We start from the raw sequence: 144179 nt of genomic DNA on the forward strand, positions 1-144179 counted from the left end.
AGAAATCCTCGAGAATCAAGTCAAAAATTACTTGAAACAATTAACAACTTTAGCAAAGTAGCAGGATATAAAATAAATCCACAGAAATCATCAGCATTTCTATACATGACCAACAAAGTCCAGCAGCAAGAGATAGAAAGAGAAATTCCATTTAAAGTAACGGTAGATAATATAAAATACTTGGGAGTAAACTTGCCAAGACAAACCCAGGAACTCTATGAACACAACTACCAAACACTCTTCACACAAATCAAATCAGATCTAAATAATTGGAAAGATATCAATTGCTCATGGATAGGCAGAGCTAATATAGTAAAAATGACAATACTGCCTAAATTAATTTACTTATTCAGTGCCATATCAATCAGACTACCTAAAAATTATTTTATACAGCTAGAAAAAATAATAACAAAATTCATCTGGAAAAACAAAAAATCAAGAATATCCAGGGAAATAATGAAAAAAAATTCACAGGAAGGTGGGTTAGCGGTACCAAACCTGGAGCTTTAATATAAAGCGGCAGTCATCAAAACTATCTGGTACTGGCTAAAAAATAGAGTGGTAGATCAATGGAATAGGCTAGGCTCAGGAAATGCAGTAGTAAATGACACTAGTAATGTAGTGTTTGATAAACCCAAGGACTCCAGCTTCTGGGATAGGAACTCAGTATTTGACAAAAGCTGCTGGGAAAACTGGAAGATAGTATGTCAGAAATTAGGCATAGACCAACATCTTACACCTTATATTAAAATAAGGTCAAAATGGATATATGATTTAGACATAAGAGGTGATACCATAGGTAAATTAGGAGAGAAAGGAATAGTGTACCTATCAGATCTTTGGAAAGGAAAACAGTTTTTGACCAAACAAGAGATAGAGTATATTATAAAATGCAAAATGGATGATTTTGATTATATTAAATTAAAAAATTTTTGTACAAACAGAAGCAATGCATCCAAAATTGGAAGGGAGGCAGAAAGCTGGGAAACAATTTTTGAGGCCAGTGCTTCTGATAAAGGCCTCATCTCTAAAATATATAGGGAATTAAATCAAATTTATAAGAATCCAAGTCATTCCCCAATTGAGAAATGGTCAAAGGATATGAACAGGCAGTTTTCTGATGAAGAAACCAAAGCTATCTATTCCCATATGAAAAAATGCTCTAAATCTCTAATGATTAGAGAGATGCAAATTAAAACAACTCTGAGGTACCACCTGACACCTATCAGATTGGCTAAAATGACAAAAAAGGAAGATAATAAATGTTGGAGAGGCTGTGGGAAAATTGGAACACTAATGCATTGTTGGTGGAGCTGTGAGCTGATCCAGTCATTCTGGAGAGCAATTTGGAATTATGCCCAAAGGGCGATAAAGCTGGGCATACCCTTTGACCCAGCAATCCCACTTTTAGGTCTTTTGCCCAAGGAGGTCATGGAGGGGGGAGGGGGACCCACATGTACAAAAATATTTATAGCTGCTCTTTACGTGGTAGCAAGGAATTGGAAGTTGAGGGGGTGCCCATCAATTGGGGAATGGCTGGACAAGTTGTGGTATATGAATACAATGGAGTGCTGTTGTGCTGTAGGAGGTGATGAGCAGGAAGAGTTCGGAGAGACCTGGAGGATCTTCCGTGAGCTGATGATGAGTGAGATGAGCAGAACCAGGGGAACATTGTACACAGTATCATCAACATTGAGTGTTGATCTACTGTGATGGACTATATTCTTCTCGCCAATGCAGTGGTACAGAAGAGTTACAGGGAACTCATGGTGGAGGAGGATCTCCAAATCCAAGAAAAAAAAAAAGAAAGAAAGAACTGTAGAGTATGGATGCTGATTGAACCACATTATTTCTTTTGTTTTGGGTGCTGTTGTTTTTTTTTTTTTTCTATTTTGAGGTTTTGCATCACTGCTCTGATTCTTTCTCTTGTAACAGGATTAATGCAGAAATAGGATTAATGTTATTATGTGTATATATATATGTGTGTGTGTGTATATATTTATCTGTATGTATAGATATATGTAGATATAACCTATATCAGATTGTCTGCTGTCTAGGGGAGGGGGGAGGGAGGGGAGGGAGGGAGAAAAATCTGAAATTGTAAAGCATGTATAAACAAAAGTTGAGAACATGTAACGGAAAAAATAAAATACCTCATACATTAAAAAAAAAAAGTCAATGGGAGACTTTGAATAAAGCAGTAATAAAGCAGACAAAAAAACAAAAAAAGAAAAAAAAAGGCCTATCTAACCTAGAGTTCCAGCCTGGTCTGGTTCTTCCTTAAGTCCTCAGCCTTAAGCCTGCTTCAACCATGAATTCTTCTCAAACTGAATATGGAAGCTTTTTATAGGTCTCAAACTGAATATGGAAGCTTTTTATAGGTCTGGAGCAGAGGCGGTCCTTACACACTGCTTCTAGCTGATTGGTTAGCATCATCCAAATCCATTGGTTCAATGGACTTGAAGGTGGTCTGGAGTTGAGTTCAAAGTCCTTAGCTTCTGAGAACAATATCTCCTTAAGGGCCAGCCAGGTGTGGTTACAATCTAATTAACTGGAAGTAGGCTAATCAGCAAAGTCAATCACTCTCAATTCAATCAGTTTAGATTAATCTCCAGGTGACCCTTTGAGTATCTGTCAAATCCCATTATTTTCTCACATTATAAACTCAGGAGAACCATCTTAATGGTAGGATAGGATATAATTCAAGGAAAGGGTTCTTTACCTTCTCAGAAACAAATGGTTCTTGGAAATCATAAATCGTCAAGTGCCTCCAAGTTCACCCTGATGTCAGTAGGATAGTTTTTCATGTGTTTCTGAAAATCCTAGGAAGTGAGAAAGGGTATAGTGACTAACTTTTGGAACCCCTCTTGACCCCACCCTTGTATTGTCATCTGGACATTCACTCCCATGCTGTCAATCCTCCCCAGTCCCATATTCCTCTTCATTCCTGACTCCTTAGGTTGTCATAGTCAGTCGGGTGCCCTCCCTTCTCTGGAGTTGTCTAACCTCTTATTATAGTTATCCCTTCTATATCACCGGGGTTAGGGGTACAGCACCCCTGTGATCTGGAAAATCCATGTAAAATATTTTTGGCTCTCCATTCAGACTGGAGAAGTCTGAATTATTGTGATATTAAAAGATAAAATATGTTGAGATTATACAATAATATACCTATATTTTATGCATTTCTGAGCTAAATTTTTTCTGGGTTATCTGCTGGCCTTCAAGGCTTCTGTAGCACTCTGCCCAAATTCCCATTGAATTTCTTATGCTGATCCACAATATATCCAAACTGCAATGGGGAAAGGCAGGATGTGGACGAGATAACTGTACTTTCGGTTTCCCCTCCTCTCAATGGAGAAATGCTGGACCACAAGGCAGGTAGTAGGAAATCAGTGATTTCTAGATAATAACAATGCTAATAAATTGCTAAATACTAGATTTATTCCTACTGTTGCTGCTGCTAGCTAGGTAGTTAACTTAGATTTACAAATGCTTATTTGCAAATGTGTGAATTTGTAAATTTGTAAAACCTTACAAATATTATTTCCTTTTGTCTTCATAACCACCTGGGAGGTAGTTGTTTTGTTTTTTTTTTTTAATCCTCATTTTACAGATGAGAAAACTGAGGCAGGCAGAGGTTAAATGACTTGTCAAGAGCTATATAGTTAATAAATGGCCAGATCTGAGTTCAGGTCTTCCTGACCTCAGGTCTAGCATTCCATCTATTGGCTCACTTAACTACCTCTCAGTGTGGTAGAATGTGGAAAAACATTGTGGCTCCCCAAATTAAAAAAATCAATCAATCAATCCATCTATAATTATTGATTGTTTATCCCTATTGGTAGTTAATAGGATGAGGCACAAAATCAGCCTAGAAAATTCTAGAACAAAAAAAAATTATTGGCATGTGTGGCACACTGAGCTTAGCATGCAGTTGGAATTGGGTGATGCCAGGTTGTACCCTCACCTTAAACCTCTGGATTCCACTTTGGTACTGGGCTCCCCATTACCACTTCAGAGGTAAAGGTCCAGAGCCAGTTTGCAAGTTCTTAATGGTCCCTAATTTGGAGAATTTCTGGCAGTAGTTTTGGTGGGCTTCAAGAATTTGTGTTCATTCAAGGACTCCAAATCTTCCCCCAACCCAGCCCAGTCAACAGGATCATGAAATTGACCCAACCTTAGTCTCGTCCCTCCCTGTGGCTTCTTAACATTCCCCTGTCTTTTTTCTACCTTTTCTTTGGAACTTCAGATTCTCTGAAAATGTCTTTACTTGGAACATTCCAGGCTAGAAACTTTTTGTTTCCTGGATGACCTGTGGCTCTTTGATTATGACTACAGAGGTGGAAAATTCCTCAGACCCATCTCTCCCCAACCCCTAAAAATCCTGTAGCTATCTCAATGCCTGAACTGCCCTGACCCCTGAATTTTGCTGAAGTATGGGGTATCATTGACTCTCTCTTCCCAGCATGGTCTGAAGACCATCTTGCCTGAGGCTCCCCATTGGCATTCTTGTTTTCTGAACTGTCTCAGTCCCCTTCCCTTGTCATTCCTGCCTTCCTCTCCCTTGGCTATCTCCAGGTAAACCATGTAGCCTTTCTTTTGGAAAGCCTTTAAATATGATAAATCAAAGAAATTTTTGCTTTCAGTATTGACTAGCAAATTAATTCTTCTATGAAGCCCCTTTTAGTACCATCAGTGGACCTTGACAGTGCACAAAGGTCATCATTTGAAGGATTGTTGCCCACCATGAGTCTCTCCGTTGACTTTTGGGTCACAATCTTTTAAGTAATAAACATATTTTTGAATATGACTTCAAAGAGGTCAATTCTGGACCTGTCAAAAATTCAGGAGATGAATTTTTTCCCTCAAATTAGGAAAAGAAATTGTTTAATACTCTACAATCCAAATTTCCTTTTACCAAATCGTAAACTCAGCTATGTGACTCAGTAGATAGAGTGCTGGGCCTGGAGTCAGGAAGACCTGAATTCAAATCCAGCCTGAGATATTTATTAGCTATGTGAATCTGTACAAATCACCTAACCCTGTCTGCCTTAGTCTCCTTATCTATAAAATGAGCTGAAAAAGGAAATGGCAAACCACTCCAGTATCTTTGCCAAGAAAAGTTCATGTGGGGTCATGAAGAGTTGGAAATGACCGAAATAACAAAACAACAACAATTTTAGAATGTTTTAATTTACCACAGTGGTGTCTGAAGGTAGGTTCCTTTCAGAAATGGAATCTGTTGGAGCTTTCCCATGACCTGCTACAAAGATAAGATCATATTAGACCAACTAGAGAAATAATAATAATAATCAAATAATATCAGTTTATACAAATAGTCAGTGATTTAGAGCCAAGTTGTAACCTCAGCTTCGAGGGTCAGAAATCCTATTTTTATTGACACCATTCTTTAAATATCAGATCAAGTTGACAAGCATTTATCGAATATCTACTACAGTCCAAGCTTTGTGTTAGTTGCTCAGGATACAAGGGAAGACAAAAACAAGAACAAAAATCCAGTCCCTGCTCCCACAGTGCTCACAGTCTAATGGGAGAAACAATATGTGAAGTATAATGTACAAACAACATATAGACAGGATAAATTGGGAATAATCAATAGAGGAATGGTACTATCATTCAAAAGGATTGAGAAAAAAAAAATCTTGTAGGATTTTAGCTGTGCCCTCAAGGAAGTCAAGGAAGTCAAGAGATAGAAAAGAAGGAGAACATTCCAGGAATAGAGGACAGATAGTGAAAAAGTAGAATTGTGTGATACAGGGTCTTATGCAAGGAACAACGTAGAGGCCAGTATCAGTAGACTGTAGAGTATGTGGGGAGGAAGGTGTAAGAAGGATGGAAAGATAAGAGTGGGGCAGCTTAGGAAGGGCTTTGAAAATCATCAGAGGATCCTATATTAGACCCTGGAGGGAATAAGGAGAAAAAACCTAGAGGTTAGTGAATGGGGGTGAGGTGACATGGTCAGATCTTTTGGGTGGTGGCAACATAAGAGGAGGAAAAGGAACATAAAGAAGGGATGCTCCAAGGGTTGAATTGACAGTATTTTACATCACCTTCATTGCTTAATTATAATCCTTTCTCCTTCCTTCCTCCCAATAAACCATTCCTTGAAAGAAACAAAACTTAAATATACCAATTCTGCAAAGCCTAACTAATATGTCAGCCAACTATATCTGACAGTACATACCTGCAGCTGCAACGAAGGCAGGGAGAGACAGAGAAAACTTTTTGAAGTAAACAGACTGTAAATCATGTGGTGTCCCCAAAGTCTTGGTGCAGCCCATTAATAATAATAATAATAATAATATTATTATTATTATTATTTTGCTAGGCAGTGAGGGTTAAGTGATTTGTCCAAGGTCACACAGCTAGTAAGTGTCAAGTGTCTGAGGCCAGATTTGAACTCAAGTGCTCCTGAATCCAGGGCCAGTGCTTTATCCACAGTCACCTAGCTGCCCCATAGCCCATTAAGACAGTGAAAAAATTTAATATAATTTAGGCTTGGATTTAAGTCCTAAACCTATAATTTGTTATAGTTATTGCAGAAATATTTCTGCAGAAGGTTTTGTAGAAGTTTAAGGGAGGATGTACTTGAGAGGACATAGCAAAGTCACAGCATGACAACATCCATGATGCTTTTTCAATTCTCTTTTCTCTCTCTCCTTGGGGTATTATAGGAAAATGACAAGGTTTGGGGAAATGATTGGGGCAGGGGATGCAACACAGGAACTAAATAATGAGTATGAAGGAAGAAAAGATGGAACATTTTGAGGTTATTAGATCCTTGAGAGAGAGGCAGCACAGATAGCATCTTGGACTTGGAGGCAGGAAGATTAAGGTTCAAATCCTCATCTTAATTTGAAAAGTAGAATTGGATCGAAACATTCATATTGATATGAGTTTCTTTTTGAAGCAAAAAAAATTATAAAAACAGGTCTAGGGGCAGCTAGGTGGCACAGTGGATAGAGCACTGGCCCTGGATTCAGGGGGACTTGAGTTCAAATCCGGCCTCAGACCCTTAACACTTACTAGTTGTGTGGCCATGGGCAAGTCACTTAACCCCATTGCCTCACCAAAAAAAATACCCAAACCCCAACAACAACAACAACAAAACCCAAAAAGGTCTAACTCACCTTTACCTTTACGTTTTGCCACGTGTTTGCATACAGGGACATATCGTTTAGTGTTGGTCCTGCATTTCTTTAGATCAACTGATGTCTGAATCACTAGTATTTTTGTTATTTTTGAAGTACCTTGTATCTAGAGGGTAAAAATATACAAATTAATGACCAAAGTAATGCCAAAGTACAGTGGTATTCAGTTATAACTCTAAGTGTCTTTCCACAGAGTATATTTTCTATAGGTTAAATAATGCTTCTGATTGGTATTCTTAAGAAAATAACCTGTAATAACTGAAAAATTTGGTTAATTATCCAGTTGTTTTCAATAGCCAGTCTTTGAAAACCTTGTACAAATAGACGTCCAGTTATTGGGTTCATTTTTTCATTCCACCAGTTAGTGTATGGACTTAGCCTTGTGATCAGTAGGAAGTTCGGGGTCAAATTCTACCTCTGAAATTTAAACCAGAGATACGTTAACTACTCTGAGCTTCAGAAGACTAAAACTTTACCAAATTAAATATAGTTGGGGATTTGCATTAGTGGAGTTCTCCTGAACACAAAATTACAGATTCTTGTTTTATCAGTGTTCTAATCTACAGAGGACACAGTACTAAGAGTAGTTTGAAAACATATAACCCATAGAAATAGAGATTTGAAAGGGCCCCAAGAGATCAACTATTCTACCCAATTCAGGAATCTCATCCATATTCCTAATGATAGAGAACTCACTACTTAAGAAATTAGCCTGTTGAATGTTTGGACAAATCTAATTTTTAGAGGCTTCTTCCCTTTACTAAGATGTATCTGATAGTTTGTAATTTCTACCTCTTTGACTTAACCCAAACACATCTCGTTTCTCATCTACATGGAAGCTTTTCAAGCATTTAAAGGTGGTGACCTCATTGAATTCATCACTCATTAAAGGCAATCTTTTTACTTCTAGGCTAGATATTACAAGTTCCTTCAACTAGTCATTAGATGATATAGTTTCTTGAATTCCTCACTATTTGGGTTTTCCTCTGTTCAATTCAATCAGCACTTATTAATCACCTACTATGTGTACAGTACTTTGCTAGGTGCTAGATACACATAGACAAAACCAAAATTCTCAAGAAATTTGCATTCTACTGGATTGTCTAGTTTTGTCAACTATTAAATGTGAAATCAAGATCAGAACATCAAAATCCAGTTCTGACATAATTAGCATTATATACTTTTCCTTGGATGATATGATATTTCTATTAATATAGCCTAAAATAATATTTACCGTTTTAGAAACCATGTCAAATATGGAATATTATACTATATTAGACATATCAAATATTACCTAGAGGTCATATAAGACCATCCCTTTACCTGATGACACGTTTTAGGAATTAGTGTGGGTGCAAAATACATTTTCTGTAGCTGACAATCTTCTGCACTTCCATATATAAGAATAACATAGTTTGCAGTTTCATCATAAATGTCAGCTTTGGAATCTTTTGGTACATCTCTCACATACACATTACAGAGTTGTAATTGCAGGTTGTATGTCCAATCCTATAAGAAAAAAAGGAAACAGCACGTATTATTTTTGTATGAAAATAAGTCTCATTTAAGAAATATAAGTATACTCAGTGTTTTTAGATGAGCTGGAAGGGTGAAGGGCAATTAGCATCTCACCTCATAAGCCAAAATTTCCTTGACTTTTCGAGCACCAACACCAAGTGCCAACTTGAGCCATATTTTATATTCTATGGATGGACAGCACTCTTTAAATGCATCATACAAATGATATTTAGGGATGAAACAGGTCTGGAAAAGGAAGGGAAGCAGAAATTTATCATTTCAGCTCTCACACTTCAAGAAATGTGAAAATATTCTTTTCCATTATGGTTTGAAGAAAAAGGTTTTCCAGTTTATAGAAACCATAGGGGTATAAAATATGTGCTTCTTCATTTTGAAAACACATTTTGAAGCAATCTATCAATAAGATAGCTAAATTATCTGTTGCTAATGATAAGAGTTGAGATCTCTGGAGATCTAAACTCTTGGCTTGAGAGTAGACTCTGTATGTACAAAATCCCAACACCCATGAGGTATTATTTCTTATTTCTATGAAGAAGGCCAGTCCTAGAAGCAGGAGTGTTCAAGTTGAAGTATTGCCTCTGATACCATGTGACCTAGAATAAATCACTTAGCTTCATGTAGGCAAGTCTCTAAGACTATAAGCTAAAATGAGTTGCCAGTCTGTATCAGCAGAGGAAATTTCTAGGATTTTGCTACCCTGATGAAATCACAGATGACGCCCCCTCCACCCCAAATGAATCTAGCTCTCTTTGCCCATTTATACCATACCCTGAGCTTTAGTTATTGGTGTACATGTAAATTTCCCTATTGGAGGATGGTGATCCCATGTCATTCATATTTGGATTACACATAACAGCTGGCACAATGGTTTGCACAGAATATGGGTCCAAATACTATGTGATGAATATGAGGTCACTGGAAGGAAAAGGCATCATGTAACCTCTTTAACTGAAGATCAATCAATCTATAAGCATTTACCAAGTACCTACTATGTGCCAGGGACTGCAATGGGTCCCAGGGTAAAAAATGAAGGAGAACTCTCAAGGATCTTACCATCCTTACTTACATCTTATCAGGGGAAACAATACAGAGCCATACAAGAAAGTTCAAAATGTATACAAAGTAAAAGCAAGGTTTTTCAGGTGTGTGTGGGGGAAGCTAGTAGGGGGAGGAAATCAGGTTGTACCTCATGTTGGTAGTAGCTGTTTGAATGGAGTTTTGAAGGAGGATTAGGGTGAGTAAGAAATGGAGGAAAGGAGGGAGTGCATTCTAGGCATGGAGGATACTGGTGAAAAGACACAGGGATGGAAAGGGAATGTGGTCATGTAAGGGACATTCAGTAGGTCAGGCCTGTGCTTTAGGAATACCATTTTGGCAGCCGTGTAGACCATGGATTGAAATAGAATAAAGAAAGAATACATGGAAAGCAATTTGGAGATTTTGTAGAAGTGCAGGAGAGAGGTGATGAGCGCCTAAACAGGATGTGAGTAGAGAGAGGGTAAGGACGTAAGAGATGTTGTAAACATTGAAATGACAAACCATGACAATATTTATGTCTATATGATACAAGCATTTCCAGTAATACTGTGGTTGGGGGCTAAAAATGTCAATTAATTAATTTAATTCTACATGGGACGTTTGAGATGAAGTAAATAAAGATTCAAAGAATTGGCATCCTTTTAGGATTCATTCATGTATGCAAACTAACTAGTTTTGCCTCTGGTCTCACATTAGGAACAAAAACTATGAGCACCAATGCTGAGCTAGCACCATCCTGGGGATTTTGCCCTTTTCTTTGGATAAGAAATCCCAACAGCCCAAATCCATAATCCTGGTGCACCCCTCCTGAACTTTTTCCCAGGCTTATCTCACTCTTTAAATTATGTAATTGACAGTAATTGCTGTGAAATGTCTTCCACACAATTTCCTGGGAAGAACAAAAAAGGAGGGAGTTTTGCCAAATGCAAAAACACGTAGATTCTTGCTAATTGTTTGGATCCAATGAGTTAATACAGAGGAAAACACAAATAGAGAGGAAAGGTATGCAGAGATTGACGTAAAGAGACCTAGGTTTACATTTAGGTCTTCACACTAATTGTGGGAGTTTAAGCTATATAAGCTCAAACTCCCTGTTCCTCCCTGCTCACCTAATTTTAAAAATGGAAATAATACTATTTGTATTACTTTTCTTTAAGGGTGTTTATGAGGTAAGTACTTTGTAATACTAAAAGTAATAATAATGATGTTGATGTTTCCCTCCTTTGGTAGGCTGCTGACAGGTTCTTCTTCTTTTTTTTTTTTTTTTTTAGGCAATGGGGGTTAAGTGACTTGCCCAGGGTCACACAGCTAGTAAGTGTCAAGTGTCTGAGGCCGGACCTGAACTCAGGTACTCCTGAATCCAGGGCTGGTGCTTTAACCACTGCACCATCTAGCTGCCCCTTGACAGGTTCTTCTTAAAGCAGTTAGTTCATTATATTATTTCTCCATCAGAAACTTTCACTGGTTATCCATCATTATCTTCAGGCTGGAGTGCAAACTTCTTAGTTTGGCATTCAATGCCCTCTACAATCTAGTCCCAATATACCTTTCAAACCATACTCCTGCTACTTTTGTATTGCTTTTCAGACATTTCAATTTGCTGTCTTTTATATATGCCAGTGGGGCAGCTAGGTGGCGCAGTGGATAAAGCACCGGTCCTGGATTCAGGAGTACCTAGTTCAAATCCGGCCTCAGACACTTGACACTTACTAGCGGTGTGACCCTGGGCAAGTCACTTAACCCCCATTGTCCTGCAAAAAAAAAAAAACAAAACCAAAAACAAACAAAAAAAGATGATTGTCACTTAGTAAATTGCCACATCTGGTTTAAGGGTAGGCAAAGCTCCGCCAACAAGTCTGGCAACCTTCACATCCCTCAAGGTACTTGGACAAAAAGAAATATAGAGACCTAAGGCAGACAGAGTGTTTTTACTGTTTCCAGAGGCAGTCATGCCTTGCTTAAGCAACTAGTTGCCTAAATGGAAAAAAAAAAGCATCAGAAAAGCTGGGCTATTAAGTTTCAGTTAGCTAGTTAGAGCATGTATTAATTATACACTTATTTATATGTTCAGTCATGTCCAACTCTTTGTGACCCCATACTGAGTTCTCTTGGCAAAGTTACTGGAATGGTCTGCCATTTCCTTCTCCAGTGGATTAAAGTAAACAGAGGTTAAATGATTTTCCTGGGGTCACACAGCTAGTGAGTGTCTGAGGCTGTCTTCCTCACTCCAGACCCATCTACTGAACCTTCTAGCTGCCTCATATTTATTATTAGACATATTGCATATAACATATATACAATATACATATGCATATTACATATCATACATAACGTATCATATATATACACATACAACAAATATCTAATATTATGTGTATTTATAAAAAACAATTGAAGGGATACATTTTTTTGTTTTGTTTTGTTTTTGGTGAGGCAATTGGGGTTAAGTGACTTGCCCAGGGTCACACAGCTAGTAAGTATTAAATGTCTGAGGCCGGATTTGAACTCAGGTACTCCTGAATCCAGGGCTGGTGCTCTATCCACTGCGCTATCTAGCTGTCCCGAAGGGATACATTTTGAAGTGATCATCTCAGTATTGTGCATAATAAAGCCCAATGAGTACCACCTATTGACTAATTTCTTTGAAACCCTTCCCTTGGTATAATGATATACAGTGAATTTCATCAACCAACTTCATCAAATAATTCATAAGGTTGGAAAAAATGTGGCCCTCAAAAAGTGTCTACCAAATGCAGGTTTTGTTTCTTCACAAACCTTTTTATGCCCTCATCATCAGACTCATGCCAATTTGTTAAATATAGAAACATCATTATTAATAGATTTCAACGTCATAACCAAGAAAAGGAAGCAATTATCAGGTAGACAAAGCCATATACACATATTTCCTAACCTCTACTACAGTTTTACAGGTGGCAGTATATTTCACAGGATCATCTGTTACGCAGTTCAATTCTCCTAGGATCGCCCCACTGATGAGGTAGTCTGCATAAATCATGTGACTTTTTTCGTCTGTCCCCAAGATCATTTGGTTCATTCCAAAATAAGGTTTGGAACTTTGTCGCTGTTCACCAAGAACAAGATAAAACAAACAATTATCCTTCATTATGCAGTACCAAAAAAACCCAAAAAACCCCCCAAACTCCCAAACCCCTTAATGAACCAAACAATCCCCCACCTTCCAAATAATCATCCAATTAATTTCCCCCTTGTTCTTTGAACATCTTTCCTAATATTTTCATATAATTTGACTTTTGGAATCTTTCATTTCTTTTGGGGAAAAAATCTTCTTAAAAAAGGTCATCACAAAAATGGGGGAAGAAGGGGAGAAATAAAGTGGCAGTGAAATACCCCTTACATTTCTTGCCTTTAATGATTCATTGGGAATCATGCCCTAAACATAGCTTATCCTAAGTTAATATATTATGGGGGTAGCATGTGTGTGGCTACCTCCCTTTCCCCTTTTCAGAGAAGAGAAGGTGGCAGCCCATGTGTTGGGGGGCAAATAACAGGGTTAGTTTTTTATTGTTGTTTTTAAATAATTGAAGTGTGTTAGCTCTTCTGGTGAATAGACAGGCAGCCAAAACTTTCTACAATCCCTTGATTCCTCTGCTTGATTATCAACAAACTCCATGACATCCTAGCTTTCTTCTGATGACACTCGAGATTATAGAGATCACACTCAATGAATCTGAGAGTTCAAACAGGACTCCAGAAGGTGATAGTCCAGTCTTTGCCTTAAGACTTTTAGTGAGGGAGGACCAACTAATTCCTGAGACAGTTCGTTTCATTTTTGGATAGTTCTATTGCTAGGAAATTTTTCTTATACCAAACCAAAATTCCTTCTCTTCATCATCTCTATCCCCCTCCTCAGATGCATGATGCATTTTCACTTCAACTAAAGTACTCCGAACCCTAATCGTCCTTTTAGGAACAACTCAGGGGCTAACTCCTCTGAGAGGCCTTCCTCGGATCTGTACCGTCATTCGTATTTTCTCCCTCCACAAATTACCTTGCATTTTCTTATTTGTGTATCAACTGTATCCCTTAGGAAGAATGGAAGCCCCTTGAGGCTAGACACATCTTGTTTTTATCTTTCTCTCCCTAGTCACTTAACATTTCTTCTACTAAATTTAATGCATTGAGCCTATTGGTGGTGACTGCTACCCAGTTATGAGTATAACTGAAAAGATGAGTATGTGGTCGTCAGTCTTCTCTGTTACACATAAATGTCAAAATTGTGCTTCTGGAGGAGGCAGTTGGATGCGATTGAAAATGTCTTGAATTTGGCATCAGGGTCCAAATCCTAGTTTATAATACTAATTATGCAGCCTTAGGAAGAAATTGTTTAAGCTCTGTAAATTTTGCTATTAAAACTTAGTTCTTGTTGCATAATCTTATCCTTGCTTTGTGGACAAATTCATTCTGAACTTGCTTTCCTAAAAGACTTTCTTAAACAATAGCCCCTCCATGTCTAGGATAAGATAAGGGGGCACTTAGGTGGTGTAGTGGATAGAGCACTGGCCCTGGAGTGAGGAGGCCTGAGTTCAAATCCAGCCTCAGACACTTGACACTTACTACCTGTGTGCCCCTGGGCAAGTCACTTAACCTCTATTGCTTCAAACATCTGGGGCCATCTCCAGTTGTCCTGATAATATATCTTGCCATTGGTTCCAGGAAGCTCTGGAGGAGAAAGTGAAGCTGGTGACCTTGCACAGCCCTCCCTAACTTAATTCTAATTCCCTGAAAGTCATGACATAACCTCCCAATGTCATGGTCCTCTTAGAAAATGAAGGACAAACAACAATAACAAAGATAAGAAGGGAAAGTTCATAGGATTTGGGGATCACAGATTTAGAACTGAAAGGGAACTTAGAGGTCTTCTGGTCTAACTCTTTCATTGTACAGGTGAGGAAAATGAGGTCTAGAGAGATCAAATGATTTGACCAAGGTAATACAGGTAGTAAGTAGCAAAGGAAAGCTTAATAAACTCTTAGTGTTATAAAATTTTGAATGTTATCACCTTACTAAAAATCTTTTACCTTTATCATGCCAGAGATGATCAGATATATTCCTGTCAGATCATCACCTTCTTCAAATATATTATTTCCACAATCAAAGGTCAAGATTTTGATTTTTTTCTAAAAAAAAAAAAATCACCAAGTACTCAGATAAGAATGATGTTTCTGTTTGAGGGGAAGTTAAGATAAAATAATAACAAAATTTAAAAAAATTCAAAAACTAACTCAGAATGAAAGGGTGAAAACAAAACTTGGGAGAGAGAGGAGGGAGGTAAAAATAAGTAGAAGTAAAGATATTACCTTAATATAATCTATGTGGACTTTTGATTTATTTAGCCATGTAATATGGTATAACATTTCATCAAGAGAAGGAAGTCTGATAACAGGTTCAAAATCGAACACATCTTTTTTTCTGGCTATAATCATCTACAAAGCAAACCAAAAAGAGATTCAGTCTTGGCTGACTTTGATGGAAGCTCTAAAACAGTTATTGCTGACGTAATGACCTTTCTTAAGTTTTTCCTTCTGAAATTTCCACCCCCTTTCTTCTTGCCTAACCCTCCAATAAGACCCTTCTTTTTCTCTCCCACTATTTACTTATGTTGTGATTGCCCAGATGGTATGGGCAACTTTTTCATTTTGTTTCTTCAACATTATTTTTTTTTAATTTTATATTATTTCATTATCTATGGTACCTTTTATTTGTTTGTTTGTTTGTTTTTGCAGGGCAATGAGGGTTAAGTGACTTGCCCGGGGTCATACAGCTAGTAAGTGTCAAGTGTCAGAGGTCAGATTTGAACTCAGGTGCTCCTGAATCTAGGGCTGGTGCTTTATCCACTGCGCCACCTAGCTGCCCCCTCTTCAACATTATTTAACATAGGTAATTGATTAAAAATAGCTATAACTTCAAACCTGTTAATCAGCGGCAATGATCAACATCTTCATTAATGAATCTTTACCAAATATTCTGATGTTTGTGACCTTTCTCAGGCCTACATTCTACTAATAATGAGCCAAAATAACTCTTTTTTGCTATTAGTGGTGATTTTTATGTTTTCCCCTATAATACCTAATGGCTTGCTCAGCCTGATTTCAATTGTTGAACAAGTTCTGTTCTCCCAGATCACATATTTGATCATAAACCATGATGGAAACCCATTTTGTGAGTATTATTTTTTACCTTTATGCCTCAAATTTGGCCAAATTCCATGTAAGAGAAAATTATAGGTGAGAGGAATAAATATCCTTGGGGCAGTTATGTGGCACAGTGAATAGAGCATCAGGTCTGCAGTCAAAAAGACCCCTCTTCTTGAATTCAAATCTAACCTCAGACACTAGTTGTGTGACTCTGGGCAAATCATTTGACCCCATTTGCCTCAGTTTCCTCATCTATAAAATTAGTTGGGGAAGGAAATGGCAAAACACTTTGATATCTTTACCAAGAAAATCCCAAATAGAGTCACAAGGAATTGGACAAGACTGAAAATGACTGAACAACAACAGCTGGCCTTAGCTTTATTCCATTTATGTTTTCATTCTTTGTCTATCCCAGTTCCACTGGCTCTCCCAAATGCCTACAACCTGGCTTTTGGCAGTGTACTCATTTTCTTTGCCCTTCTAGATTGAGAAATATGAGATTCCTGACCCCCTTAGTTAACAGAGCTGTCATCTCCCAAATATATATTTTTCTTTTTCTTTCTTTCCTTCTTTCTTTCTTTCCTTCTTTCTTTCTTTCTTTCTTTCTTTCTTTCTTTCTTTCTTTCTTTCTTTCTTTCTTTCTTTCTTTCTTTCTTTCTTTCTTTCTTTCTTTCTTTCTTTCTTTCTTTCTTTCTTTTTGTGAGATAGTTGGGGTTAAGTGACTTGCCCAGGGTCACACAGCTAGTAAGTGTCAAGTGTCTGAGGCTGCATTTGAACTCAGGTCCTCCTGAATCCAGGGCCAGTGTTTTATCCACTGCACCACTCAGCTGCCCCCAAAATATATTTTTTTCCAGAAAACTAGGGCAAGAGAAAACAAATGCAATATATAATGGATGCATTCATAGAGTATAGGTGGTTAATAATGGAGAAGGGATTAAATGAGGTCTAAGCAAGGAACAGTTTGGATTCAAGCATGTGAAGACTAAGAAAATAACTGGCAGCTTGAGAAAAGCTTTAAGGGCTTTTCTTCTATTCCCTACCATGTCTTGCTTTCTTGGTAAGAAATAACATTATGAGGATTACTGATTATGAGAGACTTGTGTGAGAACTATCCTAATGAAGGGAGAGTTGCTGTCACAGTAGAAGAGGAAGGAGCTTGGAAAAATGTGACAATGAAGAGAAATAAAAGCTACTATTCAGAGATTAAGAGAAGCTAAGATCCATAGAGATGGTGGAAATGCACAATGGCTCTCTCCATGGTCTGGATGTGGCAGACCCATGGAGAATTTGGAACCTGGGTAAGCTATTCTCCAGGCCCCTCCCCTGCAAATTGGTGGAGGCATGCCTACCTTTACATCAAGGTGTGACAATCATCCACATGGAAATAATTGAATCCACTGTTAATACTCATTTACTCTCTAGGTTTTCTTCTTCTGTCTTTATCTCCCTTTGTCTAATCTGCCATGTATCCTGATGCCTTATGCCCTAGGTGACCCTTGTCTCGCTGAAGATCTTCATGTGAAACATAACCCAGTAGGGAGATCAGAAGGCCAAAATCCTTATATCTTGTGCTGGACAGACTCTTCTCTTGTAGCATTTGATTATAGCTCTCTCCATCCTGGTATGTAATGTGTGGTGGTTGTTACTTCGCAATCCTGACCACACTAGCCTCCCATTCCCTGCCCCCCAACAGGAGTTCAAGACACCTAGGCAAGGAAATTCAGCAGCCTAAGATCTCAGCCACACTCATACTGTCAAGCCACTTCTTCTCTCACCCCAACTTCTAAATGCACTGTCATGGCACCTGAGTACCATATTTGTGGTCATCAAACTCAACTCTCTGGCTATGATCTCATGAGTACCATATGCCCAGAACATCGTCTCCCTGTGGCCTTTTGTTCTACTTCCCCACACAAAACTCCCAGGGTCAGTCTGTACTGTTAGAGAAGCAAAAATGGAAGCAGCCCACTGTGGTGGCAACAAAAAGAGTCTCTGGCAGTGTGTTAAATGATTCTATGTAAGGGATGCTGGTAAGTCAGATATTCTTATCTCACAGATAATGGTGAGCGAAAGTACAAGTTTTAAGCTCAGGCCTATACAATAACTATCAACCAATACACATTTATTAAGTGCCTACTATGTGCTAGGTACCATGCTAAGTACTGGGAACACAAAAAAGAGGCAAAAGACAGATCCTGCCCTCAAGGAGCTTACAACCTAATAAACAGTGGTAGAATTATGCTTATTACCTTGTGTATTTCAGTAACTTCAGCTTTATTAATTATTCCTTTTGACTCTAAGCTCCTAAGAATCTCTAAAGCCATACTGAGCAAATTGTTAATTTCTTCCTTGGTTTTCATAGTGATGGCAATCTCTGGATGATCATATTCTAAATAGCCTGAAAAAAAACCAAACAGATAATGTTTCTATTATGTAATCAGTCAGCTTGTTAAAACCCAAAGTCTTTGCTATAAAATTCTACAGGTTTATGTGAGAGGGAAGATAGTATGTGCCCTTTTTAGAACTGTGAGGAGTGGGGTGAAGGAGGTGGGTGAGAGGGGTTGTCATAGTTCTCTACCTCTGTAACAAATACCAGGAGAGACCTCTCTCTCAATGGAGCCATCCTTGCTAGCTCTTGCTTATTGAAAATAAGAAGTGTGCTTAAAATCAGGTCAAGAGGAAAACAGCCCCATCCTGCAATCTGTGATCACAACCTACTTGTGTTGCTGAATGTAGCCATCTAGATTCTATTCTCTGATTCTTCCTCTGTGTCTAGTTTGTATCCTGTACCCTAAATCTTCCTTGTATAATCTGATTTTTCCAGTGTCCTCTGGCCTGCTTTGGACATGTGAACAGTAATCCATTTTAAATATTCAAATTATAATACAACCTATATCTTCCAACCTGGTCTAGATCTGTGAAAACCACACCCTAATGTCCATGCTGACATGATGCTCTTTCCTGTATCCTCCTACTTAGTCTGGATCTTTGGCTACTTAGTAGAGTTTGCCTACCCAGACTTGGCACCTGTCTACTATGAGTGAGATTTTCCCCATCCCTTAGATATCAGTGATTTAACTATGGTAATAATCAGTATTATATGAGATAAATGGTGATTAAGCATTCTTTAGTCTCTTATGTTAGTCAGTGTGGATATTATATCACTTGTTCTTTACATGTTCTGAATGTTCTTTTGTGGCTTAAGCTAATGCAGTACTTATAAACTTATCTCTTGACCGTTGTTTTCCTCCATTGTGGTTACCAGCTTGGTTGTAATGTCCCTTTTTAAAAGGTACATTGTGGTTAACCACAATACTAGAAATAGAGTCTTCTAAGCTAAAGGAACCAATCAGCATTGAGATTTAAGCCCATAGCATTTTGTGACCCACTATGTGACATAGTCTGGGCTGGACCTGCTAGCTGGCTGAGTGCCAGTCCCATTTGGTGATCCCATCCATGCCACTAAATGTCGATGTGTATGATTTGTTTATTGGTGACCATGTTTCAATGTACTCTCTCTGTACACTTAGGAATATACTCTGAGGGTGTATAATGGGAGGAGCCTGTAAGGGCATAAAAACAATGGGATCCCTATACTCAGGGTCTTTCAGGTTCTACCCCTGACTGACCAGCTTTATTGTGAGACCAGTACCCTCTCTCAATAAACCTATTTTCCATGGCTTGGAGACTTTGCTGTTTCTTTCCTTCATTGGACTTAGAAATTTTTGCGACACTGTACTCTGATCCCAGCTTCTTCTTTCTAGTTTTACAGTGTCTGCACATTCTCTCCTGTTTCAACTGATTCCCCTAGCTACAATCGCATGCCTCTCCTCACTCCCTAACTGGCATGTCCTGGATCCTAGTTTCCCAGTTTGGGCCTCACCTGGCATTGCCTTTCCCTGTACTAGACACTGATCCAAGCATCATGGTGCTTTGCCATGTGAGCTTTACTAAATTCATACCATAAAGTACCTGCAAGGTAGAAGGTACTGTGGTGGGTACCAAGAACACAAAGATGGATGTGGCCACTACAGATCCCATTTTACAGATGCAGACTGTTAATGGATGATTCAGAACAGAATGCTACACTGAATTAATTCAACCACGAAGGGAACCTAAAAGCCATTATTGGTTTTTGCAGTTATTAACTTGATCAGCTTAGTAATGTTTCATCTCAAAGTTTCTCAAGTTCTGCTGAGAGGAAAGTGATGCTAGAAGAAGAGTTGCAAGTGATAGAATTATATAATATTAGACTTGAAATGACCTTTGAGACCATGTAATCCAACTCCTACCCAAATCACAAATCCTGTCTGTAATATCTCCAACAAGAACAAATAGTCACCTTGCTTCCTATTGAAGACACCAGGGGAAAGGGCATTATCCCCTTCTTCTCTTAGGCAGTGCATTCCATTTTAGGACATCTCTAATTGTTAGAAAAGTGCCCTTATATTGAGCTGAAATGTGTCTTTCTATAATTTCCAATTGCTGTTTCTAATTCTGCCCTCCAGGGCAAAGTGGAACAAATAACTACACCATTGTCTCCCTTCCTGTCCCACATAGCTCCTCTCTTTGCCTTTGGCTACACATTTCTTCAACCCATCATTTTAGGCCATACTTTTTATTCCCTTCAAAGATTACTTATAGATAACATAAATTAGGGAGATTGAGGAGTAAAGAATAGATTCACAAGTCACAAGAAAATTGATTTGAAAGAATCAAAAAAGCAGTGTAGACATGATCTTAAATAAGACTCATCAGACTATATATTCTGTTTTTCTGAGTTTTTACAAGTCTAATGTAAAGAGATATCTTTTCCCTATTTGGGGGCAGGTCTTACCTTTATATAGTGTCAGATTTAAGAATAAAATTTAAGCATCTTGGCTATCAGTCCAATGTTCATTCTACTAAGCCATACTCATTATCTTTACACTTTGTAAAAGGGTGGTGTAATCCCTATGCTCACTGCTTTTGTTGTTCAGTCTTTTCAGTCTTGTCTGACTCTTTGTGACCCCAATTGGAGGAGGTTTTTTTGGCAAAGATACTGCAGTGGTTAGCAGTCCTTCTCCAGCTTCTAAAGCAAATAGGGTTAAGTGACTTGCCCAGGGTCACACAGCTAGTAAGTGTCTGGGTCTGGATTTGGACTCAGGAAGTCTTCCTGACTTCAGGCCCAGTGCTCTATCCACTGTGCCATCTCACAGCCCTTATACCCTTTTGTAAAATCTTTAGTGTAACATGAAGTTAGAGGGAAGACAGCAGTTGCCCCTTGAGATATGTAAAGACACTGACCCACTCAAATGTTGATGGAATTTGATGGCATCCAGTTACTGGCTTGCCAAGGACCAGTAATACCCCGAATGACCCTTTAAAAATCATGACACATTATTAAGGGAGACAGTTACTTTAGTGAAGAGATCATTTCTGGAAGTTGAGAGGAAAGCCATCTGTGGAAAAAGAACCTTGTCTTGAGAGAGAGAGAGAGAGAGAGAGAGAGAGAGAGAGAGAGAGAGAGAGAGAGAGAGAGAGAGAGATGCCTTTTAGGAGGCAGGGTGGTAGAATTTCTCTCTACTTTTCCTCCCCACCACTGGGAATGGCATCTTGCTGCTTGCTCTATAGGAACACTGCACCCAGCAGAGAGCAGAAACACTCCTGAGTACTGGGACACTGCTTTGATTATAGGGGGTTGAGCTTCAAAAAGGTATAAGGGCCAGGAGTATTTGAGTACACTTAGAGCTTTGCATCTCATTTCAGACTTTAACTCCACACTGTTTCTATGACCTCTTTCTTATCTTCTATAATAACATTAATGGGACTAAGGGGAAAGTCAATTGTTCAGGGGTATCCTGATCAATTCTTCCTCTGCTACATAAAGAACAGGTAATGGAACTGACTTGACATCATGGGTTGCCATGGTAAAAGACTCCATCACCTAGTGGTGAGACTCCTGGGAGATGCTTTTTTGTTCTCAGGTGGGTTGATCCTTAAATGGAAGACTCAGCCCATCACTAGGCATGTACCCAGAGACTGTCTAGCATAGTAGAAACTGCTGGAGCTTAGAATTCTTTGGTCTAGCCTTTGAGAACACTGTGCCACCCCTGCCCCCACCCCATGAGTTCCTTAATGCCCTGCTTGGCTAAGACTTTGTCAGAGAGTTAGGACTATTATTAAGGACATGTACACGGAAGTGCAGCAGTCATGGGATGAGAATGAGAGATGAATCATGGACAGTCAAGGAGCTCTTCTGGTAATCTCAAAATACAAAAAGAGCTAAAGTGAGTCCTCTAGACCACTGGGTGGGTGTTTGGTGGAACATCATTGGAAGAGAATGGACAAAGATGGGTAGGATGAGAAAGCATGAATACATTTCAATTTGCACAGCTAGTGAGAGAACCCACATGATGAAATTGTGCATAATAATAGGCCTATAAATCACAAAACCTCCTGAAAACATGGCCAAAACCACAGGCAGGATCAATATGAGAAGAAAAATGTCTGTGGAGTCAGAGTACCTGGGTTCAGATCTTGCCTCTGACTAGTTCACTGTGAGCCTTTTAACCTTCTTGGGCCTCAGGTTTCTAATCTATAAAAATAGGGTGTTTAATGGATAGCCTATGAGGTCCCTTCTCTCAGCCTCTGTTCCTGTAACCTTATGAATAAAATGGCAAGAAATGCATGATGTAATTAAGATGACATAGGAAGAGTTTGCAAAAAGAGAGAGTACCAGAAAATTCATTAATTCTATTTCTGTCTAGGAATCATAGATCGGTGAGATTTTATAATTGGAGGGGACCTTAAAGGTCTCCTAGCAATATGTTACAGGCAACATAGTATACTCTAAAGAACACTGGGTTTAGACTCAGACTACATAGCAATGTCAGGATTCCATCATTTAATACCTAGGTGATCTTTGCCAGGTCATGTTACCCTCTCTGTCCTTCAGGTTCCTCATCTGAAAATAAAGTCTACTACGGCTAATTCTAGAACAGATACTTATTTGAAAAGTAATTACAGTTAGAATGATGTAATACAAACAAAGAAAAGGCTAAAAGCTTCAGAGACTGACACTATTTTCCTGTAACTGTAAGTCTCTTCAGGGGAAAAGACCTATGTCCTTAATATGCCCCAGATAGAATTTGGATTTATTGGGAAAACTATGCTATCTCTGAATCTATTGAAACCCAGAGCTTTGAAATGTGCTTATTATGTACTAACCATAGATTCAGAGCAAAACCTGCCATAGTGTTACCTACCTAGCGCTTTCATAGCATTTTCTGCATTCTTGGACACACGGTTACGTAATACCTGTCAAACAAAAAGAGTGCAAGTTCACAACCTAGGTATATAACTGCAAGCAAAACTTTTTGAAGGATGACTTATGGCTTTTTTGGCCTAACCTACATCATGGGCATGATGTTTAACCCATACGCTGGGCTGAAGACCTTGAAAAGGGAGAAGGATATTTCCAAGAGGCTCAAAGAAGAACTAGATATTTCCCTGGTGGTTTATGGGGTAAATAATTATACTTTGCTCTTTGTTAAATAGGTGTTACTGTTGACCTTGGCAACTCTCCAGAGACATGACATTTTTTTCCATTCTGTTTTGTGAGAGTAAATAAGACTGTATAAAAAATCGGCATCAAGCAAGGCAGTTAGCTTGAACAATTCCAAAGGTCACAAGATTATATTCAGAACTGGAATGATTATAGTACCATAGATTATAGCTCTAGAGTTGGAAGAGGCCTCAGAAGCCATGTGGTCCAAATACTTCAATGTGCAGAGTTAAAAAATGAGACCCAGGGAAGTTAAGTAATTTTCTCAAGGTCACACAGAAAATCAATAGCATATGTGATTTGCCTCTAGGTACCTTGGCTCCAAATCTAGGGCTTTCCCCATTATATTACACACTTTGCGTTTAGGTTAATTCAATTAATAGACATAAAAATCTCTTCTAGATGGGAAGGAACACAGAGGCCATCTAGTACAATATCCCACTCGGTGTTAAAGCTTAGCCTAATCTTGAAAGAATGTAGAGTTGACATCTTTCCCCCTGGGTTCAGTTGTCCTTTGGCTTTGAGAACTCCAAGGATGCCTTGTGACTGGGTAACAAGACTTGGCAATGACATCTGAAGATGAGAGGTTTTGAGATGAAGATTTCCTTATTTAAAAAAAATAGTTTTTTCTAATTTTTTTCCCCACTGAATATGTCACATAAATGCTTCTGAAACTGCATCTCTAATCCCACTAATATTAACTACCTGAATCAAGGGTGTCTTGTCTTCAATTTAATGAAAATAGAGCAACAGTGTTCTAACTCTTTTGGGGGTTAAAGTCTTCCTGGATTATTCTGTTTTGAAGACTTTAGTCTCTGGTACAGTATGAGTTATCATATAGGATAATAATTATATATTGGTCATTCCATTTTTTTCTTCTTGAGGTTTATGTAAACAGCTTAAGAAAAGGTAAACCATTTTCTATTTTTTTTTTGTTCTAATAGTGTTTGTTCTAAAACAATTCATAAGTAAAACAATCCTGACTGCCAATGAAATAAACAGGTTGATCTATTTTTCAGCACAAGAGGCATATGGTATTATAGAAGGAAAATTAGATTGGTGTTAAAAGACATGAATTCAAATTTTAGTTTTCCTGCTTACTACCTGTAAGAATTTGCGTAAACTTGTGTAACTCTGAACCTCAGTTTCTTCTTCCTTAAGATAGAGGATTGGCCTGGATGGTATCTAATGTACCCTCCCAGCTCTAGTACATATGACCTATTTCTCCAAAGTGGATAGTTTTGTTTTTTTAAACAGTAGGCAAAATGTTTTGGGTTAACTAGAGAGTTATTGTCCATGTTGCCCATGTGTACATGCCAGTTCTCATCTTTAACAGTTTGGAATGTCTTAGTATAAAAGTATAAAAAATTGAGGTAGTTTTGTAGAGTGGATAAAGTGTTGGAAAACTTGGGTTTGAATCCCATCTCAGATACCAACTGTGTGACCCTGGAAAAAGTCATTTAGGCTTTCTAAACCTCAGTTTTCTTATCAGTAAAATGGGAATAATAATTGTACAAACTTTTCAGTGTTATGAGAATTAAATGAGATAGCATATGTAAAAGGTCTTGTAAACCATAAGGTACTATATAAATATAAGTTATCAAAATATTTATTTGTGGTAGAACAGGAAGAATGATGGACTGGGAGTCAGGAAACACAGATTCTAGACTTTTTTTAAACTTAGTATCTTTGACAAATTCCTTCATCTCTTTGGGTCTTTTCTAAAAAATAAAGCAGTTGGACTATGTGATCTCTAGGGTACCTTCTAAATCTATAATAGATTCCTTCCTGCTCCCACCCCACCCTGGCTGCTTTCAGCGTTCCCACTCACTTCCCTACCTTTCTTTAGTTTGGAGAAAAGAGGGGAAGAAGAATATAGGAGGGGACCTGAACACTGGGGGACAGGACTGAAGCTCTGTTCAGACAGCAGCTTCTGTTATTTCTTTCCCCTCTTCCTTTCCCTTGTTTACTACAAAGATATGTAAACATGGTGGGGGAAGCCCAAGTCCAGGGAAAGAAAGAAGGAATCACAGCCCTCGACACAGTTGTGTTGAATTCAATTTAAGTGAACAAACTTTATAAATACTACATATAATGCATTGTACTTTGTAAAACAAAAATGGGGTTTAAATAGCCACTGCCCATAAATGACTCATATTTTCCTGGGGGATACAAAGGAAATAATGGAGGAACCTGCTTAAAAACAACAGGAAATGCCACGTGCCTGTAGGTATTGGAGCTGTATTTTGAATTGATTCTAAGGGACAGAAATGAGGAAGCAATACATTCCAGAAATGGGGAATACAAAGGCCCAGAGGTCAAACACAGAATGTGATGGACAAAGAACTGCTAGTTGGACCAATCTGACTTAAATTTAGAGTGTATGAGTAGCAGTAATATGAAATTACTCTGGAAAGACAGGTGGAAACCTCATCAGGAAGAAATTCATTCATTCATTCATCTATCTATCTATCTATCTATCTATCTATCTATCTATCTATCTATCTATCTATCTATCTATCTATCTATCATTTTCAAGGCAATGAGGGTTAAGTGACTTGCCCAGGGTCACATAGCTAGTAAGTGTCAAGTGTCTGAGGCCAGATTTGAACTCAGGTCCTCCTGAATCCAGAGCCAGTGCTTTATCTACTGTGCCACCTAGCTGCCCCAGGGAGAAATTTAAATGGCAGATTGAGAAGTTTATATATGATGCTAAAGGCAATAGGAAGCTATTCCTATTGAGTAGGCAGATGGCATAGTTAAACCTATACGTTAGAAAAATTAGTTTGACAGCATGTGGAGGATGGTTTGTAGAAGGGAGAGACAAGCAACCCAAGATCCAGTTACAAAATTGTATAGTCTGTGCTAGTGGTGTTGAGAGCCCAAGATGTGTGTGTGTGTGTGTGTGTGTGTGTGTGTGTGTGTGTGTGTGTGTGTGTGTGATGGGAGATGGATGTGAGATATGGAAATAGAATTGACAAGATTTAGTGATTTGAATAAATAAATGATAATGATTTTGTTGCTGTCTAGTTGTTTTTCAGTCATGTCCTACTCTTCATCACCCTATTTGGGGTTTTCTTGGAAAAGACATTGGTTTGTCATTTCCTTCTCCAGCTCATTTTACAGATGAGGAAACTGAGGCAGAAAGGGTTAAGTGATTTGCCCAAGATCACATAGCTAGTGAGTATCTGAGGGCAGGTTTGAATTCAGGAACATGAGTCTTTTTTTTTTTAATTATTTTAGTGAGGCAATTGGGGTTAAGTGATTTGCCAAGGGTCACACAGCTAGTAAGTGTTAAGTGTCTGAGGCCAGATTTGAACTCAGGTACTCCTGACTCCAGGGCCGGTGGTCTATCTGCTGAGCCACCTAGCTGTCCCAGGAACATGAGTCTTATGACTCCTGAGGCTGGGCTCTTTCCACTGAGTCATCTAGCTGTCCAAGTGATAAAAATAGAAGAATTATATCAATATACATGGAACAATCTCTTCTCAGTGTGGTTTCAAAACCTCAGATGTATAGGAAGAGCTACCACAGTAGCTTAAACAAAGGACCACTGCTTTTCTATTACTTAACATCATATAATTAATAACAGGCTTGGAAAAATAGGATTTAAGTGTTAACATCTGTCAACATGAGTCTAAGAATGAAGAGGGCAGAAAATAAATCAGATATAACTTTTCTTTTTTATTGTTTCTCTCACCTTAGAAACTGATTTACCACCAGCAATCTGGTCGATTACACATGCTATATCTCCTTCACCTTGGACATAGCCTTTTAAAATAGCATATCTGAAGGACAATTGATGGCTCATTCTCCTATTTATTAGGTGGAGCAACATTGGTGTTATGAGCTGAAAATAAAGATAATAATATTTATTATAGAAATCTACTTAACCTAAAGAGAATTTGATTGATGGTAACAAAATGAAACATTTTTAAAAGTTATTAGAGTTCTTAAGTTATCTGGGGGATTATATCTCAATATTAAAAAGGAATTTTAAAACATTGCTTCTACACAGAGGACATTTATAGAGTAGAATGCTGTCTGAAAAATCAATTGTTAACATAATTTACAAATAAATGCCTGAAACAAAATGGTATGAAACTCACCATCAAAGAGGAAGACAGGGCTTCCTAATTTAGCATTAACCTTAATATTATTATTTGCAAATAAAGGGGATGATTTCCAAAAATCATTCATTTCCAAGCTGGACAGTGGACATCTACCACCTCCTAGCTATTCATTGTGAAGCTTTTCCACATTTCTGCAACTCGCACAGTGGAAGTATCCTTGTCTCCTGCCATTTCTTCCTATTATTGGCTCCATCTAAGGAATGTCCAAGCCAACCATAATTTCATTCTTCTCTAGGCTGTACTCTAGACTTCCTCTACCCTGTCCCTGCAATGGGCACCTTTTCCTTCTTTCCCCTCTCCCCACTCTTCAGTGTCTTTTTATGTGCTCTCTTCCCCCATTAGAATTTAAGCTCTTTGAAGGCAGGCAGCAAGGAAATCAACATCTATTAGGTTCCTATTATATGCCTTGCACTGTGCTAAGCCCTTATAAATGTTATCTCCTATGATTATCACAACAACTCTGGCAAATGGGTACTATTTTTATCCCCATTTTATCACTGAGGATGCTAAGGCTGATAAGTTAAATGACTTGATCAGAGTCACATAGCTGGTGAGTATCCAAGGCCAGATTAGCAGGCCCATATTCACTATGCCATAAGGACTATACTTCTTGCTACTTGTAGTTTCCCCAGTGCTAGGAACATTGTAACCACTTAACAAATGCTTGTTGACTGACAATAAAATATAACAGTATGCATTAGCCTGAAGTCAGAAAAAAAGCCTACATTCAACATTCCAGCTCCAAAATTATGTGATTTGATGATTCTTTACCTTTAAGATGCGAAGTACACGAAGTAACTTGACAACTTTTAGAAAGACCATAGTATTATTCGACGGGTTAGAAGTCACAGCATTTTCTGTATCAATCAATATTTCTTCAATGATGCCAATCAATGTTATTGTTAACTCAAATATGTTCCAGCTATGTAGGAAAAATCTCCTCCTCATTGCTGTTATCTGTTTGATCAAAAATCCATTTATTTACCTGTTGATATTTGACAGCTGACTGACCAGAAGAAAAGAAAAATCTACAGCTTTCACCGAATTACTAAACATCTCATGTTTGCCCTATAACCCAAGGACACACATGGAGAGTGGGGAAAAGAGACACCAGAGTGAGGAAATGAAGGAATGATGGAACATACAGCTGTTTACCAGCCAACAGGCCTATGTCTTTAAGGGATTCTTTCCTTATAGACAAGTATAATCACTAATGTTAGTTATTATGGGCTCAAGTCATTTAGAAATTGTGGTCATGTGCAGTGGGTGCTATTTTGTGAAGTCAGATAATTATGTAGTGTGTGTGTGTGTGTGTGTGTGTTTTAATTTCATTAAAATGGTTCATTTGTAGGTGTTTTATGTACAAATTTTGCCTACTTGCAACACCACATCACAAGAAGATGTGAGATTATAAGGTATGTTAGACCTTGAGGATTTGAGCAAAAGTCACCATCACAAAGAATTACCCAGCTAATTGCATCAAGCCTTTGCTTCATTTCTATAGGTGTGTGGGGGGGTAGTTAGAGGTGGAGGCAAAGGGTCTATATCAGGGATTTTATCAGTGTAGGAAACTCCTGAATATAAAAACTCTTTTCAACAATGAATGTCTTAACCTCCCCCATAAGTTAAGAGTCTTAGAGAGTGTCCCGGGGGCACTGACAGGTTAAGTGACTGGGGTAGAAATGAAACCCTGGTCTTTTTGATGCTGTTAAGGGCTAAAATTCTAGCTAGTCTGTCTAAAATATCAAATGAGTGGTAGCTAATAAATTATAAGCTTTAGCAAGAGTTAGGCTTTTAAGAATTTATTAAGGAGAATAAGAATTTGGTAAAGAGAGAGAGAAAGGCCTACATTCATCTCTCTATTAAAGGGAGAGCACATTTCTAGCTCTGCTCTCCACCAGAGTCCAAAGAAAAGAGAAGGAGACAGAGCGCCCGGCCGCCCCTTCCTCCTCCCACCAGCAAACATCACTTCCTGACGCCAAAGAAAAGATGCATGGTCTTGCTCTCAAAGACCTTCCTTTCATGGCGGAGCTTTTCTACAGTAAGTCTCCAGCAGGTGGCATCATTTCAATCATTACAATGCCAAGGCAGGCCTTTTAATCACTAGGTCATATTGCCTCCTTCCTGTACTCATACATCCAGCTATCTAAGGAGACAAATGGAGTGCTTGCTTCTAGGTCATGTCTAAACGCTTAATAAACAGAGTTGAGCATTGTCCTGGCACATCTGTGACTTTCTTAGATGGATTTTCACATGTGAATTATTCAAACAAGATCGCTGAAAGAAGTAAATAATTATAAAATATTCTATATTACATTGGCCATGTCATCATAGTCTAATTCTATTTATGTATCTATTCTCCTCATTTAGAATCTACAAATATGTGCTTCCTGGATCAGGGTTCTCATTTAGGCTTTCTCTATTCATTAAGGCCTTTCATATTTGTATATATCTGCATAGACTCTACAGTCATTTTTCAAGCAATTTTTCATGTGAAAGAGATAATTTTATAAGTGTTAAGTTGTATATTTCTGGACTTTTATTTTTCTTTTCACCTACTACAGAATTGAGCACTGCTAGAGGAAATCTATACTCGTCCATTAGTTACTTTAGAGAATGTGACAAGAGGAATAATTTACTTCTGATACAAAAATATATACATAAAAGACACAATTCTCTTTTTATCATATGCCAGACAGTCTATTATGAGATATATGACTGGCTTAGGATAATAAAGTTTAATTTTAATTTTCACAGGGTATTGGACCAAAAACTAGGAAAGACTTTCTTTCATTTTTATCCAAGTTATCAGGAAGACTTCCTTGCCAAATGAAGATACCAGACATAGGGTCCTAAGGAAATATGAAATATATTTTGGCAGGAACATATTTTGTGGGTAAAGAAAAAGATTTGGAAAATTTGGGACCCAAGCTTCCTTAAACACCTTTTCATTTCAATTCAACTCAGCACTTTCTAAAACAGAAAGGGCTTTATCGATGCCAGCCATAAGTACTGTTTACTAGGTTTTGCTGCATTCTTCCCTTCTCCTGTGAAGATGTAAAGGATATACAACACCTTGTGATAAAATACACACTATACAAACATATAAAATGGATGCATTGGCTTGTAACAAAAAATATTTTAGAATGTTACTAGTATCCTAAGAAAGCATATGTCCCAAATGTGTGCTATCATAAAATTATAGAGCTAGAAGGAGATTAGAATTATCTGATTAAAACCCCTCATTTTACAGGTGAGGAAACTGAAGCCAGTAAGTCCAGGGAATTTGCCCACTATCAAATTGCTGGCCAGTGATAGAACTAGGAATAGAACACAGAAATATTTTAATGCAAATTCCAGTACACTTTCTAGGGTGCCAAAATTTGGTTTCCTTCCTTCCTTCCTTCCTTCCTTCCTTCCTTCCTTCCTTCCTTCCTTCCTTCCTTCCTTCCTTCCTTCCTTCCTTCCTTCCTTCCTTCCTTCCTTCCTCCCTCCCTCCCTCCCTCCCTCCCTCCCTTCCTTCCTTCCTTCCTTTTCATCCTATTCTTCTAGGTAAATGATGATATAAATAATATGTCTTCCACTTTTAAAATAACCTTGTAAGATTTCATCTGTTTGCAGTTTAGTTTCATATATATGCCTCCATTATTTTTGTACCTTAATAATAACTGAATACTTCGAGGGATCCATTATTTCCTTGGTGTGGGTACTCCCTCCATCAGTACTGATGACAACCCCTCCATACCTTAGTGGATGTATTCAAGACTTGCTGTAGCATAAACACCATTACTTGGTGACTAAACCTTATGCCTAGCCTTTCTGAGTTTACCTGCTGATCCTCAGATGATAGTTCAACATTGATATTCAAATCCTTCCCAGTTCCATAGGATCTGCCAAAACTTTTACTTTGCTGAAATTACCTTTGAGAATCCAGCACCACATTGAAATCTTGGTAAGGTGTTGGAGTAGGATCTTTAAGGAAGACCCCCTTTGGTCCTCTACTACATCTTGGAAAGAGTCTTGGACCTGGAGTATAGTATTTGGGTTCAAATACCAGCTCTTTTGCTTATTAGTTGTGTGACTCTGGAAAAATCTCTTCCTTGTCTGGGCTACAGATATTCACTCTGCGAAATGAAGGATTTGGCCTGGATAATTCCTCAAGGATCCTACAACTTTAACTATAATGATGATGATGATGGTATATTGCAATTGCAAAATACTTTTCAGTTTATTAATCAATCAATAAGCATTTATTAGGCACAGTGCTAGGTGTTAGAGATGCTTATGTGTACGTTATTTCTTTTGATCTTCAGAACTGCTCTAGGAAGTAGGGGGGATACTTTCAAGGATTTTGCCTGAGCTCACAAAGCTAGTAAGTAATAAATCTGGAATTAGAAATAAAACTTTCTGCTTGTAACTCGAGTATCATTGTTTCTGCTAATCTGAACAGTTTCTCCTATAACCACATGTTTTCAATTTTCCAATAACACCTCAAACTGCATTTCTCTCTCTCAAACATCAGATAAAATTTCACTATCTTTAATTTATAGCTTTTTATCCCCAGTCTCATAAGACAAGAGTTGAAATATGATCACATTTCTACAGGGTGGGACAAAAGTCACAATGTTCTAAAACTTTTTGAAAATTTTTTTCTTATTTTTTCACCATTTATAAGACTTGACTTTTCATATATAATATAAATTCATTTCATATATATATATATTGTATGTGATATTATAGTATTGTAAATTAAAGATAAAATAAATCAAGGAGTTATTTAATATTGAAACCCTTTTTTGACTTTTGGCCCACCCTGTAGATGCATTTGTAAATGTCTAAATGTTTACTCTGTATTAAAGCATATAAATTAACATTATTTTTGTACTGATCTTTGTGGAAGAGTCTTTTATATCCCTCAAGGTTGCTGATAATACCTAAGTGGTATGATAAAAACAAATTTGGGAATTTTTTTCTTTAAATATAACATATCTAAAATAACACACAGAAACACGCACACATGAACACACATGTTATTACCTTAAATATGGCCTCCAGTACGTAAAAGAAAAGGAATGTATGGTTTATGGTTTTGACTTCCCTGTCATAGATCACATTTAGTTGTGGTATCCAAGAAATTGTGATAGGAGCCATATTCAACATGATTACAAGATGCCCAGAGTATACAAATTCATCACTAAACACTATCTTATGACAAAATAAAAGAATTGGAATTCTGTTTAAAAAAAGTTAATAGAAGAAAAATTATATCATTATTATTATATACATAAGTTCTTTGTCAGACCTGTAAGGACCCACCATAAAACCTACTTCCTTGTTGCCATCATCAACAACTGTATAAACCTATTTTTATGCTAGCCTAAACCATTAGGTTTTATCTGACCATACCAAAAAGGTAGTTTAAAACAAAGACTAAAAAGCTTTATTCTGGGATCAAAAGTTGTATTGCAATTGTGCAATTGTGTGGATACACCTACGCGCTCTTGGTCTTGAGATTCAATTTCAGTTATCCTATTCTGAAACCCATTTCCTTCCTAGTTCCTTGTGCATGGCTTGAACCCTCATTCGTACCCATAGATTCTGCCCAATAGTATTGATTTCTTGTATTTTTTGGAATGGTTGAATACTGCCCATATTCATTTTGGACTTCTAATTGATAATAATTTTTAGCATAACCCCATATTTTGGCCTGACGTCCTAGACTTTGATTTTGCTATTAAGTAACCCTCATGGTAAATCTATTCTACTGACTGCACTCAGGTGAGAACCTTACCTTTGAGAAAAGTAGAGGCCACTTGCTGAGAGGTCCCTTTTATTCTCATTTCACATCATTCACATGCCTTCTTCCACTATATCCTCATTCACCCTTGTCTCACATGAAGAGGTGGCCTTTTTCCTTACCAAGTGAAGAGCTTCTACCTGCACAAGCGATCCCTTTCTATCCCATCTTTTAGAGCAGATTGCCCACTCTATCATCTCCACTCTCCCTGTCTGCTGGCTGCTTCTGCCCTGCCAAAATACACCCATATCTTACCCATCTTCAAAAAACTCTCACTTGGCCTATCTATCCTCACTAGCTCTTTTCCCAACTCTTTCTTCCTTTTTTTGTGGTTAAACTCCTAAGAAGATCACCTACAATATGCTTCCAATTCTTTTCCTTTCACTCTCTTCTTAATTCTACAGTCTGACTTCCAAACCTCATTGCCCTCTTCCAAATTGAACAATAAATTCTTCATTGCCCAATTTAATCACTTTTTCTCACTCTTCGTTCTTGGCCTCTCTGCAGCTGTAACACTTGAACATCCTCTTTTCATTGATACTCTCTCAGTTTCTGTGACATTACTCTAACTTGAGTCTCCTCCTACCCTTCTGACCACTCCTCAGTCTCCTGGGTTTGATCTTCCTCCAGGTCATGCCCATTAACAGTGGCTCTTTCCCAGGAATTTGTCCTGGATTTCCTCTTCACCCTCTATGATATATGTATGTATATACATTTATGTAATATTTTTATATTATATATTTATACTTATATATTAAAATATATATAACATTATATATATATATAAACACATTACAATGTTATATTTCATCTGGTGATCTCATCAGAATCACATGGATTCAACTGTCATCTCCATAAAAATGACTATCAAATTTATTTATCCAGCCCTAAACTCCAGACTTGCACTTCCACTTGCCTTTTGGATATCTTAAACTCATCATGTCTAAAACTGAACTTATTATCCTTTTCTCCAAAGCCCTTCCCCTTCCAAAGTTTCTTTCCAATAATTTAGGCTTATAATCAATCCATTTGTCATCCTCAATTCCTTACTCTCACCACTTACGTACTGGCTGTTGCAAAGTCTTGTCAACTTTACCTTAACATCTCTGATTGTGACCGCTTTTCTCTTCTGACACTGCCCCCAGCTTGATCCAGGATCTCAGCATCTCATGCTTAGACTTACTGCAATAGCCTGCTGGTTGGTCTTCTGGCCTCAAGTCTTCTTTTCCCCACTACAGTCCATCCTCAACTATCAAATTGATCTTCCTAAAGAGCAGGTCTGACCATATCAATATCCTATTCAATAACCTATGCCAGATCTATAAAAGGGATTAAATGTATAAAATCCTCTGTTTGACATTCAAAACCCTTCATAACCTGAGCACCTTCCAACCTTTCCCATATTCTTATACCTTACCGCAACACATCCAGAGATCTAATCTCCCTCCTACTCCTTACATAAGACAATCCATTTCCCTTACTCTGTGAATTTTCACTAGCTACCCTCTATGCCTGGAATTCTCTCCCTCCCCATATATATCTCTGATAGTTACTATCTGGGTAACCGTAGTTACTGCCTGGGTTACTTGTACCATCTAACTCATGGGGGAACTGCAAGAGAGGCACTTTGTCAACTCTATTGCATTACAGAAATGAGTTGTCATTAAAGCCATGGCTATCTTTAATCATTACTCTTCCATATTACTTTACTATAAATAAGGAATCTAACCTTGAAAACTTGGGAAAGTTTGCAGAAATGTAATTACACTTCCATTAGGGTTGTATTATACTCACTTTGGTGGTACTCCTTTTTCTTTTTTAGAGTTATAAATCCAATTTAGTAATATTTTCCTGAAGATATTAAAAATTTTCTTTTTTTCAGCATAAGCCTGTATTGTTTGAAAACTCATGAATCTGACATAAGAAAAAAGAAAAGAAATTTCAAATGTGTTTCTTGGATATTTTGACTTCAATTCCATCAGAAAGTGAGTCTTATTTCCTGGCTGGACAGATTATAATAACTGATCTGTAGCAAATGTTGGAACAGACAGGCAGAAAATGGCTGGAAAAAAATGGCCTAGATCTTTCAAATGACAAATACCAGTTCACACCAAGGCATGAACACTGACTTTGAGAGGATGAAGCACTCCTAACTTGGTCAAATCCAAAGAATCTTAATAATCTAAAGGGCTACAATGGAGGAATTTGCTTTGCTTAACCATGCATATAAGTTAAAGAACTTTGTTTTTTCTTTTTCTTTTCATCAGTATTGGTTGGGAAGGTAAAGGGGGATAGGGGTAAATAAGGTAGGGGAGAAAGACAGAGAGAGAGAAAGAAGAGAAAGAAAGAGAGAAAGAGAGGGAGGGAAGGAAGGAGAGAAGAAGGAAGAAAGGAAAGGAAAGGAAAGGAAAGGAAAGGAAAGGAAAGGGAAGGGAAGGGAAGGGAAGGGAAGGGAAGGGAAGGGAAGGGAAGGGAAGGGAAGGGAAGGGAAGGGAAGGGAAGGGAAGGGAAGGGAAGGGAAGGGAAGGGAAGGGAAGGGAAGGGAAGGGAAGGGAAGGGAAGGGAAGGGAAGGGAAGGGAAGGGAAGGGAAGGGAAGGGAAGGGAAGGGAAGGGAAGGGAAGGAATTGGTTTTTTTAACAATGAAGAAAACAGAACTGAAAGAAGGACAGACAAGCAAGACAGATTTGGAAGCTATAGGTTCATCTTACATACTTTATAAGAAAGAAAACTGGATGTAATAGAAACCTGCAATTCCATGTAGGGTAGCTAGATGGTACAGTGGATAGAGTATTCAGCTTGGAATCAGGAAGACTCATCTTCATGAGTTCAAATCTGGCCTCAGACACTTACTAGCTGTGTGGCCCTGGGCAAATCACTTAACCCTGTATGTCTCAGTTCTTCATTTGTAAAATGAGCTGGAGAAAGAAATGGCAAACCACTTAAGTATATTTGGCAAGAAAACCCCAAAATGGGATCATAAAGAGTCAGACAGGACTGGAAGCAATGAACAACAAGAAGTTTGATATACGATTTTCCTTTTTGGTTTTTCCTTTTTGGAGATTCCCATTTTATTTAGTGTTTATTAAGTTCAGAATAAAAAAGGGGGGACAACCTAAGGGTCTCATTGGAGGGATATTCCTCATCAATAAAATAACAGATTTATTACAAATATCTCCATTTACCAGCCACCATCCTAATTCAGGACCTCATCACTTGTTATTTGGATATCACTTCTTGTAATAGTTTCTTTTTTTTGTCTTTTGGTTTTTTTGCAGGGCAATGAGGGTTAAGTGACTTGCCCAAGGTCACACAGCTAGTAAGTGTCAAGTGTCTGAGGCCAGATTTGAACTCAGGTCCTTCTGAATCCAGGGCCAGTGCTTTATCCACTGTGCTACCTAGTTGCCCCCTTGTAATAGTTTCTAATTGGTTTCCCTGCTTTCAACTGCCCTCTCCAATTGAACCTTCACATAACTAGCAAATTAATAAAATTAATATTCTCAAGTTTGATCATGTCAATTCCATACAAAAATAATATACACACACATGTTCAACCTATTTAGCATAACATCTGTTCATACAGTCTAAATTCTAGCTAAGCTGGCCTACTATCTATTTCACATTCATTAAATAACTCTATGTTTCTACTCCATGGAACCAGATTGCTCCCTGCCCCGCCCCTCCTCCCCAAGAACGTCACTTCTAATCTCATTACCATGCTGCTAAGTCAAACCTTTGTTGACACCACCTCCCTCAGCTTCTTCTCCCCTCTGTTTGGAGGGCTGGAGGGAAGCATATTAAACTACTTCAAATGTCTTCCTTTATAGAAGACAGAAACTGAACTTTCAGCTCACTATACTTTGCATCTATTGCTCTGCTTCTCTCAACTCCACAGAACAAGATGCCCCCCAGTATGGTACCCCGTAAGGTCTCCCTCACTTTCCTATCTCCTTTTGTGTGTTGCCCTCCTTCCCATTTGACTGTAAGCTTCTTGAGGGAAAGGACTGGATTTCCTTTTATTAATTGTATCTCCAATACTTAGCACAGTGCTGAACACATAGTAGGCCCTTTGTTGTTGTTCATCTGTTTTTCCATGTCCAATTCTTCGTGACCCCATTTGGGGTTTTCTTGCCAAAGATAATGGAGTGGTTTATCATTTCCTTCTCTAGTTCATTTTATAGATGAGGAACTGAGGCAAACAAAGTTAAGTGACTTTTCCAGGGTCACACAGCTAATAAGTGTCTGAGGCCAGATTTGAACCCAGGAAGATAAGTCTTCCTGACTCCAGGCCTGGTACTCTATCCACTGTGCCCCCTAGCTGCCAAAATAGGTTCTTGTTTTGTTTTTTTGTTTGTTTGGTTTTGTGGGGCAGTGAGGGTTAAGTGACTTGCCCAGGATCACACAGCTAGTGTCAAGTGTTTGAGGTCGGATTTGAACTCAGGTCCTCCTGAATCCAGGGCTGGTGCTTTATCCACTGCACCACCTAGCTGCCCCCCACAATAGGCTCTTAAATAATGTTTATTGGATTTATTGAATTGCATTGCTCTAATAGGAGTCAAGCTTCATGAAAGTAAAGACTATTTTCTTTTTTGTCTTTGTATCACTAGTGCCTAAGACAGTCCCATAAATGTGGTTGATGTATAAAAAATATTTGTTGAATAAATGAATGAATGAAAGCAATAAACAGGCACTTACTCTCCCTTTTTATCGCCAAAGCTCCCTGCAGCGCCTACCAAGAGTTTGACTGCACTTTGGGACAAAATCTCATTTTTGTATTGCCTCTCATAGCTCGCCTTTAAAGAAATAATGAAATTAATTATTATAGGGAAGAGTAATAAAGATGACATATTGTCCTTTTCTCTAGGGAAAGTAATTTTGCATATAGAAATAAGTGCTGAAACTTTTTTTTTGCTACACTTTGGCCTTCATATATATAGAATTCAATCTGTAAGATCATGCACAACACCTTGATTTTGGAATTTTCTAAATAGACGCTTCCCCAACATCCACTCTCAGTGACTGTGTATGGCTCAAGAAAAAGTGTGTAGAATGGAATATTAGAAAGAAGCAACAACAACTAGATATAATGCTGGGGAATAAATCAAAGAACAAGGACCAAAAGCCTTCTCCCTGTTAGTGTCTTTTCCCTTTTAAAATTATTGTGTATATAGTTATCTGTCTCCACGTTATATCCTTATCCCACTACCAACAATAAAATGTAAAATTATTGAGAGAAGAGCCTGCTTCTCATTTTATCTTTGTACATGCCCTCCATACCTAGAACAGTGCCTTGAACATAATTGTTGTTTGTCCTTCATTATTTTTCTTTTCTTTTCTTTCTTTTTGCAAGGCAATGAGGGTTAAGTGACTTGCCCAGAGTCACACAACTAGTAAGTGTCAAGTATCTGAGGCCGGATTTGAACTCAGGCCCTCCTGAATCCAGGGCCAGTGCTTTATCCACTGAGCCTCCTAGTTGCCCCTATCCTTCATTCTTGAAGAGGACCATGACATAGGGGTTATGATTGCACTGAACTGGATTTAAATAAGGGAGTGCTGTTCAAGCTCACCAACCTCACTCTCTCCTCTAGAGCTTTCAGGGTCCAGTGGCAAGATATACATCAGGAGAACTGGAGATGGCCCCGGATGCAGTGGGAGACTTTGAATGTAATAGGTACTTAATGAATGCTTGTTGGTTTGGATTGGATTGGAATGGACTGGTCAGCTCAGAAGGGGTGCCTTGCCTCCCTTCCCTAAAAAATGTAACCCTAATCCATAAGTGCAAAATGCATTAAGTTGGGGGACACTAGACCTACTATCTAATGACCTTGCAAAAATACCTCTGAAAGGTTTTATGGTGTCCTAGATGATATGGCAACCTATACAAGTATCACCAAGGGGAAAAAAGTGCTTTATGAGTCTTGGTTTTTATATAGGCCAGCTACATTAGGAGAGGTAGTGTACTTTTTCTTTTCCTTTTTTTTTTCTTTTGTGGAGCAATGAGGGTAATGAGGGTTAAGTGACTTGCCCAGGGTCACACAGCTACTAAGTGTCAAATGTCTGAGGCTGGATTTGAACTCAGGTCCTCCTGAATCCAGGGCCGGTGCTTTATCCAATGCGTCACCTAGCTGCCCCCAGGAGTGGCAGCGTGCTATAGCAGATACATTCCAAGTACAGCATTGTACTTGGGGTTTCTAAGATCCAGGTTTGAAAATTGTCTTAGCCACCTCAGTACAACCTAAATGTCAACTATGGTCAGATAATTATTTAATATGCTTCTTTTTCTTATGTAGACACCATGGAAAGGAACGCTGAGTCGAATATAAATCAGGATTAGCTGAAGTAGGAGGTTGGAAAAAATAATTTAAGATAAATAGAAAGAATAAAAAGAAAAGCACTAACTATTTGTGCTGATAAGAGGCGCACTCTTGCCAGTTCCATGATTTCAGGATTAATGTTGGTGTCTCCCACTTCATTGTTACAGCATGGACATTTGAACTTCTGTTGGTCTGTTTCTTCTGGTGTCAACTAATTGTAAAAATCAAATATAATGACATCACTACACTATTAGCATATGCATCGAATAATTAGCAAACAGATTCTTTTCTAAAAAAGGGTACATGATGAAGAAAAAAATCTTTCACCTGATGTTAAAGATACTATTTCTGTAACTAACCAGATTATCTGGATGTCCAAGATTCTCCAAATAGATAGGCAATGGCCTACTTTATAGATAGCTTATCGAGATTTGGTTTCAGGAAGCCAGTTATTTTTCTGAACTGTATTCTGAGGCCCTTGGATTTGGGTTATGGTATTACCCAGGAATCCCCAAGGGCTTTCTTCCCATTGCCAGGTTCCCCGAACTGTGGTTGAACTTACCCATAAGTAGATTGATTGGTTTTGATTTACTTCCACTGAAGTGTGAACCACTGCTTAAGGATCATAGAAGTATTTCCATCTTATATTTGAAACCATTTTTCATCTGATATCCTCTCTCCAGCTAATACTAGGAACATGAAGTAATTTCATCCCATCGCACTATAGTAGATTCTGTGGAGGATGCTGTTAAGTAAGATAATGACAATTATGACAGCATTCTCTACAGAACCTGATATAGTAGATTAGGATGGAAAGACCTCTTGCTCCTCAATTAGAGGCCTAAAACTCCAGTGGAGACAAGTCAGAACCAGTGTTCTTCCTATTGTGCTAATGATAATAATATTGATAATTATAATAACTAGCATTTATTAAAATATCACATATTATTTATTAAAATAGTATATATTGTATTATAATATATTATATAATATTTATATTATAAATATAATATATAATATACACTATTTATATTATATTATAAATATTATATTATATTACAAATATTATTTCATTTGATCCTCACAACCACCCTAGGAGGTAGGAACCCATTCTATATTTGTTGGTTTATTAATATCTACGGAGTTTCTCCCCTTACTATTGTGCTAAACATTAGAGAACCATTGTAACTTATCCATTGTTCCTAAAGATTGAGAGTCATAAATTTCTACTCATTTCATGAATTAAATTTACTTGAGGTTAATTACATGATACTCTGTAGGGAGGACAATATTGATTACTTACTCACCTTATATGGATTTAGAAATGTGATTTTTTTGTCAACCATGTTCCAATCTGCATTGGCAAGATTTCTGTCAAATCTTAAAGCAGAGGCTGCAGCCTTTGTCATTTCTTGAAAATGTTGAACTGTGTAATAGAGTGACTTGCGTTTCGTTAACGTAATATCACGGATACCTATCAAATGAAGAATGAGTCTTTAAATTGTGGAAGGCTTGGCTTCCCTAAGAAGATTTATATGTTTTCCACTCGTTCTGCTTTTAATGTCTTGATAAGAAATATGAATGGAAATGAAAACTGAAAGATTCAAATCAGCCAGCTTTATGGTGGGAACAATTTAGAAATTCAAATGATTTTGCTTCCATACTTCCTTTGATTTGGAAGAATGAAAATCAGGGTCAGAATGCTTGTGAACAAAATTACCCATACTCCCTTGTTTTCAGTAAGAGTTCCATACAAAATAAAAGCTATCTTTGTTCTAACATCCCAATGTTTCAATTCCCTTCACTTCAACCTAAACTCTAGCCATACAAAAGACAAAAGTCCCTTCCCTGAAGGAGTTTACACTCTACTGAGGGGATGCAAGATGCTCATTTATGTCCATATAGACTCTCTCTCTCTCTTTAGACATATACATACATATACATACACATGCATATGTGTGTGTATACACATAAAAGTTTTGAGAGGAAGGGAACTAGTAACTGGGGGTAGGGGGATCAGGAAAGGCTACATATAGAAGGCAACACTTTAAAGAATCCAGAGATTCCAAGAGGTGGAGATGAGGAGGTAGAGCATTCCAGGAATGAGGGACAGCCAATAGAAAAGTACAGAGAATTGAAACAAAATGTCACGCATGCAGAATGGTAAGGAGATCTATATGGTTGGACTATGCAGGGCTTGGAAAGAAGTGATGTCTAAGACTGGAAGGGTAAGAAGGGGACAGGTTGTGATGAAATCTGAATGCTAAGCAGAAAAGTTCATATTGATCCTAGAGGTAATCAAGAGTCACTGGAGTTTATTTAGTGTGTGGGGTTGTGGGATGAGGCTTGGGGGGCAGGGGGTGGGACTGTGATATGGTTAGAACTTCCGTTTAGGAAATCCTTTCAGTGGTTTTGTGGAAGATGAATTCAATATCATTACCCAACCCTAATATTTTGCCCAAATCCCAGAACTAGATTGTCAATGGCCTACTGGATACCTGTACCTAGCTGTTTGGTCAGCACCTCAAATTCAACATGTGTAAAATGCAATTCTTACCTCCCTGACCTGCCCCTTTTCTAAACATTTCTGTTCTCCTAAGTGTATTGCCATTTTTCAGTTACCCAGATTTCTGGGTTTTTTGTTTTTTTACTGATAACCTTTTATAAGCTAAAGTTATTGAGCCATTTAAAAACCCATAAAATAGGCCAGGGAAGACAAAGGAGTCAGGACAGATAGCTTAATTGACCTTGAAGCTAATTATCCATATTTTCACATGTTGATGCAATTTCTGTTTCCGTTTGTGTGGAATTACATTTATTTGGCATGTAAAGTATTTGAGTTCATGAGCATCAATTTTTAGCTTAATTAGCAGAAGGTATTTTGGGATGAGTGCTACCTAAAAATTTGGTCCAGTCTTTTCATTGATCTGCTGTGTGGTCTTAGGCAACTCATTTAATTTCTCTGGGACCTTGATTTCCCCATTTGCAAAATTAAAAGTTGTATTAGATAAGACAACCTCTACCATCCCTTTCACCCTACAATTCTTAGATTCTCTTTATATTTTTTGCCTCCACAATATTAATATGGCTTACCTAATTGGATGACTGCTCTTGGTAATGTGATTGAATTGATCAACAAAGTAATTAAACATATTGTCACTCCATGAAATAATATCTAGAATGGGAAAAATGAGAAATTTTTGGCACTTTATATATTATATCTTTACCAATGTAAAATTAAGATTGCTTTTAGCTATGTCAATCACCCTGTCCACAATTAGCTGAGTCAACTTGAGTGAACAGGCAGTTTTCCTTAACAGTATATGGGATGGTAGGATATGGTTGCCCAGTTATTCCTTTCCTTCCTCCCACACCCATCCCTTTGTGTCTTCAAGTACTGTGCATGTTTGTCACAAAGATTACCTGGCCTGGGGAAGGAACAGGGCATGGCAGAGAGTCCCAGCTAGGCCTGATTGGTCCTGTGAATTCTCTTTTCTCTTCCTTTTTGTGCTTTCCAAAGGAAATCATTGTATGTCTTTAGTTATACTTCTTCCTTGCCTCTATTTTTTATACTTTATGATAAAATTCCTTGCAGACTTTAGGAAGACATGAACTAAGGACTTGTCCATCTCAACCTAGATGCCATCCTTATTTTAAAAGTGCCAGCTTAACTGATGTTGAGTGAAGTGAGCAGAACCAGGAGAACATTGTACACAGTAACAGCAACCTTATGTGATGATCAACTGTGATAGACTTGGCTCTTCTCAGCAGTGCAATGACCCAAGACAATTCCAAAGAAATCATGATGGAAAATGTTTTCCACATCCAGAAAAAAAGAACTGTGGATTCTGAATGCAGATTGAACCATACTGTTTCTACTTTTTTGGTCATTTTTAATTTTTTGAGGTTTTTCCCCTTTTTTCTGATTCTTCTTTCACAACATGACTAATGCAGAAAGTTGTTTAATGTAATTGTACATATATAGCCTATATCAGATTGCTTTCTGTCTTGAGAAGGGGGGAGGGAAGGGAGGGTGGGAGAAAAATTTGGAACTAAAAATCTTATGAAAACAAATGCTGAAAACTATTTTTACATGTAACTGGAAAATAATAAAAATAGTTTTATGATTTAAAAAAATAAAGTGCCAGCTTAGAAAATAGTCACCGTTATTAATTATCACATTTTCCAATGGCCAGAATGGAAAAAAGGTGAATGACCCAATATGAATCTAGAATAAAAAGTATTTAAAAGTTTAGCATCATGTTGTATAATGGAAAAAAAAGATTAGACAAGGAGTCAAGAGATCTGAATTTTACCTTAAATGGTTTCTATAACCTTAGACAAATCATTTTCCCATTTTGGCATTAATAAAAGTATTGGACCCAGTGTTTTCTAATTTCTCTTCTAACTATGAAATTATTTCTCTATAGTTTGAGCTGAGCTGGGTTAAATAATGATTGGAAAGACAAATTTCTTTCAAAGAGGCAAAAGGAACTATAAAGAATGACTGATATAAAAGTTTTCATTGAACCAATTCTGTTTCCTGGCTATTATTGTTTTTAATGGTCACTATGATTCAGTCTTTAGTACATAGTATCCTGTGGTCAAGGATCTGTTTATGTATTCAAATAACAATGGCAGAAACATAATATTAGAGTACGTACAATGAAGTAGAATCATGGAATCTAAGAGTAAGGAGGTAACTCAGATGTGGATCATCTAGTGCAATTGTTCATTAATCTCTGAAATATTACCCACAATTAATCATCCAACCTTCACTTTGTCATTGAGTCATTTCAGGTGTGTTTGACTCTTGGTGATCCCATTTGGGATTTTCTTGGCAAAGATACTGGACTGGTTTGACATTTCCTTCTCCAGCTCATTTTACAGATAAGGAAACTGAGGCCAACAAGGTAAAGTGACTTGCCCAGGTTCACCCAGCTAGTAAGTGTCTGAGGCCAGATTTGAACTCAGGTCTTCCTGGCACTCTATCCACTGTGCCACATAACTGCCCAAACCTTCACTTAAAGATTACCAAAGGGTTAATCTCTGATCTCTTAAGGCAGTTCATTCTACTTCTAGAGAGTTTTTTCACTAGAAAGACCAGGAGTATCAATTGTGTCAAATAACACAAGAATTTCTTAAAATTTTGTTTAGCATTTTTACTATGGTTTTACTATAATTTTGCCTATCTGTTTAAATGGAGTTTAAATAAAAATAATTATTAGAGGATATTATATTTTAGTTTAAAATAAAAATGTTTATCCTAACACCTCTAGTATGTATGAGTAGACTGCATCAATTGATGCACTTTGGTCAGTCGAGGTATTCTTAAATCCTATTCCTTCTAGTTAATTGTTAAGAAGATTTTTCTTCCTTATATCTCAACAGAAAATTTTCAGTTCCGATTGATGGATGATTATTGAATGATGATGATGGCAAAATGTATGGTACTTACTTTGCTGGGCTATTATAAAGAAAACTCTTTGTCAAGTTTAAGGTACTATATAAAAGTTATCTATTACTATTGTTGTAATAATCAACATCATGGGTTTATTGTAAGCAAATTTCTCTTCAAAGTACTATATAAATGGAGTTTACTATTAAAAAACCTGGAAAGACCTACATGAACTGATGCAAAGTAAAATCTACTGTATACAAAATAACAGTAATATTGTGAGATGATCTGCTGTGAATAACTTGGTTACTTTCAGCAATGCAATGAACCAAGATAACTCTGAAGGACTTATGAAAATTGTAATCCATCTACAGAGAAAGAACTTACGGTATCTGAAAACAGATTGAAGCATATTTTTTTGATAGTTACTTAATCTGAAGTTTTGTTTTTGACTGTTTTCTTTCACAACCTGGCTAATGTGGAGATATTGTGTGTGACTAGTCATGTATAACTAATATTGAATTGCTTGAGTTCTTGGGGGTGGAGAGGAAGAAAAGTTGGAACACACAGTTTTTAAAAAATTGATGTCAAAATTTGTTTTTACATGTAATTTGGAAAATGAAATTCTAAATGTGTAAAAATTTAAAAAAAGAAAAGAAAAGAAAAAAAGAAGAAAAATTTCAGTTCTCCAAATTTCTTCCACACACACAAAAAGACAGAACATTACCTCAGAGTGAACATAGAGCAGCAGAAATAAATAGGAGTCAAGATAAAGAAGTGGTTCTCCTAAGACAACTTGAGAAGACCCCAGGAAAGACTGTACCTCCCTCCAGGGGCTGAGGTTTGGCTTGAGTGAAGTGTAAACACCTCTAGGCAGAGTCTGCAGAATCATCAAACAACAAGCCCTGGGGTTATCTGTATTGGGAGGCACCCTCAGCCTCAGGAACTTTCTCCTCACATACAGTATGGGGGTCAAAAGGCTGAGTAGGAGAAGGCTGAAAGACCTTCCACTGTTGAGGGAAACCAAGTACAGTTGTGCTGATCTGATGTGGTCCTGGGCTGTAGCTATTGGCGAGAAGGAGCTAGCACGAGTGTGGAAGCAGAAGAATGGGGACCTTGCTGACTGTAGGCTCTTGCAGGAGAGCAGAATCCCTGGTTTCAGTTCCAGGGCAGAGAGGACAACTGTAGTTTGCAGCCACCAATGGGACCAGAGGGAACCTTTTATGAGACAGTGTGGCTTAGAGCTCTAGCCATGGCTTAGAAGTGGAGGAAGAGTGCTTAAGGTTAGGCCCCAGACAGAGTTAAGAAAATAATAGTAAGAAGGACCTGAGGCTTAGGGCATCATTCCCCACACCTCATGACTAGAATTTGATTATGATAATAGCTGCTAAAAACAAAACAAAATAAAAATAAGTAAACAAGAGAAAAAAAACTCAATCATAAATAGCTACTCTAGGGGTAGAGAAGATCTGGGTTCATATTCAGAAAAAGATAGTGAAGCTAAAAAAAATTCATTTTTCAATGAGCAAGGTCAAATGGTCACAAGCACAAAAAGAGTTCTTAAAAGAACTTAAAAAGGACCTTTAAAATCATAGAGACTGAAGGAAAATTAGAGGAAAAAATAAGAGCAATCCAAGAAAATCAAGAAAATTATGAAAAGAAAGTCAATTAACTGAAAACAGAGTAAAAAACTTAAGGAAGAACATCATTTCTTAAAATTAGAATTGAGCAAGGGGAAATTAATGATGTTATAGGAAATAATAAAAATAAAAGAATGAAAAAATAGAAGAGAATGTGAAATATCTCATCAGAAAAACAATTGATTTGAAGAACAGATTGAGGAGACAATATAAGAATAGTCAGACTACCTGAATATTATGATAAATAAAGAATATTAATACAATATTACAAAAAATTTTCAAGGAAAATCACCCTTGAGTTCTAGAACAAGACAAAGCAGAAATAGGAAAAAAATTCACTGTAAAGTGGATACCCCCTGAAAGATATCCCAGAAGGAAAACTTACAGAAATGTCATAGCCAAGTTTCAAGGTTCCCAAATTAAGGAGAAAATATTGCACACAACCAAAAAAAATAATTTAAATATTATGGAGCTACAATAAGGATTACACAAGACCCAGAAGCTATCAGATTAAAGGACCCTAGGTCTTGGAATACTGTATTTTGTAGAACAACAACAACAACAAAAGCTGGGGTTATTACCAAAGGTAATTTACCCAGCAATGTTAATTATAATCCTGAATAGAAAAAAAAATGGACATTTAACGAACTGAAAGACTTTCAGATATTTGTGACAAAAACAGCAGAACTTAATGCAAAATTCAACATATAAGATCCAGAAGAAATATAAGGCAAACATTAAAGACCATTTATAAGGAACTTAATAGAGTCAAATTTTTACTTCTTATATGTGAAAATGATATGGGGCAGCTAGGTGGCGCAGTGGATAGAGCACCGGCCCTGGAGTCAGAAGTACCTGAGTTCAAATCCGGCTTCAGACACTTAACACTTACTAGCTGTGTGACCCCGGGCAAGTCACTTAACCCCAATTGCCTCACTTTAAAAAAAGAAAAGAAAAGAAAAGAAAATTATATCAGTACTCTTATGACTGTTACCATTATTTGAGTAGTTTGAAAGAAAGGGTTAGGCTGAGCTATGTATGATTAGGTGAATCTAAAAAAGTAAAACTGTGTAGGGAGAGATAAAAATACAAATTAGGCATGAAAGGAAGAACTGATACAGAAGAAGGAAGTGAGGTGGGGGGAGGGCAGATAATGCTGTAACCTTACTCTCATTGAAAATAGGTTAAAGAGGGAACATCATATAGATCTAGAAGGGTATAAAAGTCTTTTTAGGGGCAGCAAGGTGGTGCAGCGGATAGAGCACCTGCCCTGGAGTCAGGAGGACCTGAGTTCAAATCTGGCCTCAGACACTTGACACTTACTAGCTGTGTGACCCTGGGCAAGTCACTTAACCCCAATTGCCTCAACCCCCCCCCCCCAAAAAAATCTTTTTAAATATAGAAAGAAATAAGAGGGTGAGATAAGCGACTTTTAGAGGGCAAGGTAGATTAAGGAATACAGAGGCAAGGTAGTGGGTAGAAGTAATTAGAGGAGTGAGGAAGGATAGAGTTAATAGGGCAAGAAAGAAAGAGAGGAAATATAGGAAGGAGGGAAATATACAAAAAGTAATTACAGCTTAGAATGTGAATGGGATGAATTTACCCATATGGATAGCAGATTAAAATTTTGAATTTGACAATTTTTTGCTTTCAGCAAACACAATAAAAATGAGAAATACAAGCAAAGATAAAATAAAGGGATGGAGTAGAATTTATTATGTAAAAAAAACACAATAAACCAGTAGTAGTAGTCATGATCTCAGAAAAAGTTAAAGCTTAAAAAGATTTGATTAAAAGAGAAAAATAGGGGAACTACATTATGTATCACTAATATTATTCAATATTGTTTTAGGACATTTAAAATAACTAGACAGTGTTAAAAAACCTGAGTATATCTGCCAAAAAGGACACAAAAACTACAAGAACATAAACATAAAACACTTTTTATACAAATAAAGTCAGATTTAAATAATTGGAGTAATAGTTATTGTTCGTGGGTAGGTAAAGCCAATATAATAAAACAATTACAATTTTACCTAACTTATTTATTCAATGACATCATAATTAAATTATTAAAAAACAATTTTACTGAGTTAGAAATAATAATAACAAAGTTCATTTGGAAGAATAAAAGGTCAAGAATGTCAAAGAAACTAGGGGAAAAAGATGTAAAGGAAGGAGATTCAGCAATATCAGACCTTAAACTATGTTATGAGGCATGGGCATTGTAAAATAGATAATTTTGATTATTTTAAATTAAAAGTTTATTGTATAAATAAAACCAAGAATAGAGGGAAAGCAGAAAGTTGGAGGGAAAACACTTACAAAGACAACCTCTCAGATAGGATATGATTGTGTTGAAATACTGCTGTGATGTAGGAAATGATGAGTGGTTTGATTTAGAAAAATGTGGAAAGACTTGGACCTATGAAGGAAGATGCTATCCACCTTCAGAGAAAGAGATGGCAAGTGGAAATATGCATAGTATAGTCTTATATATATGTATATGTGAGCTCCTTGACAGCAGGGACTCCCCCCCCCCAACCCTTTCTTTGTACCACAGTGGCTGCCACATTGTAGACACTTAATGTTTATTTATTTATTTTGTTAGGCAATTGGGGTTAAGTGACTTGCCTAGGGTCATACAGCTAGTAAGTGTTAAGTGTCTGAGTCTGAATTCGAACTCAGATCCTCCTGACTCCAGGGCCAGTGCTCTATCCACTGAGCCACCTAGCTGCCCCGCACTTAATGTTTATTGACTGACTGTCCATAGTCCCTTCCTGTCATGCATCTGTGATTCTGTGATCTGCAATAAAACTGTGCTTAGAAAGAGGTCTCAAGTTCTATTCCAATGGTAACACAAAGGAGAGTTGCCTCTGGGTTCTCAAAAACTATTCCAATGTACAATGAGGTCTGGCAGGTATTATGAAGCTAGAAAAATCAAATGGACAGGATGCCTGCCATCTTTTTTGCAGGGCAATGAGGGTTAAGTGACTTGCCCAGGGTCACACAGCTAGTTAAGTGTCAAGTGTCTGAGTCTGGTTTTGAACTAGGTCCTCCTGAATCCAAAGCCAGTGCTTTATCCACTGCACCACCTAGCTGCTCCAATGCCTGCCATCTTAATGTCAGCCTAGTTACATCTGGAGCTCATCACCAAACCACTGGTCACCAGGTGATTGTTTTGGGTCAAAGCATCTACTAAAAAGGGAGGTGGGAATTGTGGTCAGTATCAGTGGAATGATAAAATTATAGGTCTTTTAAAGGAGACAAGGTTTCTCTAACTTCTAAGTTTAATAATACTGTTATCACACCTTTACAAATTCGGTTTAAGAGTTAGTTCTCCTTCAATCACTGGACCTCAAGCTATATCTTCACTATACAGAGATCTCTAATCATCTTGTTACTTTATCTGATTACTTGAGAAGTCATAATTGGATGATTACAAAACTTGTATTTTAGAAGGCTTATTATTAAATCTGAAATGCCTTTGTATTGTTAGCCTATGCCTGATTATATTCCCCTGTAGTTTAAAAAAAAATTTCCCCTGAGATTCTAAATGTTTGGCTCCCCCTAATAAAATGTTTTATCTGGTATTATGAAGCAACTGATTTGTATAGAGCTAAGTCTATGAATTAATTGAGGAAATATTATCATTTTTATTATATTGGTTTGGCCCAACCATGAATAATAGACATCTCTTCAATGACTAAGATCATGTAAAAATGGTATTTATATGTCTTGAGTATGTCCAAGTCCATTTGAAAAGACTTCAGAACTGGTATTCTTAGTTTGGAATACACAAAGGGACTTTGGGAATGTACCTTTAGCTTTGATAGGGAAGTTGGTGCTTTTCCCCACACCATCAGCACCCCAATCCAAACCATTTCTTTTGTATGTGAATAATTGTTATTGATCTACTTCACTGAAATATCACAGAAGGATAGGATGGGATAGTGGATGAATATCCAGCCTCAGAGTTAGGAAAACCTGAGACCAAATCCTGTCTCTGAAACATAATGGCTGTGTGATTCTGGACAAGTCAATTAATCTCTTGGCAACTCAATCAACTAGGCAACTCTCTGAGATTATAAATTGTAAAGCAGTTGTTTCTTTGCATTTGCAGTAGAGGGAATTTCCACACAAGAAGTTTCCCTTCACCAATGAAATCATAGATTTAAGCCATACACACGCACGCGCACACACACACACACACACACACACACACACACACACACAAACCCACACGCATGTGAATGCACACATACCCCTGATAAGTACTTCTCTGATGCCTCATGGATCATCGAGGTGACCCTGGGTCTGATTACTGGCCCAGTGATAGACTATGTGTCCTTTGTCTGATGACCAGACTAGCCAAACTCAGAGAGGTGCATCATAACAAAAGTTTTTGGCCATAGTAAATATCTATGAAACCAACTACCAAGATCTAGAGAAGTTGTAGCTGGTATTGGTGGAGGAATGTCCACAGTGATGAAATCATGGATCCTTGCAATATTGAAATAAGATGAAACAAAGGTTTTACAAAAGTCCCCAAAGAAAACCACAATTTTCTTTACCTGAGATTTTTCCCTTTCTGATCCAATATCATTGTCAGAGTAAGAAAATATAAGAGCCATGTTTATGTTAAGTAGACCCCTCATTTCACTCCAGACAATTGTAAATGCCCAGCGCCAGGTAAATCCATAGCCAAAATGAGATAAAATGGGGCTCAGTATCAGAAAGACCAGAATTCTGAAAGAGTTAAAAAACATCACCTCTTTAACACTAGTCAGTGATTTTTATCATGAGTTCTGCTGACAGGGCTGACTAGCATTGATTTCTTGTTAAAAGGACAAAGATAAGTCACTAACTCCTGAAAGAAATAAGCAAATATTTTCATTATGATCCTCAGAAACCATAATATTATAAGAATTAATTATATATGTATGAATGTATACATATGCATATACACACATATGCATACACATGCATTATCTTTCTTTAAGAAGTCAAAAAGGGCAACAATTTGTCTAATTTGTATTAGATAAATTTGACCTACTTTGCTTACTTTTTGTATGTATCTATGTGTGTATGTACACATGTATGTATGTGTATACATAGATGTGTGTATATGCCCCATATGTTTTACATTTTATTTATTTTTTCTGGAAAAATTAATAAAATCATATAAGGGTTTTTTTTAAGAAACATCACTTCTGGGGCAGCTAGGTGGTGCAGTGGATAAGAGCACCGGCCCTGGAGTCAGGAGTACCTGAGTTCAAATACGGCCTCAGACACTTAACACTAGCTGTGTGACCCTGGGCAAGTCACTTAACCCCAATTGCCTCACTTAAAAAAACAAAAACAAAAACAAAACAAAAAAAGAAACATCACTTCTTGTAATTATCAGGTCTATTGTATTCAGTGAGAACTGATAACTCTCAGAAAAACTCTCCTCTTCAGGAAGACAAACCATTCCTAGGAACCAGTTGTTACTTCTGAAAGATATTAAGCAAGAGAAATGATATAGTCAGGGATCAACTCTGAGCAGCAGCTCAAGGCATCATTCAGGACTGATCAGCTATAATTGTAGGCTGACTGTGATCCTGAAACTTGATCTTAAAACTCAGGGTACCTTTCTTGACATTTCAGAAGGAACTTCACCTTTGAAGTGTCTAGTGATTTGATCTTTTTTTTTTTTTTTTTTTGGCTTGGGGTTTCTGTATTCTCTGGCTATACCTGTAGTTCCTAGCCCAGGACAGGATGTGGAATCCTAGATCAAAGAAGAATAGAGATATATAGGACCTTAGTAATCAGATCACTCAAACTTGTGTTTTACAAATGAGGAAAAAGTGGTAATAACTTTCTCAAGATGTTATCTTCTGTATAGTCTAGCAAGTAGAGTTCCCCCATTGGGATCCCATTATTTTTCTTATTTTATTGGGGAAGAGGGGGTTTAAAGCTATCTGATTTAGGGCCAAATGGGTCAATGAGGTTAGTACCCTAGAATGAAAGTTAGCTCATAGGCTGTTTAATTCCTAGACTCCCAACCATCAAACAAGACAAGAAAATAAAGAATGCATTTTCAATGTGCAAATGTTTTGCTTGACTATTTTTGTGAGACAGGAGGCTTTTTTCTTTCTTTCTTTTGCCTTTTTTTCTTTCTCTCTTTCTTCATCCTTTCTCTCTGTCTCTCTGTCTCATTATATCTCTGTCTCTTTCTCTGTCTGTCTGTCTCTCTGTCTCTGTCCCTCTCTTTCTCTAAGTGTCTGAGGCCAGATTTGAACCCAGGAATATGAAACTTCTTGACTTCGGACGTGGTACTCTATCTACTGTGCCACCTAGCTGTTTTGTTTTGTTTTGTTTTGTTTTGTTTTGTTTTGTTTTGTTTTAGTGAGGCAATTGGGGTTAAGTGACTTGCCCAGGGTCACACAGCTAGTAAGTGTTAAGTGTCTGAGGCCGGATTTGAACTCAGGTACTCCTGACTCCAGGGCCGGTGCTCTATCCACTGTGCCACCTAGCTGCCCCACCACCTAGCTGTTTTAATAAATGTTTGACTGATTTATGAATTTGTACTTCATGTTTCCATTGGGCTGGGCAAAATTTACCATATTTTATATATTCTAACTTGTAGTATGAACTCAAATATATGGGAAGACTTCTGAGGATTCCCTATTCATACTAACCAGGACTTTACTGTATAAAAGAGAAATGAAACTGTCATTGCTCATTAATTACAATCATTCCTACCTGATGACAAGCAGTGTGAAGTAGAGGTGCAGTGCATAATATATATCTGAAAGTGTTACATGTAAGTAGGCATGTGCAGGTATCAACATTCCAACGGTGGTAAATATCAGCAGAGAAGCAAAAAATCTGGCACTTTTCCAGAATCTGTGTTTTCAAGAAAAGCATGTTTTTAAAAATTAAAAATAATTCTAGTACATTTAAAATCTTACATACTCTGAATAGGTATCACTTATTTTTAACTCAACTTGAAAGAAATATAACTACTAATCTAAAATAGGAGAGGAAGAGGATAAGGAAGGAAGGGTAAAAAAAGGGCGTGCAGAGCAAGGAAGAGGATAGTCAGAAGTAAAACACTTCTGAGGAGGAATAGGATTGATTAGGACTGAAACATTACAGTAATTGGATTCACTGTGGCCTCTGGAGGTGTCCTAAAAGCACCAAAGTGCTTCGTGGGGTATTCCTAGTCTGACCTCGCAAAAGCAAGGTCTAAAACTTTTGCCATTGTATGTCACAGCTATTACACACAAGAATCTGGGGTCTCATGTTATGGTTCCATATTTTCCCATTTGATTTTGTGATGGTATAAGGATTTAAGGTCTCTTCAACCTAAAGGGAAGTAACTGAATTATTTCCCAATTCTAGATTTTGCTTTGGAAATAGCAGCCTGTAATGACTCCAAGCAAACAAGTTTTTGTACATCTCTGTTAAAAGGGAAATCTAGGGCTGGAGCTATTTCATGAGAAGAAATGTTTGTCTATGATCTTGGTCCTATCTTTTCTTTGAATATTTCCTTTTCAATACATTTTTATTACTGAGGCACAGAGGTTGCTTCAAGTTCATCAGAAATATTTCTTTGAATATAACATATTTAACACTCACAAAAATAAACTCCCTAAAACATTAAAAAGGAAATATTTTAAAAGAACAATAATCTAGAAGATAATTAGAAGAATACTTAATAGTAAATATCCTAATAGTTGGTCCTATTATTCATGACCATATCCAGTGAGACTTTACTTGTCTAGTAAGTGCCTCATTTTTTGGCCAAACAGAACTGTCTTTCTTACACATATGGACTGAAAGGCTATGATGGTTAGGTCGATTCTCTTGCAATTACCTGCTGTTTTGCCCAACCTGTGACAGTTCTACAGAACCATAATGATCTTAGTGTTTGTTTCAATACTTTACTTTGAAAGGGTTGGCAAACTACCACCCAGGCCAAATCCTGACAGTCACCTATTTTGTACTACTCCTAGCTAAGATGGTTTTTACATTTTAAATATAGTTTTATTGTCTTTTAGAATGTAAAACCATTTTAGCTCTCAGGCTTTACAAAAATAGGTGGAGAGCCAGATTTGTTCCTCAAACTTAGTTTGCTGACCACTGGCAAACTGCTTCTCTTACATCATTCAGAGTTACCATTTGTGAAACCATAGGAAGACATATCAGCCACTCACTTGAAAAGGAACAGCTCAACTCCTGGTTTAAAGCTTGTAGAATTTAAAAGAAGAGCTGACACAGACAAGGAAATAATCCCAGACATTCCACTCCATTCAGCTATTTGAAGAAGCAAAAAATAGTGTTATATGTATCAATGATTTTATACATATATTCCTACATACTTACATATAGATAGATAGTTAGATAGATGTCACTGATAATCTAGAGCTCCTTCTATATCAGAGTGCAGATATCCCTTCCACATTGCAGGGGTTAGGGGTGCAGCACCTCCAAGATCAATCAGAAAAATCTACATAAAATTTTCTGGCCCTCCCTTCTTTTTCTTTGATGGGGTGTTTGAAGTACCTTACTATAAAATTTGGGTTATTTGGTCATATGCCCTGGATTGTCTGTTGGCCTTTGCATGTCATCTAAGACTTTTGCAAAACTCCCCTCAAATTCCCATTTAATTTCTTAAGCCACCCCATGATATATAAAAACAACAATGGGGAAAGTTGTGATGTGGAAAGGATAACTAATCACATTGGATGGCTTGATAGCTTAATGGACTTATGAAGTTGCTAACTACTACTACCTATTGAATTTCCTGAACTTGATGCTCTGCTCTGTGGGTAGTTTAAATTCAATATGACTAAGAGAACTCGTTAACTTTTCTCCTAAACTTTGCCCTTTTCCCAACTTCTCTATTTCTGTCAACTCCCACTCTCATTCCTAACCTTGATGTCATCTTCAACTCCTCATTCTCTTTCACCCCACTCCTGCATCTTATCTGTTACCAAGTCTTGTCAATTTTACATTCACAAAATCTTTCCAATGTATCTCCTTCTCTCCACTAACATAGCCACCACTCCAGTGCTGACCCTTATCACTTCACAGGTGAAGTACTGCAATAGCCTTCTTTCTAGTTTCTCCCCACACTAATCCATCCAGCACTCAGTTACCAAGATGATCTTCCTAAAGTCCAGGTCTTACAGGGCCACTTCTCTACTCAATAAATTGAAGTGGTTCACTATTACTTTTAGGATCTAATAGAAAAGCTTCTTGTTAGCTTTTGAAGCTTTTCACAACCTGGTCCCTTCCTACCTTTCTTACCTTCTCATGCTTTCCTTCTTCTACATACTCTGATCCAGCAATGCTGGCCTTCTTTCTGTTCATATAAGTAGACTCCATTTCCCAAATCCATACCTTTTCCCTAGCTATTGCCTGTGCCTAGAATGTGCTTCCTCTTTGTAGGGGATAGATTGGAATGGGTTAACAAAATATAGCATGATAACTGTACCTGTGCAACAACCTCAGGGTCACCAGCTGGAAAACTAGTGACGTGACTGGTTCGTGTAGCCAGGATACTTATTAACAAACATATTAATCAGATAGAATGCACTGAACAATGGGTTTCAGTTAAAGCCTGCCATTCCCCACAAAGAATATTTTGTTCCTGTATTTAGTCTTGTATTTGTTCCTGTATCCTGAAAGTTCTAGCATTATATTGTTTAAGTTGGTTCCACTGAATTGATACACTGACCATCTGGATGAATCTGAGAGTGTTTATAAACTCAGGATCCTGTGATTAAAGTTTGTCTTCTCATTTGCAACTCTGGCACCTCTTCATTTCAGTCTCCTGGCTACCCTGACTCCTTCAAGTCCTAGCTAAAAATCCCATCTTCTGTAGGAAAACTTTCCCAGACTCCCTCCTCAACCCCCCAAAGCTAGTGCCTTCCCTCTGAAATGACTTCCCAATTACCCTGCATATATTTTACACCCAAGCATCTACATTTCCTCTCTTAAAAGAATGTTAGCTCTCTGAGGGCAGGAATCTTGATTTTTGTCTTTCTTTGTATCCCTAGTATTTAGCAAGCACACTGTGTCGACATATTTTGAGTTCCAGTTGGATGGCCCCGTAATTATGAAGTTTCTTGGGAAATTCTCCATGTCAGCAGGGTTACACTACGGTTTTCAAATACATCCTACACATTTGCACTGGCTTTTCTGCGTCCAAACCGATGGCAAGCTGTGGTCATTTATGATCAGTTCTGCTACTGAACAGAGGTTGCTAACAACCCTGGAAAAAAGGTGCTATTATTGTCCTCATTTTATATTTGAAGAAATTAAGGCAGACAGAATTAAGTGATTTGCACAGGTTAGCACAGTTAGTAAGTATCTGAACCTGGATTTGAACTCAAGTCTTCTTGATTCTAGGCCTAGTGGTCTATCCACTGCATGACCTAGCTTCCCTGAGAGATGATCTTTACTTCTGAATAATCCAATTAAGACAAACCTGATTGAACAGCTATTAAATGTCTACTATGTGAAGAGCAAGGGGCTAGATGCTGAGAGATTAGCGAAGCTTAGATAAGACATAATTCCTTCCATTGTAAAATCCACAGTCTAGCAGAATGAAGAGTTCATGAATAGATTCTTCACTTACCTACATAAAAGTTGATGTATACTAATGAAAAACTAAGCATTCCTTCACTGATATCATCACTAAATATATTCCCAAGTCCAAAGTGGAAAATTTTGTAGCTTACAAATCCAAAAAGAATACTTCCCAGAAATGTTTTCATTATTTCATTCATAATATCAACACCTGCAGAAAAATAGAATGAAGAAAATAGAAAGTTTAAATATCTGTTCCCAAATGTGAATCCTGACTTGAGTCCACCCAAATTTCTTATCTGGAAATTACTTTTGAATGAGGAAAAAGAGGCATAAATAAAATAATTCTTATATGCTATGGTAAATCAGCAATATTGCATCATGGCAAGGAAGATAACTTTGCTGTATGTTGTTAAAAGTATTTTTAAAAATCACCACTGATCTTACAATATAAACATGAATACTATAGACACCTGAGAAACAATTATCTTAAGTGACTTGAGGAGACAATAGAGAGCCAGTCAAGAAGGCAAAGGAGCGGCTAGAGTCATAGTAAAAAAACAAAACAAAACAAAATACCAACCCCCAAAAAACAAGCTAGGAGAGTGGGGTCTCAATTCACAAATTCAATTCAGTTCAAGAGCATTTCTTAAATATCTACTTTGTGAAATGCATTATTCTGGACACTCAGAATACAAAAATGAAACAAGACATAGCCTGGAACAGAACCTCTACTTCCCTAGATGAACAGAACCCAACTTTAACAAAACATTCAAAGTCAATAAGTAGGCTGGAAAATAAGCAAACAACAACAAAAGAACTTAAGCTTAAAAAGCTACTACTGTGGTGGGGAAGATGAGGACACAAATTCAGAAGAAAACAATGTGAAAACAGCTATAACTAAAGTCTCAAAAAATGCACAATGGACACAAGGCCAACAAAAATTCCTGGAAGAATTAAAGAAAGTGATGAGTGGTAGAAGAAAAAATAAGAAAAGAAATGAGAGTAATGCAAGAAAATTATGAAAAAGAATTAACATCTTGGTTAAAGAGGCATAAAAAATATTGAAGAAAATAATACCTAAAAAACAAAAGTGGCCTAACAGTAAGAGAGGCACAAAAATTCACTGAAGAAAGAAACTCTTTTAAAAGCAGATTAGGCCAAATGAAAAAAAGAGGTGCAAAAAATTCACTTAAGGAAAGAATTCCTTAAAGAGCAGAATTGGCCAAATGGGAAAAGAGATACCAAAGCTCACTGAAGAAAACAATTCCTTAAAAACTGGAATTGAGCAGGAGGAAGCTAATGACTCCTTGATACATCAATAAACAAAGTAAAAACAATGAAAAAATAGGGGAAAAAAGAAATATCTCATAGAAAATGCAATTCTCCTGGAAACCAGATCAAGGAAAGATAATTTAACAATTACTAGACCACCTGAAAACCATGATTAAAAAAAGAGAGAGAGCCTACACATCATATTTCAAGAAATTATCAAGAAAAATTGTCTCAACATCTCAGATGCAAAGGGTAAAAAAGAAATGGAAAGAATCAAAAGGTCCAAAAGAGACCCCAAAATGAAAACTCTTAGGAATGGTATAACCAAATTCCAGAAAACCCCTGCTGAGATGATCTGGAGTTGATGATCTCTGGAAGATCTCATGACCTGTCAAAGGTCTGTTGACAAAGTTGTTATGATCAATGGACATTCCCCTTAGCCCCTTTTGTAATTAACCAATCAATCAATGCATTGTGCCTCCACATTCTATTTTTAGTGATCTCTCAAACTGTATAAATATTCCCTCAAAACTAAGCAGGATTCATGACTGCAGAGGAGAGTCTTAGATCCAATTTCTTAGGGACCACCAGTGTCCCTAATAAATTGAAACTGCTTGGTTGCTTCAGTGTCCTTTCTGTTATAGATTGGAATTTTGGAGTCACAGGGAGTTTTCAAGAAATATTGCAAAAATGAAATTAATAGACCTTGGCAAAAGATTGGCTATGGTGGCAGGGGGTGGGGTGGGGTGAGATAATGAGGAGTTAAGTTGCAAGCCTAGGAGTGGGAGGAAAGAAAGGAGAAAATAACAGGTTCTTACTTAATGTTGTAGAAATGTCCTTATAATAATTGTCAGCAATACGCAAAGTGATCTTGAAGCTATTTTCAGCCAAAGCAGCCATCAACATGCATTGTCCTTTAATTAAGTGTGTGAGGCCCTTTGAAAGACCTGTGAAAAAAGAAATTGATTTTCAAAGTGCTATTAAGTGAAGAGATGCATATTTATCAGTAGACTGCAACTCTGACTGCCAATTAATTGTAGGGCACATTTCTTTTTGTCTGCTTCATAGCCCCACTGACCACTTCAACCAAAAGTTATTTCAAGAGAACTTGGTCAGTCACATGGAAAAGTAAAAAAAGTCCAACAAATATTCCAAGGCTAACTCTGCATTCTTGACTAATTAAATGATTGATGGTTGCTTATGGTTTTCATAAAAATTGTGATTTAAAATGATTATATCCTGAAATTGCATCATGTTTAAAAGCAAAGAAATATTTGCATGGCGCAAGATAACAATACATAGTAGCAACCAGAGTAGGAATACTAGAATCAAACTCTCAGGCCTGACTGACATAGTGCAATGTTTCCATTAAATTCTTCCATCAGTCCAAGAGTCCAAAGACCTGGATTTGAATCCTATGTCTGACACTGAATCAATGCATGATTCTGTACTAATCCCTTCATTTTTCTGATCTTATTTTTCTTGCCTATAAAATGGGAATAAGTAACCTTGCCTTGCCTGCTTTATAGAGTTGTAGTGAGGCTCATATAATACAGAATGCTTTGTAAGCCATAAAACACTATACAAAAGTGCAACAACTGTTATTATTAAATGGTTGTCTACAAGGATGTGCAAAGCAGATGGTTTTTGAAAATCAACCTTTAGCCAAAGGACATTTTTAGAATAATCTAAGCTTTCATCTCCACCTCAAAACTGGTCTGAGGAAGTTACAACCCATCACTGAGATGCTGACACCTCCCCTCCCCATCCCCATACTCATCGAAAAGTTAAGTTCCACTCAGCACAATAAGAGAATAGCAAAAATACAAGGTAGAAGAATCTAGATGAGTAAAGAAGGAGAAAAAAGTGACCTACCAAGATTCCTTATAGCACTTGTAGTCAGCATGGGATCTGTACAAACAAGGATAATTGCAAATAATACCCGTGAAGTGTTTTCCAAAACTAACTTATTCATAGACGTTAGATACCAGTCAACTAAGGCATAATTCAGGAGAAAGCCAGGGACTGTAAGAATGAATATCTGTGGAGACATTTCATAAGACAAAGAACTCAGACCATATATATTACCTTATGCTTCACCCTTATAAAAGTAGATACACAGGGAGGCAGAACAACAGTGGAACATAGGAGCTAGCCTCTGAGTCACTAAGATCTGGCTTTAAATCCTGCTTCTGACACATTCTGGCTGTGTGACCCTAGAAAAGTCACTTAACTTTTCAGTATGATCGGGCAACTCTAAGACTCCAAGTTATAGAGCAGGTGCCTTTTGGCAATGGTACAGGGAGTTTCCTCATTGGGAATTCTCTATACCTATAAAATCAAAGTTTCACATCTTCTCCCCTCCCCCCAAAGTAGATTCATCTTTTATCGAGATTAGGACACTGCACTGCAAAAAAGTCTTCATTTATCCTCTAGCACTTGCTAATTCATATACCTATAAGTCCAGGGACACATTTCCTGAAACCCTCTGGTGGTGGTGGTATTCAGTGATTTTCACATTTTATGATTATGTTTCACATAATCACACATGTATAACCCACATATGATTATTTGCTCCCTCAGGGAGGGGAAAGGGGAGGGCGGGAAAGAGGGATAAAAATTGGAACCCAAAACTATAAATAAAAATATTTATTATAAAAAATGAGCAGTGCAACAAAACAGAAGAAATAGAATAGGAAACACAAGAGATCTCTTCAAGAAAATTAGAGATCAAGGGAATGTTTCATGCAAAAATGGACATGATAAAAGACAAAAATGGTAGGAACTTAGAAGTAAAAGAGATGAAGAAGAGGTGGCAAGAATATACAAGAAAGATCTTAATATCACAGATAAACAAGATGGTGTAAATGAAAGAATCTTATCACTGGCCCTCTCCACTCTCCATAATGACATCTATTTGTTACCCTATATTGGTTAACTTTAAGCACCTAGCTGTTAACTCTCATATTCCCATGGCTGTTTAGATGACCACTATGAATCCAGATCCTGAGGAGATAATTAGATGGGCATAACAGAGAGTTAGATTCACACGCAAAAAAGTTTTCTTTCCTTAGAAATTCACTTGATTCTCTTGTGTAGGTAAACACTAAAAGTGTCAGTTTATCCAAAATATATGAGTTAGTGGCTCTACGTTAGTACAGACTAATTTAGCTTTTCCCTAACTTTGTAGATACCCAAGCAACTGAAAATGGAATCTAAGGAAGTATTGCAGAAAAGTGAGACTATTAATAATAGCTAGCTTTTCTATAACATTTTAAGGCTGGTGAAGTGCTTTATATAGGTTATCCCATTTGATCCTCACAATAACCCAGTGAAATGGATGCTCTTTTTTATCCTCATTTCACAGATGAGGAAACTGAGGCTAAAACTTGTCACATAGTCAGTCACACAGCTGGTATGTGTTAGAGGTTTGAGGATGCAAAGTCAAGTCTTCTTAATTCCAAGCACAGCACACTATAACTCTAAGACCGGGGACCTCAGCTAAGAAATTAAATCCCCCAATTTTCTTTTGTCTAAATTAATGTAAAGCACCCCCTCTTCACCTGTCTGCTTTTAGAATTCATTGCTTCCTTCAAAGGTGAGCTCAAATGCTAACTCTTTCTTTCTTTTTCATCTTTTTCTTTCTTTTGTATTTTTTTATATTTAAAATTTTATTTTTCCCAGTCACATGTAAAAAGAATTTTAACATTCTTTTTTAAAAATTTTGAGTTCCAAATTCTCTTACCTTCCTCCCCTCTCCCACCGCCCCCCAAGCCCTCACCCCATTGAGAAGGCAAGCACTCTGACATAGATTATATAGGTTATACACATGTCAAATGCTACCTCTTAACAAGGAGTTTTTCTGGACACTAGCTCCTCCCCTCTCTCTAAGAAGCCAGACCACTGTTAATTTTTTTTTTTTGCCATGTACCTATTTTAATATTAATTAACCTTGGTTTCCCTCAATAGAATGTAAATACTTGATTAGAGATCAAGGGAATGTTTCATGCAAAAATGGATATGATACAAGACAAAAATGGTAGGAACTTAACAGAAGTAATAGAGATTAAGATGGTAGATGTTTCATCTCTCTTTGTATCCTTGGGGCTGAGCACAGTGACTACTATGTAGTTGTTACTTAACCCAGTGATTAAATCAAAAGCAGGGACTGACAACTGAATTATTTCTTTAGCATTATTTTTTTTTATTTTCCCAGACATAGCTTCTCCGTAACTTGGAACCTAAAGGAAAAATAAATTATTTTTTTTTCCTTAAGAATGTTAGCAGGAATCAGAAAAACCTGGAAAGACTTACATGAATAGATGCAAAGTGAATTGTACTGTATACAAAATAACAGCAATATTGCAAGATGATCTGCTGCGAATGACTTAGTTATTTTCAGCAATGCAATGATCCAAGACAACTCCAAAGGACTTATAAAAAATGCAATTCATCTACAGAGAAAGAACTGATGGTATCTGAATACAGATGGAAGTATATCTTATTCCTTTTTCTAAAGTTTTTTCATCTGCTATGTTTTGCATGACTACACATGTTTAACTTATGTTGAATTGCTTGAGGAACACGAAGTTTTGAAAATCGATGTTCCAATTTGTTTTTACATGTAAGGTGAGAGAAATTCTAAACAAATAAATAAATAAATTGACAAATTTTTTTTTTGCAAGATTTGAAACTAAATTTTGGAACCATCAGAGATTCTCCATGATCTGACTGCCCTCTAACATGCATCTAATGGCCAATAAATTATATTAAAGGAGAGAAAAATCACATTGCTTACCTGCCAAAAGAGTTTTTGAAGCATATAAAAATCTGTATAAAATGAAACTGAAAATATAATTACTGGAGTAAACAAATTAACAAATATGACAGGATCCATCCATTGTATCATCTCTGTATATGTTTGCACCTGGCAAGATGAAAGGAAGTATAGTATTTCTACATCACTAACAAATGCCACCTTCACATATTAAAGCTATTAATGAGAACATCTGTATAAAAAGTGCAGACTGTCCAGAAAAGTGGTATAAAATAAATGCAAAGAGTACATTTAGTTTGCCAAGGTGCACTTTAACAACTGAGCCATTTTCAAAGTTTAATATATAATTGACAACCTCATAGGCACATCAAATTAATTTTTGTTCCTTTTACCCAATTCACAAGCCGGTCTGGATGACTCCTCCTGTTGCCTCTCACCTCACCCTCCACAGAGCCAGCACTATCCCTGAAATTCCTTTATGTATTGTTTCTATGTATGTATTTGGGTACTGTTGTGTTGCCACCCACCTACTACCAAGTAGAATGTAAAAATCTTGAAGACAAGTCCAACTTGCTTTTATTTATTTATTTTGGATTTCTTTTCCCAGAACCTCATACAGTAGCTGACAGTAATAGCACTGAATAAATACTTGCTGAAAGTTATGAATGAATGTTGGTACGAGAGGCAATCTATTGTCTGAGAAGGTCTTGTGCAAAACTTATTGGGCATTGCCTTCCTGACTCTGATGGGGTAGACCTCCCCAACTAGTAAAAAAAAAAAAAAAATATATATATATATATATATATATAATATTAGCTATCTTGCCGCAAAGGACCTTCCCCTTAACTTCTCAAACTGGTTTCTACCCTGAACGGGAAACACAGCGAAACTCCCCAAATGAAGAGGAAGTTAGATGTTATGGTGGATAGAGCAAGAGGCAAGAAGACCTGGGTTCAAATCCTGCCTCAGATACTTAACTCTGGGAGAGTCACAACCTTAATCTTAGTTTCCTCATTTGTAAGAAAGGGATTGTTGAGTTGTTTCAGTCATGTTTGACTCTTTGTGACCCCATTTGGGGTTTTCTTGGCAAAGTTACTAGGGTGGTTTGCCATTTCCTTCTCCAACTCATTTTACAGATGAGGAAACCTGAGGTCCAGAGACATTGAGTGATTTGTCCGAGGTCACAGCTGTAAATAGAAGAACTGAGATTTGAAACCGAATTGGGAAGTGAAATACAATGTAGTGCAACCTTTAGCTAGGTTCCTGCCCCACAGTATTCTTCACAAGGGTCAGTCATGTTTAAAGACCTCCACCTCAGTAAGGTAGAACATGTTATCTCCTGGAGATTCCATTCTATTTTGGGATTGCTCCAATTGTTGAGTGGTTCTGCATAGCGAGCCTAAGTCTGTCTCTTGGTAACTTCCACCTATATTGTTCCTAGACTTGATTTCTGGTGTTAAACAGAGCAAATTGGCTCTCTCTTCCCCATAACTGCCCTGGATTCTGATAGAGCATGGGCTCCAGTTCCCTTATGATTCTGATCACTGTCTTCTGAACATGTACCAGGTTCTTAATGTCTTTTCTAAGATGTGATGCTCAGAACTGAGCACAGAAAAAATAAACAAAACAAAAACCCCTTTCTTTATCTAATGTCCTTTATTTGTTTATTTTTCTCCTCTCCTTATACATCTAACCTGATAAGAAGTCCAGAATCCTGGATCTGACAATTAGTTTTTGTACTCAGCTGGAGGACTTTGGGCAAGTCATTGCACTATTCTAAGCCTTGGGTTCTTTACCTATAGAATGAGAAGGTTGAACTAGTAAAAGGTGCTTTCCAGCATTCAAATTCCATGATCCAAAAGTACTTTCCATTTCTTCTCTCTCACACATGCACAATACTTGGTTACAATTAGGTGACCTCAAATGCTACTTTACCTTTGGTGTTCCAATAGTTGAATAACATATAAGTGAAAATATAAATGTCCGGGCTAATCCCTTTTCACTGTGTATATTGGTCTGGGTAAGGTGGCTTGCAATCTGATAGCATGTGGGAGGGGGAAGGAGGACTTCCTTCATTTTCCTGTCACATTCTCCTCAGTAGCCAAAGAACTCCGCATCAGTAATAACCTTTTATAATTGCATTTCAAGTGCAGGAAGCCCCTTTTTTTGTATCTTATTGTCTCCTGCCAGTGCAAGTCACTGCACTCAGTTTCCGATCTCTTAAAACTGAAACTGTGTCAAGAAGACATTTGTTGGGGGAAGCTAGGGGGTGCAGTGGATAAAGCACTGGCCCTAGATTCAGGAGGACCTGAGTTCAAATCTGACCTCAGACACTTGACACTTATTAGCTGTGTGACCCTGGGCAAGTCACTTAACCCTCATTGTCCCACAAAAAAAAAAGAAGAAGAAGAAGACATTTGTCACACAGAAGTTTTAGGACTTCTCTCAACCCAGCTTATATTTCTGTTGGCTTTTTGCTAAAATGTAATTTTATGATACAAACCTTAAAAGATGAAAAACTTAGGATTTCAAAAGTACATCCTATTAAAAACAGGATTATTGGGAGGGGAAACTGTGAATCTTTGAACCTGATCTTCAACAATGCTGCAAACAAAAATATTTGCCATTAGTGGAAGGGAATATATTTTTCCAACTTTCAGATGGCACATTTGCCTTGGAATAACAGTGATACATTTATATACATGATCACACTTTATGTTTGATTTCCTGCATTAAAACCCTTGCATTGCTCCCCTATGAGCTTCCTGGAATTTATTTATTTTTTATTTTTTACAGGGCAATGAGGGTTAAGTGACTTGCCCAGGGTCACACAGCTAGTAAGTGTCAAGTGTCTGAGGCCGAATTTGAACTCAGGTCTTCCTGAATCCAAGACCAGTACTTTATCTACTGCACCACCTAGCTGCCCCAGCTTCTTGGAGTTTAAAGAGTTGTTCCTCAAATGTGGACTTATTTCTCAAATTCTTGGCAAATACCCATCGCACTGGCTAAGGAACCAGCTGTGATGGAGGTTCTTGCACTAACAAGTGCTTTGTAGCTTTCAGAATCAAAGGTTCCACCCCTGTGGTGCTTGGTTCTAATGGGTGATCAGTTCCCTGATCTTTCCCAATCCTTGGTTCACCATGCTACTTGATAGCTATCTCAATGCCACACCACCTGAATCCTAGGCCAAGAGCATGCCAAGCAAATGTCCTATACCTCCTGCCTCCATTCATTCAGGCTTTCATTAAAAATTCTTCTCCCTGACCACCACTCCCCTGTATGTCCATTTATCCCTTCCACATTGCAGAGGTTATGGGCGTGGTGTCCCTGCAATCTGGAAAATCCAGGTAAAATGTTTTGGTCCTCCTTGTGTACCAGAGAAGAAGTCTGAATTATTATGGTATTAAAAGATAGATATGTTGAGATTATAAAAGGTTATACATATATTTACACATTCCTGAGCTTCTATATTCTGTGTCATCTGCTGGCTTCTGCAAAACTCCCCCCCCCCCACCAAATTCCCATTTAATTTCTTATGCTGACCCAAGATATATCAAAATCGTGATGGGGATAATTGTGATATGGAAAGGATAACAATATTGTCTTCCCTCCTTAAAATGTAAGCTCTTTGGGCAGCTAGGTGGCGCAGTGGATAGAGTACCAGCCCTGGATTCAGGAGGACCTGAGTTCAAATCCGGCCTCAGACACTCGACATTTACTAGCTGTGTGACCCTGGGCAAGTCACTTAACCCCAATTGCCTAAACAAAACAAAACAAAAAAAAAATGTAAGCTCTTCAAGGGCAAAAACTGTCTTGCTTGTTTCTCTTTGTTTCTCCAAGTACTTTGCGCAGTGCATTGCTCACAGTAAGCCCTTAAATGCTTTTTCACTTTCTTTTTTCATAGGTGTTACCTTCCCATCCCTGAAATCCTATAGGCAGTGGGGCAGCTAGGTGGTGCAGTGGATAGAGCACTGGCTCTGAAGTTGGGAAAACCTGAATTCAAATCTCACTTCAGACACTTACTAGCTGTGTGACCCTGGCCAAGTCACTTAACCCTCATTGCCCGCCCCCCCCCCAATAGCAAGAAGAAACCAGAGAAGTTATATGGATTAGAATAATTAGTATTGTAGATAACATTTACACAGCACTTACTACATGTCAGGCCCTATGCTAAGTGCTTCATAGTTATGCCATTTGATCCTCACAACCACAATGGGAGATAGGTGCTATTATGATCCTCATTTTACAGATGAGGAAACTGAGGCAAACTTAGGTTAAGTGATTTGCCCAGGGTCACACAGTGTCTGAGGCTGAATTTGAATTCAAGTCTTTCAGACTCCAGGTCTGGTGTTTTATTCATTGTGCCAGCCAGCTGCCTAAGATATCAAAGAGTGCACAAGTACATGAGCTCTTCATTTGGAATTGAGGTAAGATCTCAGATCAAATCAGGAAAGAATAATTTCATCAAAGAGTAGTCTGCTGTCAGTAATATCTAGAGATGTATGAGCTAAAGGTATAGAGACATGATAGGGACCAGCTTCTCTGACAGATCCTCAGCAGGACTCCAGTCCTCCATTCAAAAGTCCACAACTTTTGAGGTCCCCAATAGAATCATATGTCCAACAAGTTGAAGTAAGTCCCTTCTCCCTTCACACAGCATTATGGCTCAGCATTCTCTTGGTAAATCAGGAGTCATATTCCCTTCTACAGATATAGTGCAAGACTTTCAGGGCACCTTCTGAAAACCCACCCTTGAGTTGGGCAGAAGAGGAGTTATAAGTTTTCCATCAGTGAGGTCATTCTCCCATATGGAGAAAAATAGGGGAAGAAGTTTCTAACTCTGCTTCATCATCAGGGGACTAAGTAGATTCAAGTCATTCATTGCATGAAGGTAGAATTAGGAAAAAAAAAAACCCTTTCAAATTATATAATCAATACTGCCCTTAATTCTAAGGATGTTCCTTTCAAGGAATAGCAGACAAAAAAAAAGAATGGAATAGGATGTTAGAGGAGAATTGTATACGTACCTCCAATTATATTTATAATACATACCCCCAAAATGATTTTGGGGAGATACTTTGGGTGACTAATTACCAAAAGATTAAAAGAAAATGATTGGGAGGTCTCTTGTCCAGAATGATCAGCATAGGAATAAATCCAGGTGGCATTCTGGGAAGGGAGTCTCATTTTGACACCTTTGATAACTGCACTGTGAAGTCTTCTCCCTGAATAGCACAGAATAAGAAAAATATGAGACTTTCCTTCATCACACCCTATAACGGATTTCCCTGGTACTTTCCTTAAATTTCTCTTTATACCATTTCCAATGATTCCCAACTATTTAGCAGCAGCCACTTCTCATGCCAGGACAACCTGAAAGTTAACTGGCTTTTTTCTTCAATCATCTGTTGGGCAGTATAACTGAAAACACCAGTTCTCTAGAGGGGTCCTGGAGAAGTTGGGATGGAATTGGAATGTCAGAGGGCATCACAGATATGTTTTCAGGCAGAGGAGTAGAAATAAATATTTAACAACTGACTCTCCAGGGGAAATGTACACTGGATACATTTTTAAATTTAATCTGGGGGCGGCTAAGTGGCGCAGTGGATAAAGCACCGGCCCTGAATTCAGGAGTTCCTGAGTTCAAATCTAGCCTCAGACACTTGACACTTACTAGCTGTGTGACCCGGGGCAAGTCACTTAGCCCCCATTGCCCCGCAAAAATAAATAAATAAATATAAATAAATAAATTTAATCTGCCTTGTTAGAATTTCTCTATCATTTTCTTAGGCCAGAGGACATGGATTCAAAACCCACATCTGTTGCTTAGGTTAAGTGATTTGCCCAGGGTCACACAGTGGCTGAGGCTGAATTTGAATTCAAGTCTTTCAGACTCCAGGTCTGGTGTTCTATTCATTGTGGTTATGTGCATTACTGATGATGGTGATGACGATGATGGTGGTGGTGGTGGTGGTGATGGAAGTGATAATAATAGCTGACATTTGTATAGCACTTTGAAGATTGCAGAAGACTTTATCCAAGTTTCATTACTTATACTAATCAGGGAATTGGGGCTTGTTGATCTCTAACGTTCCTTCCGTTTCTAAATACTATGATCCACAGTCTAATTAATAGGATCACAGAAAGACAGTTGGATTCAAAGTGAAAGTATCTGAACTCAGGTTCCAGTTACACCATTTCCTGTTTTTGTTGTTGTTTGTTTTGGTTTTTGGTTTGTTTTTTTTTTTGCTGGGCAATGAGGGTTAAGTGACTTGCCCAGGGTCACACAGCTAGTAAATGTCAGGTGTCTGAGGCGAGATTTGAACTCAGGTCCTCCTGAATCCAGGGCTGGTGCTTTATCTACTGTGCCATCTAGCTGCCCCCCATTTCCTTTGTTATAATGAGCTAGTAGCTTCACTTTTCCTGAGTTTCAGTTTCTCCATCTACAAAAGGAGGAGTTTGGCCTAAATGAACTTCTAATTTTCAGTTCTATGACCCTATGCCTTTATAATTAAAAATAGCAAAAATAACATAGAGTGTTTGTTAAAGTTGTTTGGGGGCTTTGGGACAAATGTTATGGCCAATCACTGGAAATATGTGAAGACACATGAAGGCATGTGTCTCTCCATTGCCCTTTGGGTCACCTGCAACCTTAATTCTGGCATGTCCAACACACGAAATCACTATAAGAAGATGGATGGTAAAAAGATGATTTTTCATCTCAAGGAACAACTAAGTATTATTAAGAAGGGCAAACAGCTTTGGTGAGCACAAATGCTCAATGTGTATAAAAAGAGGATTTTTCAATTGAATTATATCTGTGGTTGTATTCAAGAAGGACTCTTCCATAGTCTTGACATATGCAAGAGACACACCCTATTGGAGGAGAGCCTGTATCTGTGCCCCAATGGGGCTGTGACTTGCACACCACGATAAAGGGAGAAACCAAAGTCAGGGAATCCAGAAACCTCACTAAAGACCACTGATAAGTTTGAAGTCTCCAGTCATGTCTACATACTTATGCTTTCACATGATGGTGGGGTTGCTTGCTCTCTTTTTATTGTTGTTGTTTAGTAGTTTGAGTTTTGTCCAACACTTCATGACCCCATTTGGGGTTTTCTTCAGAAAGATCCTGTAGTGGTTTGCCATTTCCTTTTCCAGCTCATTGTACAGATGAGGAAACTGAGGCAAACAGGGTTAGTGACTTTCTCAGGGTCACACAGCTAGTAAGTGTCTAAGGCCAGATTGAACTCATGAAGATGAATCTTCCTAGGGGCAGCTAGGTGGTACAGTGGATAGAGCACCAGCCCTGGAGTCAGGAGGACCTGAGTTCAAATGCAACCTCAGACACTTGACACTTACTAGCTGTGTGACCCTGGGCAAGTCACTTAACCCTCATTGCCCCACCAAAGAAAAAAAAAAGAAAAGAAAATAAAAAGATGAATCTTCCTAACTTCAGGCCCAGTGCTCTATCTCTTCCACCTCCTACCTTCCCTTGCAAAGAATAGAGTTATACTAACAATCTCCTTCTTGAAAAATGAGGTAATCATTTCTTTTTTCCTTTTCAACTTTAGTGTTTGCCAGTAACTGGGTGACTTGCTGCTCCACTCTCTAAATCAGACCACCAGAGACCATGCCTGGGAGGAGTTAAGTTTACTAACTTATCTTTCTACCATTTCTACAACCTGCCATGAACCTTGAGTGACTGCCCGCATACTAGAGTTAAATCAAATACTATATTGTCTCTGATAAAAGCACATGAATGGACATTACTCCCATGGCTCCACTCACCATCTCTATGATTTCTCAGACCATCATTCTTTTCCCTGTCTACCACCCCTCTAGTTTTCATTGATTACGATGTAAGTTCCTTAGAGGTCAGGAGATGTCTTTACTTTTGTATTTGTATCCCTAGTGCTTAGTGCAGTATTTGGCTCACAGTAAGCCCTTGATAAATGCATTTCACTCATTAATTGGGCTGAGATCCAAATAACTACTCAAAAGCTATGCCTAGCCTGGTATTACTTGTGGATGTGAACATCTACACAGGAAGATATGTTTCCCACCAGTAAAGTCTCCACCTTACAATAAAACATCAGTCTTACTTATTAACTGAAGATAGAGGAACAGGGATATAATCTAATCTACTTTACTTTTAATGCTTCATCACTCTAGATATTTGGTCAGGTATGACTCCTTCTGATGTCTCAGAAATCAGCTCTCAACACCTGTGAAGGTGAACATCAATACACCATCAATACATCCTATCTGGAGATAGTTACTGCTTTTTTTTTTTTTAGCACCAGGTAATTATCTAGCCTGAACTATGTTGTCCACGGACAATTTTAGGAGGCAGCACTGGAATGAAAAGAAAAAATTAAAGAGCTGGAATTTAGCCCAAGAGTTGAAAGGGTCAGGGGGAAGAAGAGGAAGAGCTGGACAGAACAATTTAGGAACCTGAGTGGTAGAAGCAAAGAAGATAATGTCCCGCAGTCTGGCTGGTGCTGAGGCTGTAGTTGTGTGAAGAGGCAATTGATTCTCTCAGGAAGAAGCCAAATTAGATTTAAAGGTAAAAGTTGCCAGTGAAGAAGAAATCTTGGCACTTGACATGGAGGTGGCTAACTGAACCCTGCAGACAGTTACGTTATCTAAGCCCCACCCCTACTCTTCACCCATTGGTTCCCAGTACCTGACCCATTACCTGATTGGTCAATGTTGTACAAGTCAGGAATTCACAATTCATCTGTTTGTTGTTTCTTGAGATTTCAGATGCTAAACAGGAAGTCACTGTTCTTAGGTTAAGAAACTTGCTATCATGAGGTGGCAAATACAATTTTTATTTAAAAAAAAAATTAATTCTTCAGTTCATAACAACTACAGGTAGCCATAACTAATGGTGCTAAAATTATTTTCTTTAATACAGAATAGAAAACATTTTTATATCAACCTCACTAAATATAGAATTATATCCTGATTTCACAAATTTCTATATCACAGCCTAATTATTTCCATATCATTGTCAGATATTTAAAGAATCTCATCTTATGTAGGAATATATATGTATTATGTATATATTATATACACATATACATATGTGTATATTGTTTATGCATACACGCATATGCAAACACATGCATATATGTATGCAAACATGCATGCATACATATATTAGCCTATATACACATATATATTTCACATATATACATATATATACATACACACACACACACACATATATACACTAGCAACAGGCAGATGACAAGTCCAAGTACTCATTTACTTAGTTGTTTAGGATATATAAAGGACTATAGTTTTAGGCTAAATAGCTCAGATCTTATTATAGTAGCTCAGATGCGCTGCAGTATTAGCCTATGAGATAAAGATTTAATATTGTGTCCATATCTTCTACTGATCGCCTGCCATGATTATAGAAATTTGCTATAAAAGGAAAATAGGGACAAAGCTATAGTAAGAGGAAAATGTTCTCCTAATGACATCAACGCCAGGCTAGAATCATAGAGGCGATCAATTGTACTGTGAAAATGTCCTAATCAGACTGAAAGTCAGCCAGATGGGTAACTTTCCATTCAAGAGGAAATGTTATAATGGAGAAATTGAGTCACGAAATTCCTGGTTCAGCCCATGCCAAGAATTTTTCCCAGCCTTCCCATGAGACAGAATTAAACCTGCAGTTCCCAGATGTCACTGGGGTTACTGGCATTATCGATCATTGTCTCAATAGCATTTCTTGATGATCATACCTGAATCATGTTGTAAAATTAAATTTTCCTGAGTCATTTGGGAGGGGCCAAATTTAATTTTAGCACAATCAGACGCAGAATAATATCAATTACAGTCCCATAAGATTTTCCTTTAGATAGCAAGTTTCACTAATCATGCTTAGCAATGGATATAAACTACTTTCATGTTGTTACAATAAATTAGCTAGCAAATAAAATTTATCTGGCATGTTTTTAAAAAATCACAAAAGAGACTTTACGTAACATTCTTTTTTACTAGTATTTCTCCTCAAAAACATCTTAAAACTCATCCTGATGTAAAAAGGCAGTCATTAGAATCTAATAAAGTAATAATATTCTGTAAGTTTATACGGATAGCTGCAAACTTCCAGACACAGATAAATGTCTCTTATTCAACCCTTAAAGCAAAAATAAATCTCTAAGCCTGGAGTTTGTTAAGACCAAGTGGGTTAGGGGGCAGCTAGGTGATGCAGTGGATAAAGCACTGGCCCTGAATTCAGGAGGACCTGAGTTCAAATCTGGCCTCAGACACTTAACACTTACTAGCTGTGTGACCTTGGGCAAGTCACTTAACCCTCATTGCCCCACACCAAAAAAAAAAAAAGACTAAGTGGGTTAAAATGCAACTTTAATATATACCACTCCAGACATAACTTGATAATTTACAATAAACAGTGCTATACTATAAACAAATTTCTAATTACCACCCCCTACCTTTCATCACAAAGTACTTGAAATGGAGAAGGGGATAGTTTTCCAAGTGGATACCTAATAAAATTTCCTCTTTACTATAGGCAAACTGGAACTTTCCAGTTTCTTGAATCATATAGTACTTTGAAATATTAACAGTTTTCAAACATTTTCTTTTCCTTTAATAGTTCAGCTCATAATGTAGCAATATCCAGATTAGAAATGAAGCTGTATACAAAACGGTTAATACGTAACATTTTCAAGCATAAGCTATGGTTGATTGCTTACTGCCTTAGGGAAGGGGGGAAAGGGAAGGAGGGATAAAATTTGGAACTCAAAATTTTAAATAAAAATGTTTATTATTTTTTAAAAAGAAGAGAAGCTGCATTCTTAACAGCATATCTGCATAATATAAAATAATATTATGAATTTGAAATACAAAAGAACCTACTTCTTTTTTTTAAATGAGTAACAGCGAGTTTTTATTCTGTTAACATAAAGAATTACAGCACAGTGAACTTCAAAGGGAGGTGACTGAAAGCAAGCTTCTGTACAAAACTGGAAAGTTGAAGGGACAAATAGGAGCCATAATTGATGACTCAAATGCAACTCAGTGGAGCATGAATTGCTCTCAAATTACTCTCCATTAAGATATAAACATAATCCCATCTTTCTCTTTTTTTTAATTCTTTTTTTTTAGACTATTATTTATTTATTTGCAGGCAATGGGGGTTAAGTGACTTGCCCAGGGTCACACAGTAAGTGTCAAGTGTCTGAAGCCAAATTTGAACTCAGGTACTCCTGAATCCAGGGCTGGTGCTTTAACCACTTCACCATCTAGCTGCCCCCAATCCCATCTTTCTTAAAAGTAATTTTCATGTACCTACTCCTTAGTTATCCTGGTGAATAGAATGCTAGGCCTGGAATCAGGAAGACCTGAATGCAAATCCAGACTCAGACACTTATGAACTCTGTGACCCCAGGCAAATCATTTAGCCTCTGCCTGCTTCAGTTTCCTCATCTGTAATGTGTAATTTAAAATTCTAAATGTGGATTCTAATCTGTTCCCCCAGTTTTGGGGGAAATTGACTAAAATCACTGATAAAAAGAGTTTAGGATTTTAAGGGTTTATTGGAAAATAGAAAGAAAAAAATTGAGAACAGAATTCCAACAGCCTGGCATTCCTATCTTTCCTCAAATTTCCTGTGAAGTCCTCTGCTACCACCACAAAGTCAGGAACCCAAAAGCACGAGAGCTCTCCGAACAGGCTCCCTCTCCTCCTTCCTGTCTCCTCCCAGAAAATAGGAGGCTCCTCAAGTTGATTGGCTGGTAGCCTTGATAGACAGCACCCATGAGCAAATATCACTTCCTGACACCAAGGAAAAGCCACAATGCCTCTGAGGCATTTTCCTTATGGCGGAGCTTTCCCACAGCAAGTCTCCAGTAGGTGGCATCATTCTAATCATTACAGTAAAAATATATACAATATTGTGGGGCTTTTGTGAAGATCAAAGAGGTAATAATAGTGTCTGGCATTTTTGTAGCTTGAAGTGATAAGGTTATACTGTTTTTACAATGTCCTTGCATAATATCTATTGATCACTAAGTCTAGGTTCCTTGAATATAATCTTTTTGTTATTTCTGGTACCAATGATCTGGTTCTGAATTAACATTGTAAACTCAACCATTTCATTAAAGAAATATTTATGATTTTGACATTTTTAAAAACTTCTTTCTAGAGATAATGTTGCTTATGTAAGGAATTAATTGTGATTAATTATAATTAATGACCCCATCTTTGCTTCATTATGGTCAGACTGAAAAGATGTAATCTTGAAAAGCCTAAGAGAAGATGGGTGTGTACTTGAAGAGATTATAGAACAAACAACACAAAGAACATTTATTGAGTCAAAGTATCCAAATTAAGTACCTAACCCCCACCTAGGAACCCCCCCCCCACCCTCCACCATGGGCCTGGCCAAATTATAATGGTGAGAGCCCAGGGGGTATGTTGACTCAGTTGGAGACCTGGCATAGTGAAGAACCTCCCTGCCTGTGGGAGAGGCAGGAAGGGGGAGAGAGAACTCCGAGAGGAATGGAGAAGAAAAGTTGAGAGAGAGAGAGAGAGAGAGAGAGAGAGAGAGAGAGAGAGAGAGAGAGAGAGAGAGAGAGAGAGAGAGAGAGGGAAGGAGGGAGAGAGAGAGAGAGGGAGGGAGAGGGAGAGAGGGAGAGAGGGAGGGAGAGGGAGAGAGGGAGAGAGGGAGAGAGGGAGAGAGGGAGAGAGAGAGAGAGAGAGAGAGAGAGAGAGAGAGAGAGAGAGAGAGAGAGAGAGAGAGAGAGAGAGAGAGAGAGAGAGAGAGAGAGAGAGGAGCTGGTGTGTGGGGGATCTTCAGACAAAACCAGGAGACACTGCACAGCTGATTCTCCTTGGAACTACAGATTCCAGGTGGTGGTGAGTTTGTGTTGTTGAAGGGAGGCTAGCTCTTTAGCTAAGCTGGAAGCAAGTTTAGGGTTTGAGTCAGTTACCTGGGGGCCTTTTTACCTTGGAGATTTAGATTCTAACCCTCTGGGAAGTGGGTCATATTTTCCCCTTTCTCCATTCCCTTCCTCATTGTCCCTGGCTATATTAACTTCATCTAACTTCATCTGTGTTGTAAATTTGTTCCCATTAATAAAAACTGATTTGTTTGTGGAAAAGAGGTTGTTAATCTCCTTTCCTATCAGTCTTGGAGAAATAACTAAAGAAAAGGCAGTTTAGAAGAGAGGAAACTCTGGACCTAGAGGTCTCCCATTATTTCCTGAACCCGAATATTATGGTGAGCCACCCAATTAACTCTCCCTATATGGAATTTGGCCCTTACACATGATTTCATGACAAGGTTACCATTAAGGGACTCTTCATTCCATTCACGTATCATAGTCATTCACATATCATAGATTTCATAGTCTCAATTCAGAGGTAAACCATTTCCTGTCACACTCACCTTAAAATCACTTGGAATGTTGATATCTGTTTATCCCAAATATATTTCTGAGGCCTTTTGATCTGACAAAACCTGTTTCTAATCAGGTGACCTCAATTCCATTGAATACATTTCTAAATTACTTCATGCAGAAAATCTAAACAAATTTAAGTGGAACTTATTTCCTAAACATAAATTGATCTATAAACTTTCTCATTCAAACGAGGTTTGAAAAGCACTTTTCACCTCTGAAGCCCTCAGGCTTAAGCATCTTAGAACTTATACCATGTCATCAGCAGAGCTGAAACAAACTTATGTCAAACATCTTCACAGGTAAAACTACAAAGGTGGTTTTTTTGCTTTTGTTTTTTTAGTGAGTCAATTGGGGTTAAGTGACTTGCCCAGGGTCACACAGCTAGTAAGTGTTAAGTGTCTGAGGCCGGATTTGAACTCAGGTACTCCTAACTCCAGTGCCAGTGCTCTATCCCCTGTGCCACCTAGCTGCCCCTAAAAGGTGTTTTTTTTTCTTCATTATTGTAATCCAAATGAAATAAAATACTCTTAACAAAGATAGCTAACAGTTTTTAGACAACTCTTTTTTGTCTTTGAATAGAATTTTATTTTCCAAAATATATGTAAAAACAAAATTTTAACATCAATTTTTTTAAAACTTTGTGTTCCATCTTCTCTTCCCCCCCCCTCCATTCACACCCCCCACCCACAAGAACTCAAGCAATTCAAAATAAATTATACATGAGTGATCATGGAAAAATTCCCATATTAGCTAGTTATGAGAGAAAACAGTCAAAAAAACCCCAAAACTTCAGATTAAGAAATTGTCAAAGAGGAAAAGAAAAAAAATTTTAAATGTGTTTCCATCTATTTTCAGATACTATCAGTTTTTTTTCTCTGTAAATGGGCTGCAATCTTCATAAGTCCTTCAGGGTTTTATTGGATCATTGCCTTGCTGAAAATAACCACATGCTTCCCAGCAGATCATCCCCCACTATTGATGTTATTTTGTATACAGTACATTTCACTCTGCTTCAGTTCATGTAGGTCTTTCCAGGTTTTTCTGATAGTATCCTGTTCATCATAACCTGTATATAGTACCTTAAGCTTGACAGAGAATTTTCTTCATAAAAGCCCAGCAAGGTAGGTACCATACATTTTGCCATTATAATCAATCATCATAACTATTTCCCTCCATCCCACTCCCTTCCCATGACATTTACTCTCTCTTCTTTTTACCTATTCCTCCTCAGAAGTGTTTTACTTCTGACTATCTTCTCCCTCACTCTGTACTCCCTTTTTTCACCCTTCCTTCCTTATCTTCTTCCCCTCCTATTTTCCTGCAGGGTTAAATAGATTACTCCTCCCAATTGGGTATGAAAGCTATCCCCTCCATGAGCCCACTCCAATGAGATCAGGGTCCCTGAGCTAATTCTTGGTTCTAAATTGTTCTTCCTCTCTCCCTCCTCAACCCTCCCTATGAGATCAAGCAATTCAATATGTCATACTGGTGCAGTAATGCAGAACATCTTCATCTTCCTTGAAAGTGTTTTGCTTTTTACTGCTCTCTCTCCCAATCTGCCCTTTCCTCCTTCCCCTCTTTCCTCCTCCCCTTTTCTCGCCCCGCCTCCTCAGAGCAAAAATATATTGCTATACCTACCTGAGTATGTATGTTAGCCCTCTTTTGAGCTAATTCTGATGATATTAAGGTTTACTCACTCCCCAACTCCTTCCCCCTCTTCTACTCTCCTCCATAAGCTTTTTTTCTTGTTTCCTTCGTGTGAACTACCTCTCCCCAGACCATCTCTCCCCTTCTCCTTCCCCCAGTTTATTCCTCCTACACCTCAACCCTATTTTAATGATGTCATTATGGATTAGTTAGGTGGCACAGTGGACAAAGCACCAGCCCTGGACCCAGGAGGCCCCAAGCCCAAATCCAGCCCCAGACATAAAATAACCCACCCTGTCTGCCCTACAAAGAACAAAACATAAATGCTTTACAGATATAATCCCTTCATATTCAGTTCAGCCCTGTGTTCTGTGATTTGCTTACTGAGATAGTTCTTATGATTTCAAAGTATTATCTTCCCATATAGGAATGTTAACAGTTTGATCTTTTAATAGCCCTCATGAAATCTTTTTCCTGTTTACCTTTTTATGCTTCTCCAGTGTCTTGTATTTGAAAGTCAAATTTTCTATTCAGTTCAGGTCTTTTCATCACAAATGCTTGAAAGACCTCTTTCTCATTGAAATCCCATTTTTGCCTCTGAAAGATTATACTCAGTTTTTCTGGGTACGTGATTTTTGGCTGAAGTCCCAGTTCCTTTGCCCTCTGGAATATCATATTCCATGCCCTCCAATCCTTTAATGTAGAGGCTGCTAGATCTTGCTTTATCCTTATTGGAGCTCCACAGTATTTGAATTCCTTTTTTCTAGCTGCTTGCAGTATTTTTTCCTTCACCTGGGAGTTCTGGAATTTGGCTATAATATTCCTGGAGGTTTTCCTTTTGGGATCTCTTTCAGGAGGTGATTGGTGGATTCTTTCCATTTCTATTTTAGCTTCTGCTTCTAGAATATCAGGGCAATTTTCCCTCACAATCTCTTGGAGGATGGTGTCTAAGCTCTTATTTTGGTCATGGTTTTCAGGTAGTCCAATGATTTTCAAATTATCTCTCCTAGATTTATTTTCTAGGTCAGCTGTTTTTCCAAGGAGATATTTCACATTGCCCTCTATTTTTTCATTCAATTGGATTTGCCTTACTGTGTCTTGGTTTCTCATAAGGTCACTAGCTTCCATTTGTTCAATCCTCATTCTTAGGCACTTATTTTCATCAGACAATTTTTTAATCTCCTTTTCCATTTGACTTTTCAAACTGTTGACTTTTTTCTCATGATTCTCCTGCATCTCTCTCATTTCCCTTTCCATTCTTTCCTCCTTTTCTCTACATGTTCTTTCTATTTCTTCTACTTTCTCTTCAAAGTCCCTTTTGAGAACTTCCATAGCCTGAGACCAGTTCATATTTTTCTTGGAAGCTTTGGACGTTGGGGCTTTGACCCTGCTATTATCTTCTTCTTCTGAGGTTGTATTGTGGTCTACCTTACCCCCAAAGAAGTTTTCGATGGTCTTCTGCTTTCTCTGCCTACTCATCCTGGCTTACTATTTCTTGACTTTTAACTTCCTTCTTAAAGTGTGGTGCTGCTTCCAGGACATACTGTTCTAGCTACAGCATGGCCCAGGCTATGGTTGGACCTGCCTGGCCTCACTTTCATTTGATTTTAAACTCTCCACTGGGGGGGGCGGGGGCTGCTTCTCGGCTCTGCTCCTGTTCTCAGCTTCAGAGGGTCCCAGGTGTTTGGGATTGAGGCACGGCAGGTTTTAATCTCACCTGGCCTGTTCTCAGGTCCAGAGATAACCTCAGGCCTATTTACTAAGAAACCAACCAGCAAAGCTTTCTGTGGTGTGGTTCTCAGCTTCAGATGAGACTGCTCCCCTGCTTCCCTCCCTCACCTGGGCCTTCAGCCGCTCAGGATTTCTTCCTGGTTGCTTGCTAGGGTGGGACAGTCGAATCCTTCCCCCCAGTCCACTGGTACCCCTGCACTTACCCCCCAGGCCAGCCGTTCAGCCTGACCTCGCACTAGGTTCCAGAAGACGCCTGTGCTGCAGCCGATTCAGAGGCACTGGGGCAAATTCCTCAGGTGGGTGTTTGGTGTGTCGGCCAGGCTGTGGGGTTAGGCTTTATTTGTGGCCCAGTATGGCCCCCTGAAATCTATCTATAGCTGGAGAAAACTCTCAGCCAGTATTTTTCTGCCCTGAGGGTTATTTTATTGCTATTTTGGGGGAGATTTGTATCAGGAGCCCTGGGCATTTAATGTCTTTCCTCTACCATCTTGGCTCCGACCCTAGACTACTCTTTAACAATATTTTACAACCTAACAATATTTACATTAGAAGATAATTTATTTTCATATCTATATTTGTATTATAAAGTTCACAATATAGACATATTTAATTTCTATTAACAATGCTAGGAAATACATATATAGCTTTGTTATTCTTGTTGTTTGTCCTTCATTCTCGAAGAGGACCATGACATTGGGGTGATGTCATGACTTGCAGTGAATTGGATTTAAGTGAGGCAGGGATGTGCAAAATCACCAGCCTCACTCTCTCCTCCAGAGCTATCTGGGTCCAGTGGCAAGATATATATCAGGATGGTTGGAGGACTGGTGATAGCCCTGGATGCTTGAGGCAATTAGGGTTAAGTGACTTGCCTAGGGTCATACAGCTATTAAGTGTCAAGTGTCAGATTTGAACTCAGGTTCTCCTGACTCCAGGGCCAGTGTTCTATCCATGATGCCACCAGACACCCCATATACAGCTTTAGCAGTTTGAATTCACACCTATTATAATTAAGTTAGTTTATACTGTGCAGGGCTAAATATGCCCAAACAGAAACTTTTAAGGAGTTAGGTTAGGAGTTGACAGGGTGTGGCCCCCTAATCCTCAGGCAGAAATCTTTGAGAGTTTTCATAGAGGGAGTTAATTAAATAATTTTCAATTTGAAGATAAAAAGAAATATTTAAGGTACTCTACAATAGTAACAGATCACAATAGCCAACATTTGTATAGTGCCTGATATATGCTATGGGCAAAACCTGAGGCTAAGTAATCTATGAACAAGAGCTTCCTTACAGCCCTCCTAAAGACCTAAAAAGGGTGAGTGAGTACAGTTACCAGATGCTTATCTCACTCCACTAGTAGGAGACTAAGTCAAAGCAGCAGAAAAGTCCTAGGGCAGTGTGGTAAAATGGGTAGGGATTGAATCATTTCCTTTTATAATTTTTAGTTCTCAACTAAAATTAACTCTCAAATCTAATTACTTCAAATTATTAGTTTCCTATATTTCTAAAGAGTTAAAAACTATATTTACATTAGTCTTCTTTCTTTCTTTCTCTCTTTTTTTCTTTTCTTTTGTGGGGCAATGAGGCTTAAGTGACTTTCCCAGGGTCACACAGCTAGTAAGTGTCAAGTGGCTGAGGTTGAATTTGAACTCAGGTCTTCCTGAATCCAGGACCAATGCTTTTTCTACTGCACCACCTAGCTGCCCCATACATATTGTCTTTTAACAATTGAATCTATAACCCAAAAGAATACTAACCTAAAAGGAATTTACCACTTTACCAATAGTCTTAATAAAATGAATTATCAAGTCAATGTGAGGTAGTATCTTTATCCACTTTACAGATTGGTAAACTGAAATAACTTGGCTTAAGATCACCCAGTTAACAAATTTTCAGATCCATGCATTTTCCCAATTTGTCTTTTTTTTTTTTTTTTTGCGCGGGGCAATTGGGGTTACGTAACTTGCCCAGGGTAGTAAGTGTTAAGTGTCTGAGTCCAGATTTGAACTCAGGTCCTCCTGAATCCAGGGCCAGTGCTCTATCCATTACACCACCTAGCTGCCCCTGGATCTATTTTCCAAATGGTATCACACTGAATCTCAATTTATAATTTCAATTATTTAGTCCTATATTTTGTGGGGTCCATTATTTCCAGCCAATCTACTGCCAAAGGTTTTTAAAGTAGCAGCAATCTGCCCCAAACATCATTCTTAAAAGCATATTGTAATTTAGTTCAAATCTGGGTTCTACAATCTCAGAAAGAACCCATTGCTTATCTATTTACTCCTAGCCCTTTATAACTTTCTCTATTGACTTTCAAATCAAGCTGCAAAGCTCCTCGGACCTTCTCAATGTGCTTAAACTTTTCCATTTTTATACATCTCTCTTGTGGTTTGAAAACCTGAACCTTTCTTATTACCATACACATATACATACACTCAAATATATATACACACATGTGTATGTATGCATATGCATATATGTCTATTTGTATACACACACATTCATATCCCTCCAACGAACTTGAGAATTATACCTTTCTTATTTCTCTTTCCAAACTCCAAACCCCTTTACTCGGACAACACAACTTTCCTTTGCTTGCTCAAATCCTACATTTCAACTATATCCCAGACCCTATTCATTCCACTGAATAGTTCCTTTATTATTTTAGCACATGTTGTTGTTAAACAAACACAATGACATACTAAAACCTTACTTTCCCCAAGATGAAAAGTTAATTTCAACTCAGGTGATTTAAAAAACAAAGGGGGTAGGGAAGGTTGTTTTTACTGATTTACCTACAACAATTAAACCATGTTACTTGATTAGTTGCAAATTTAAATGTTCTCTTAGAAAATTAAAGCACTTCAAGTCTCTCTCATTCTCTCAAACCAGGGTAGAAACATCTACTGCCTTTTTCTAGTCCTGGTATATGAAAAAGTTTGTGGGAAAAATCTTTTTATAAATCCATTATGATGTTCTTAGTAATTACAAAAAACTTTTAGGAGACCTGCAGTGGCTTATGCTCCTGTTGAAGCACAGAACTGGGTTCTGGGTCTTCTCAGCCCTAGTAAGCAGCTTGCAAAAAGCTTGACTGCAAGGGGTCTTGGGGCAGGGGAGAGTTCACCCAAAGAATTAGAGGCTCATCACGAGTTTTGTCAAATAAAAAGATATATTAGGAGAGAGGGATATATGGCCAGGAGACAAAATTTCTATGGAGACTGTTTTGCTGAATAAGAGAAAAACTGCTGTTGTTTTTTTGTTTTTTTGAATGTTTACAAACAAAAGCTGTCAAAACAACTAGGAAGGAGTACCTAGAGTATGAATAGCACCTATCCATGTCAATATATCATCTCTGTTCCTTGGGGACCAGAGTCCTTGTGCTCAACTACACCAATATTCTTGAGGTGGGAGGCAGATCTGTTTCCCTTGGGAAGTTTAAGGATTCCTTGCAGGTTGGGGATCCTCATTCCACAGTCTGTTATATTATTTACAAAGGTCAATTCAAAGCATTCTTCCAAATTAAATCATACTTAACTCTCTCATTCTCTCTCTCTCTCTCTCTCTCTCTCTCTCTTTCTCTCTCTCTCTCTCTCTCTCTCTCTCCTGTTTACTTACTCTTAACTTTTTAGAGTCTGGAGAAAGTCAATAGTTTGTAATTCATAAGTCAAGAGAGTTGTATTTTTCAATTCTTACCAATATTTCTTATACAGTTTTTACAAAAGCAACATACATTTTGAGCATAAATTGCTGAAATTCTAAACTGATTACAGTTAAGACCATTACAGAGAAACCTTGATGAAAGTGTACCTTAAAGGACAAAAAAAACCAAACCTTATTTTGTAGTTTTAAACACAGTGCCCTGATGTCAGATATTGGGTGGGAAATTATAGGGAACAGAATACCATAGCCAGACAGTTCCCGGGATTTAAATTGATTATAATCTACAGACTTTAGTTTTGGGATCCAATTAAACCTAGATTTATAAACTTTTAGTATTCAAGATCATTTTCCAATGAAAGTTTCCAATAAGGCATAAAAGCACTTATCTTCTACCTGCTGCTGCTGAGTTAAAATTTCTTTCCACATTCAGATTGTTAGTCAGTTAGCATTTTAAGTTTCTACTAGACACCTTACCAATAGAAAGAGTGGTTATTCAAGAGGGTGAAGAGAACACCTAGAAAAAAAGTTGGGGCTGGTGTTTCGGGGGCAAGCGAAAAGAAAATAGATCTTTGAGATCTACAGCCCTTCGCCCTTCCCCTTTCCCCGCTCCTTAGAGAACCTGCTGCTGCTATTTCCTTTCTTATTTTGGGGCCCCTGGTTTTTATTCAATTTTGGTCAATAAGAGAAAAGACTGTATTTAGACTCTTCTCAGAACCCTAAGAGATGAGAGTGAGTTTAGTTTCAAGCCTCACAACTTGATTGCCCAGCAGGGGGCTGCATAGCACACAAGGCTCTGAGAAGCCAAGACCCCTGGGATTTAGGCCCGAGCAGGGCTTGGAGCTGGGCCTGTGTTTTATGGGAACTGAGCTAAGCTGGGAGTTCACCTTGAGGCTCCCAAGGTGATTCCCACGCAACCACGATGTTCAAACTCCGACTTAAGTTTTGTTTCTTGACAAGTTAAATATATGTTTATGTATGTTAACACAGCACTGTTCTAGTGAGGAGTGGACATTCTTGTTCAGAATAAGGTTAAGGCCTAGTGACTGATACAATCTGATTGGTCAATTAATTGGGCAATCTGATTGGTCATTACAGTTACCACATGTGGGGGTTGGTAATATATGCTGGGACTGGTTGTTTCTGGGAACTGTAATGTGATTGGTCGGGAGGGATCCTTGGTGGGTATAAATAATGGTGTGGGACCTCACTTAGGTGTGCTCCCTGACACATTCAGAAGAGTCCCCATCTTTGAGAAGATGAATAAAGAAGACTTCAACCACACTGCTGTCTACTTGGATTCTTTGAGCTGCTAGCAACACTTGAGCTGCTAACATGAGATGCTCAACACTGTTCGAGCTGTTAGCCTCATTTCTAACAGCAATATAGCCTTCTCCTCTCCCTGTCCCCCCCCCACCCACCCATTAAAAGAACTTAGATGGATCTTGACACGTAGACCTTGCAGGCTACACTACTTGTGTCAGGGCCCCTGAGACAGAGGGTAAGAGAACTCAGACAACCTGGGCTGAGATTTCCTGTAGTAAGATGATGACACTTGGATCTTTTTCCAATTGCTGCTCCTCTTTGACTTTCTCCTATCCTTTCCTTTCCTCATAGAAAGTGCATAAAGCAACATATTTGATGTGCTTTATAGGCATACTATACCAACCAGGGTATCAGTTGTAGAAATGTTTTCATATTTCTGGCAGAGGCTGATTAATGAATGGCTGAAAATAATACAAGCATCTAGTGGACTAAAGGTATCTAGCCTTGCATATAGTTTAATACTTCTGCATAGCCTATTGTAAAAACAATTAGCATTCTCATTCTCTCTTTTTTGCACTGTCTCCTAAAATTTCATCAAACTTAAGGACACTACTTCTCCAGGTGGAGAGATCAGAGGGAGAGAAAGGTTTTGTATTCTATAAATAAGACAACCTGATAAGACAAAGGGGAGAAGTTTTACATGAACAAATTGCCCTTCTATTTTGCTCTGGATCATTTAGGAAATCTCTTTGGCTATGCTGTTTTTGATATTCTTGCTTCCTATTATATTCAAAAATTCTTAAGCTGACCTAGTTTGAGATCTTTCTTTTTAATTTCTAACTCAGTCTTTTGGGAAATTTATCTTAGGTGGGTGGGGGACTATCAATGAATCCCAGTTGAGATGTGGGAGGTCAGCCCTTTAAGAATTAAAGGTACAGGGCACATAATTAATGTCCCTCCTTCATAAACTAATGGATGGCAAGAACTACATCAGAAGACTATTCCCTAAATACATAAAAAGGCATTGTTCTGCTTAGTGCCACTGAGCATCTGGGAGCTGCTTCTGTTACCACACCTCCACACCCACTGCTTGGGGAGAAGGAAAAGGAAAAAAAAAAACCTGTTTGTGGTTTACTGACAGACACACATGCATATCAATGAAAGAAAGAATCCCTTGTGATTAGACAAACCTGCTTCCTTCTTTCTTAGCTGTAAAACAATAAATTTGCCTGTAACATTCAAAGTTATGTTTTTAACTTTCTTAAAACGAATTTCAAAGAAGGTTAATTCAAGACTCATGATAATAATTTCAGTGTACAATCCACAGTTTAGAGAAGCCCCACAAGCTTCTAATTATTTTTACAAAGTATTTCTTTCTCTGTGTTACAGCTTGGCCATAGCTGAAACTCAGAAAAATATATACATTTGTGTCTGTACACATACACACCTAAACACATATGCACACATGTGTATACACAATATACACATGCAAACAATATGTACATGCCTATATATGCATATTTGTGTGTATACACACACACACACACACACACATATACATATATACGGTTGTTTTTTTAAACTCTTGTCCTTCAAAGTAAAGAGGGCTAATCTTCAAGTTTTACACTATAGACACACAGAGACAAAAGGTCATAAAAGAACACACTCATGGGATACAGGGTTTCAGTGACTAAAAATAAAAATTAATTTTCAAAATTACTCAAAATCTTTTGCACACACAGACACCTTGCTGGTCAAACCGATTTTTTTTTTTTCAGGCTGTGCTGAAGCATTTAATCTGAAATGTTTTCACAAAGAGACCTGCTACTGAATTAAAGTAATTTTAAAGAATATTCTCTCACAGATCAACAGCTTTCCTTTTGAAGCCCCAAGTCCTGTTAGATACTGTTACATAGTTTGGGATTTGTAGACAGATTACACTCTCTGCTCCCCGCCACATCAACATATCAAGTGCTGAGGGAACCAGAAATTGTCCTTCTCCCTAGTTTACTTCTGTGACAAGTAAAACATAACATGTATCCTTACCTGCCCCCCAGTGTGTGTGTGTTTGGGGGAACTAAATTAGAATTAGAATTAAATTAGAAACTTCAGCAACAGTGTTTGGGCTTTAAGCATTTTTTAAAGTATATTAGAAGTTAGTAAAGGTAGAACACATGGGAGTTCAGAAAGATAGCCAAAGCCTATCTACCCTAGGGTTCAGAATCGACTCCTTCTTCTCCTTCCCTCAGCCACCAACCTGAGGTTCCTGAATGAAAGAGACCCCAACTAGGGTGCAAGCCTCCCTGCCTACTTCCTGTTTCCCGCCCTAGAAGGGGCTGTCCTTCAAGCTGATTGGTTGAGGGTGGTTTCATGTTGATGTCATAGTCCACAGCCTCTGAGAACAACACCCCACTCAGGGCAGGTCAGGTGTGGTCTTGATTTAATCAACCTTAATTAGGTTCTCAGTCAGTCTCTGTCAGTCTCACCCAATTCAATCAGTTCCAAATCAATCTTCAGGTGGGGCCACTGGGTGTCTGCTAAATCCCATTATTTTCTCACACTTCTGAAGATCTCTTGGTTAGAATGAATTCTATTGATGACTCTACTATTGCAGTAGCCATTTATTAAAAGCTACAGCACATAGAAAACACTCCAAGCAGACACAGAACTCATACGCAGAGAAGATCTAATTGTTGGGAATTGGGAGAGAGTCAATCCACAGCCAGAGTCCCTAACAGAAAGTTTCCCTTTCCTTTTTGTGAAATTTTCTATTTTGGCCCAATAAAATAGGGGAGTCTCTGATAAGAATCTGAGGTATAGAGTTCTGATGCCTTTGGGGTTGCTAAGTTGTGGCAAATAAAATCCTGAGAGAGACAAGGTTTCCAGGTATTCATAATCAATGTATTAATTAAACTAGCCAATAATTAATAAACTCATGATCAGTGGTTTCTCTTAGTAAGAAAAGATGCCAAGTGAGATTGAAACACCTTAAATCAAGTGTGTTCCTTCTGATAGGGAACTCCTCTGAGAAGTGAAATGACCCGGATTGTTAAACATTTAATGAAGAAGTGGGCTAGAAAGTCTTTAGTTTCTCTTGGAGATAATGTGGCTTGATCATGAAACTCATCAGGATTCAGAAACTTGGACAGAGAAAGCCATTTCCATCCAGACATCTCTGGCTTCATGAATTTAGAGTCACCCTAACCTCTGATGAAGGGGATTAAGAAAAGCAGTTCTTTCCCCTGAACTCACCCAGACTTGATTATCGTTATACTCCAAATAGAAATCATGTTTCCCACTTGGGTGGGGTCCAGCCTAGATACCTTAAGTAGAGCTGGAATGGTTCTCTGACATTCTTTAGATGGAGAAAAACTTCTCTCTAAGCCAGCCCTCTTTACAGAGAAGATAATATTAAAATTATTATTAATAATAAAATGGTACAATATTAAAATTAACTTTTCTCACCTCATGGAGTGTTAATGGGGTTTTCATGGCAAAGACACTGGGGTGCTTTGCCATTTCCATCTTCAGTGTGTCCCCATTTTACAGAAGAGGAACTCAAGCAAATAGGGGTTAAATTACTTGCTTAGTGTCACACAGCTAGCAATTGTCTGAGCCTGGGCTTGAACTCAGATCTTCTTGACTCCAGCATGGTGCTAGATTCACTGAGATCATCTACCCAAGAGCCAGTGTAGCTTCAGAAAGGGCTAAGGAACAATCAGGGTGGGGTTTGCTGCCTGACAATTCCAGAAGAAATGCCAGGAGCAGAACACAGTACACAATGTTCATTGATCCGACCAAGGCCATTGATATTGTCAGTCATGAGGAATTTTGGAAGATCATGGCAAAATCTGGTTGCCCAGAGAAGTTTATCAAGATCGATTGCGAGTTTCATGGTGGCATGCTTCCCCAGTTCTGGATAATGGATGATGCTCTCACACTTTCCTAATCACCAATGCAGTGAAGCAGGGCTGCGTACTTTCTCTCAAGATTTTTAGCATGAAGTTTTTAGTGAATGTTTTTGTACTCCCTCAATGTGAAGAAAAATGACATCAAGATCAACTACTACAGTGACAGCACATTATTTAACTCAAAAAGGCTACAAGCCAAGACTAAAGTAGAGGGAGGGTTGATGTACAACTTTTTGTTCACAGATGATTATACACTTAGACATGCAACAGAATATGGATTGATTCTCTGCAGCTTGTGCTAATTTTGGTGCAATTAGCACCAAGAAAACACATCATCCTGCACCATACCATCCATACATGGAACCATTGGTTACAGCATATAGAGAAATTTTGAATACTATGGATAAGTTCACTAACCTTGGCAGTTGTTGTTTGTGCTTCGTTCTCTCTCTCTCTTTTTTTTTTTTTGTCCTTCATTTTCAAAGAGGACCATGGCATCAGGGAGCTGATGTCATGACTCACAGTAAATTGGATTTAAGTGAGGCAGGGCAGTGCAAAGTCACCAGCCTCACTCTCTCCTCCAGAGCTATCTGGATTCAGTAGCAAGATATACATCAGGATAACTGGAGATGGCCATTTGGCAGTCTATTTTACAGGGATGTACACATAAGTGATAAGGTTGATGCATGCATTGTCAGAACTAGCTCAGTGTTTAGGAGGCCTCATAGGAAAGAATGGGAGAGAAGAGGTATTAGGCTGTCTACCAAACTGAAGGTCTACAGAGCCATTGTGCTGACTTCATTGTTGCATGTCTGTGAAACCTGGACAGTCTACTCGTGCCATGCCAGAAAACCAAACAGCTTCCATTTGAATTGTCTTGGGAAGATTCTGAAGATCACCTGGCAAGATAAGGTATCAGACACTGAGTTCCTCTCTTGGGATGAACTGCCAAGTATTCAAAAATCTATTGCAGAAAGTGCAATTCTAATGGGCCACCCACATTGCTAGAATGACAAATATATGTTTCTGTGAAAGACTCTTTTATGGAGAATCTGCACAAGGCAAGTGCTCACATGGAGGTCAGAGGAAGTGATACAAGGACACTGTCAAGGTCTCCCTGAAGCACTTTGAATTTGATTGTGAGGCATGGGGGACACAGGCATAAGACTGCCCAGAATGGAATGCCTGACAAAAAAAAGCGCTGTGCTTTGTGAGCAAAGCAGAATTGCAGTAGCTCATAAGAAATGTGAGATGACAAATATAGAGACGTTTCCACTCAAAATATTTATATGGACTCTTTGTGCCTGGCCCATGGTAGAGCCTTCTAAGCTCATGGGGGTCTGATTAACCACAGCTGGATATACTATACATTGACCCCCAAATTGTGATGTCATTTTGGTCCTCTGCAAGCATGAAGTACAAAAACCATCCTGATTCCAGGTCCTGTGTTCTATCCACTATGCCATTCAGCTAGCCCTGTGGAAGGTTCTTTGTTTGTTTTTTAGTGTTCAGTTGTTTCAGTTGTGTCTGACTTTTCAGTCATGTCAGAGGGGTTTTCTTATGGTTTGCCATTTCCTTCTCCAGCTCATTTTACAGATAAGGAAACTGAAGCAGAAAGGGTTAAGTGACTTTCCTAGGGTCACACAGCTAGTAAGTGTCTGAGGCCAGATTTGAACTCAGAAAGAGGAGTCTTCCTGACTCCAGGTACAGCACTATATCCACTGCACCACCTAGCTGCCCTTGTGGAAGTACTAAAGAGGCACAAATATAACATGGGAGAGGATTGCATTCTCCAGAGAACAGACAGTAAAGTACTGAAAGTCTTTTGTGAGACCTTTTGCCTCATTTAGAATTAGGCTAGAGTTCCTGGGTTTGTCTTGGCAGGTAGACTCCCAAATATTTTATATTTGTCTACAGTTCTTTTAAATGGCATTTCTCTTTGCTGCTGAGCTTTGTTGGTCATATATAGAAATGCTGATAATTTATGTGGATTTATTTAATATCCTGAAACTTTGCTAAAGTTGTTAATTGTTTCAAGTAGTTTTTTTGAGTTGATTCTCTAGGATTCTCTAAGTATACCATCATTATCATCTTCAAAAAGTGATAGTTTTGTTTCCTCCTTGCCTATTTTAATTCCTTTAATTCCCTTTTCTTCTCTTAAAGCTAATATTTCTAGTAGATTTTGAATAATAGAGGTGGTAATAGACATCCCTGTTTCACCCCTGATTTTATTGGGAATGCCTCTAACTTATCCCCATTACATATAATGTTTGCTGAGGGTTTTAGGGAGATACTGCTTTTCATTTTAAGGAAAGCTCCATCTATTCCTATGCTCTCTAGTGTTTTTAATAGGAATGAGTGCTGTATTTTGTCAAAAGCTTTTTCTGCATCTATTAAGATAATCATATGATTTTGGTTAGTTTTCTTACTGATGTGGTTGATTATTTTGATAGCTCTAGTATGGAGCTATGGGCGGAGTTAGACATGTGTTACAGCAGGTTCTACTGAGGGAAGTTATTGTTCAGAAACGGAGTTAACTATCTTTGGGGGATACTTGAAATACTGCTTCTATGCTGCCTCTGTTCTACATTTTCCTCCTCTTTTTCCTCAGGACAAAAGGAGCAGGTAAGAATGTTTTAATTTGTACCAGATGCATTTGAAGGGCATGCCATCCCAGAAAAGAGATCAATAGCAAATGAAGAGAAAGGCAAATCCTGGGTTGCTTCTGCAAAGAGAAATGAGCCCAGGAATACTAAGCTTGTTAATCAAACGTTCACCCTTGAATTCTAATCTCTCACTCAGGAGCTTTCTCTAAATAGATAATAACATAAAGTTCATGCAGTTTGAGTGGCCTTTTATTGGAAACTAACAAGACAGATATTTTCTAGAAACTTTGCTCTGGTTGGCATTACTACCCCTTTCTCCAAAGTTTTGTATGTCTAAGGATATTAAGTGAAATAGGTGAAGATTTAAAATTTTCTATTATTCACATGTATTGCATCTATTTTATACATATCTACATGTATTATGAAGTCTCTCCTTACCCTCACCCCTCTAGATCAAGGAGTTCTTAACCTTTTTGTGTGGCATGGAACCCTTTGGAAGTCTAGTGAAGCCTATAGACCACCTCACAATCATGTTAATGCATAAAATAAAATATATAAAATTATCATAGAAACCAATTATATTTTTTTGCAACCAATTATATTAAAATAAAGGTGGGATTTTTTTCTCCATCCAGGTTCACAGACCCCTTGAAATCTAGATACAGACCCCTTGGGAATCTCTGCCCTAGACTATAAACTCCTCAAACACAGGGAATATTTCACCGTTGTCTGTATCCCCTATTCCCAGCATAGTGTCTAGTACATTGTGAATGCTTCATCAATGTGAATCAACTGATTGAAAACTGAAAGAGGGATATAGTGCCAAAGGTGTTACTGTCCCATACTGGCGGGGGGAAAATAATCCTTTAAAGTAATGTGTGCTATGGAAGATATTTTCCATCATACACATGGAGCCAGGTAGAGTGATAGTCAAAAGAAGTAAAATTCTATCTAAGCATGATAGGGAGTTATCAATACAAAAAGAACAAGTTTCAATGAGCAATTCAGGAAACAGCCTATGTAGTTATTCCATTACCTTTTGAAAGACTGTATTTATTCTTCATCTTTCCTTTTCTGAAACTCTGCTATTTAAGCTTTCTATTTGGTGTGTTCTATGTTTAAGGTAATCCTTTATGTACTTTGTGTTCTCAGCTTTGTTAGCATATAATTGTGCACAGTAGGTTCTGATCATTGTTTTTTCTTCTGGTTTTGTTGTGGTTTCACCTTGTTCATTTGCTATTTTGTTGATTTGATTTTTCTGCCCTCTTCTTTTTATCAGATTGGTTAAAAATGGATCAATTTCATTGATGGTTCCTAAGAACCAGCTTTTAGTTTCATTTATCAGTTCTGTAGGGTTTTTTGTTGTTGGTTTTTTTGGTTTACCAGTTCATCTATTTCTCCTCTTTTTTTTGTTTGTTTGTTTGTTTTTCGGGGCAATGAGGGTTAAGTGACTAGCCAAGGGTCACACAGCTAGTAAGTGTCAAATGTCTGAAGCCAGATTTGAACTCAGGTCCTCCTGAATCCTGGGCCAATGCTTTATCCACCTAGCTGCCTCTAATTTTTAAGATCTCCTCTTTTGTGCTGTGGGGACCAGAATTTAACAAAGGCAAGCACAGGCAATTATTCAAGTGAGATGTACTTTATTAGTAGAGGCATGAAGCATGGAAATAGAGGGGTCTTATTGGCTTGCCTCCATTTTGTCGCAAAAGACCAGGAGTGAGAGCTTGCTAGTGGGTTTTATCCCTAGATGTGTCTTCTGATTGGCCTCAGAGCAAATCATTGGGAATTTAGCAATCCCTTAACAATACCTACTGGTGGACATTATTGGGAGGGGAGGGAGAATTACTCCTCAGGTGGGTGGATGCCCACAGCTTTACTATAGCCAGGAAAAATGGCTTTCAAATGTGGGTGACCTGTCCCTCTCTGGCATTTAAGAAATGGAATGAAAGCTGATTTATGAAACCCACCTTCCTTTGGCAATCTTTGGCTAGAAAAACATAAGCTATCTCAATCATGTTTTCACTGACTTAGTTTCCTTTTTCAAACCAAGTCATTCTAAATCTTCATGAAGAGAGTAGTAAGAACAAGGAGAAGTTCTAGGGAAGGATCTAGCTTTTATTTGTTTTTTTTTTCCTATAAACAAAAGTAAGGGTCCCTGTCTGAGTAGATGTCTTGCTGGCTGGGAATAAATTACATTTCTTATCTAAAATGTGTTGGAGGAGTTTATCTTTAAGCTAATATAAGGAATTAACTTTTTAACAGAAAAGGGAATATTACAAATTAATATTAATAATCAAATGATAAAGCATTAAAATTAATTTTCCTCAGTTCTTGTTTTAGGATTGCTTATTTGTTAACTTTCTAATTAAAAAAATGCATATTTAGTTCATTAATTCTATTTTTCTATTTTGACTTCTACTTCATCCTTGTCACCTTGTTCATATTTAGAAAGAAATATCTTAATGACTTCTCTGTTGCTATTTTGTTGGTAGTGGTTGTCACATTTAGTTACCCTTCTTGTATTTTTGTTGTCTGGGGTGTTTGAAAAGTAAATAATTTCCTTGGGTCTGTTTTTCTTTTGGGGAATGTTTCAAATACCTTTTTAACTCACTTAACCCCAATTGCCTTAAAACATCCAGGGCCATCTTCAGTCATTCTTTTATTTGAGATTTCTTATACAAAATGACTAATATGGACATATTTTACATAATTCTACATGTAAAACCTTTATTTGATTACTTATTGCCTCCGGGAGGAGGGGAGGAAGGAAGCGAAGGATAGAATTTAGAACTCAAAACTTTAAATAAAAATATTTATTATCCAAAAAAAAAAAATGGTCTACAGTACATTTTTGGTGAGAAAAAAAAAAGAACACAAGGTCAAAATATCAGGGAACTAATGGAGAAAATGCAAAGGAAGGAGGTTCAGCATTACCAGATATTAAACTATATTATAAGGTAGTAATTATCAAAACTATCTGGTACTGGCAAAAAAACCAGAAAGGTAGATCAGTGGAACAGAGCAGACATACAATCTACAGCAGCAAATGAATATAGTAACAGTACTTGGCAAGTATAAAGACTTAAGTTTTGAAGATAAGAATTTATAATTTGGTTTAAAAAAAAATGTTGGGAAAGCTGGAAAGCAGCCTGGAACAAATTAGTCATAAAACAATATCTTACACTGTACACAAAGATTACATCAAAATGAATACATGCTACACATGTATAACTTATATTGAGTTGCTGGAATTCTTAAGGGGGGAGGAAGGGAGAAAGAGAATGTGGAGCATGAAGTTTTAAAAATGGATGTTAAAATTTGTTTTTACATGTAATTTGGGAAAAAATAAAATTCTAAATTAAAAAAAAAGACAAAAAGAATACATAACCTAGATAGAAAAGGGAAGATATTACAAGAAAATGTGAAAAACATGGAACATATTACCTATTAGGCTTATGGATAGGTGAACAATTTATGAATAAACAAGAGAAAGAGAACATTGTGAGATATAAAATGGATCATTTTGATTACATTAAGTTAAAAAGGTTTTACACAAATAAAACAAATATAGCCAAGATCAGAAGGAAAGCAGAAAACTGGGGGAAATTTTTATAGACATTTCCTCAGATAAAAGTCTCATATCTCCAATGTATAAAGAACTGTGTTAAATCTATAAGAATGTGAGTCATTCCCCAGTTGATAAATGGCAAAAAGATATGAACAGGCAGTTTTCCAATGAAGAAATAAAAATAACTTATAGCCATATAAAGTATTCTCATTTTTAAAAAATAAAATTAACCAATAATTTATCTATTTTATTGTTTTTCTTCATAAAACTAAGTCCTGGATTTATTTATTATTTCGATGGAGTTTTTTACACTCAACTTTATTAATCTCACCTTTACTTTTTAGGATTTCCAATTCAGTGATTAACTGGGGATTTTTAGTTTTTTCTTTTCCTAGCTTTTTAATTGCATACCCAATTTATTGGTCTACTCTTTTTCCATTTTGTTGATGTAAGCATTAGAGATATGGATTTTCCTCTGAACATAGGTTGTCTCATTATTGTTATAATCTTCAATGAAATTGTAGTTTCTATGATTTGTTCTTTAACCCATTCTTTTATGCTTCAATCTATATTCAGACAACATCAGTTCTTTTTCTGGGGATAGACAGCATTTTTTATCATAAGTCCTTCAGAGTTGTCTTGGTTCATTTTATTGCCCAAAATAGCTAAGTCATTCACAGCTGATCATCTTAAAATATTGCTATTACATTGTACACAGTACATTTCACTTTGTATCACCTCACATAAGTCTTTCCAGGTTTTTCTAAAATTATCCTGATCATCATTTCTTATAGCACATTCACCAATTAATGAATTTCCTCTCAATTTCCAATTCTTTGCCACCAGAAAAGAGCTGCTATAAATAATTTTATACATATAGGTCCTTTTCATTTTTTAAAAATCTCTTTTTAGATACAGCACTAATAGTAGTATTGCTAGGTCAAAGGGTATGCATGATTTTATAGTATTGTAAGCATAGTTCCAAATTACTCTAAAGAATGGTTGAATCAGTTCACATCCCCACCAACAATGCATTAATGACTCATTTTTCTCACAACCCTTCCAACATTTATCATTTTCCTTTTCTGTCCTATTAGCCAATCTAATAGATATGAGGTAGTCCTTAGAATTGTTTTAATTTGCATTTCTCCAATCAATAGTTATTTAGAGCATTTTTTCATATGGCTACAGATAGCTTTGATTACTTTATCTTCAAACTCTTCATATCTTTTGATTATTTATCAATGGGGGAGTGGCTCTTATTTTTACAAATTTGACTAATTTCTCTATATATTTGATAAATGAAACCTTTATCAGAAAAAACATGCTTCAAAATTTTTGTAGTTATCATTGCTAACTATATTTCCCTCCATTCTATCCCTCCCCCCATTCATTCTATTCTCTCTCTCCTTTCACCCTGTCCCTCCTCAGAAGTGTTTTGCTTCTAGCTACCTTTTCCCCCAATCTGCCCTCCCTTCTATCACCTTCAATGTCTTCTCTTATCCCCTTTCCCTCCTACTTCCCCAGAGGGTAAGATATATTTTTATACCCAATAGAGTGTGTATGTTATTTTTTCTGAGCCAATGCTGATGAGAGTGAGGTTCACTCACTGCCCTCACATCCCCAATCTTCCCCTGCAATGTAAAAGCTTTTTCTTGCATCTTACATGTAAGATAATTTCCTCCATTCTACCTCTCTCTTCCCTTTTCTCCTAGTGCATTCCTCTTTCTCATCTCTTATTTTACTTTATTTAGGAATTATCACTTCATATTAAACTCACATTTATGCCCTCTATGTATACTCCTAACTACTCTAATAATGAAAAAAAATTATTAGTTACAAGTATCATCTTCCCATGTAGGAACATAAATAGTTGAACTTTATTAAGTCCCTTATGATTTCCCTTTCCTGTTTACCCTTTTATATTTCTCTTGAGTCTTGTATTTGAAAGTCAAATATTCTATTCAGTTCTGAACCTTTTTTTTTTTTTGGTGGGGCAATGAGGGTTAAGTGACTTGGCCAGGGTCACACAGATAGCAATCAAGCGTCCAAGGCCAGATTTTAACTTAGATCTTCCTGAATCCAGGGTTGGTGCTTTATCCACTTCACCACCTACCTGCTCCCTAGTTCTGGTCCTTTCTTTTTTTTTTTTTTTTGGCAGGGCAATGAGGGTTAAGTGACTTCCCCAGGGTCAGACAACTAGTAAGTATCGAGTGTCTGAGGCTAGATTTGAACTCAGATCCTCCTGAATCCAGAGCCAGTGCTTTATCCACTGTGTCATATAGCTGCCCCAGTTATGGTCCTTTCAACAAGAATGCTTGAAAATCCTCTATTTCATTGACTATCCATTTTTTCATTTGAAGGATTATACTAAGTTTTTTCTGGGTAGGTGATTCTTGGTTGTAATCTTAGCTCCATTGCCCTCTGGGGTATCATATTCTAAGCCCTTCTATCCTTTACTGTAGAAGTTGTTAAATCTTGTGTTATCCTAACTGTGGCTCCATGATACTTGATTTTTTTTTCTTTCTGGGTACTTGAAATATTCTCTCCCTGACCTGGGAGTACTGGAATTTGACTATATTTTCCTGAGAGTTTTGATTTTGCAGTTTCTTTCAGGAGGTGATGGATTCTTTGAATTTTTATTTTATCCTCTGGTTCTAGAATATTAGGGCAGTTTTCCATGATAATTTCTTCAAAAATGATGGCTAGGCTCTTTTTTTTGATCATGGCTTTTAGTAGTCCAATAATTTAAAAATGATCTCTCTTGGAACTATTTTCCAGGCCAGTTGTTTTTCCAATGAGATATTTCAAGTTGTTTTCTATTTTTAAAATTCTTTTGTTTTTGTTTTTATTATTTCTTGATTTCTCATAGATTCATTAGCTCCTATTTGTTTAATTCTAATTTTTAAGGAGAGCTTTTGTACCTTCTTTTCCATTTGGCCAATTTTACTTTTTTACGGAGGTTTTTTGGGTTTGGGGTTTTGGTTTTTGTTTGGCTGTGAATTTTTGTACCTCTTTTACCATTTGGCCTATTCTGTTTTTTAAGGTGTTATTTTTTTCAGTATTTTTCTGTTTCCTTTACCAAGCTGTTGACTCTTTTCATGATTTTCTTACATCAGTCTCATTTCTACTCCCAATATTTTTCTATCTTTCTTACTTGATTTTTAAAATTCTTTTTGAGTTCTTCCATGGTCTGAGACCAATTCATATTTTTTCGGTGGGGTTTGGATGTTGGAGCTTTGACTTTGTTATCTTCTTCTGGGTGTGTTTTTTGATCTTCTTTATCACCATGGTAATTTTCTAGGGCCAGAATTTTTTCTGTTGTTCACTCATTTTTCTAGTCTATTTCTTGACTTTTAACTCTTGTTAAAGTAGGGCTCTTGACTTCAGTATCAAGATGACAGAATGAGGAAGGAACCCTCTAAAGTTCACCCAAATTTCCCCTCCAAACCAATAGAAAACTGCTTCTGAATCATTCCAGGAACACAGAAGCAGCCTACCAGTCCAGCAGGAAAGGTCCCCTCCTGGGTGGGAGGGGAATGTGGAATAAGGGCAGTAGCATCTGCAACTTCTGGGTTCACAGCAGGGAGCCTGAAGCAAGGTTTTAAACCTGGGGCAAATCACCAGTGAGGCCCTGCCCTCCTGCAAACCAGCAGCCCCCTGGGCAAGTGAGCAAACTGGCAACATAGCAGGGACCCTTGGAAAGCCCCCCATACCTACCACAGACCACGAGGAAGGCCTTGATCCCACTGCTGACCAGTAGTGAAGCCCCACCAAAGGCTGGCCAATAGCAAGTTCCCATCCCTAAGGCCTACCTGCTGAGACTTTTTCCAAAGCAAACCAGCAGTAGGGGGCTCCAACCCCAGGCAGATCTGCAACAAAATTACTTCTCCAGGGCCTGCTAGCAGAGTGATTCTGTTACCATAGCAACCCAGCAGCAGGATCCCAAACCTTGGGCAGATCTTCAACAAAATTAATCCTCCAGAGCCTGCTAACAGAGAGGGCAGCCATCACCCAAAGGGAAGCCAAAGGGAGGACCAAGCCCCTCAATACCAGTCAGATGGTAAGCTTACTCTACAGAGAATGCAAGTGGCTCAGCCCTGAAGCCCAGTTGTGAGAAATACAGTAACAATCTGATACAATAGTGGACTCTTCTCAGTTAGAAAAGCATACCCATATAAGAACCAGCAAGGCAATATTATCTAGTAAACTAAGTCAGCTCAAGAGTTTAAGAAAAGTAAGTTTTTCAGGGTAAGAAGAAGAACTGATAAAAACCAGTTTGAGCTTATTCTTGCCAGTGCTCTAGTAAAAGTAGGCAAAAGTTCAACCCTAGTCACTACTGTGCTTGTTTAATAAACTTGTTAATATTAACTTTTCTTCCCATGCCTAAAATCTCCACCCCATTTTTGATCATGGATTACATACAGGTATATGTAGATGGGAGGAGTAACATACATCAAGGAGAATTTAGTTAGAACTCTTCCGGGAAGATTGTGAACCTGAGCCTAGCAACCTATAGTGACTCAGGGGAGGCACTTACTGAGTCAGGGCTTAGGATAAATGCAGGCTGAGCACTTACTTATTGGTTTTACTGTGGATGCCCATTCTCATGAAAATGCAATAAGAAACTTTTGTCATATGAGAGTTGCCTCTGAAAGAACTTATTTTGAGAAGGTGGTCTGTACCTGTTTCTCACACCAGTGAAAGCCAACAATAGGATCCAGAGGCTCAGTACAAAAACTTGGGACAGTACAGAAAAAGAGCCCAATTCTCATAAAAACACCAACTCACAAAAAAGGCATAAAAATGAGAAAAACCCCAAAAAGCTTGACTATAGAAAGGTACGAAGAAGCAGGTACAGACCACCTTCTCAAAGTAAGTTCTTTCAGAAGCAACATTGGTATTACAAAAGCTTTTTATTGCATTCTCATGAGAATGGGCACCCATAGTAAAAACAATCAGTGAGTGCAAGTGCTAAGAGTATGCAGCCTGTATTTATCCTAAGCCCTAACTCAATAAGTCCCTTCCCTGAGTCATCATAGATCAGTTAAGTTGGGTTCATAATCTTCCCAGAAAAGTTCTAACTAAATTCTCCTTGATATGTTACCCTTCTCATACACATACACCTTCATGCAACCCATGATTGAAAACAGGGTGGAGATTTTAGGCATGGGAGGAGAAGTTAATATTAATAAGTCTATTAAGCAAGCACAGTAGTGACTAGGGTTTTACTTTTACCTACTTTTAGTAAAGCACAGGCGAGAATCAGTTCAAACTGGTTTTTTATCAGTTCTCCCTCTAACTCTGAAAAACTTACTTTTCTCATATTCTTGAGTTGACATAATTCACTAGATAATATTTCCTTGCTGTTCCTTATATGGGCATGCTTTTCCCTAACTGAGAAGAGTCCACTACTTTAACAGATTGTTCTTGTATTTCACCGTTACTATGTGGATGGGGTAGATCAAGGCATAAACTTAAAGGAGGATAATAGTAACAAATGGTTACAGGTAAAGCCTCAAAGAAAAATGTAAATTGGTCTCAAGCTGAAAAAAAGAATTTCTGGAAAAGCTTAAAAAGGACCTTAAAAACCAAATCAGAGAAGTAGGAAAGCAATTGGGAAAAGAGAGTACTACAAGAGAACCATGAAAAAAAAGTCAGTAGCATGGGAAAAGATATACAAAAATTTACTAAGGAAAATAATTCCCTAAAAACAGAATTAGCAAAATGGAGGAGGTATGGAAGGTCACTGAAGAAAATAATTCTTTAAAAATGAGAATTGAACAAATGGAAACTAATGACTTTATGAAACAACAAAATATAATAAAATTTGAAAAGTTAAAAAAAAATAGAAGAAAATGTGTAATTTCTCATTGGAAAAACAACTGACTAGAAAATAGATCCAGGAGAGATACTATAAAAATTATAGGACTACCTGAAAGCCATGACAAAAACAAACAAACAAAACCCCAAAAAACCTATACAAAATCCTGTAAGACATTATGAAAGAAAACTTCTGGGATATATTAGAACCAGAGGGCAAAATAGAATTTGAAAGAATACAATTATAACCATCTGAAAGAGATCCCCAATGAAAACTCCCAGGAACATCATAGCCAAATTTTAAAGCTCACAGATCAAAGAGAAAGTATTGCAAGTAGCCAAAAGAAACAATTCAAATATTGTGAAACTACAGTCAGAATTACACAAGATTTGGCAGCTTTACATTAAAGAACCAGAGGGCTTAGAATATGATATACAGGAAGACAGAAGAGTTAGGTTTACAACCAAGAATCACCTTCCCAGCAAAAATGAATCTAATCTTTCAGGGGAAAATATGGATATTTAAATAGAGGACTTTTAAGCATTTCTGATTAAAAGGACAGAGTTGAATAAAAAAAATAACCTCCAAATACAAGACTCAAGGGAAACACAAAAAGGTAAAAAAGAAACAGGAAGGAAAAACTAAAAGAAATTCAATAAAGTTAAACTGTTTATATTTCTTTATGACAAGATAATATTTGTAAATGTTAACAACTTTATTATAAGAGTAATTAGAAGGAATATATGTAGAAAGACTAACAAGATATTTATGGGATGATAATATTTGTAAGTCAACCTTCTTATAACAGTAATTAGAGGTTTATGTGGAGAGAGGGTGTGGTTATAAAGTGACACTGATGTGACAACACCCCAAAAAACAAAATAAAGGGGTAAGAAAGAAAATGCATGGAAGAAGAAGGAGGGGGGAAATTGAATGCTGTAAATTATCCCACAAAAAAGAGGCATGAAAGAACTATTAAAATGGAGGGGAAGATGAGGGGGAGCAACAAAGATTAAAACTCTCATCAAAGTTGGTTCAAAGAGGGAATAATGTGCACATTCAGTTGAATATAGAAATATATCTTACCCTACAAGGAAGTAAAAATGGAATGGAGATAATAGAAGGGGAAGGTGAGACTGATACAAGGGAAGGTATATTGGGGTAGGTGGTAATTAGACGTAAAACATTTGTTAGGAGGGAAAGGGTGGAGGAATAAGGGTCGGGGTGGGGTAAACAAGTGAAAAATAGCATGGAAGAAAATAAAGTTATCATAACTATTAATGTGAATGGGATGAATTCATCCATCACATGGAAGTGGATAACATAATGGATTAAAAACCAAAATACTATACTACGTCATCTGCAAGAAACAGATTTGAAGCAGAAAGATACATACAGGTTAAACATAAGGGTTTGGAACAGAATCTACTATGCTTCAGCTGAAGCAAAGAAAGCAGGGGTAGCAATAATGATTTCAGACAAAGCAAAAGCAAAAATAGATTTAATTAAAAGGTAAAGAAGGAACCTATATCTTGCTGAAAGTTATTATAGACAATGAAGTCATATCAATATTTAACATGTATGTACCAAATGGTATGGCATCTAAACTTTTGAAGGAGAAGTTGAATGAGTTACAGGAGGAAACAGATCATAAAACTATCCTAGTGGGAGACCTTAACCATTGCCTCTCAGAACTGGATAAATGTAACCAAAAAATAAACAATAAAGTAGTTAAGGAAATGAATAAAATTCTGGAAAAATTAGATATGATAGATCTCTGGAGAAAACTGAATGGGAATAGAAAGGAACATACCTAGTTCTCAGCAGTAAATGGGACCTACACAAAAACTGACCAAGTATTAGGGCATAAAAACCTCACAACCAGATGCAGAAAAGTAGAAATAGCAAACACATGCTTTTCAGATCTTAAGGCAACAAAAATTACATTCAATTGTGGACAATTGAAAAAAGATTAAAAATCAGTTGGAAATTAAATAACCTGATTCTAAAAATCAAGTGGGTCAAAGAACAAATTATAGAGACAATCCAAGATTTCATTAAAGAAAATGACAATGATGAGACAACATATCAAAATTTATGGGATGCAGACAAATCGATACTTAGGGGAGAACTGATATTCCTAACTGCTTATATCAATAAAATAGAGAGAAAGCAGATAAATGAATTGGTCATGTAACTAAAAAAAACTAGAAAATGAGCAAATTAAAAATCCCCAATTAAACACCAAATTGGGAATCTTGAAAATCAAAGTAGAGATTAATAAAATTAAAAGTAAGAAAACCATTGAATTAATAAATAAAACTAGAAGCTGATTTTATGGGGGAAAACCAACAAAATAGATGAAACATTTGTTAATTTGATGAAAAAAAAAGGAAAGAAGAAAACCAAATTACTAGTATCAAAAATGAAAGTGGCAAACTCACCACCAATTAAGAGGAAATTAAGACAATTGTTATGAACTATTTTGCCCAATTATTTGACAATAAATTTGACAACCTTAATGAAATGGTTATCTACAAAAATGTAAGTTACCCAGTTTACCAGAAGAATAAATAAAATACTTAATAACCCAATTTTAGAAAAAGAAATTGAACAAACCATCAATGAACTTCTTAAGAAAAAATCCCCAGGACCACGTGGATTCACAAGTGAATTCTACCAAACATTTAAAGAACAATTAATCCCAATACTATATAAATTATTTGAGAAGATAAGTGGAGTCCTACCAAATTCTTTTTATGAGACAAATATGGTGCTGATACCCAAAGCAGGAAGAACCAAAACAGAGAAAGAAAATTATAGACCAATGTTCCTCATGAATATTGATGCAAAAACTTTAAATAAAATAGTAGCAAAAATATTAGAGCAATACATCACAAGAATCATACACTATAACCAGGTAAGAGTTATACCATGAACGCAGGGCTTGTTAAATACAAGGAAAACCAGTGGTAATTATCAAAACAATCTGGTACTGGCTAAGAAATAAAAAGGTAGTTCAGTGGAACAGAATAGGTACAAGTTACAGTACAGTAAATGACTATAATAATCTAGAATGTGATAAACCCAAAGATCCAAACTTTTGGAACAAAAACTCATTATTTGACAAAAACTGCTGAGAAAACTGGCAGAAACTAGGTATAGACCAACATCTCACACCATATATTAAAATAAGCTCAAAATGGGCATATGTTTACACATAAAGGTTGATACCATAAGCAAATTAAGAGAACATGGAATAATTTATCTGTCATGTTTACGGACAGAGGAAGAATTTAGGATCAAAGAAGATTTAGAGAGCAGTACAAAACGTCAAATAGATATTTTTGATTATGTAAAATTAAAAAGGTTTTGCACAAACAAAACTAATGTAACCAAGATTATAATGGAAGCAAAAAATGGGGAAAGAATTTTTAAAACAAGTATCTCCAATAAAGGCCCCATTTCTCAAAAATATAGGGAACTGAATAAAATTTATAAAAAACACAAGTCATTCCTTAATTCATAGTCAAAGGATATGAGCAGGAAGTTTTCAGGAAAAGAAATCAAAGATATCTATAGTCATATGAAAATATCCACTATTGATCAGAGCAATGCAAATTAAATCTCTAAGGTATCACCTCACATTTATCAGAATGGCAAATATAACAAAAAAGGAAAATATTGGATGTTGGAGGGGATGTGGGAACACTTAGATGCTAATCCACTGTTGGTGGAGATGTGAACTGATTGATTCTGGAAAGCAATTTGGAACTATGCCCAAAGGGCTATCAAACTGTGCATACCCTTTGATTCAACAATACCCCTGCTAGGTTTATACCTCAAAGACATCCCAAAACATAGAAAAACACCTATTTGTACAAATATATTTATAGCAGCTCTTTTTGTTGTGGCTAAAATTTGGAAATCAAAAGAATGCCTATCAATTGGAGAATGGCTAAACAAGCTGTGGTATATGATGGTGATAGAATATGATTTTGCTCAAAGAAATGCCAAGCAGGATGATTTCAAAAAAGTCTGGAAAGTCTTGTATGAACTAATGTATAGTGAAGTGAGCAGAACCAGGAGAATGTTGTGCACAGTGATAGCAATATTGTTTGATGAAGAACTGTGAATGACTTAACTATTCTCAGCAGTACAATGATCCAAGACAATCCCAAATGTCTAATGATGAAGCATACCATCTAACTCTAAAGAAAGAACTGATATTTATTGAACTGACTGAAGCATGCTATTTTTCACTTTCATTTTTTACATATAATTTTTTTGTTCAAAATGACTAATATGGTAATGTTTTACATAATTGCACGTGTATAACTTCTATCTGATTGCTTACCACCTTGGGGAGAGGGTAAGGTGGGGAGGGAAGGAGGGATAAAATTTTGTACTCAAACTTTAAATAAAAATGTTTATTATTAAGAAAAAAAGAAAGAAGATAGAGTTGGGTTATTTTTTTCAGGGTGGAGAGTGCACTTTCCCAGGGGTTTTGTGCAGCTGTTTTCAGAGACACTTCTAGGGACCTCTAAGTTTTCAGTTCTTCCAAGGTGGTATGATCTACAGAGAGGTGTGGCCACTGCTCTTCTGGCCTGTGTCCTGGTCTGTGAGTGACCACAAGAACTCTTTTCTTCCTTGAAACTATGATAAGGATTGCTACTTCACTATGGTAGCAAGTTCTAGCTTGTTAGTGTTCTTCTTTGCCCTGGGACTACCACCCAGTTTGACCTGGATCTGAGTAAAAGCAATGCATCAGAGTCTTGTCCCACCCAGTTCTAGCAAAGAGACCCCTGTAATCTCCTTCAAATAACACTCCCCCCCCCCTTACCTTCTGTGGGCTGAGAGCTCCAGCCACCACTGCTGCTGCTGCTGTAGATGATGATGATTCAGTGGCTCCCAAAGGCCGTTCCTGGTTTACTGGGGCTGGATCTATGCTGGCTCCACCTGTGCTTGACTTCACTCCATTCTCTCCCCTGTGTTACAGACCTTATTGCTGACCTTTTAAGTTGTCTTTGGCTGGAATAGTATTTCATCCTATCCTTTTGTGGGTTCTGCTATTCCAGCAATTGTTTTATGGCATTATTTAAAGGGTTTAGAGGAGCTTTGCAGAGAGCTCAGGTAAATTGTGGCCTTTTCTCCACTTTGGCTCTGCCTTCTTATCTAAAATTCTATTCACTTCCTTGACTTCTTTCCTATTTATTTTTTGGTTAGATTTATCTAGTTCTGAGAGGGGAAGATTAAAGTTCCCCTACTGGTAAAGTACTATTATATTTCCACCTATAATTGATTTAACTTTAAAACATTTAGATGCTATAGTATTTGGTACATATATTCAGTATTTATATTGCTTCATTGTCTATAGTAATAGTGTAGTTACCCTATTTATCTCTTTTTATTAAATTTATTTTAGCCTTAACTTTGTCTGAGATCATGTTTGCTACCCTTGCCTTTTTTGCATCAGCAGAAGCATAAAAAATTCTACTCCAACCCTGCATTTTAACTCTGTGTGTTTCCTGTAAACAACATATTTGGGACACCTCACAATCAATTTTTAAATTCATTTTGCTATCCATTTCTGTTTTATGGGTAAGTTCATCCCATTCCCATTCAAAGTTATGATTATTATTTGTGAATTTTCCTCCATCTTATTTTTATTCAGTATTGTTCTTCTCAGCCTCTTTTAAACTATCCTAGCAACCTTATTTTCTCTCCTTACCTCCTATTCCTTATTTTACCCACCTCTCTAAGAATTCCTCCCTTATCTTCTCCCCCTACCCTCCTAAATCTTAATTTACACACCCTTCTTTTTTTTTTTTTTTTTGGTTAGACAATTGGGGTTAAGTGACTTGCCCAGGGTCACACAGCTAGTAAGTGCTAAGTGTCTGAGGTTGGATTTGAACTCAGGTCCTCCTGAATCCAGGGCCAGTGATCCATTCACTGTGCCACCTAGCTGCCCCTACACACCCTTCTAAAAGACCCTCCCCTACTTTCTCCCTTACTTTTCTCACCTCTCTACAGTCCATAAGCCTTCTACACCCCTTCATATGTGCATGTTGTTTCCTTTTCAATTAAGATCTGATGAGAGTTGGTTAGGTTCCAACATTACCAGCCCTCCACCAGTACCTCTTTACTTCGTATCAGTTCTTCCTTTTATGACCCATTTTCATTAGATAATTGATTCTTTTTACATTTTCCTATGCAATTTTGTTTTTTAGTATCATCCCATCATATACAACCAAGCCCCAGGCTTTCTTTCAAACTATCCTAGTAATGATGGCAGTTTTAAGAAAACTGAAAACATTTTCATATATAAGAAGTAAGCAGTCCTATTTCTCTTAGTGAGCTTACAATTGATTTCTATTGTTAGTCCTATATAGGTCAGCTTGGGTAGCCCTACTGCTGTCAGCATGAGAACGGAAGTGGGGTTGGAGAGCTGAGAGAATTAGAAATCAGAGATTGGCTTTCTCGGTTAGTTCATCAAGTTTTGTTTTTGGTTTTTTTTGGTGTGGGCAATGAGGGTTAAGTGACTTTCCCAGGGTCACACAGCTAGTAAGTGTCAAGTGTCTGAGGCTGGATTTGAACTCAGGTCCTCCTGAATCCAGGGCCGGTGCTTTAATCCACTGAGCCACCTAGCTGCCCCCTAGTTTTTATCTTGCTTATATTCTAAGTGTCCTAAACCTTGGAGACAGCTGAAACTACTTTATCTCTGGGATATAATTTCTATTTTAGGGAGATTTGAGAGATTTGGAGATTTGGAGAAACTATTTAATCCTCCACAGTGTTGGTCACATGACCTGGAAATAACAAATTGATATTATTTTACTTTCACTTTAGTAACTGTCCCAAACCCTCTTATCTCTCCTCAAGCTCCCTATATCTCCCATTCCCTTTACCCTTATGACTGGTTAGAACTATACTTCATACTTTACTGAGAGAAATTAAGATGTTATACTAATAACTAATTATGAATTTGTGATTCACCCTTTTCCTTCTATTTCTCTTAAGACCCAACTCCTAGAAAGTCAGTCAGTCTCTGTAGGGCCTGGCTGAGTAATGAAATTACTCTAGCCCCCAAAGCACATGCTCATTAACTAGGTTCGCTGGACCCCACCCAACTGGGAACACTAATTTCTATTTAGAGTATAAATAGAATCTAATCTGGGTGAGCCTTTGCCTGGTGGAAGAACTCCCTGTTCTTTATCCTCTCCATTAGAGTTTAGGACAACCCAGATCATGAAGGAGAAAACTAGCTGGAGAGGTTCAGATGGAAATAGCTTCTCATAGCTATAGTCCTTGTGGCTACTGAGTTTCATGATCAAGGCACATTTTCAGCAAGAGTTGCTAAAGACTTTTAGCCCACCCCCTCATTAATGTCCACCAATCAGGGATGAATTTCACTTGTCAGGGAAGTTCCCAGTCAGAAGATAATTAGAGTATTTCAGAGCTTCCTTTACCATCTTTGGTTATCAAGAGAAACCATTGACCATCAATTTATTGATTATAAGGCTAGCCAAATTAATAAGTTGATTACCAATTACTCAGAAACTCTTACTCTTTGAAGTTTCCATTCGCTATGATGTGTGTGTGTGGGGTAATTGATCAAATTGATTGTGAGGCATCCCAAAGAATTACAAGACTTAGTGACTTAGTTTCCCAAGTTTTATTGCAATACTGTGAGTGACCACAGGGAGAGCTGTAACAATTGGAGTGAGAGCTACTGTAGGAAAGCTCTGCCATGAGGAGAAGGCGTCTGAGGGCAAGCCATGTGTCGTAGAAGGTCAGTTCCGTGGTGTCAGGAAGTGACATTTGCTCGTGGGTACTGTCTATCAAAGCTACCAGCCAATTAGCTTGAAGCTCGGGGGTAGGGAGGGGGGGGAAGGCTGTTTTGGTTTTCAAGGAGAAGCTTCTGGGAGGAAGAAGGAAGCATTGGTCCTTTTTTGTTCCTGACCTCGATATGGCAGGTCGGATGAAGGGGTCTTTTAGAAATAGTTAGATTTTTACCTTTCTCTCTGATCATTAGATCCTAATGCTCTTTAATAAATATTTAAAAGTCTAAACTCTTGCTAAAGTTTCTAATTTATTGGCGACCACTCAGATATTTTTAGAAAGTATAGCTAGATAGCAACTTTACAGATGGCGAGCCAGCCAGGAGAAGAGGCTTAGAACACTAAAACCCAGAAGTCCTCTTTGATCCCACAGTCTCTGGTCCATTTTGTAAAAGGGAGCAAGGCTTGAAAATAGGCGGCTGAGTACTTAAGAGTTAAAGTATATACTTAACCTAGGTGCTTAGCCATTAAGAGAAACCCAATTTAAAGAGACAGGCACATGTGTAAATAGGGGGAAAAAATTTCTTACCAAACTAGAAGATCAGAAGATCGAGGTTCAGCTTTCCTCTTCATGGTCAGCCATCTGTAAAGTTGCTATCTAGCTATAAATATAACTATTCTTCTTCTCCCTATTTGAGACACCTTTCTCCTTTTGGTGCTCTCTATATTTATAGTGAGAAAAAGAAGGTTATGTCCTTATTATCTTAATCTCCTGCTTGTGGGAGGTTCATGGGAGGTCTTATCCCAATTTGGACTTCCTGGGGTCCTAAGACAACCCCAGAGGTAGGTACCTTTTTCCCTGAAGGTGTGTTTTTGAAGTTTACACGTCATAAGGTGAACCTAAGGACCTATCTGGCCTAAAGACATGTTTAAACTCATCAGACCCAGAGGGTCTCTGTGTTTATGATATCTCTTTACTTAAGATCTGGTTTCTAGGTATCCTGTCATGTAGGAATATTAATGGCTATTAATGGTCAATGGTCCCTGGTTACAGTCTCTGTTGACAGTGAGGGTTGATAGGGACTTGAACCCTCTTGGTTACTGTAAGAACACCAACCTTAGTTTCTCTGTTAACCCTTTTAGGTACTATTTATAACTACTATTGATAGGTTACCTGTTAACCCTTTTAGCCTCCTCCATCAATTACCTTACCAAAACAAAAACAAAAACAAAAACTTGCAGCTATCTCTCTCCCTTTCATTTCATATCCCTCTGACCTATCCCCCACTACTTCCTCCTTCCTCTCTGATGAAGATATGGACTTCTTTATTTTTGTTTTTGTTAGCATTTTTTTTGGTGAGGTAATTGGGGTTAAATGACTTGCCCAGGGTCATATAGCTAGTAAGTGTTAAGTGTCTGAGGCTGGATTTGAACTCAGGTCCTCCTGACTCCAGGGCTGTGGCTCTATCCACTGTGCCACCTAGCTGCCCCTGGACTTCTCTCCATAAACAACTACAAGCTGTTCCTCAATTGCTCCTATCCTCAAAAATCACACCATCCCTATTCACCGTTACCCTGTTTTTCTCCTTTCCTTCTCTGATAAACATTTGGGAAAATTATCTTTTCTTAGTAATTCCATTTCTTCTTTTTTCACACTCTTTTTTAAATCAACTACTTCAGACCCCGTCATTCCATTGAAACCCCTCCCTAAAGTTTCCGACAACTCCTTAATTGCTTCTTTTAGATCCTCATCCTTCTTGGATTCTGTGCAACATTTGACACTTCACCAACCTCTTCTTCTGGTTGGTCTTTCCTCTCTGAGTTTTCATGACAATCCTCTTTCCTGGTTCTCCTCCTATCTTTGGCTGCTCCCTCTCATTGCTGGATATTCATCCTTATCATTACCCCTAAATTATCACCCACCTGATTGTAGGTGTCTCATAGAGCTGTGTATTGATCCTTCTTTTTTTTTTTTTTCTCTCCTCACTGTACTATCTCCTTTGGTAATCTTATAAGCTCCAAAGGGATCAGTTATCTTCCCTATGCAGTTAAAGTGCCAGATCTACATATACATTCCTAGTCTTGCTTTTAAGCTCTAACTCCATCTCCAACTGCCCATTAGATATTTTGAACTGGATATTCAGCAGACATCTCAAATTCACCATGTCCAAAACAGAACTCATTATCTTTTTTTGTTTGTTTTAATTATAAAAGTATTTTATTATTTTCCAGTTACATGTAGAGATAGTTTTCAACATTTGTTTTTATAAGATTTCTAATTTCAAATTTTTCTCCCTCCCTCACTTCCCTCCCCCACTACCCAAGATAGTAGGTAAGCCAATATAGGTTATATATGTACAATAACATTAAACATATTTCTGCATTATTCATGTTATAAGAGAAGAATCAGAACAAAAAGGAAAAACATCAAAAATGAAAAACAACAGTGCCAAAAACAAAAGAAATAGTATGGTTCAATCCGCATCCATATTCCATAGAACTCATTATCTTTTTTCCAAAACCTAACCTCCTCCAAACTTCCTTATTACTGTGAAGGGTACCACTACCCATCTAGTCTCTAGGTTGCCAAGCTTGGCATCCTCCCCAACTCTTTACTCTCTCTTAATTCACACATCCAATTTGTTTCCAAAATTTGTCATTTCTACCTTCACAATATATTTTCAGACCCTCATCCCTTTTCATATGGACTATTACAATAGCCTTCTATTTGGTCTCTCTCTCTCTTGTCTCTTCCCTCTACAATCTACCCTTTACACTGCCCCCAAGGTGATTTTCCTAAAGCACAAAACTAAATATATTACCCTCACTCAATAAACTCCCTTGGTGGCCTATGTCCACCAAATGTAAAGTCCTCTCTTTTGCATTTAAATTTCTTTACAAACTGCCTCCTTCATTACTTCCTAGTCTCCTCACTATTTCCTCCTCTCCCCACATTCTATGGTTCATTGAAACTTGCTTACTTGGTTCTTTTCATAGAATTTCATCTCCTTATTACCTCTTCTTGACATCTATGGCTTTTTGTAGGACTTATCTCAAAAACCATTTTCTCAGTTCCATTCCCCACTTCCATACCAATTATTATTTTTTTGGGGGGGGGCAGGGCAATGAGAGTTAAGTGACTTGCCCAGGGTCACACAGCTAGTAAGTGTCAAGTGTCTGAGGCCAGATTTGAACTCAAGTCCTCCTGAATCCAAGGCTGGTGCTTTATCCACTGTGCCATCAAGCTGCCCCACACCAGTTACTTATTTTTTTGGTGAGGCAATTGGGGTTAAGTGACTTGCCCAGGGTCACACAGCTAGTAATTGTGAAGTGTCTGAGGCTGGATTTGAACTCAGGTCCTCCTGAATCCAGGGCTGGTGCTCTAGACACTGCACCACCTAGCTGCCCCCCACGAGTTACTTATTTTTTTGGTGAGGCAATTGGGGTTAAGTGACTTGCCCAGGGTCACACAGCTAGTAATTGTGAAGTGTCTGAGGCTGGATTTGAACTCAGGTCCTCCTGAATCCAGGGCTGGTGCTCTAGACACTGCACCACCTAGCTGCCCCCCACGAGTTACATTTAAGGTTACCTTCCTATGGCTATGAATATCTTCATTCAGAGAGTCTTTTATGCACTTATTTATAAAATAATAATAGTAACTAGGTTTATATTAACTTACTAGCCATGTGACCCCCTTAGCAAATCATTTTACCCCTGTCTGCCTCAGTATACTCAGCTGTAAAATGAGGATAATAGTAGCACCTGCCTCTCAAGGTTGTCCTTAAGCTCAAATGTGATATTTGTAAAGCACCTTGCAAACCATAAAATACTAAATAAACCACAGCTGTTATCATCATCATTAATTGTTATTATTGTTGTTGTTATTTAGACCTTTACAGGGAATAGTAGGCATCAGGATGAAGTTCTTCTTTGGTAAAATTTCATCTTTCATCCTCAGTGTAGGGGCCAAATGTAACATATATATAGTTAATTGGGGCGGCGGAGCCAAGATGGCGGAGAGGAAGCAGCAAGCTGCTTGAGCTCTCCTTCTGTTCCCACAGAAAGAACATTAAATCAAGCCTCTGGATGGATTCTGAAACTACAGAACCTGCAAAGAGACAGAGAGACACAGTCTTCCAACCAGAGATAATTTAGAAGACTTCAGGAAAAGGTCGATCTGACTTGGGCAAAAGGGAGGCCCAGCACCGAGGGGGTCCGGACAAGTCAGCAGGAGCTGCGGGCCACAGCTGAACAACTGAGGCCCCTGGAACCTGGCTCCAAAATCTGGTGGCCAAGAAGGACAGTGGAAAAATCTACCTGCACCGGCCAGGAGTGCCATGAACGGGTCAGGTTGGATGGGCGCCGGGATTGGGCGCCTGGCTGAGACCTCAGACAGGAAGTGCAGGGGGGCGAACTGCACACACTATAAAGGCCTCAGAGTAAAAAGCTGGTCACACAGCACCCGTATCCCTGCACAAGAAGCCCAAAACAGGGACCCTAGTGCCCCCAGAGCAGACCTCAACTTAAAAAATAAATAAATAAGCTGCAATAATGAGTAAGAAGCAAAAAAGAGCCCTCTCCATTAAGAGCTTCTGCATCAATAGGGAAGAAGCCAATACAAACTCTGATGAGGACAATATCCTCAAAGTGCCTACATGTGAAGCCTCACGAGGGAAGGTGAATTGGTCTCAAGAACAAAAAGCCTTCCGGGAAGAGCTCAAAAAGGATTTTAAAAATCAATTGCAAGAGGTAGAAGAAAAAATGGGGAGAGAAATGAAAGCAAAACAAGAAAACTAAGAAAAAAGAATCAGCAGCTTGGAAAAGGAAGCACAAAGATTGACTGGCCAAATGGAAAAAAAGTACATAATTTCACTGAAGAAAACAATGCCTTAAGAAATTCAGTTGGCCAAATGGAAAAAAAAAGGTGCATCATCTCACTGAAGCAAACAATGCCTTAAAAATAGAAATTGGTCAGTTGGAAGATAAGGAATCCATGAGACACCAGGAATCAGTCAAGCAGAATCAAAAGAATGAAAAAATAGAAGAAAATGTGAAATAACTCAATGGAAAGACAACGGATCTGGAAAACAGATCCAGGAGAGACAATTTGAGAATCATTGGACTGCCTGAAAGCCATGACCAGAAAAAAGAATCTAGACACCATATTCCAGGAAATTATTAAGGAGAACTGCCCTGATATCATAGAATCAGAGGATAAAATCATCATTGAAAGAATCCACCGATCACCTCCCAAAAGAGACCCCAAAAGGAAAACTCCAAGGAATATTGTAGCCAAATCCCAGAATTATCTGGTGAAGGAGAAAATACTCCAAGCAGCCAGAAAGAAGCAATTTAAATATCATGGAGCCACAGTCAGGATTGCTCAGGACCTGGCAGCTTCAACATTAAAGGACCGCAAGGCTAGGAATATGATATTCCGGAAGGAAAAGGAGCTTGGATTGTAGCCAAGAATCTATTACCCAGCAGAAATGTGTATTCTCTTTCAGGGGAAAAGATGGACATTTAATGACACTGGAGACTTTCAGTCTTTCCTGATGAAAAGACCAGAACTGAATAGAAAATTTGATCTTAACATACAAGACTCAAGAGAAATTTAAAAAAGGAAACAGAGGGGGGAAAACAAAGGTTACTCAATTAGGTTAAACTGTTTATATCCCTACATGGGAAGATAATACTCATAAATCTTAAGAACTGTAAATGTATTTGGACAGAGAGAAGGAGTTTACACAGAGGGTATAAATATAAATTGTCTTTGATGTGATGATACAAAAAACAATTAAGGGGTTAAAAAGGGAGTCTATGGGGATGAGATGAAAGGGGAGGTGGAATGGGATGAATTATATCATATGAAAAGGTGAAAAAAAAAAACCTATTACAATAGAGGGAAAGAAAGGAGGAGTGATCTTTGTTTCAACCCTAATCTCATTAGATTTGATTCAAAGAGGGAATAACATATATGTTCATTGGGATAAAGAAACTTAGCTCATTCTTTAGGGAAGCAAAAGGGGAAGGGAAAGGGGGGGACTGATAGAAGGGAGGACAAAAGCAAGGGGGAAAAGGGTAAAGAAAAGAGAGGGGGGTGATAAAAAGGGAGGGCAGATTGGGGGAGGCAGGGGAAAGAAGTAAAACCTCGGTGAGGAGGAATAGGGTGAAAGAAGGGGGGAAAAGTACAAAGGGGGTAAATAGAATGGAGGGGAATAGACAGTCAGTAATAATAACTGTGAATGTGAATGGAATGAACTATGCTATAAAACGGAAGCAAATTGCAGAGTGGATTAAAAACCAGAATCCTACAATATGCTGTTTACAAGAAACACATTTGAAGTAGAGAGATACACACAGATAATAGGTAAAAGGCTGGAGCAGAATATATTATGCTTCAGCTAAAGTGAAAAAAAGCAGGGGTAGCAATCCTTATCTCAGACAAAGTGCAGGCAAAAATAGATCTCATTAAAAGAGATAAGGAAGGAAATTAGATCTTGCTAAAAGGTACTATAGATAATGAAGTAGTATCAATATTAAATATGTATGTGACAAGTGGTATAGCATCCAAGTTCTTAGAGGAGAAGTTAAATGAGTTACAAGAGGAATTAGACAGTAATACTATACTAGTGGGGATCTGAATCTCCCCCTCTCAGAATTAGATACATCTAGCTGAAAAATAAATGTGAAAGAAGTGAAAGAGGTGAATAGATTACTAGAAAAGTTAGACATGATAGATGTCTGGAGAAAATTGAATGGGGATAGAAAGGAATATACCTTTTCAAAAATTGACCATGTATTAGGGCACAAAAACGTCATAGTCAAATGTCGAAAGGCAGAAATAGTAAATGCATCCTTCTCAGATCATGATGCAATAAAAATTACATGTAAGAAAGAGCCAGGGAAAAGTAGAATGAAAATCAATTGGAAACTTAAATCATTCTAAAGAATGAATGGGGGGGTTGGAGCCAAGATGGCGGAGAGGAAGCAGCAAGCTGCCTGAGCTCTCCTTCTGTTCCCACAGAAAGAACATTAAATCAAGCCTCTGGATGGATTCTGAAACTACAGAACCTGCAAAGAGACAGAGAGACACAGTCTTCCAACCAGAGATAACTTAGAAGACTTCAGGAAAAGGTCAGTCTGACTCGGACAAAAGGGAGGCCCAGCACCGAGGGGGTCCGGACAAGTCAGCAGGAGCTGCGGGCCACAGCTGAACAACTGAGGCCCCTGGAACCTGGCTCCAAAATCTGGTGGCCAAGAAGGACAGTGGAAAAATCTACCTGCACTGGCCAGGAGGGCCACGAACGGGTCAGGCAGGATGGGCACCGGGATCGGGCGCCTGGCCGAGACCTCAGACAGGAAGTGCAGGGGGTCGAACTGCACACACTATAAAGGCCTCAGAGTAAAAAGCCGGTCACACAGCACCCATATCCCTGCACAAGAAGCCCAAAACGGGGACCCTGGTGCCCCCAGAGCAGACCTCAACTTAAAAAATAAATAAATAAGCTGCAATAATGAGTAAGAAGCAAAAAAGAGCCCTCTCCATTAAGAGCTTCTGCATCAATAGGGAAGAAGCCAATACAAACTCTGATGAGGACAATATCCTCAAAGTGCCTACATGTGAAGCCTCACGAGGGAAGGTGAATTGGTCTCAAGAACAAAAAGCCTTCCGGGAAGAGCTCAAAAGGGATATAAAAAATTAATTGAGAGAGGTAGAAGAAAAAATGGAGAGAGAAATGAAAGCAAAACAAGAAAACTATGAAAATAGAATCAGCAGCTTGAAAAAGGAAGCACAAAGATTGACTGGCCAAATGGAAAAAAAGCACATAATTTCACTGAAGAAAACAATGCCTTAAGAAATTCAGTTGGCCAAATGGATAAAAAAGGTGCATCATCTCACTGAAGCAAACAATGCCTTAAAAATAGAAATTGGTCAGTTGGAAGATAAGGAATCCATGAGACACCAGGCATCAGTCAAGCAGAATCAAAAGAATGAAAAAATAGAAGAAAATGTGAAATAACTCATTGGAAAGACAACGGATCTGGAAAACAGATCCAGGAGAGACAATTTGAGAATCATTGGACTGCCTGAAAGCCATGACCAGAAAAAGAATCTAGACACCATATTCCAGGAAATTATTAAGGAGAACTGCCCTGATATCATAGAATCAGAGGATAAAATCATCATTGAAAGAATCCACCAATCACCTCCCAAAAGAGACCCCAAAAGGAAAACTCCAAGGAATATTGTAGCCAAATCCCAGAATTATCTGGTGAAGGAGAAAATACTCCAAGCAGCCAGAAAGAAGCAATTTAAATATCATGGAGCCACAGTCAGGATTGCTCAGGACCTGGCAGCTTCAACATTAAAGGACCGCAAGGCTAGGAATATGATATTCCGGAAGGAAAAGGAGCTTGGATTGTAGCCAAGAATCTATTACCCAGCAGAAATGTGTATTCTCTTTCAGGGGAAAAGATGGACATTTAATGACACTGGAGACTTTCAGTCTTTCCTGATGAAAAGACCAGGACTGAATAGAAAATTTGATCTTAACATACAAGACTCAAGAGAAGTTTAAAAAAGGAAACAGAGGGGGAAAACAAAGGTTACTCAGTTAGGTTAAACTGTTTATATCCCTACATGGGAAGATAATACTCATAACTCTTTTTCTTTTTTAATTTTGTGGGGCAATGGGGGTTAAGAAAGAATGCAATTATACTGAAGTTCATTTATCGAGATTTTTTTTTTTTTAGTGAGGCAATTGGGGTTAAGTGACTTGCCCAGGGTCACACAGCTAGTAAGTGTTAAGTGTCTGAGGCTGGATTTGAACTCAGGTACTCCTGACTCCAGGGCCAGTGCTCTATCCACTGCGCCACCTAGCTTCCCATCCTCATAACTCTTAAGAACTGTAAATGTATTTGGACAGAGAGAAGGAGTTTACACAGAGGGTATAAATATAAATTGTCTTTGATGTGATGATACAAAAAACAATTAAGGGGTTAAAAAGGGAGTCTATGGGGAGGAGAGGAAAGGGGAGGTGGAATGGGATGAATTATATCATATGAAATGGTGAAAAAAAACCCCTATTACAATAGAGGGAAAGAAAGGAGGGGTGAACTTTGTTTCAACCCTGATCTCATTAGATTTGATTCAAAGAGGGAATAACATAAATGTTCATTGGGATAAAGAAACTTAGCTCATTCTTCAGGGAAGCAAAAGGGGAAGGGAAAGGGGGGGACTGATAGAAGGGAGGACAAAAGCAAGGGGGAAAAGGGTAAAGAAAAGAGAGGGGGTGATAAAAAGGGAGGGCAGTTTGGGGGAGGCAGGGGAAAGAAGTAAAACCTCGGTGAGGAGGAATAGGGTGAAAGAAGGGGGGAAAAGTACAAAGGGGGTAAATAGAATGGAGGGGAATAGACAGTCAGTAATAATAACTGTGAATGTGAATGGAATGAACTATGCTATAAAACGGAAGCTAATTGCAGAGTGGATTAAAAACCAGAATCCTACAATATGCTGTTTACAAGAAACACGTATGAAGCAGAGAGATACACATAGAGTAAAGGTAAAAGGCTGGAGCAGAATATATTATGCTTCAGCTAAAGTAAAAAGAAGCAGGGGTAGCAATCCTTATCTCAGACAAAGCACATGCAAAAATAGATTTCATAAAAAGAGATAAGGAAGGAAATTAGATCTTGCTAAAAGGTACTATAGATAATGAAGTAGTATCAATATTAAATATGTATGTGACAAGTGGTATAGCATCCAAGTTCTTAGAGGAGAAGTTAAATGAGTTACAAGAGGAATTATATAGTAATACTATACTAGTGGGGATCTGAATCTCCCCATCTCAGAATTAGATACATCTAGATGAAAAATAAATGTGAAAGAAGTGAAAGAGGTGAATAGATTACTAGAAAAGTTAGACATGATAGATGTCTGGAGAAAATTGAATGGGGATAGAAAGGAATATACCTTTTCAAAAATTGACCATGTATTAGGGCACAAAAACACCATAGTCAAATGTCGAAAGGCAGAAATAGTAAATGCATCCTTCTCAGATCATGATGCAATAAAAATTACATGTAATAAAGAGCCAGGGAAAAGTAGAATGAAAATCATTTGGAAACTAAATAATATCATTCTAAAGAATGAATGGGCCAAACAACAAATCATAGAAACAATCAATAACTATATCCAAGAGAATAACAATAATGAGACAACATACCAAGATCTATGGGATGCAGCCAAAGGAGTGCTTAGGAGAAAATTTCTAGCTCTAAATGCTTGCATTAATAAAAAAGAGAAAGAGGAGATGAATGAATTGGGCATGCAACTTAAAAAGCTAGAAAAAGAACAAATTAGAAATCCCCAATTAGATACTAAATTAGAGATCCTGAAAATCAAAGGAGGAATTAATAAGATTGAAAGCAAAAAATCTATAGAATTAATCAATAAAACTAAGAGCTGGTTTTATGAAAAAACCAATAAAATAGATAAAATATTGGTTAATGTGATTAAAAAAAGAAAGAAGCAAACCAAATTACCAGTATCAAAAATGAAAAGGGTGATGTTACCACCAATGAAGTGGAAATTAAATCAATAATTAGGAATTATTTTGCCCAACTGTATGCTAATAAATTTGACAATCTAAATGAAATGGATGAATATTTACAAAAATACAAACTGCCCAGGTTAACTGAAGAGGATATAAAATCCTTAAATAAACCCATATTAGAAAAAGAAATTGAACAAGCCCTTAATGAACTCCCTATGAAAAAATCCCCCGGCCCAGATGGGTTTACAGGTGAATGTTGCCAAACATTTAAAGAACAATTATTTCCAATATTATACAAATTATTTGGAAAAATAGGTGAAGAAAGAGTTCTACCAAATTCGTTTTATGACACAAATATAGTGGTGATACCAAAACCAGGCAAAGCAAAAACGGAGAAAGAAAATTATAGACCAATTTCCCTAATGAATATTGATGCTAAAATGTTAAATAAGTTATTAGCAAGGAGATTATAGCAAGTGATCACCAGGATAATACACTATGACCAGGTGGGATTTATACCAGGCATGCAGGGCTGGTTCAACATTAGGACAACTATGAACATAATCAACCACATCAATAAGAAAACCAACCAAGGGGGGCGGCTAGATAGCACAGTGGATAAAGCACTGGCCCTGGATTCAGGAGTACCTGAGTTCGAATCCGGCGTCGGACACTTGACACTTACTAGCTGTGTGACCCTGGGCAAGTCACTTAACCCCCATTGCCCTGCAAAAACAAACAAAAAAAGAAAACCAACCAAAATCATATGATTATCTCAATCAATACAGAGAAAGTTTTTGACAAAATACAGCACCCATTCCTAATAAAAACACTAGAGAGTTTAGGAATAGGTGGAGCTTTCCTTAAAATAATAAACAGTATCTACCTAAAGCCATCAGCAAGTATTATATGCAATGGAGATAAATTAGAGGCCTTCCCAATAAGATCAGGGGTGAAATAGGGATGTCCATTATCACCCCTATTATTTAATATTGTCCTAGAAATGTTAGCTTTAGCAATCAGAGAAGAGAAAGGAATTAAAGGAATTAGAATAGGCAAGGAGGAAACAAAACTATTACTCTTCGTAGACGATATGATGGTATACTTAAAGAATCCTAGAGAATCAACTCCAAAATTACTTGAAACAATTAACAACTTTAGCAAAGTAGCAAAAGTGATCACCAGGATAATACACTATGACCAGGTGGGATTTATACCAGGAATGCAGGGCTGGTTCAACATTAGGAAAACTATGAACATAATGAACCACATCAATAAGAAAACCAACCAAAATCATATGATTATCTCAATAGATGCAGAGAAAGCTTTTGACAAAACATAGCACCCATTCCTAATAAAAACACTAGAGAGTTTAGGAATAGGTGGAGCTTTCCTTAAAATAATAAACAGTATCTACCTAAAGCCATCAGCAAGTATTATATGCAATGGAGATAAATTAGAGGCCTTCCCAATAAGATCAGGGGTGAAACAGCGATGTCCATTATCACCCCTATTATTTAATATTGTCCTAGAAATATTAGCTTTAGCAATCAGAGAAGAGAAAGGAATTAAAGGAATTAGAATAGGCAAGGAGGAAACATAACTATCTTCGCAGAGTGATAGTTTAAAGAATCCTAGAGAATCAACTCAAAAATTACTTGAAACAATTAACAACTTTAGCAAAGTAGCAGGATATAAAATAAATCCACATAAATCATCAGCATTTCTATACATGACCAACAAAGTCCAGCAGCAAGAGATAGAAAGAGAAATTCCATTTAAAGTAACAGTGGATAATATAAAATACTTGGGAGTCTACTTGCCAAGACAAACCCAGGAACTCTATAAACACAACTACCAAACACAAATCAAATCAGATCTAAATAATTGGAAAGATATCAATTGCTCATGGATAGGCAGAGCTAATATAGTAAAAATGACAATACTGGCTAAATTAATTTACTTATTCAGTGCCATACCAATCAGACTACCTAAAAATTATTTTATAGAGCTAGAAAAAATAATAACAAAATTCATCTAGAAAAACAAAAAAATCAAGAATATCCAGGCAAATAATGAAAAAAAATTCACAGGAAGGTGGGTTAGCAGTACCAAACCTGGAGCTTTACTATAAAGCGGCAGTCATCAAAACTATCTGGTACTGGCTAAAAAATAGAGTGGTAGATCAATGGAATAGGCTAGGCACAGGAAATGCAGTAGTAAATGACACTAGTAATGTAATGTTTGATAAACCCAAAGACTCCAGCTTCTGGGATAGGAACTCAGTATTTGACAAAAACTGCTGGGAAAACTGGAAGATAGTATGACAGAAATTAGGCATAGACCAACATCTTATACCTTATACTAAAATAAGTTCAAAATGGATACATGATTTAGACATAAGAGGTGGTACCATAGGTAAATTAGGAGAGAAAGGAATAGTCTACCTATCAGATCTTTGGAAAGGAAAACAGTTTATGACCAAACAAGAGATAGAGAATATTATGAAATGCAAAATGGATGATTTTGATTACATTTAATTAAAAAATTTTTGTACAAACAGAAGCAATGCATCCAAAATTAGAAGGGAGGCAGAAAGCTGGGAAACAAGTTTTATGGCCAGGACTTCTGATAAAGGCCTCATCTCTAAAATATATAGGGAACTAAATCAAATTTATAAGAATCCAAGTCATTCCCCAATTGAGAAATGGTCAAAGGATATGAACAGGCAGTTTTCTGATGAAGAAACCAAAGCTATCTATTCCCATATGAAAAAATGCTCTAAATCTCTAATGATTAGAGAGATGCAAATTAAAACAACTCTGAGGTACCACCTGACACCTATCAGATTGGCTAAAATGACAAAAAAGGAAACTAATAAATGTTGGAGAAGCTGTGGGAAAATTGGAACACTAATGAATTGTTGGTGGAATTGTGAACTGATCCAACCATTCTGGAGAGCAATTTCGAATATGCCCAAAGGGCGATAAAGCTGTCCATATACCCTTTGACCCAGCAATACCACTTCTGGGTCTTTTACCCAAAGAAATCATGGAAAGGGGAAAGGGACCCACATGTACAAAAATATTTATGGCTGCTCTTTAGGTGGTGGCAAGGAATTGGAAGTTGAGGGGATGCCCATCGATTGGGGAATGGCTGGACAAGTTGTGGTATATGAATAAAATGGAATACTATTGTGCCGTAAGAAACAATGAGCAGGAGGAGTTCAGAGAAACCTGGAGGGTCTTGCGTGGGCTGATGATGAGTGAGATGAGCAGAACCAGAAGAACATTGTACACAGTATCATCAACATTGAGTGTTGATCTACTGTGATGGACTATATTCTTCTCACCAATGTAATGGTACAGAAGAGTTCCAGGGAACTCATGATAGAAGAGGATCTCCAAATCCAGGGAAAAAAAAAAAAGAACTGTGGAGTAGATGCTGAATGAACCATACTATTTCTTTTGTTTTTGGTGCTGATGTTTTTCTATTTTGAGGTTTTTTGTCATTGCTCTGATTTTTCTCTTATAACATGACTAATGCAGAAATATGTTTAATGTTATTATGTGTGTGTGTATATATATATGTATATATATATATATCTCATATAGGTTACATATATATATATCTCATATAGGTTACATACATATATATATATATATATATATATATATATATATATATATATATATATATATATATATATATATATATATATATATATGTAACCTATATGAGATTACCTGCTGTCTAGGGGAGGGGGGAGGGAGGGGAGAGAGGGAGAAAAACCTGAAATTGGAAGGCTTGTATAAACAAGAGTTGAGAACTACCTTTACATGTAATGGGAAAAAATAAAATACTTTATTAATTTAAAAAAAAAAGAGTTAATTGGGTGGCTCACCTAAATATTGGGGTCCCGGAGATAATGAGGGAACGCTAGGTTTAAAGCTCCTTCCACTCAGAAATTTCCTTTTTAGATATTTCTCCCAGGCCAATAAGAAAGGAGCCTTACAGTCTCTGTTCCACAGATGTTTTGTTAGGGAGAATCAAGTAAACAGCAAAAGTGAAATTAATAAGATCAAAGACAAGGAAATAGGGAGAAAGCAATACGGATAATCTCTCCTAGCTCTAACCTAAGTCTATACAATCCCCAACTTGCTTCCAGTTAAGCTAATTTAAAAGAAAACAGGGCTTTTGTGTTAACTCGCCACCTGGGACGTCTACTCTAGCTGCTTGTGCCACCGCCAGGGAGGAAGAGAGGAAGAAGAGAGCTCCGGAAGAGACTCAGCCTCTCCTCAGTGAGTGTCCAATTTTCCTCCCCCAAAAGGGGAGGTCCGTCAAAAACTGCCTCTAGAGAGAGGCTTCTTCTTCTGACCTCAGTAGCATAGGTAACTTCAGGGCGGGCCAGGTGTGGCCCCTCCCAAATGAGTCAGTGAAATTCTAATAATTTTACCACATCAGACTGCCAGCAGATAAAAGTGTCTTGTCAGAATTAAATTCTGTTTTTGTCTTTGAGTCTATGAATCCTGTGGAAATGTTTTTTGATTTGGGGACCCTAGGCTGAGATCAGAAAGCCTTAGGTCCTCAGGGTCTCTTCCGTGTGGGAGGTGCTGGTGCCCCCTCCCCCTCTGCTTCAGCTGAGCCAAAAAGCCCCATGGGCTGTACAAGACGCCAGGTCAGACAGCTGGGGGGAAAAAAACCCAGCTCCCTCCGACCTGTGCAGAGCTATCCAAAAGATCCCGGATAGCCTGTGCTGAGGCTCGTGAGGCTGGAGCGCCGCCCCCACCACCACCAGCCGCAGCCCTGGCTGGAGGATTAGCTTGGTCTGTGGGGGAGCAGGAAGCCCCCCAAGATTTGAGTGGATAGAAGAAAAGCTATAGCTGGGAGTTAGACAGCAAGGGGTTCCGACGGACGAGAGGAGGCGGAGAAGAGGTCAAGTGGCGGCTGACGAGATTAGAAAGGTTGGAGCGCGGCAGACTAGAGAGGGGGCTACAAGGAGGCAGAGGAGAGCACAGAAGGGGTCAGCACAGGGTACAGGTTGGAGAAAGTGAAGATTAAGAGGAGTTAGAAGAAAGTAGCTGAGCAGGGAAAGTGCAACGTGCCCTGAGGCAGGAGGTGGCTAAGGCCCTTATTGTATTAAAAAAGTTTGAGGCACAGCAGGTGGGACGCAGTGGAAAGACACACTGCAATGCAGTTAGGTTGTACATTTTATTTCCCTGTATTCTTAATTTTCAATAGTATCTCATAAATAAACTCTGCTTTGATTATTTGGTTAAGAGGCTTCTTAATATTTTGCTTATCAATTTGGGAGTAGAGCAGTGTGGTGGGACTTTATAAATGGCCCATGCTAAGTTAATAGCAGTCAGATAGCCAAATAGTCAACAGTCCCCAGATTAATCACCCCAGTCAGTTTTAGCCCCCCCAAATTAGTCCTAGTCATCAAAAATATTCTACATTTGAATGGTGACCATGAAGGGACTTACGGCTCAATTATAATTTTCCTAAACCTATAATTTTTCATATAATTATAATTTTTCATAAACCCAATTATATAATTTTTAGACTAGATTAGATTGTTAATAATTAATTTTTTTTACAATATTTAATGGTGAACCAGGTAGGAGTTACTAACTTACTATCCTGGTAAATCTTTAAAAAATAATAATAATAATAAATAAAAATTAAAGGGCCACTAGGAAATTTTTTTAAAAGAAAATTTTTTTTCCACCCAACTGCTTCCCTTAATTTTTTTTGAAAGCCTCTAGCAGAGAAAAGCCTTAGCATTTATACTGAACCATGATTGAATATTTGTTTTACCTGTTGCCTTTTTTCATTGTAGTATTCTGGGACAACATATTGCCTCACTTTAAAAGGATGACTAGTTCAGTATTTTCTTATGCCCTTACAGAACTTTTCCTCATCAATACTATAAAAAATTTTTGGAATGATGAGATGAGTGAGTCTATTTTCCCCACTGATCCCGTCGTTAATATTACTGGGGACATTTTGACCAATTTTGAGCCCTATTATGGCAAAGTAATAATAGCTCTAGTGATTGTAATTTTTTTCTCTCCATTACTAATATCATAGCATGGTATTTTCTTATACAACTCTGGAGAGAGAGAAAGAATTGTACCCGTAGTGAGCCATGTATTAAGAGGGATGCCCCCCCCCAAAAAAAAGAGGGATGCCAGAGCTCCCTCTACTAAAAATGACCTGAAGTTAGAAAAAGATGTTGACCAGTCTTTAAAAGCAGGTCAGCAGAAGCCCCTCATACAGGATGCTGCAAAGCCTAAAAGCAGAAGCATCCTAGCACCTGCACTTTCAGGTCAAACAGTTAAAAATCAGTATAGGACCCCTAAAGTGTGTCAACATTGTGAGAAGCAAGGACACTTGTTGAGAGAGTGTAGAACCAGAAAGTATGAATTGAGACAGGTAATGACTGAAACCCTTAAAGACTTTTTTAGGGGCAATAGGAATAATCAGAGAAATTTTTACCAGAGAGGGAACAACCAAGGCAATTACAGGCCTTATTACCAACAGAATCAGAATAACTTTAGAAGACCCTATCAGGAAGGTACAGAAGGACAGAATCAGGGCAATTATAAGCCTTATTATAAGCAAAATCAAAATAAATATAGATCTTATCAGGGAAATACAGACAAGCAGAGTCAAAACAGATATAGGCCTTTTCAAAGAGATATAAAGGAGGAACATGAGAATAGTCACAGACCCTCTCAAAAGGGTAAAGATCAGGGAAATACAGATAAATGACAATGTACAGGAGAGGAATGGACAACAGTAAATACTGAAAATTTTATTTATATAGACTTTAAATACATTAACCCTTTTATTCCATTCTATTCTCCTCCCCAGAATAACAAATCTCATGTGATCCTCAAAGTTGGGGACACTTATTATTATTGCTTATTAGAAGACGAAAGAGTGGCAAAATTAACTAAGAAGCAGCTAAGAGCCATTCTAGGAGCAGCTGGGTATTGCAGGCAATGGATACCCTGCTTTGGTAAAATTGCTAAGCCACTTGTGGCTCTAACAAAAAATTCTTTCCAAATATTTTTACAGCTGGATTCCTAGCATCTTTCAGCTGTGGCAGAATTGAAGCAGGCACTTTGGCCTGCTGATGTTGCTGTTCCTATTCCTGCTTGGACCCAGTTTGGTCCTCATCATCTCATTCCACCTGTACCATTTGTAGGAGAAGGATTTCTTCACAAAGAGCTCTAACTTCTAAAAAGGGTTATTGTACCTTTAACTTCTAAAAAGGGTTATTGAACCTCTAACTTCAAAAAAGGGTTATTGAACTCTATAATTTGGTTCATAAAACAATTAATGGATATCTTACTAATGTTTAAGTTCTTTTGATAAATTGTTTTTTCACTTCAAGTATGCTGATGTTTAAGCTTTTTTTTGATAAATTGCTTATCAGTTTAAGTATCTATTATTGCCATTGTACTAGATATAGAATCCATGAACAAGATGATGTGGTTTATTTGTCTAATGAATCTTTTGCAATAATGTTTAATATTATCAGTCATTTATATTCATTTATCATTAATATGTCATTGTGACTATGTATATAGCTTTTATTATATTTTCATGCATTGGTCATTATACCACTTTCCCAATTTATTCTTGATATGGTTTAGAATTATTGTATATATTGCAAGTGTGTATTTAGTTATGCAGCATAACACACATTTTTACCATCATATTTTCTTTGGTGAAATTAATATGAGATTTTTAAATTATGGAAATTTACCATTTCAGAGACAAATTACTCTTACACTGAGCTTCATGGAGCTGACTCCACTCCACAATGCAGGCCTTGGAGAAAATATATGTACAACAGGAGGAGAGACAGGTAAGAGTAAGATGCCCTGAAGGAGGCTGAGAGAACAGCCATTCAGCGAAACCTGGAGGCAGGATTCCCTTAGTCCAAATACATTGAGTAAGTTCATAGTTTGCTGATAATAGCAGCTATATAGGGCACATCTCTCACTCCAAAAATAGTCTGGTGTCATGGAAGCACCAGCCCATGAACCTGGTTTAACTTAATTTTTTTTTTATTCTGTCTGGTGGCATGGTTAGAATCCATCCACCTGAGGCCTAGCACAATTATTGGATGTCTATGCACCACATGAGGTGGTATGGTAACCTTTCCATAACATTTTCAAGTCTCATCACAGACACATTACTAAATTTGGCCTCGATCCAGACATATAATGGTAAAAAGTGTTATTGATGTACTGTCTCAATTTTCTATTGCTTATGGATATAAACATCCTGCAAAAGGGGGGACTCCAATATCTTATATATGTATAAAGTTCAGATATGTTTTGTGCATTTTGAAGAACTTTCACTATTTAAATTGAACAATTTTGGACAATGCTATACTAAAGACTGGTGACAGCCAGCAGTATCCAGAGACAGTAGTTTCTGAAACAATGAGTATCCAGAGACAGCCTGAGTCCAGAGAAGACCAGAGTCCAGTTCCCCAGATGACATCTCAACAGCTCTTTTGAAGACAAGATTTAAAAAGACTTTAAGTGGACACTTTTGTTTCTTCCCACATATACCATTTGTAATGCGTATTTTCTACAGAGGCCTTCCCTCTGTGGACATTGTCAAAGCGCGAGTCCATGAGGGATTGCCCCTCTGGACAATTTTCTTTTCCTGTGTTATTATTGACATTGTGTCCTAGCATAGGTTATGGTATTTGGTTTTGCTGCTTCATGAAAGAAACACTATGTGGTTCTTTTTGAAGCAAAGGGGGGACTGTGGAAATTTATTTTGATTTGGGGACCCTAGGTTGAGATCAGAAAGTCTTAGGCCCTCAGGGTCTCTTCTGTGTGGGAGGTGCTGGTGCCCCTTCCCCCTCTGCTTCAGCTGAGCCAAAAAGCCCCATGGGCTGTACAAGACGCCAGGTCAGACAGCTGGGGGGAAAAAAACCCAGCTCCCTCCGACCTGTGCAGAGCTATCCAAAAGATCCCGGATAGCCTGTGCTGAGGCTCGTGAGGCTGGAGCGCCGCCCCCACCACCACCAGCCGCAGCCCTGGCTGGAGGATTAGCTTGGTCTGTGGGGGAGCAGGAAGCCCCCCAAGATTTGAGTGGATAGAAGAAAAGGTATATATAGACCTGGGAGTTAGACAGCAAGGAGTTCAGATGGATGAGTGGAGGTGGAGAAGAGGTCAAGTGGCGGCTGACGAGATTAGAAAGGTTGGAGCGTGGCAGACTAGAGAGGGGGCTACAAGGAGGCAGAGGAGAGCACAGAAGGGGTCAGCACAGGGTACAGGTTGGAGAAAGTGAAGATTAAGAGGAGTTAGAAGAAAGTAGCTGAGCAGGGAAAGTGCAACGTGCCCTGAGGCAGGAGGTGGCTAAGGCCCTTATTGTATTAAAAAAGTTTGAGGCACAGCAGGTGGGACGCAGTGGAAAGAGACACACTGCAATGCAGTTAGGTTGTACATTTTATTTCCCTGTATTCTTAATTTTCAATAGTATCTCATAAATAAACTCTGCTTTGATTATTTGGTTGAGGCTTCTTAATATTTTGCTTATCAATTTGGGAGTAGAGCAGTGTGGTGGAACTTTATAAATGGCCCATGCTAAGTTAATAGCAGTCAGATAGCCAAATAGTCAACAGTCCCCAGATTAGTCACCCCAGTCAGCTTTAGCCCCCCCAAATTAGTCCTAGTCATCAAAAATATTCTACAATCCCTAGGGAAGTGTGGAAAATCAATTTGAATTATATAGACTAATAAATATTTAGATTCACTTTAGTATTATAAGATTTTAAACTGAAAAGAATATTAGAGATCATTTAATCTAACCTCCCACTTTACAGATAAGGAAATTGAGGCCCAGAGAAGTGAAATTACTTGCCCAATATCACAGGGCAAGTTAATGGCAGGATAAAACCCAAGTCCTCCCATTCCTAGTTTGATGTTCTTTGTTTTTTGTTTGTTTGGTTTTTTTAAAAAAAAAAACAAATTAAATAAGATTTTATTTATATTTTCTGCTTCTCACATCATCATATTTATCTCCAATATCCCTCCCTCCCCGCCTCCCACAGAGCCATTCTATATTTCAAATAGTATTTTAAAGCACTTCCCAAAAAAAGAAAGAAAAAGAAGAAAAAACCTGGCACAATTGATTAATAAATTGAAAAAAATCCCCAAATGTGTATATTGTATAACACCTGTGGACCTCCTACCTCCATGAAGGGATAAATTATAGGTATTCTCTCATACTGCTTCATATCAGTCATGCTTGATTTTTATAATTTTGTTACATTCAATTTTGATTGTTTTGTGTATGGTTATTTCCACGAACATTTTTGTATTTATTCTGTATAGTATTTTAGCTCTGCTGACTTTACTCTATATCTGTTCACATAGATCTTTTCATGCTTCTCTGTATTGATCACATACATAATTTCTCATAGCATAGTAGTATTCACTCGCATTCACATACCACAATTTGTTTAAACAATCCCCTATTCAATACCCCACCAACATCATCTACAATCCTTCCAGCTCTTGGGGTCACCTTGCCTTTATTGCTAGACTTCTGCTTTACTTAGTATATCACATACTTCTGTGTTTCCCTCTGTTTACAATACCCTTTTTGTACACCCTTTCATTTTGTTATAGTTACACACACACACACACACACACACATACAGTTTCAGCTGTAGGCAGTGTGCCACCTGGTTCTTTTCATAGTGTCTCAGGACTGCCTCTCCACTGTCACTTCCATCTGACTTCCACCTTCACCATTGCCTCTCTAGGTACACTAGAAAGAAGTCTCTTACTGCTTTCTCTGCTGTTATCTTTCCTGTTGCTGTCTTTGGCTGCTACATTCATTCCTTCCTTCTATATTTCTCTAGTCAGGGGAGTTCAAGAAACAAATGGTCTCTTCAGGTCTGGTTTTCTTTCTAGGAATATTTCAAATAGCTCTTTATTATTGAAAATCTATTCTTTTTTCCCATTTATGTACTCTCACTGCATTTTGCATCTGCTGCCCAGCCTGATTTAAGCTCCATAGAACAACATGCTCCTATCAGGATAAGCTCATCACTTATGATCTCACCACCTCGATATTAACTCAGGTCTTAATTGACACCCACTCCCTCAGCTTCCTCTCCCCTCTTTTTCAACGGGCTCTAAATTCCTCCCAAGGCCTTCCTTATTATAGAATCTACTGCTCTGCCTTGTCTCAACTCCACAGAAAAAGATGCCCCTCTCCAAGTACCCCTTGGTGTCTCCCCCACTTTCCTGCCTCCATTTGTGTGTCATCTAACCCCCACCTGTAACCCATTAGATTGTAAGCTTCTTGAGGTCAGGGACTGTCTTTCCTTTTCTTACTTGTATCTGCAGTACTTAGCATATTGCCTGGCACGTAAGAAGCACTTAAAATTATTTATTGAATTGAATACTACCCCCCCCAATACTCCCACATTGTACTTTCCCATTCCTTTGGTTCCTAAGTTCTCTGGCACAGTGGTTCAGACCTCTGCCACAATGGTGCTCTTACAATTGAAGGTGATTTCTATCATTTGGAATTTGGGTGATCAAGTTTCTGGGGGGAGGGGGAGGGGTGACATATGGTGTCTATTCCAGACACATGTCCTGCTTTCTTTCTTTTCCACCAGATTCCAGTAGGCATCTTTTGCAGCATATCCTTTGATCCAGCAATACCACTACTAGGTCTGTATCCCAAAGAGATCATAAAAAGGGAAAAGGACCCACATGTACAATGATATTTATAGCTGCTCTTTTTGTGGTGGCAAAGAATTGGAAATTGAGGGGATGCCCATCAACTGGGGAATGGCTAAAGAAGTTGTGGTATATGAATGTAATGGAATACTATTGTGCTGTAAGAAATGACAAGCAGGATGATTTCAGGAAAACCTGGAAAGACATACATGAACTAATGCTGAGTGAAGTGATCAGAAGCAGGGGAACATTGTACACAGTAACAGCAATATTGTGAGATGATCAACTGTGATAGACTTAGCTCTTCTCAGCAATGCAATGATCCAAGACAATTCCAAAGGACTCATGATGGAAAATGCAATCCAGATACAGAGAAAGAACTATGGAGTTTGAATGTGGATCGAAGCAAACTACTTTCACTTTGTTTTTTGTTTTCTTTCTCGTGTTTTTTCCCTTTTGTTCTTATTCTTCTTTCACAACATGATTAATGTGGAAATATGTTTAACATGACTGTACATGTATAACCTGTATCAGATTGTTTCCTATCTTGGGGATGGGAAGGGAATTTGGAACTCAAAATCTTACAAAAATGAATGTTTGAAAACTATCTTTACATGTAATTAGAGAAAAAATACTATTAAGACAAAAGAAAGAGATCCTTGTCTGAAGGAGTCCACAGTTGGACTTTCAAAAGGAGCTCTTTGCAGCATCTTTAATGGAAGGAAAAGAACAGAAAGAACATCAAACAATCAGGATAGCCTTGAAACCTACAGGTTATTAAGTAAGCTATACATAATAGAGACCTGAAGTTTCATGTACAATCCTGGTTTTATTTTTTACTATGTGTATACAAATGTCCATTATATTTGATGCGTGTTAAATTCAGAATAAAAATTCAAAATTAATATTAAATAAGAAAAAAGGGGAAATCTTTGGCAGCACAGAATATTGTTGTGACACACTGGACACCCAGATCTCAGCAAACTTTTGCAATTTGCAGCCTGGATGTCAACTGGAAAGAGGGAGAGGAGAACAGGGGTGGATATAAGATGTGTGTTGGGTCCTTGGGTCACCTAGTATACCTTCAGGGTAAGTAGCGTGGTTGGCAGTGGGAGAAGGCATGCCAGGTGAGCTTGGAGTAGAGATCAGTTCATTTGGGGGGGGGGAGGTGTTTCAACTTCTTTTAGTTCCAGGTGCTCTAGTTCATGGAAGCAAGTGGAGTCGTTTTATCTTTGGTACATAACTTCTCTTCTGGAGAGGCTTGAGAAGTTGTGAAGATCAGAGAAAATATCCAACCCTCTATCTTGTTGATCATGTAACCCATTCAATGTTCTTTCTACTATCCTCCCAGGCCTACATTTGTTCAGTTTGTGTTATGGTGTTTTTTTTTTTTTCCTTTTACTTGTTGCTTGTTTTTGTTTTTTTAGTTTCAGATTCTATGTTTGTAATGAAGAGTAAAAGCACTGATATAGCCCTCCTGGGGAACAATGTGACCCTGAAATGTAACTTGACGATTCCAGCAGATGTTCTGCAGATTACCTGGCAAAAGGTCCAAGGGTCTATACCAGAAAACATAGGCACCTACAGCAGCCAGTATGGTGAAAAAATTCTCCCTGCCTTCAAAGAACGGATCCACTGCAGCAGTGCAGAACTGACATCGTCAAGCATGACCATCTATAATGTGACCTTGGAGGATGATGCGTGTTATAAATGTCTCTTTAATGTTTTTCCAGATGGTATCCATGGAGGACAAATGTGCTTCAGCGTACAAAGTAAATGGATAACTATGTGCTGTAATCTTTTCTACAAGAGCCAGATTTTCCCAAAAGCAGGACAGGAGGACAAGGGGGAGGGGCAGAAATTAGGTATAAAGAAATCTTTTGCATCTGCTGCTCTGCCTGGTTTCATCTCCCAAAGATTTCATCATACCTAACATTTTATTGTACTCATACTTAAGGTCAGGCATTGTAGTTATAGAATATGAGGACTGAAGGTCATTTAGAAAATGTTTAACCTTCTCATCATGCCACGCTATATCTCCTGCGTCAAATGACACATTTATGTGGTTGTGACCTGTGAAGTAAGACTCAGTATTTCTTGTTGAGAAAATACAGACTGAGACTAGAAAAGTGCTCAGCACACAGAAGGTATTTAATAAAGGTGGATGCTTATTAAAAAAAAAAAAAGCAAAAAGTATCTGAATGAAGGGTAAGGTTAGAGCAGTGCAAAGAATTGCTCAAAAAAAAGTCAGCTGGAGGGATAATGGTGACTTCTATTTGCCCTACCACCACCCCCAACACACACACACACACACACACACATACACACACACACACACACACACACACACACACACACACACACACACACACACACACACACACACACACCCCTGTGTGTTTCTTTATCTGCAGTGATTTTCTTTACCCCTTGTCAAAGTCAAGGATTGTATGCCCTCAGATTAAGTCAATTTAAAGACTCCATGAAGGTACACATGATTAATGTTCTTAAAGTAGAGAAGTTCACGGGGCCTCAGGGTACATGGCTACAAACACACAGGAAAACTGTTTTGAATATATTTAAAGCTTCATAACAAAAATTGGGAGGACCATCAGTATAGAAAGCATCATGACCTAAAAGATCCATGCCTGGCCTAGCAAACAGGAAGACCCGAGTTCATGTCTCACCTACCTCTGATATACTGACTGTGAGATTCAAGGCAATTTTGTGACAATTAAAAATGAGATGTAGTTTCTGGGTAATTTAAGCATTTTATTACTATGGCCAACAGGATATTAATAAAAGCAAGGCTATACATCTCTCTCAGACCAAAGACCCCTTCCTCATCATTGGATCTCAGTTCATATACTCTTCTCACTGTAGGAAGTCCATCACCTAACAATTCAATCTAATTGGTTAGCATCATTCAAATCTAATTGGTTGACATGATTTGGAGGTGAGTCATATTAAAATGAAATCAGGGGATACATGACTCCAGTTAAGATGATATGAAGGGAAAATGTAGAGAGCCCCATCCAATGGTTCCCACCTAGAACTGGTTCATCCAGGCCAAATCTCATCAGTAAAGTCCTTTGGGTTATCTAGAAAAAAAGAATCTATCTGCACATAAGGCTCCTTTTGTGAGCTTGGCTTGGACTTGGCCCAGATGAAGAGATATGATGAAATCTCTCAAGGAGAGCTTGACATTAAGTGGAGGGAAGAGAGGACTAAGAAAGAAGAGGAAATCTCTGGGTCTCCCAAGATATTGATTATTAATAATTATTTCTCACAATTTGGTCCCCCCCCCCCGAAATGCTCTCAGACTGAATTGCTAAACTACTTAGGAGTTCCTTAAACCAATGAAATGATAGCCCCAGACTGAAATCATTTGTATACTATATGGATATGAATGATTTCTGAATTTTCTTTTTGCTTGACTTAGGTGTATCTGAATTAAGAATTGAGCACTATCCTCATCCTAGCAACAAGAGTATCCTTATAGTCATCTGCTCAGCTACAGGAAAACCTGCCCCTCACATCACCTTCTCCCATGAGAGGCTGCTGATAGGATTACCTAAGGAACAAATTGATAAGAACCCAGATGGCATAGCTAATGTTACCAAATGGTATAACATCTCACTGGAAGCTATGACGTCCTTGAAATTTCAGAATGTGTCTTGTGACTTGGATCACCCCCTAAGGAAGAGAAAAAAACTTGTTTCTTTTTCTGAGGAACCAGAATGTAAGTAAAAAGTAGAGACCAGTAAAGTGAAATTTTTGTTTATTATGGTCCTTATCTTTCAGAGAAATGAAATCTTTTTTATGTATTTATAAGCATGTGTTATAAGTGTGTGTGTGTGTGTGTGTGTGTGTGTGTGTGTGTGTGTGTAGGGCAGCTAGGTGGTACAGTGGATAGGACTTGGAGTCAGGAAGATGACTCTTCAGGAGTTCAAGTTTGATTTAGTAGCTGTGTGACCCTGGGCAAGTCACTTAACCCTGTTTTCCTCAATTCCTCATTTGTAAAATGATTTGAAGAAGGAAATAGCAAACCACTCCAGTAGGTTTGCCAAGAAAACCTGAAATAGGGTCATGAAGAGTCATATGTGATTGAAAAGAATTGAACAACAAAATGTATTTATATGAAATAGCATATCATTATAACATTTAAAAGTCATTCATAGGTATCTGTCCATTCCCCTTCTATGAACCATCCACTAGTAAACTGAAGAGTTGGCTGAGGGGCCATTTTTCATAATTGCAGACAACAGAATGTCTCTAAACTACATTTAGTCATCACTCAGGTAAAACTCTTCCAAGGGTAGCATCTCTCACAGTTTAGCTTCATTAACAAATATTTATTGCAGAGTGGTATAGTTGATGGAATGTTGCTCTTGGAGTAGGGAAGATCTGAGTTTGAGCCTTACCTCTATCGCACACTGGCTAGATGACCCTGGGCAAGTCACTGACTTTTTCAATGTTATGGTCACCTCTCCCATCATGCTCTCTGTAAGACTATAAATTGTAGAACAAGCCCAGTCTGAATTAAGAAAGGATGTTCCTTATATACAAAGTGAAGTGAGCAGAACCAGGAGAACATTATACATAGTAACAGCAATATTGTATGATAAGAACTGTGATGACTTAGCTATTCTCAATAATGCAGAGATCCAAGATAATCCCAAAGGACTCATGATGAAAAATGTCATCTGCCTCCAGAGAAAGAAAGATATTATCTGAATATAAACTGGTCTAATATTTTCCACTTTCTCTCTCTCCCCCTCTTTCTTCTTTTCATTCTTTTTTCCTTCCTTCCTTCCCTCCTTCCTTCCCTCCTTTCTTTCTTTCTTTCTTTTTTTCTTTCTTTCTTTCTTTCTTTCTTTCTTTCTTTCTTTCTTTCTTTCTTTCTTTCTTTCTTTCTCTCTCTTTCTTTCTTCCTTCCTTCCTTCCTTCCTTCCTTTTTTTCTTTTTGTTTTGTGATGTTTAAAGTCTGATGTCAAAATATCTAATGTGTGGTCACCTTAAATTAGAAGCTCATAGCACCGGTCTTTGAGGCATTAAACATTTATTAAAGTATTTACAAGGTAGCAAAAGAGAGAAGAAGAATACATGTAGTTCAGAAAGAAACCTAGTTACCCTGGTGACTCTGCCAGGACCTCCAACAGAAAAGACCGATTCCCTGTTCTCTCCAGCAGAAACTCCCTGCAGAACCGCCCCCGGCATGGTCCCCACACACAGCTCCAAGCTAATTGGCTGGTAGCATTGATTGATATGACTTACAGGCAGTTCTATGAGTAGATGTAACTTCTGGACTCTCATCACATGCTTTCTCCTCAGGGCAGTGCTGTCCTGGTTCTCACAATGTCTTTCTCAGCAGGGGGGTGGCACTCTCTCACAGTTTTCTTGAACAAAATGACTAATATGGAAATGTTTTATGGCATTGCACATGCATAACTTATATCAGATAGCTTATCATCTCAAGGTGTGGAGAGGGGAGGGAGGGAAGGATAAAATTTTGGGGTTTTTTTGAGTTTTTTTTTTTGTTTTGAGTCAATTGGGGTTAAGTGACTTGTCCAGGGTCACACAGCTAGTAAGTGTCAAGGGTCTGAGGCTGGATTTGAACTCAGATCCTCCTGAATCCAGGGCCAGTGCCTTATCCACTGCACCACCTAGCTTTCTCTGGGAAGGATAGAATTTGGAACACAAAAATCTTTAAAAAACAGAAACAATGTGTGTTTAAAATTGTTTTTACACGTAACTGGGGAAAAATAAAATGTTATAAAAAAAGAAAGGATGTTCCTCATTGGAAATTCCATATATTAATGAAATAACTGGAATAGTCCAAACAAAAAACCTCAAAACATTAAAACTATGTAAATTTTTTGAAGAACACGAGCAACTTATTTCCTTGGTATTTTCTTCATGTTTGTCTCAGCTGTGGTTGCACTAAGAATTCAATTTTATTTCAATTCCTTCTTATCTACAGACAACTAACCTTCCTCATTTTAGAACTTGTTTCACCAGCATACCTTTCTATTCTGAACACAAATGAAAAAACACTTCTGAAGCAGCCAAACCAAGCTCACTTTATAATAAAAACATGTCAGGCAGAATGATTCCTACAAGTAGGCATGCCAATACCAAAGCAAGAAGTGTCAAATAATAATCTAAAAGTTTAGAAGGAGGCAGGAAATTTGTAAAATGCAAACCTAAGACCTCAAACACCACCACAAGTCTGAGTCCTTTTTAGTATAGTAATAAATAGTTCTAAGCATGTAAATTTCAGGAAAACCTGGGAGCACTAAATGATGCTCATTAATTTGTTATTAAGAAGGTCAAGATGCATGTAATGCAATTAAAATATACCTAAAAAAGTTAAATTCTTTTTTTTCAGGGCAATAAGGGTTAAGTGACTTGCTCTGGGTCACACAGCTTGTAAGTGTCAGGTGTCTGAGGATGGATTTGAACTCAGGTCTTCCTGAATCCAGGGCTAGTGCTTTATCCACTGTGCCACCTAGCTGCCCCCAAATAGTTAAATTCTTAACAAAACAAAACAAAACAAAACCAAAACCACCTTTTTGGAGTCCAGACATAGTGGTGCATACCTATAATCCTTGATACTAGGAGGTTGAGGCTGATGGATCCCTAGAGCGCTAAAGTTCTGATCAGCAGTAATACTAAAGCGAATGTCAGCACCTATGTAATGAAACCTTTGGAGAAACAGCTCACCAGGCTGCCTAAAGAGAGGGCTCAAAGTGGAAATGGAGCAGGTTGAAGTTTCTCAGCTGATCAACAATGGAGTTGGACTCATTAGTGATTGCCACTCTTTCAGCATGGGCCACAAAGGGTGATTCAGTATCAAAATAAGACAAAACAAAAAGACTCAAAAAACCTTTTTGCAATGAAAAAAAGGCAAACCTCATGTCATCAAGGAAACTTAGCAATATAAAATGAGTCACTGCTAGAATTTTAAATTCACTTTCATTATATATCAACAATGGAAAATGACAATGTAGTTTGTTAAGCTACAGGATAGCATCTTCCTCATCTAAACAATTTATCTTTCTTGTTAACCTAAGAAGTTATTGCTTATCTGCTAGTGGATTATTTTATACTCTACTATATCTTTAGCAAAACCTGAGGTGGGAAGAAGGGAAGAAGGGGGGAAATAAACATTTATGAAGTACCTATTATGTGACAAGCACTGCACTAAATATTTTGAAGGAAAAAGGGAAATCATTCTTAAAATCATGATTAACTCTTTCTTTCTACTCTCTCCCCATCCCATCTTCCAGTTTAGACAAAGGATAGGAGTTAGAGTTTAGAAAAGGGAAGGAATAAAGACAAAGCGGTTAGCATCCATCAGTAATGGAGGAGGGGAAATTAAGCAAGAATACTCTTTACCCTCCTCTAATAAGCTGATCTGTCACATTAGTCAATCGCTAAGCATTTATGAAATGCTTACTATGTTCTGGGCATTGTACTAAACACTGGAGATATCATTGCAACACTTGGGGATGTTGTAGCCTAAGATGGTGACAATGGTGTGGTGCAAAGAAGTGATTCTGGTCCATATAAGGAGTATGTATGTATTATCTTCATGTAGCCCATCAGGTATGAGAGATGCTATGATGTAATTAATGATCAAGCCGTAGACTTAAAGTCAAGGAGCTTGTGTTTGAATCATGATTCTGTGACTTCCAATCTATGCAATCTCACATAGATCATTTCCCTTTCTATACCTCAGTTTTGTGGTAAAAATTATTTGTGGTAAAGATTGATATCGGAAGTTTTAGCTGAATCATTTGAGAGATTGCGCATGCTACTGAAGCAACTTTTGAAGGACCACCCCTTTTGGGAGGAAAACTCGAATGTGAGGAACTTCCGGACATGAACTTAAAAGTAAGGGTGGGAACGGAAGTTGGCGTTCTCTGGCTGCTAAACTTGGCTGTGGCGGTGCGCGTGCACAAAAGGAGTTAAGAAACACGTGGTTGGTGTTCGGCTTTGGGTGTGCTGGTTCTCGGCCTGGCAGGCAGTTTGGGATTCAGTGAGTTTTATAAAGGATAATAGACTAAGTTTAGATCTAAGGTCATTCATCTGTATTTCTACTTCCCTATTTCCCTAATTGGTATCACCTTTTGTTGTCTAATTAATTCCCAAGTAATAAAAACTAATCACTCACAGATTAAAGCTCAGAGGCTTCTTTTTCTTAGTGGTCTGCGATATATATATATATATATATATATAAGGGAAAAGTTAAAAAGGGGAGTTTAATGCTCCGTATATCCAATTTTGAATCTCACAGTTTTCTGATCTGTAAAATGAGCAGGTTGGATTCAGTAACTTCCAAGGACCCTTGCAGTGGTAAATCAATATGAGCCTATTCCTGAGTGACGATGTTTCTCTGATTACATTAGAAAGTAAAATTCTCATGATTTTTGTACTACTTATACTTCTTCTCTGCTCTTTTACTAAAGATAATCAAGTAGAATTAAATCTGACCCTGAGCAAAATTATCCCAATCATGGAATCAGTCATTCAATGAACAAGTATTTATAAAGCACTTGTTCTATGTCAAGCACTTATCATAACCACTGGAAATATAACAAAAAGGAAAAAAATAGGGTCCCTCTCCTCCAATATCTCACATTAAAAAGGGGGAGATAATATGAGGTATAAAGAGGGTGTGGGGGTGTATCAACAGGGAAGGGGAGCATGGGAGAGACTGGAAAAATGCCTCCTGTAGAAGGTAGAATTTGAGATGATTCTTAAAGGAAAGCAGAGAAGCCAGGAGTAGGAGAGAAATAGGGAAATCATCCATTCATGGGCACAGCCAGAGAAAAGGCATGAGTTAGGAATGCTAGCAGGAGAGTGGGTGTTGCTCAATCATAGATTACATGGAGTGGAATAAAGTAGAGGAAGATTTTTTTTTAAAAAGGGACAAGTTTGTGAAGGAATACAGAGGACTTTATATTAGAGTCTAGAGGTAATAGGGAGCCACTGGACTTTATTTTCATGAGGTAGTGACATAATCAGTCAGTCCTGTGCTTTAGGAAGATCACTTTGACAACTGAATGGTGGGTAGATTGGAATGGAGTGAGACTTTATACAGGGACACCTGAAGTAGTCCAGGTATGAGGCAATGAAGACCTGCACCTGAGTGGTGGTAGTGTCAGAGAAGAGAAGAAACTTCTATGAGAGATGTTGTCAAGTGCAGAGGATGAAGCTGTTTTTTTTTTTTTAATATACTACAGACTATTTTAAACTCTGAAAATAATATAGCAAGACACATAACTCTGGTACGGCCTCAATGAAATGATGAAAGTTTTCTTTAATTCTTAAAATGTGTTGCGTAATAAATATCCCAAGGCAAACCAAAATAGAAACCAGGGGAATGCTTTCCAGAAGACAAAGTTAAATTTAATGAAGGAAACAAAATAGGCTCCATGTATTGGGAAATAAGGTCATTAATATATGGTATTTATGGCTTGTGTTTTCTAGCAATTTCCACTAGCTCATCATCGAGGTTCCATAAATACCTGGTAATATCACCCCTGGTTTGCCTATTGATCTTCATTACCTGTTTTGTAATCGTGAAAATGAAAAGGTAAATTGCCATAGTAATGGATAGAAGCAAAAATTGGGGGTATGAATCTGTGCTGGCCTCATCTGAGCAAACTTGTTTTTAGCGGCCTTAGAAAGGCACAAAATATCGACCAGGCCTCCTTTCTGATGCCTAAAACTTGGGCCTTGGGGACAGTATATTATATTGAAAAAAAGAAACAAAACAAAACAAAACACTGGATGAGGAATCATATGATCAAGGTTCAAATCCCTGCTTTGCTGATTACTAACTGTAAGATGTTGGGCCTTATATTCTTTGTCTATATTATACCAAGGTCCCTTTCAGTTCTCACAACATGTAGTTAGACTGAAATGCAATGCAGACTCTTGAGAGAAGTAATATTTGAAGCTGTTGTTAACTTTTTACTAGTTATGTATAAATGTATTTAAAATCTTTTCTCAACAGACAGTTGCATGGTGCTGGGCCCAGAATCAGGAAGACCTGAGTTCAAGTCTAGTCTCAGACACTTCCTATATATGTGACCCTGGGAAAGTCATTTAACTATTGTCTGCTTTGGTTTCCTCTTCTGTAAAATGAGGGTAATAATAACCCTCACTTCCCAGGGTTTTTGTGATGAGCAAATGATATAATATTTGTAGAGTGCTTAGCACAGTGACTGGCACATCAGTGAAATGGGAAAGATTAATGATCAATGCCTTGAGTGCTTTGCTTTATAGTCATTTATCAGCTGTAATTATCCTGATAGAATGAGAAGTAACTGTGTGATTTATAGGAAGAATATAGAACCGGGAGAAACCTGTGTGTAACCAAACTATGATGTAGTCTCAGGGAAATTCCTGTGTTAGTTGACCTAAGGAGTGGAACTATAATCATTATAAAGTATATAACCATATCAATCATCTTATTATTAAAATGTAATAAGCTGCCCTGAGCTTATGATGTAAAAGGGCCATGCTTGAGCCAAAAGCCTGCATCAGTAAAAGGGTACTGATCATGTACAACATAACTAATCTGTTTGCACCCTACATGAATCAAGACAATTATAAACCACTGTGAATCTTGTATCTTGGGGTCTCAGACTATACTGAGTAGACTATAAACCACTACCTTTGTTTCTCTTAATAGAAGTTGGTTTCTTTGCCCAGAAAGGCTTCCCAGTTTCTTTTATTACAATAGTAGGTACTTAACAGCAGGGGGAGGGGGTTGGGGGGGGCACTGGAAACTTGCAGTGAGGGGACCAAAAGTATTATATGAAGAGGGTAATTCCTTATAGGCCTACCCTAAGTCATAGTTCACAGCTTTGCCTAAGAACTGACCAAAAACAAATATATTTTTCAAATGGGCCTAATTGCCAGGAGAGGAAAATGTTTGATTTAAAAGATAAATGATCTGAAAATTACATTGTGGAGAGATTGTAATAATTTCAATACTATATCATATCATACTGTGCTAATTGTTATGAAATATATTTAAGACCTAGTACCTGGGTCATCCACTTACCCAAATGGCACTTCCAGAATATCTAACTATTCCAGGTTCAAGGTATTCCATGGGTTCATATTCCCTCAAAGTCACAGTTCATAAACTCTCCTGCCACCATTGTTTACCTTTTTCCCCCTAGTCAAGAGAAACAATTAGTTCACAACAAAGGCCCTGAATGGAAGCCAGGTGACATAGTGGAAAAAGTACCAGGACTGAAGTCAGGAAGATTCCTTTTTCCTCAGTTCAAATATGGCCTCAGACACTTACTGGCTGTGTGACCCTGGGCAAGTCACTTAACTGCCTCAGTCTCCTCATCTGTCATATGAGGTGGAGAAGGAAATGTCAAACTGCTCCAATATCTTTGCTAAGAAAACTACAAATGGGACCACGAACAGTCAGACATGACTGAACAGCAACAACAAAAGCCTCTGATGAGGTAGCAAAGTAAGAAAGGCAGAAAAAAAAGAACATTTTCCCCACAAACTTGGGTCATGTTCTCATACAAATATGCACATGATCAGTGGGAAGAGTGGATAATCTTAGAGATCACATATGAGCGCCATGCATGGGCACACATGCATCCAGAGCACACCTGTGACATGACCACTCATGCCATGCCTCCAGCACGGTATGAGTGCCCGTGTCTTCTGCCCTGACTGGGTCGGCTACCTGCCAGCAACGGTGTCTCTGCTGGGTACATTCACGGGAACTTCTGAGTGTATAATAAGGGAATAAGCATTTATTAATCACCTACTATGTGCCAGCACTGTACTAAACACTTTACAAATACTGTCTCATTTGTCCTCACTACATTCCTGCATGGTGATGGCTATTGTCAGACGTGAGCTCCAGTCCTCTCCCCGCTGCGCCACCTGGTAGTCTCTTGCAATACTTCACTGCCTCTAATTTTTGCAATGACTTTTTATAGTGCCTTCTGATGTTCTTTGCCGCTGCTGTGGGATAAATAGCGTCCTCTGGCCTTTGCTCCCTGCTGCCAGCTTCTGGGCATCATTTCTCTCATGCCACTTGCTTTGGATTGGTAAGCTGGGAAGGAAGCAGCGCTAGAAAAGCTTTACCTGATAAGGGCAGGCTGATCTATCTTTGCTTCTCATCACCAGATCCAGCTAACAAAAGCCCCCATGCCAAGACTGCTTTTTGATTTTTTTGAGTGTTGGAATGATGGCTTGTATCTTTCTTTCGAATGATCCATGAGGTCATTGGAAAGAACACTGCCTGTGGAGTGAGAATAGTAGGGTTCAAGTCCCACCTTTCACTTATTACTTGTGACTTTGAACAAGTCAGGAATAAGTGATTTGCCTAATCTGATCTATTAGGGTTAGTACATGAAGGTCACATGCAACAACACATTTCTGCATTTCCACATTTTTATGTACCTGCTATCTTTTCTTCCTGCACTTCTCTGGGCCTCAAATTCTTTATTTGTAAAATGAGGGGACCTTTTAGGATAAACTCCCATGCACCTTAATCCATATAATGATTTTTCAGGGAAGTATTTGAACTTCATGAGGGCAAGAGTAAGGCCAAAAAGATACTATACTGATGATTGTGATGGAAGAAATGATGTTTTTATATGTTGAAATAAATGGGTATTTTCTTATTGTTTGGTTTGTACTCATCTCCAGGATAAGGAATACAAAAGACTTGAATCATCTTCAAAATCTTTCCTCTGAGAAACCAGAGAAGGAGAAGCCCATGGAGCCAGACCCCCAATACTCACAATAAGGTAATTAATGATCATATGCTCTGTACTCTTGTACGGTAGGCCAATCTAGCAAGCTAGGCACAAGGTTTAAAATTCAGTAAGACACTTGTGGATCATAAGGTACAATTAAAATTAACTCTACTCATGGCAGATTAGGAGAAAAAAGTTCCTGAAGTTAAAAACTTCTACTTCTGTATTCACTCCAGTAAGCCACTAGTCTAAATCAGGAAAGAATTCCCCACAGGCAATTGGAGATTGGATGA

At 37.9% G+C, this 144179-nt stretch overlaps 2 protein-coding genes across 2 annotated transcripts; one reads left to right on the top strand and one right to left on the bottom strand.

Moving 5' to 3' along the window:
- Positions 1 to 2750: 2750 nt before the first annotated feature.
- On the bottom strand, positions 2751 to 68577 carry SLC9C1 (solute carrier family 9 member C1). Its single transcript, XM_043993490.1, has 27 exons — positions 68418 to 68577; positions 65894 to 65994; positions 63412 to 63540; positions 60489 to 60654; positions 59432 to 59560; positions 57388 to 57549; positions 54959 to 55058; positions 53502 to 53645; positions 51329 to 51503; positions 42810 to 42891; positions 41024 to 41190; positions 39802 to 39927; positions 38098 to 38195; positions 35199 to 35318; positions 32645 to 32840; positions 28379 to 28564; positions 27175 to 27324; positions 23176 to 23227; positions 18178 to 18326; positions 15092 to 15217; positions 14813 to 14911; positions 12664 to 12834; positions 8808 to 8939; positions 8499 to 8684; positions 7155 to 7281; positions 5202 to 5266; positions 2751 to 2822 (listed from the first exon to the last, which is right to left on the bottom strand). Exons 1-27 carry the CDS (start codon positions 68575 to 68577, stop codon positions 2751 to 2753), a joined length of 3570 nt encoding a protein of 1189 aa, XP_043849425.1.
- A 56981-nt stretch (positions 68578 to 125558) lies between these two features.
- LOC122747537 (nectin-1-like) lies at positions 125559 to 139105 on the top strand. Its single transcript, XM_043993492.1, has 5 exons — positions 125559 to 125831; positions 127182 to 127275; positions 132556 to 132900; positions 134571 to 134870; positions 138957 to 139105. Exons 1-5 carry the CDS (start codon positions 125559 to 125561, stop codon positions 139103 to 139105), a joined length of 1161 nt encoding a protein of 386 aa, XP_043849427.1.
- Positions 139106 to 144179: the final 5074 nt, after the last annotated feature.

This window comes from Dromiciops gliroides, chromosome 3 (assembly GCF_019393635.1).
Source record: "Dromiciops gliroides isolate mDroGli1 chromosome 3, mDroGli1.pri, whole genome shotgun sequence".
NCBI lineage: Eukaryota > Metazoa > Chordata > Mammalia > Microbiotheria > Microbiotheriidae > Dromiciops > Dromiciops gliroides.

Excerpts from the sequence above, each read along its gene's own strand:
- SLC9C1 (XM_043993490.1), bottom strand. The coding sequence starts at position 68,577 with ATGAGACTCCCTTCCCAGAATGCCACCTGGATTTATTCCTATGCTGAT. Across the intron at positions 32,841-35,198 it reads GAAAAAGGAGTACCACCAAA|AATTCCAATTCTTTTATTTT; the intron begins GTGAGTATAATA and ends TTTTTTAAACAG. Across the intron at positions 15,218-18,177 it reads AAGTTACTGAAATACACAAG|ATGATTATAGCCAGAAAAAA; the intron begins GTAATAAGCATA and ends TTTGCTTTGTAG.
- LOC122747537 (XM_043993492.1), top strand. The coding sequence starts at position 125,559 with ATGCCCCCCCCCAAAAAAAAGAGGGATGCCAGAGCTCCCTCTACTAAA. Across the intron at positions 127,276-132,555 it reads TACAACAGGAGGAGAGACAG|TTTCAGATTCTATGTTTGTA; the intron begins GTAAGAGTAAGA and ends TTGTTTTTTTAG. Across the intron at positions 134,871-138,956 it reads TTTTTCTGAGGAACCAGAAT|CAACTTTTGAAGGACCACCC; the intron begins GTAAGTAAAAAG and ends ATGCTACTGAAG.